Genomic DNA, 124,176 nt, shown 5'->3' with positions numbered 1-124,176 from the left:
ATAATAACATGTTCTATATCATTACACTTTAATCAATCACTTATGCTCATTTTCCTCTTTGTCAATGTTACTGTAAATGTTCACATTTTGTTTTGGTATTTGTTGTTGTTATTGTATATACATGTATATATCTGTTATATGTAATGTACATCTTTGTACTTTTATTATTGTGGAAAATAAATGAATTACTGAATTACTGAATTACGCGTGAAGCGCAGAATTAGCTTTTATGTTTCATGTATCAGAGAACAAGAGGCCATTCATTGAAGTTATTCACTACTCGCTGTCGATTGAATGTCAGGAGTAACTTTTTTAGTAATCGGGTCATCCAGTCTTGGAACAGTTTACCAGAGTAACTGCTACCAGCATCAACTCATTTAAACACAGCTTGGATTCTTTTTGGTCGGACAAACACTTTGTTATAGCATAGTCTGACATCCACGCATGCACTGATATAGACCCTTACTAATGTACCAAGTGATCTGACCGGGAAACCTACAGGATATCCTACACTCCCGTATAGATGATGATGATGATGATGATGATGATGATGCAATTATTAGAGAAAGAAGACGATACGTAATTGTACCATTCTCGACTCCTAATCCCGGCCGCGTTATTTTTTTCTGCGGCACAGTTTGGGGTTAGGTGCGTGTTGAGCCTATGGGAAAGTTTAGGGTTAGGTTTAGGGTTTGGGTTAAATCAAGACCTCTTTTTTAAAAAAAAGCCCCAATCTGTGCCGCAAAAAAAAATGACGCATCGGGCTCCTAATCCTTGTCTGAATTCAGTTCTTCCCTCCCCCCCCCCCCCCCTCCGCGCAAAGCAAAGCGCGGAAGCTTTGACCTTTCAAGACGATTTGTTGAAACATTCTCGACTCGTATTCCTTGTCTGAATTCAGTTTTTTCGGAAGCTTTGAACTTTCATAGTTTAATGAAATTATTAGAGAAAGAAGATGATTCGTTGGTCCATTCTCGACTCTCAATCCTTCTCTGAATTCATGTTCTCCCCTCCCGCGAAAAACGCAGACTGCTTTAACGTTTCATTAAATTATTAGAGAAAGAAAACTATTCGTTGTACCGTTCTCGATTCTTAATCCTTCTCTGGATTCAGTTTCCCCCCTCCCGCGCGAAACACGGAAGCTTTGACCTTTCATTAAATTTTTAGAGAAAGAAGACGATTTGTTGTACCATTCTCGACTCTTAATCCTTGTTTGAATGCAGTTTTCCCCCTCCCGAGTGGAGCGCGGAAGCTTCGACATTTCATTAAATAATATTATTAGAGCCAAGAAGACGATTCGTTGTACCGTTCTCGACTTGTCAGAATTTTCAAAAATGTTTCTTTGCCTGCTCCTTTTTCGTCCTATGTCATCTTGCTGCCCCTACCGCCCCTGGCTACGCACCTGCTTTAAAGGGAAAATGAAACAATCATGGTTGTGATAGCACAAAATATGTAGAAATGAAAGAAGTTTTGTGTTATTGGGCGAGGGCCGGGGCCGGGGCGTAGCGACCAAGCGAGATTTTGCAATGTTGAATGCTGAAATTATGCATTCTAGAAAATCCCTTAGCCCAATATGTACGTTCTTTCCGTTATATTTATTTCTAGCTATATTTCTAAATTTCCTGGGGGACGTGTCCCTCTATCGGGCCCAGGAGTGCCGCCCCTGTCCATGATTACGACCAACATGAGTTCAAATACAAGCACAAGCGAGTTGGTATGAGCTGAATCCAAATGAAGGGCAAAATAAGAGTTGTGAAGCGGCCCTACCGTTAATTTAAAATTTGACTGTTGAGTATATTTGCTCTAGGATTCATTGTTTCATTTTTGTAGTCGGTGTAAGGTGGCCTCAAAATTATGCTGCATTTAAATTGTACGGTATTATATTTGTATTATAGTTTATTAAAGGTACAATATCCCATTTGCAAACTTTACCAATCTGGCTGAAATTGTCCACAGAGTAAGATGATGGCATATTTATCTCATGTGTGAAATATTAGAACAATCTGTGGACTGGTATTAATTAGAAAAATAAAAAGATAGCTAAGAAATTGATGCAGTAATACCAATACTTTATCCGACTATTTCTCTAGTTCTCCATTTCAGCCTATTTATCTGTCCTACTCTTTATCTGTCCCTTTTATTGGGTAGTCTCCTCGCCAGCTTCTCTTTCTCATTTTTCTACGCCCTCTCTCTCTCTCTCTCTCTCTCTCTTTCTCTCCTCTCTCATTATTGTCTTATCAGTCCTTGTAATCTTCTGTTACATTTGTCTTATTGCCTTTTGTTACGCGATCGTTCTCCTTCAATTATCCTTTAGTCATCCGTTTCAATCTCTTCTCTTGTTTCTCTTCTTTTCTTTGATCATAATTATTGTTGAGGGAAAAAACGGTAATTTACCCATGAATTTATAACAAATTGAATTGTATAAAAGCTTAATTCAATACAATTCATAGATGTAGCCAAGAGTTCACGGGTGTGATAATGGGCGTTTTGTTTGCTCAAAATTTGTCACCTTTTCAAAATTTCTTCATTCAGGTTATGATGTATTGCTTCCTACTTCAATAAAGATTGTATCAATTAAATAAATAATCCCAATATCCGTAGCATGATTAATACATTCTCGTGTTTCGTCATTATTTCATCAATATTCATGCATGATGCTCAACAGACCGTAGAAGATAATACTCTCTCTCTGTCTCTCTGTCTCTCTCTCTCTCTCTTTCTATCTCCCATCTCATTCTCTCACAATCGCTTTCTCAATCTGTCTGTCCCTCTCGCTCCCACATATCTCTATGTCTGTCTGTCTGTCTCTCTCTCTCTCTCTCTCTCTCTGCCTCTCTCTCTGATTGTATCTTAAATCTAATATCAAAAAATACTTCATCTCTTTTTAAATCTATAATAATATTTGCATGTTAATACGTCTCCTATGTTTTGTTATTGTTATATTTTTTATAGCCAATTGTTGGAACTTGTATATGTATCTTTTAATAACAGGGAGCTGTCTCGACAGAACCTTATGGTTTTATTTGCATTTTCCCCAATTCATTTCTATTGCTGATTAACTTTGTATAATTCCGATATATTTGTAGACATGTTTCTATTTTGTGTGTGTTTTGTGTTTTCTATATTGTACATAATCTGTATCTTATATGTTTTTTATGGATTTGAATTGAAATAAAACTTGAACTTAAACTTGTATCTCTTCATCTCTGTATTAAGTCTGTATTAAGTTTCTCCCTGTTTCTGTCTCTGTCTCTCTCTCTCTCTCTCTCTTGTTGCCTCTCTCTGTGCCTCTCTATCTCTCTGATTGTATCTCTTCATCTCTGTATTAATGTATTGAGTTTTCTCCCTGTTTCTCTGTCTGTCTCTCTCTCTTTCTGCCTCTCTCTCTCTCTCTCTGATTGTATCTCTCTATCTCTGTATTAAGTCTGTGTTGAGTTTTCTCCATGTTTCTCTGTCTGTCTGTCTGTCTCTCTCTGCCTCTCTCTCTCTCTGATTGTATCTCTTCATCTCTGTATTAAGTCTGTATTGAGTTTTCTCCCTGTTTCTCTCTCTGTCTGTCTGTCTCTCTCTCTGATTGTATCTCTTCATCTCTGTATTAAGTCTGTATTGAGTTTTCTCTCCTGTTTCTCTCTCTGTCTGTCTGTCTGTCTGTCTCTCTCTCTCTCTCTCTGCCTCTCTCTCTCTCTCTCTCTGATTTTATCTCTCTATCTCTGTATTAAGTCTGCATTGAGTTTTCTCCTGTTTCTCTCTCTGTCTGTCTCTCTCTGATTGTATCTCTCCATCTCTGTATTAAGTCTGCATTGAGTTTTCTCCATGTTTCTCTGTCTGTCTGTCTCTCTCTGCCTCTCTCTCTCTGATTGTATCTCTCTATCTCTGTATTAAGTCTGTATTGAGTTTTCTCTCCTGTTCTCTCTCTGTCTGTCTCTCTATCTCTCTCTCTCTCTCTCTGCCTCTCTCTCTCTCTCTCTCTCTCTCTCTCTCTCTCTCTCTCTCTCTCTCTGTCTCTCTGTCTCTCTCACTCTTCTCTCCCTTGCTATCTTCCCATCCTCTTCCCCCGCCCCCCCCCCCTCCTCTCAAGCTACCTCCCTCTCGTTATGTCTCCCCACTTTCTGTTAACCTCGTTATTTCTCCATGTCATTTCCCTTTCACTTTCTTTTTATCAATCACTCCCTGTTCGCCTTTTCCTTTTATACTTTTATTACCACAACACCATACCACCCTCTCTCTCTCTCTCTCTCTCTCTCTCTCTCTCTCTCTCTCTCTCTCTCCTCTCTTAGCGCTCCTCTCTACACACACACACACACGTAGATTAATGATTTAGTACACACACGCCCGCGCGTCCACCCAACCCTTATTAACTATTCTTTGGGGTTTAAATATTATTTATTGGGCGTTATTCATGTAGAAACCAAAATTACACTTTATAGATACATAAACAAGCTAATACATTCGAATACTACGACAAATAATGACAGAATGGAAACAATATAGCATGAAATACCCAAACCTTAAACCACTTAAAACCCTTCCCTCTCCCCAAAAGCCTTTATATATTTTTTTTTTCTTAATACAGTTTATTTATATATCATTACAATTCCATACAAGAAAGAAAAAAAATCACAAGATAGAGACACTCATGAACTACAAATACTCAAGGAATGAGTAGTTTATTTTTATATCATTACAATTCCATACAAGAAAGAAAAAAATCAAAACATAGAGACCCTCATGAAATACAAATACTCAAGGAATGAGTAGTTAATTTTTATATCATTACAATTCCATACAAGAAACAAAAAAAATTAAAACATAGGGACACTCATGAAATACAAATACTCAATGAATGAGTAGTTAATTTGTATATCATTACAATTCCATACAAGAAAGAAAAAAAATCAAACATAGAGAGACTCCTGAAATACAAATACTCAATGAATGAGTAGTTAATTTTTATATCATTACAATTCCACACATGAAAGAAAAAAAATTAAAACATAGAGACCCTCATGAAATACAAATACTCAATGAATGAGTAGTTAATTTATATATCATTAAAATTCCAAACAAGAAAGAAAACAATCAAAACATAGAGACCCTCATGAAATACAAATACTCAATGAATGAGTAGTTAATTTATATAATTTATCATTAAAATTCCAAACAAGAAAGAAAAAATCAAAACATAGAGACCCTCATGAAATACAAATATTCAATGAATGAGTAGTTAATTTATATATCATTACAATTCCAAACAAGAAAGAAAAAAATCAAAACATAGAGACCCTCATGAAATACAAATACTCAAGGAATGAGTAGTTAATTTTTATATCATTACAATTCCATACAAGAAACAAAAAAAATTAAAACATAGGGACACTCATGAAATACAAATACTCAATGAATGAGTAGTTAATTTGTATATCATTACAATTCCATACAAGAAAGAAAAAAAATCAAAACATAGAGAGACTCCTGAAATACAAATACTCAATGAATGAGTAGTTAATTTTTATATCATTACAATTCCACACATGAAAGAAAAAAAATTAAAACATAGAGACCCTCATGAAATACAAATACTCAATGAATGAGTAGTTAATTTATATATCATTAAAATTCCAAACAAGAAAGAAAACAATCAAAACATAGAGACCCTCATGAAATACAAATACTCAATGAATGAGTAGTTAATTTATATAATTTATCATTAAAATTCCAAACAAGAAAGAAAAAAATCAAAACATAGAGACCCTCATGAAATACAAATATTCAATGAATGAGTAGTTAATTTATATATCATTACAATTCCAAACAAGAAAGAAAAAAATCAAAACATAGGGACACTTATGAAATACAAATACTCAAGGAATGAGTATTTAATTTATATACCATCACAATTCCATACAAGAAAGAAAAAAATTAAAACATAGGGACACTCATGAAATACATATACTCAAGGACTGAAACGGTAAAGTATCAATTTGTCCTTAATATTATATAGATTTCCCGGCGAAATTCGTGAGTTTGTCATTCGAATTCATTTAATTTGCATTTAAGTTTATAGCGCAGATCGGCTTTGCCATGCAGATTATCATTCAATTATCCCGTTTTGTATTTAATTTAGGATTAAGGTCGAAGGGTTTCGTAGATCTGTCGTTTAATTTAGAAACTGCTCAACTAGCATTCACATTAATCGTCACTTGTCGAGACGTCATTTTTATCATTTAAATTAACACCTGTCATTCGTATTTAAAATATGTTCATTCAAGTTAAAAGTGTTAAGGGGAGAAATGCAACACACGTTTACGTTAATGAATCATGCTGAAAATGTGTGACTCTATTCCCTACCCCAGTCACAATATTGTACCCTTCCTGTATAAGGAAATTATGATGACATTATGATGACATTATGATGACATTATGATGACATTATGATAAATTTATGATGAAAAACAAGACAAACAACTTCCTTACATGCAAATTTACACACATTTTATGGAGACCATCAAGTCAGTAGATGTAAGTCTTCTTCTTTTCTTAACAATCAAACTTAAATGCTGATGAATATCAGATAACTCTAATAAATATAAGTGTATAAATACAAGAAAATAGAATATGATGAAATACACATGACAGAAACAATCTTGAAAGAAAAAGAATGAGCTATAAAAAGTGTGTTATAAACCAAAAATGTATACTGACCATCAATTTAATTGAACAAAGTGCTAATTTGAATGCTACCATTAGAATGCTAGAAGTATACCTTCGTGATGTCAGAAAATCGTGTTGTGCCAAATCGAATGACCAAATATCAAAAGAAGCACATTGTTCATTAATTTGAATGAAACATACATAGATTATAACAAAAACTTCATAGATTTGAAAACTAGAAAAAAGGAATATGAACCCGAGATATACCTGACAGCACTAAAACCGTCGAATTTAAAATGCAAGACAAAATAAGAATAATATTAAATTCATAAAGTGCCTTTCCATCAAATACAAAGCGAATGAACTAAAAATACTTATAAACAAGTAGAGACAGCATTACCATACGAAGCTTACTTTAACAACAAACCGGGAGGAACATATTAAACGAAAAAGGTGTTTTCAGACACTTCTTGAAAACTGTGAGAGTATGACAATTCTTAAGTACAGGGGGTAAGGAGTTTCAGGTTTGGGGAGCAGGAACGGAAAAAGCCCTGTGACCTATTATGTTGACTGGTTCGAGTGTCGGTAAGTGTTTTACTGTATACTGGGTGATCGTGTATTATACATGCATGTGTGCAAACGGAATAGATCACCTCGGTATGCACGTGTCTGAATATTGAAACACGTGTAAGTGAGAGTTAAGATCTTATGTAATAATAATAATAATAATAATATACCATACTTTAATAGCGCATATCACAATATGTCTCTATATAAACGCTGTAAGAAAGAGTAAGAAGGAAAGGTGGATAGAGTAACATAAGAAGAGTGAGATATGCTCAACATACTTCCTCTCGTTAACATTGGAAAGTATTTTAGAAAAGAAATGTTTTAAGACGCGCCTTAAAGTTGTCAACAGTCTCAAAGTTTGTTTAGATTTTCCGGTAGAATTTAGTATTTATTTGTGGAATGGTGAGGAGAGACTTTTGGAAAGATCTGAGGGTTCTGTTTGGACATATTGATTAAGTAATTCCAATCATTAACGCGAAACCAGTGAAGATCAGTGATGAGAGGGGAGACGTGGACAATTTTGTTGTACGCTAAATGAGCCGTGCTGTTTTATTTTGGAGGAACTGAAGGGATTTAAGATCTTTAAGTGATATACCATGGAGTAGTAAATAACAGTAAATATGAACAGGTGGTGCAGGTGAATTGATTATGATCGTCAATCTTAAGATGGACATGCTGTAAGGCTGAGGGTGCTTTAGAGATGCAGCAATCATGAATTTTGTCTTTTCTAAATGGGTACCCGGTAGCGAATTTTTTTTTCCCAACAGGTTTACCTATGAGAGTAAAATCCTGCCTCCTGATTGGTTCAGAGGTATACGCGTCATGAATATTCACGAGCTGAGTTCACAGCACTGTGGCTGAGCTGCAGTACCTAGTATATGTATTACGTATGCGCGTGGACTTCAGTTTTGCTGTCCATTTAGGTGTACAAAATGTATGTGAGCTAGCTGTGGTGCGAGGGGATTTTTATTGGGGGAAGGGGGGGGGGGGGTCTGTTTGTTTGTGAACATTTCTGGTTATTCTGGTGCTTGGTTTATATAGTTTTACACTGCGGACTTTTTTTCTCAAAGAGTTCACTTACAGTACACACACTAATATTCCAATTTCACACATAGGCTATACATACAAAGTTACAAACACTATCTTTCTCTCTCTCTCTCTATAAACACAGACCCACCCTCATGTATTTACAAACACATAAGCAACAAATGCACACACTAGCTGTCAAGAATACACAATAGACACACACAAGGGGTATGAATTATCTTATCAGGATGGTCCGACATGAGTTGGATGTGGGTCAAAGCCACTGTGTTGCTCTGAGCATGATATCTTGACAAACATTTAATATTATCACCCGTAACTGAAACCAACACACAATTAATATCACGGTATTAGTCTCTTTTTTGTTCCACCAAGCTAATTTTTGCACGTTGCACAAATGCACTTCTCAACACGAAATATTTCACTAAATTTTTCACTCAAAATTAATTCAGCAATGCTCACTTTTAATCACTTCACTTATATCTTATTTAACATTGAATACAATGCAGTTGCATGGGTTGTTCTTTTATTTTGTTAACTCGGCAGAGGCCACGGTCATGTTCAAGCATTTACGCTTACGACATGTGGTCTCCTGCTTTTTCCTTTTGTATGAAACTTTTATTTTAACTAGAAACAAATTTTGTCAAACTTACATGTTATTCATTATATTTATTTGTATGTTTCTTTGTAGTGATATGAAAAAGTGGAAATAAAACAAAACAAACAAACATATCAGTGGTTCTGGTTCCTTTGTGACAGATGAACCTGGCCAAAGAAAACAAAGGACATAAAGTAATATTATACAGGCTCTATATGTCAAAGACAAGCTTTTCCATGCATGTAGTGTATAGCCTACGTACTATAGCTGCGCTGCATCAACGAACTCAAACTTGGATTTCGATGAGCTGCATGAGCAGCTTCGCCTTGTGTCACGCGCATGCGTAATACTACTAGTATCTTTCAGCTCAGTCATGAATATTCATGATGCGTATACCTCTGAACCAATCAGGAGGCAGGATTTTACTCTCATAGGTAAACCTGTTTGGGAAAAAAAAATTCGCTACCCGGTAGGATGCTACCGTCATTGTTGGTCAAACAGTTTTTGAGCGTCAAGTAACGCCTGGCTGGAATGTTCCCCAGGGAGTGGAGATTGTGCACACATTGTGTGCGGGAAAGCACTGTATCCAATGACCAGGGTAATAGTATATTTGTAAAGCGCTTAGAGACATTTGTATTAAGCACTATATACAAACTAAATATTATTATTATTATTTTCCTGATTAAGTTTTAGTTTATTAGCCAACATCCATGACTGAACATAAGACATAATCTGTTGGAGTTTGCGTAGTGTATTGTGATGCTTTGGGGGAACCTTCGGATTATGGGCGCAGTATATCTAGATGTCGTCGGTATAAATATGGTTTCGGACATCATAATTATGTACGATATCTACCACTGGCTAAACGTACATGTTTAAGCACTGAGGGCCGATCCGGCACAGAGCAGTAGGGGACGCCATATTCTAGACAAAGTTGTATTATTGTATTGTATTTTGTTGACAGTTTATACCTTAACAATAATATTGAGAGTGTCCCTCTTTTTTCTTCTTTTGCTGAGTGTAGTAAGGGGTCCTGATTGTATGACTTTGTGGGATGTCCTGTTTCGGTATCAAATCAATTATCGATAGAGATGGAGAATATTGTCCATTCTATGGCCCTTCTAAATTCCTTCAAAAGGAACTTGCTGATAGCCGCTGATATCAGGTAAGATACGAACAAGCTTGACTACACCCATCATGATTGCCATAGCAACCAGTGTTGCGATCATTCCAAGGAGGAGCACCGCAAATGGGTTGTAGGAAGACAAATCTGTGGTTATTGGAAAATATAAAATATGGAAGAACAATTGAATGTGAATTAGAGATATTAACATGCGTATCCAAGGGAATAGAGACTGACCCAAACCCCTCCTTCTCCTCCGCCAGGTCTATCCCCTCCCCATTTTAGTAGAAAATAGAAGTGATCATCTGCTAATGGTATATTTCCAGATATTCCTATCCTTATTTTGTGCTGTTAAGGATTATCATAACTCAGTGCGCTTAGTTATCTATGAGGAAAGAGTTACATTTTCAGGTTTTTTAAATGGTTGTTGTTACAAAATAGTACATACCATTTTAGTAGAAAATAGAAGTGATCATCTGCTAATGGTATATTTCCAGATATTCCTATCCTTATTTTGTGCTGTTAAGGATTATCATAACTCAGTGCGCTTAGTTATCTATGAGGAAAGAGTTACATTTTCAGGTTTTTTAAATGGTTGTTGTTACAAAATAGTACATACCATTAGTAGCCATATCGCTGGTTGAGCGACGGATGTGGATCGGACCATTACTGATGGTCTGAGTGGACATAACGGACAAAGATCGACGTTTGCGGAGTGGAGTTTGACCATTTGGAGGTTCATCTTCTGAGGGGCATCCTGCGTCTCGAATCTCTTGAGCCTCTGCTGCACGACAGACCTTCACTGAACAGTGAATGTACACCTGAGAAAAAGATATGATGATGCATGCATTACAAAACATTTTGTAATACTATCTAAAATTCCAAACACACTTGGTTTCAAATTTTCCCAAATTGTTAAAGGGGAAGTCCACCCTGATACTAGTTTTAATAGAAGCAGAACAAGTTATACATTTCTTGAAGGTGAAATCAATCAAAAATAAATTGGCTTCTCTGTGATGTATCTTGTGAGGTCCCCTCCCATTTGCCCCGTACTACAAATCTTCAGATATTATCAACCAAACATTTATCCTCAATATGGTTATTGCAAATATGTTTTTTAAACAACCCCTGTATGAAACATATCAATTCCGTCATCAATAACTAAGAAAATTCAGATTCAGATTAAGATTAATTTTTAGGAAATTCAATGTACAGCGCAAAATGGAAAAGAGCTCGCAAGGTAGTTACAGTGTTGCACATTTGTGTTTCACTGACACTGATGACAACTTTAATTTTGTGTGTAACTTTCCTATTTTTAATCGGCTATTGCGCAAACTGTCACTTATTTGTTTCTCTACTCAGGCGCGTACGCAGGATTTTTTCAAGGGGGGGGGTTTAACATTTATAAATCGGGCCGAAAATTTCGCAACGACTCAGCCGACCGCTGAATAAGCGGGGGGGGGGGGGGGGGGGGGGGGGGGGTAAGAGGTCACCTTTTTTTTTTTTTTTTTGGTCCCAAAAAATCGCAACGACTCAGCCGACCGCTGAATAAGCGGGGGGGGGGGGGGGGGGGGGGGGGGGGGGGGGGGGGGGGGGGGGGGGGGGGGTAAGAGGTTTTTTTTTGGGGGGGGGGGGATCTCGAAATTTGAAAATTTGACATTTTGCTCCGTTGGGGGGGGGGTAAGGTCAGCTTTTTTAGGTCAACCATGGGAATATTTTTTATTTTTTTAATTTAAAAAAAAAAAAAAAAAAAAAAAATCCAAAAGGGGGGGGGGGGTTTAGAGAAATTTATGGGGAGGTTTACACACAAAAAATTACCAAAGGGGGGGGGGGGGTTTAATCCCCCAAACCCCCCCCCCCCCCCCTGTGTACGCGCCTGTCTCTACTAATGTTCTGCTTTCATTAAAATCAAATTGATAGCAGGCTGGACTTCCCCTTCAAGGTGGGCTATTGTGATCAGAGACAACAACAGGCTTTACAAAAAGTCTTGTTCAAATATGCAGTTTTTGGAAAGGATGACGTAAAGTGTGATACGATTCAAGTTTATGAATCTCATACAATAGAGCTCAGTGAATGCGTTCAAGACCTTGGTTGCACGCAGTTACCATTCATTTACACGTATATTACTAAACCCAAAGAGACGGGCAGATATGACTTAAGATAAAGACCAGTTGTGGACATGCGATTACATTGTAAAAGAAACGTTGTGGAATCGATCAGAAAAGGTTGATCATCTAGCATATAAGTATTGGTGTGTAATGCAAGGTTCTGGAATCATCAAAATGATAAGAAATTTGGCCTAGTCTTGGTAAAGTAACAAGCACTGTACACATAAAGATGTATATTGGACTACGCGATACATGCGTGACACGTGCGCGATATCTATCAGGTCCAAAAGATATAATATTCCACCAAATATATCAATTAGTAGGCAGTTTTCTCGGCAAAATTTGTATCATTACGTATTAGTCAAAACATATTCTTTCACATGATTGGTAATAAGAGCTTCCATTTCATTTTTGAGAGGGGGGCTTTTCCAAAACTGGTCTCGAGTTACCTTTAACTAAGAGCGTAATTCTACAGGTTTTTTTTTTTTCTTGTAATATACTCATGAAATGGGTAAAATATTTTACCTCAGTGTAATCTCCAACAAATGCAAATGACTTCAAAGAAAAGCCTTCTCGATGCAATCCAAGGCTACGATTGATAGCAACTGTGTCATCCTCTGGGCAACTGTAGAAAATATTGAAAACAATGTACTCGAGTTAGGAGAAGTCTTAGCCGTTGTCCCTCGGCTAAAAAAATGTGTACAATTTGTACGATGATTACAACAACGATTACTATTACTACTACTATAATTGCTACGAATACCACTACTACAACGACTTATTTTGTTTACCCATAGAAGCTTGACTTATTTCGTTCCATTGCTTCTTTCCGTCTATGGGTTGCACAAACTTTCGAGAAAAATCCAGTCCTGATTCCCCCAAAGGGTCAGGTATAACGTTTGTGAAATACGTCCCTTTCAACGCCAAAGTGTTGGGTCAAGTTTACCAGACACTTTCTGAAAAACCTACAGCAAATCTAAGAAAACTCATGTCTCGGCCCAACACTTCTAATACGAGATACATACATTTACGTTTAAAGAAGGCTAGTGATCAACATTTCGTTATTTTTTTTTTTATCTCCTCACAAAATGTGTTGCTCTTATTTATATTCATTTGGTAACCAGGCAGGACTGAATATTTTTGCCACTAATATTTATTGTAATATTTTGTATTCTATATCCGTATCTCAAGAGCATCTTTGATTTTTTGTGTGGACTATTTGCATTCAGTTTACCCGACCTTTAGTGAATATTGGGGGATATATTCACAAAATATCGTGTAGCCCGACAACATGAAGCACGCGACCTTTCGCGTTTATGGGGGTAAGTTTGCATGAAGGTTTGTGGAACCCGACCCGACGTGAACATCCGATAAAACGAAGTAAGCCGATATTCCTAATCAGCATCAAAGCCAATCTTCATGAGTGCCTTGATATTACTATTGACCCAGCAGTAAAACAGTATACCCATTAACACCTGGGTGGAGGATGGCAATTGTGGAATAATAGGGACTTTTAGATTGAGTGGACAAGAACATGACGAACGCCAACTGATCATGCGTGTCAACGTACTTAATTGCCCATGTTGACTACAATTAGAAATCTTTTAGATTGCACTCGACGATATACAGTCATGCATGCAGGAAGTAACACTATGAACATGACGGACAAAGAAAGAGGACAAAATATACAGTTCCTCATTCTACCCTCAACAAAAGAACATCCCTTCACTGCTATTATGTAAAAATGTGTAGAACAGGTGAATATGCATGTGACACCTCTTCCACACATTTTTACATAATAGCAGGGAAGGGATGTTCCTTTGTCTACCTGAGGAACTGTATATTTTATGCGCACGCGGCATACTAGTATCTTGAGCATGTAAAGGCGCTATATAAATATCAATATGTATTTATGTATGTACTAGATTTAAGAGAATCAAGGTTGACGCATTCTCGATCACCGAATGAGACGACGTAACGCATGCGCAGTGCCTTAAAATGACGTCACACGTTGCAGTCAAAGCTGTCGACGTGCAAATCTAAAAGCCCCTATTGTCTTGCTAAAAGACCTAAGAGCTGGACTTCGATTAAAACCCCTAACCTTTGGATTTAGAGTCAAGTGAATGAACCACTATACCCTCACTACATGATTCATTTCTTGAGGCTCATGCAATGTTGTACTAACCCTGAAGAAATTAGAGAGTGCTGTGGAGTGGTTTCGGAGTCTTCACTGGCTGTTGCCCAGCAGCGATCAATAACCACACCAACGTCTTGTACCGACTCAAGACGAACAGCAAAGAAGAGGTCCTTATAATGCCATACAACAGAGGACGTGTCCAATTCCAAATCAACAAAAGCATTTTTCTGGAACCTTTCGAGTCTCAGACTGAAGTCACCAGAGCCCTTGTCGCTAAAGGACACCTCACCAAGCTGTGGTCTGAAGGACCCACTGATGACTTCCTCTTTGTTAAGGCAACATTCAACCTTAACTTGCATTTGATAATTACGGGTGATTTCTGTACCGGCTTCCGGATCAGGTTTGCTGTATGTAATTACATTAAAGAATGTAATGGTGGTGTTGTCCTCCTGTAATGACACCAAGTAATACAAAATAAAATAATTTTACGAGAACAAAATAAAATCCAGTATCGAGTTCAATGGAAAAAAAACTAATGTATACATTGTCATGTATAACCCCTTTTTTCCCTTTAATTTTAAGATGACGCTGAGGCGATTGTTATGTCTCTGTCTTGTGATTTCATTACTGAATATGAACATCAGTAATACATGGAGTTACTGTTCGGGCAATATCACAGGTTATCTCGATAACAGTTTATATAAAACTCCTTCTTTTCCCCTTGTTATTTCTTTCGGTCATAATTATTTCCCTGTATCACAAATTACTTTATCACTGTCTCCCTCCCCTTTTTTTGTTCTCTCTCTCTCTCTCTACATTTCTATATCTCCCTCTTTTCCTCGCGCAATTACCCCCTGGAAAATTACCCCAAAAGGCCCCCCCCCCCCCGAGGACAATTACCCCCAGGAAATTAACCCCTAGGACAATCGGACAATTAACCCCGTGGACAATTACCTCTCAAGGAAATATACCCCCACCACTGATAATTACTCCCTAGGACAATTACCCCGTGGACGATTACCCCTCACCCCCGTTATCGAGAAAAAAAAGAAGGAAAAAAATGGAAAACAAAGAAGAAAAAAAGAGAAAAAATAACAATAATGAACTATACCAGCCATCTTCTAACCACCAATGCCAAGATACTGGTGTTACATTTTAATGTAATCACTAGGGGGCTTTGGGGGCTGAAGCCCTTCTCACGCCTTAAAATTAAAAAGCCCGAAATTCAAAAAGAAGGAGTAAAAATATGCTTTTAGTTGTCGTTTCATAGAATGAGCAGAAGGCGAGTATATCGTGTCAATTTGATGAATATGTACATATATATCATTAATAATAATACCAGTTAATATTGTATCCATCCATAATGTTGTTTAATGTGATGTAGTAAAAAACGGATAAATAAACGTTGTTGACTTCTGTGTATCAAACTCATTTTTCAAATTGATTTAATGTCAAGTGCCATTCTAGCGGAATAAGATGTAAAATAACATTATTATTAAAAGGTTATGATATTTCATAAGTTTACGAGGAAAAGACACAGAAACGTCAATAAAACGGCGAAATCGGACGCAGAGCAAGACAGATTCCGGGACTTTGACTATCGGTATACTTAAAATAATACAAAATATATCGTTATTTGGAATGAAAGTGAACAGATTGTATTAATGCCTGCATATCATGCCTGTAATAGCGAACGTCAAATCAAACATATTGAGGCTCTGCCTTGGACCCCACGCAGTTAGGGGCTGCGCTCTACTGGGACCACGCCCATGGTATTGGTAGCCATGGCGACACGAGTGATTCATACCAGTTATCATTTAAGGAGCCATACCTCTAAGATGGTGCCACATTCATTGTAGTTTGTAGTGAGAGTGATCTCAGTGCTAGAGCTGTCTACACCGGAGCAGGATTGGTCCAGAAAATGAACAGCAGATGCGTCACCTGGGACTAGCTGTTTAGCTATGTTGACGATCATTGAACTAGTTCCACACTCAACATATGTCACTGGTACAAGAAAATTGAAAGGAGCAAAAAGAAAATGTCAATTACGTCATCCTTAATTCTCATTTCATCTCAGGTGTCAGAAGCAAACATTGAATTGATAGGGTGTGTATTATTGTGTGGGTGAGGATGTGCGTGTTTTGTTTAGTTCATAAATATAATTATATTCCCTTGCTTTATTTGGCTCATTTAAATCCAAGCATGAATTTTATGTAGGTTGTTTTCTCAAACTAAAACGTGTTCTGTGTTATTTTTTATATCTAGTAGTAAATAACTGTGTATTATGTATTGTGTATATGTTTTTTTTTTTTTGTTGTTGTAATTTTTACCATGTACTTGTGACTCGCCCACAGGGCTCCTTTGTAAAGCAGGCCTTGTGGCTCTGAAAGGACTACCCTGTATTTTAAAGAAGACCGAATAAATAAATAAATAAATAATGCAGACGGGTTGTTCAAATAATTAAATGGCTAAATCATGAATAACAGGAATTTATCCAACACATACATTACAAATTCAAGATACTTACGCTTAACTTCACATGTAGTGCCTTCAAATCCTGCTGCACATGTGCAAAAGCCTTGCTCACAGGTTGCTCCATTGAAACAAGTGCTACTATTACATGCATCTGAAACAAATCAGAGAAAATAGCTGCCCTATTAAATTATATGGCACCAGAAAGTACGAAGGTAAAGACCAACTTGTAAAACAACTTTTGTCGCTTAGAGTACGAGTTAGATTAGCTATTATTGTTGCTACAATGCTACTGTTCTTTGTTGTTGGTATAAAATATCAATATAGGCATGGCGCGTGCTCTTAATGGTAATAGGGACTTTTAGATTGAGTGGACGAGAACACGACGAACGCCGACTGATCATGTGTGTCAACGTACTCAACTGCCCATGTTGACTACAATTAGAAATCTTTTAGATTGCACTGACGATAAACATGCATACAGGAAGTAACACTATGAATATGACGAACAAAGAAAGAGGACAAAATATACAGTTCCTCATTCTACCCTCAACAATAGGCCATTTTAATTCGTATTTGTAACCAAATTTAATGCATACGTCTTTGTGAAGTGCCTCAATACAAATTATTTCATTCACCTGATAAGAATAATAGTATTTCAATAGTAAGAATCCGAACTGCATACATTAGTTGTTGCCAGGTTGGACAAACATTATGGTTTGACCTACCTAGCAACACTTAATATATGCAGTTGCATTCTGACTATTGAAATACTATTATTCTTATCAGGTGAATGAAATAATTTGTATTGAGGCACTTCACAAAAACGTATGCATTAAATTTGGTTACATTACGAAACTGGCCTATTGCTGTGGTAGAAAATCCCTTCACTGCTATTATGTAAAACTGTGTAGAACAGGTGAATATGCATGTGACACCTGCTCTTCACATTTTTACACAATAGCAGGGAAGGGATGTTCCTTTGTCTACCTGAGGAACTGTATATTTTATGCGCACGCGGCATATACTAGTACCGGACTAGATTTAGGAAAATCAAGGTTGACGCATTCTCTTTTGCCGACTGAGACGACATGACGCATGCGCAGTGCCTTATAATGACGTCACACGTTGCAGTCAAAGCTATCGACGGGCAAATCTAAAAGTCCCTAATGATATAAAATAGATTCTCACGTATACAATCATTAGAATCCAACAAAACTTACACTGAATGTTCAAGTTTACAAATAAATGACGTGTGCCAAACGATTTTGCTAGCAAATTTATAGCGGCTGATTATTGGGCATAGATACATAAGGATATCAAGTATAAGAAGGCCCGACAACACTGGCCACTATGTGCAATTGAGAGTTGTGGTTTTTATTGAAGATGATTTCCAACAAGTTCTTGTGACGTTTATTTTATTTTACTGGTTCAAACAATCAATCTAGTGCAGGATAAACAATCTAGAATTAATAATATACATGTTCTCTCGACAAACGATGTCCATACCAGAGCTCAAGATTAACTTTAAGAAAACATTTTCAATATGTTTTAATAGACATATCTAGAATTAAAGCCTGTAAAAAAGGAATTGAAAAACAATAGACAGGTAGCTGTCCTTTAAAATCCAACAGTCAACAGGTTGTATCGTTTGTGAAATACATCTCTATTTTTTTTTTTGCCACAATTAAAACACAAAACATTTTTTATATGTTTTTTCATACCAACAGTCTAGAGAAACTATTGGAAATAAATAAGAAAACACAGTTGTTGGCAATAGAAGAAATTACTACAAAGCTTGCAAAATTATTATTTTAAAAAATTAAAAAATATTGGTCGAATTCCATAACTTTCGTATTAGTTATCCGATTTTTCTCAAACTTTTTTTGATTGGTTTGTCTGATTTTTTTGCTTCTATTGAAAGTAAGTTAATTTTGGAGTGGAAATGCCCTTTAACTGATCTTCTATAAGGTCATAATATGATGTCGGGATTTGTCAGCCACTTCTTGTGCAGAGCAACCCAGCCTAGCTATGTGGAGGAATCATTGAAATCAGGCCAGTTCAGTCCAATTCTTCTTTGTGACGTGAGAGATGATGAGAGTCCAAGTGTATGTCCACTGAGTTAAGTTAAATGTCCATAATAGTTGGCGCTCTCGTTGTATGGATTGGAGTGCAAAGTTCTGCGCTGGGCCATTTCCTATGGTGGCTCCTAAGGGACACGCAAACGCATAAATTTGACATATACCTATGCAACAAATTGTTTGTCTTTACGCCCAAGACGTAAAAATAAAAAAAATAGACATACTGATACCAGACGTGAATATTTGACGCAGATTTTCCACAGGATTTTCACGTCTGCGTGTCCCTTCAGGGCTAGTACAGAAAATGAAAACATTACCAAGCAAAGGTACACATCATTTTTTTTATTTTTCACATCTTGGACGTAAAAGACAAACAATTTGTTGCATAGGCATACATCAATTTTTTTTTATTTTCACTTCTTGGACGTAAAAACAAAAAATATTTGTTGCATAGGTATACTTCAATTTTTTGCGTTTGCGTGTCCCTTAGGAGCCACCATACTTTCCAGTCTAACGGACTAAGAGTGACATCGATGGTACAAGAACATACAGAATAACTCATCAGTGAAAGTTTAATAATTGAGCTTAAAGTAATTGTTGCAAAGATACAAAAAAGTTACTTGTTACGCTGTTCATGTAAGTGATTACGTACAATAGACTAAAAAACAAATAGATACAAAATGGCAAACATGGCAAATCTCAGTCAACCTCCTACACTCGACTAAAGGGAAATATTTCCGAGAACTACTGTAGAAAAGATTCAGACAGAAATTCACTCTATACAATGTTGCCTCAGGAATGTCTGGAAAAGATGAAAAGTTACAAACATCAATGCTTCTACAAGTGATTGGCGATGCTGCCTTGGAATTGTATATTGTGGAGGGTGAGAGCATGAAGCTTGAGAATGTGTAGAACAAATATGAGGAATATTGCATGCCGAAACATAATCTGACCCAATAAACAAATTCACGTAAAAATCATGTCAATATCAAGGTATCGACTCAATGACATGTACGTGATTGTGTTACGTTTATTGCACTAGAACACTAAAAAAAAACTCGTACACTAAATCACGCAATTGTCATGGCTTTCTTCGTTACCTATTAGACAGAAGTCTTCTGCGTCGCAAGTATGTACTCCTCCCCCGGGACACTGAGACGGGTCATTTGGCGGATCACATGGAACTATTGGAAAGAATTGGAAAGAAAACACAGTTGTTGACAATAAAATCTATTTCCTTATGTGATCTATCGAATATACAGTGAGATATAAAGTGGATGAGACAACCAATTAATGTGAAGCTTTAAAATTCCTTGTTCCTCCTATATATGGTGCTTCCTCTTCTGTGGAAATTACTACAGCTCGTCTACACTGGAATCGAGACCTACAGCCTTTACACACACAGCTAAAATGCATCGTATCTAGAGATGATTAGTATAAACGTGTTTAACTCAACAGTTTTAAACATGTTTATAGAAAATTTTCCCTGTGTGAACATCGTTTATACAATGTTGGGATAGATACGAAGTCGCGATTCATACGCCCCTAAAAGCAGGCGGATCGTGTTCTCGGAACAAAATCTGCCTAGCAGATATCGTGATCAGCAGCGGATATCGTACCCGCTACAACCAAATCTGCCGTTAGTGAACACGGCGGATAATGTGCATTGGCGGATTTTGTTCCTATATAGCTACAGGCAGTGGCGAACATGGCATACCGCGTCAGGGGGGGGGGGGGGGTTTGGGGGGAGGGTTTTTTTTTTTGGGGGGGGGGAGGGTTTTCCCCCCTCCCACGGTATTTTGATGTTTGCGATCGCGCGATTTCATGCATACCCGTACCTTACTTATGTTTTGTTGATTTGAAAAGTCTTCATAATTCGAAAAAGATTGTTTTATTGGGAGGGGGGGGGGGGGTTAGGGTTAGGGGTGTGACACCCAAATTTGCTGCCAACTTTTAAGGGTGCGACGTCATCCAAATTTGCCGATTAACAAATGCTTAGCATCTACCACCCTCCTTCCCTATCCTAAATGTTAATTATTCAATGGTTTAATTAGGCTCTTATCAAATTAAAAAACCTTTTGAAGTAATCATTACCCCCTATAATATTGAAACATGCAACTAATTTGTTTCTACATCGTGATCGACCTGAAAACAAATACAAAAAAGTAATTAGCCCCCTTTTTGTATCTGAATCCACATATCAGTGATAAAAAATAATCATGCGAGCGCGAGGCATTACGAACTGATTTTTCCCTCAACAGTGACAGGAACTGGGCTTATGAAGCCCTTCAAAATTTCTGTCGGCAAATGCGTCACTCTTTTCCTCTTTCCTTCCCTACTTCTTTCATTTTTTTTCTCTCTCTCTCTCTCTCTCTCTCCTTTTTTCTTTCTCTTTTTCTTTCCTTTCTTTCCCTTTTTCTTCTTTTCTTTCTTTTTCTTTTTCTTTCCTTTCGTTTCCCTTTTCTCTTTTCTTCTTTTCTTTCTTTTTCTTTTTCCTTCCTTTCTTTTCCTTTTCTCTTTTCTTCTTTTCTTTCTCTTTCTTTTTCGTCGGGGGGGGGGGGGGGAGGGGCAATCCGGCCCCTTCCCCCCCATAGGTATGCTAGTGGCTACAGGACATGGTCTGATAATTCTATCGTGAATAAAATGGCGGATTGCTAGACTTAAATTGTCTGATTTGTTCGTATTGGACATCGAATCTGTAGGCTATTCCGAAAAGCATCCCCCCCCCCTTTATTGCATTGACGCCCACAGGCGACAAAGCCTTGTTGTCTCTCTTTCTTCTTGTCCATTCTTCTTGTCCATCGTTCTAATTTTATGTTAAAACCAGCATAATTGACATTTTGGCATTTTTGTTTTATTTATGCCCGAGTGGGTCTAATGGCCTCTAGAGGCCTATACATAAGACCTCCTCCCCAACTGCTGTTTTAACAGAAATAAATCATAATTTAATTACGTATTTATTTCATTTCATTAAACATTTTTCCTGTGATCCAGTCTCTGTGCTTTTTCATTTTCTTTTTTTTCATTTATAACTAAAATGAAGGCAGATATGGGAAGGGTCATGATTGGTCAAAGCAAATTGACGTGTTTGTTTGGAATCTTTCAAACTTTTGTATTACTGCATTTGTTAGCCAAGAAAACCTTTTAGAATAAAACAACCTGACTCCCATAGTAGCGTTTTAAACATTGGTAAGCCCCCCCCCCCCCAAAAAAAAAAAAAACCAAACAGATTCCTTTGATTTTATATGATAAATTGCAAGAAATAGAAATTATCAACGGCTTCGATCATTTCTTTAAAAATAGATTTATAAGCTAATAAAACAATATAGACCTAATAAACTTAAATTTGTTTTACCCCTATTTTCAGACTATTCTCGAATCCTTACAGAGTATAATTCAGGTTATTTTGCCACCTTTAGAAGTTGTCCGCATCCAATAGACGAAAAGGATTATATTGTATTTCTTTATCAATTTAAAATTTGCCATTACTGTGCATCCCTTACAGATTTATAACATTTTTTTTATTCGGTTGTACTGATTACGAAACTTGAATTGTGGGGCCGGGGGGGGGGGGTGATCGAGGCTCTTTGCATCATCCCATATCCTCCCCTCATTTTTTTTTTTTGGGGGGGGGGGGAGTGAACTTTAAGGTCACTCTACATGATAGAAAAAACAGATTTTAAATATCATAAAGGCGCCTTGACAGTTAGGCACCTCATTTTGGATTGCGTACTCGGGATTTGAAGCTGTTGGGCGAAATGACCGAACATTTTCAGAATACAGAGCCGACTCTAGAGTTAAACAGTAAGGTCCAGACATCTTCCCCCGGCAGGTGACCATACCACCAGAAAGCTGGAAATCCCCTCTTTCAGAATATGTAATCAGCTAAGAATAACAAATTTCGGCCAAAGATAAATGCGCCTTGAGAGTTAAGCACCTCATTTTGAAAGGGATATCATGCCATTGTCCGGATTTACCGATATTTTCAGACCACAGAGCCGATATTAAAGTTAAACAATAAGGTCAAGACATGTTCCTCCGACAAGTGAAATGTACCACCAAAAAGCCAGAAGTTATTACTCATTACTCATTACATTTTCTAACGTGTTTAAACTGGATGGAGCGTGCGCTTTGATTGATATGACATGACCTTCAATGCGCAATGGCACTACTGGATATCCATGGTAACGTGTATTATAACTATTTTTGCGCTTTTTCCTGCAAAATCGTGCTTGCATCAAAAATTTGTGCATGTCAAGTGACGCGTATTGACCAATCACGATGCTTAAAATACTAGAGCCATTTTATAGACTTGTATAATACTAGACCAAATTTTTCTGTCTCTTTCGTTCGTTAGCCTCTGATTTGGGTCAGGTCAGCTCTCTCTTTAGAGACAGAACAGCCCTATACGCTTTAGTGTTCACGCTTTGTGTAAAGAAACGTTGCACCAAACTTGGAAAAACTACCGGCCACATTCCATATTTCACAGGATGCATATCCGGTGCATCTTATTTTGACAATTAGGTCTAGGCTTAACTACTTCGGTTCCACTTACCAACTTGACTGAAATAATCCGTTTAATGGTCCCTTTTTTAGGAAATTATGGGTCAAAATCGACATCCATGATAAAAATCTTGCAGGGGTAGTTTAAACTCTCGCTGCGCATGACGTCATCTAAATCTTATCCCTTCTAGTCTACGCCAAAGGGAAAATAATTATAACGGAATGACTGTGCATGTCATTACGAACTTGTAGCATTATCTTTCAAATGCCTGATTACTCTTTATCCCTCATTGTCCTGCTCATGGATCTTTTTACATGACTATATACGCCGTCTCCCTCTCTCCTTCTCTTTATCTATCTAATGCCATATTTCTCTCTCTCTGTCTCTCTCTGTCTCTCTGTCTGTCTCTCTCTCTTTCTCTCTTCATCTCTCCATATGAGATCCGTAACAAAACCTCCAGACTACCTCATTCGTCTTCAGTGACGAATTCATTTCACGTTTTTTTAATAGCGGTATAACTTAAAGGGCAAGTCCACTCCAAAGATAACTTACTTTCAATATAAGCAGAAAAATCAGACAAATCAATCAAGAAAAGTTTGAGCAAAATCGGGTAATTCATAAGGAAGTTATGAATATTGAAAAAGAATGTAAAACTAAAAAACAATGGAAATCCCTACACAAATTGCCAATTTGGTTACCAGTTTGTGACGTCATGTCCTCACTATTTACCAATTGCTTTATATAGTTAGATCACATTAATTTTTCGTTTTATCCCCAAAAACTTGATGTCCCCATGCCTTCGCCTAGGTGATGATTTGTATCATAATGCGTGCATGACATTGCACAAAATCTTTTATGAACTTTGAAGAATTGATACAATTTTGTGAATAATGTATATTCATAATTATTGACTTTTATCTTAATAGATTATCAAAATTCAGATTTTTCATGATTTAATTGTAAAAAAATACTCTATAGTAGTGCATCCACACAAAAACATATTACCATCGATCTAACTTGGATGCTGGTGTGAAGAAATAAGATTCTTGGGGGAAAAATTTATATTATCAAGATAAAGAAAACAATTAGACTCATAAGTGAGTTTCCAGTTTATCTTGTGCTTTTCAATGTTCCATAGTTTTAAAGCTTATCTACACTAGTGTGGCTAGGAGGGATTAGACCACACAGTGAGGTCACTGACAGGTGGCTATCTCATCAACTCAGCTCTCAAATAACATAAGAAATAGAGGATCATGGGAGACCAACAGGCACCGATTGGGGACGTTTTCTATATAGAGGGAGCAAGTAGCTACAAGTAGGACAGTGGGGCTTTAAATACTTTTTCAAAAATTCTTTCTTATTAATTCTTGAGGATGTTGATTATATACTGCAGGCAGAACCGACCTCGGATCTGCAATATTGTCCCGGAATATTGTCACACATAATGTTTGTTTGTTTACATAAATAGAATTTTATCAGTAATATGGAAAACTAATTCTTTATTTCCAAAGAGAAAAGTTCCGGTTACGGTATACAGAGACTGATCAAAAGAAACATATTACTGGAGTAAGATGTGTGATCATTAAACTACTTACCCTTACAAACAGGAGCTCCATCATCGTACTGTCCATTATTACAGGTGAGCGTAGATTCACCAATGAGCGTGAAACCCTCGAAACATTCAAAAGTTAAAACATCGCCGTGCTCGAAGGTTCCAGATCGACTACCGAAGGCTGGCGTACCCGGGTCTTCACAGCCTTGAAAATGAAGAAGAAAAAAACTAGTAAGAAAGAATGATGGAACGCGAAGCTGTATAATGGTCAGTGCATGTTCTTGGCCAGTGGCGTTACTACAGAATGGGCATGAGGATTGGGGGCACATGCCGAATGGTAAAGTAGGGAAACACTGGAGAGAAAAAAATTGAATAAGAAATATGATTGCAGTGCCCTCTCAATGCCAATACCCACAATGCAATACTGTTCATCACAACAATTCAAGCAAACTAACAAACAAGGCGCCCAATTCTTGGTATATACCTACTTTATTGCTTCATATTCATTCATTCATTCATTTCATTTATTTCATTTCATTCTCCATAAAAACATAAAAACATATAAACAATAAAAGATCGATTACAAGAAAAATACAAAGGGAAGGAGCAAACAAAATTTTATGGGAATGTGGGGTTAACAAAAAGGGCAATTAGCCTACTACGTCAACCCCTTAAAAGGTATACACTTTATTGTTGAGAAAAGAAAAAAGGAAAAGGAAAGCCAAGAGAATCTAAACACCAATACAAAAGAAGAAAAAAAAAAAAAAAAAAAAAGGAAGAAGGGAAGGGGAGGGGGAATACATTAAAAAGTGCATTAACTGAAACGTAACATCATTTATTTTGAGATTGAATATAATGATAAAAGATGGGATTTATACATTCGTTTAAAAATATTCAGTGAAGTAGAGTTTTTTTATATTAAATGGGATTTTTTTCCACAAAACTGGCCCTTTGAAAAAAAATGTATTTTTTAAAACATTTTTTAGAAAAAGAAAATTACCAGCATTACGGGTTTCATAAGAATGTATTTCATAATTGAAAGTAAATTTACATGACATGGACCTTGGCAATAATCCCTTAGAACACATAAACTTAAATATTAGAAAATTAATTTTATTTATATCATAAAAATGTATGCTTTAATTGTTAAAAAATGGCAAAGTGTGGGTATTGACGAAATCAATATACCTAGATTAAAACATGCTTGGGCAGATTGGGCTCTCTCGGCCACGAGTCCGAACTCTGGAATGAACTCCCTCTACAATTACGTCAACTGTCGTCAATAGAAACATTAAAATCACAACTGAAAACTTTTTGTTCCTTTCGTTGTAATTATTGCAATATTCTAATTTACTATGTCTAGGAGTAAGTGGTCTGTCATCAACAGATCACCTATTGATTTCGTCACAATTTTATTTCTTCTTTATTTTTTATTTATTTCTCCACTTTTTTGTGCAGACGATAACACTTTGATCGGTATAGTAAATTCCTTTCAATTTTGACACAGTCATAGGTCATCGTCCTAAGATGTGTCCACAACATTTTCAAGTTCATCAAAATATTGTGACGTCATCAAGGCGCCATTTTGTGAAAATCAACTCATGATCATATCTTCATAACAGAAAGTCATTTCTCATTCATATTCACATGCTCGGAGACCCCCCCCCCCCCCGCATTTGTTTTAAATATTTGGATAGAATATGAGTCAGAGATATGATTTCATGTCTCATTTGGGCATTAAGTATATCATTAGGTGGTCTGTCATCGACACCTATACTATTGATTTCGTTAAAATTATCTTTCTTTCTTTCTTTATTTATTTATTAGGTGGTCTCTCATCGACAGACGTCCTTTTGATTCTGTTAGAATTTTCTTTCTTTCTTTATTTCTCCACTTTTTTGTGCAGAAGGTTTCTCAAAATCGGTTCACCCAATTTCTTTCAATTTTGGCACAGTCATAGGCCATTGTCAGAAGATGTGATAGCAACCTTTTTAAAGTCAACAGGTCTTCATGACGTCATCTAGGCGCCATTCTGTGAAAATGAACTCATGATTAATCCTTCATAACGGAAAGACATTTCTCATTCATTTTTATCATGAAAGAGGTCAATATCCGTCTGGTCAATTTTAGGACAATAAACGCCCTCGTACGCCTGCGCGTAAAATTTCAAAACGCCAAAATCACTTTTTAGTCAAAGTAGAGAACGTTTCAGGCCAATTTAAGCATTTATAAACGCTGGTATATAAACTAATATAAACATTTCTTCTTTTCATGCGAGAGTTATAAAAACTGATATATCAGACCATTTTCTTATCTTTGTTGCCTAATTTAAACATCTTATGAAGGCTAGTAAAACAATCCACAAACAAATCTGCGTCTCATACCTTCATAAATTATGATAGTAATAAATTTCATGATAATCTAGGTAAATCTTATTGGAATAATGTAAGAGGTTGAACAAAATGTAATGATATATTTTACGACTTGTTTACGCAAGTCTGTGACAAGCATGCAACAATTATGTAATCAACTTCGAACAACCTGAATAGGGGAATATACTGGGAGAAAACCATGGATTTTAAAATCGGTCAACAAGAACCTCAACTTTTATTCTAAACTAAGGGCATCAGCATTTCAACAGAAAGACGAGGAAGAATACAAAATGTACAGACATATGGTCTCCGAAATGCAAAGAGACAATATTACAGTATTAAAGGTATTACAAACTTTTGGCAAATTTTGAAAATTGGGTGGATAGTGATTCTTTACAATTTCGATATATTTCGATGCCCCTATGGATGTATCATAAGCACTAAAAATTTTAGCCCCTAAAACACTTCTGCTTTTGAGAAAAATTGGATATAAAAATTTACCGGTGCTCCCGGTAAATTTTGATAAATTTCAAATAGCGCCTACGGCCATTCGATGGTAGCTGCGACCATGCAAATCTGAGAATATGCAGTTGTGATATATATTTTCCAAACAGTTAATATAGCAAATCGGTCGATTTTAGTCAAATAACATTGTTTTATAGCTAAATTAATATCTTGACCGTGAGAGGGCGCTATACAACATAAAGAGTTTATTATTTATAATTTCATCACTTTAGACTCGATTTCAGCCACGACAACGATCACTGAATATTGTAGGACAGCATATGCTTCCAATATGTTCATTAGACTCGATTTCAGCCACGACAACGATCACTGAATATTGTAGGATAGCATATGCTTCCAATATGTTCATTAGACTCGATTTCAGCCACGACAACGATCACTGAATATTGTAGGACAGCATATGCTTCCAATATGTTCATTAGACTCGATTTCAGCCACGACAACGATCACTGAATATTGTAGGATAGCATATGCTTCCAATATGTTCATTTGAACCAAATTTATGACCCCATACCAAAACTTTGTATTACCTCTTCTTCATTAATAAGAATGATAGTTGTAAAACGTGTAAAATCATTACAAGTTGTTGAGTGGTAGAAATGTCATGAATAAAGTGACCAATGTAGATAAATTATGAACTTTAGGTAGTAGAGAAAATAAAGTGATAATATCTGACAATACAAATTTAACAAGTTTATTGAAATCATAGGCCGTAAGCTGGCAATTGAAATACCAGCAGTGAATTTTGACTTACAGAATAAGGACATAGAAGAGAAAACTCACTATTTTACAAACCAATAACAGAGGAAGAAGTGAAATGCCCCTCACAGAGCTAATTGGTGGTATCATCGCAGATATGCATAATGCCTTAACTAGTACGCAATCACCATTAGTGAGTTGTAAGTTGTGCAGATGTTTTAATAGGGAAAATGGTAGGTCTAAAATACATGTTTGTATCGGGAAAATATCCGTTGAAAATGCCATTTTCGAAAACAAAATCATTGAACCAGCAAGGTCTGTATAATTATGGTCTTGTCGATTAAGTGAAATTGTAATTAATGTTAAGAATAATGTTCTTTTATCCTATTGTTAGACCATGCTTTTTAACTTGTATACAAAATGTGAATTTTTCTATTGTTTTGACGATCCTCGCCAAGTGCCGCAGATTCATCGCTTCATATAAGTAAACTTCATTTATGGGTATTTTTTTGTATGTCACCAACTTTTCCGAGCAAATTCATTGAAAAGCTTTTCAGTAGTGCAAAATAGAAGCGTTAACTGTCCAGTAATAGGTTAACGCTTAGTACAATATTTTCCATCAAACTTGTAAGAATGATTTGAAAGAGAACTCGTTCGCCTTCGCTAATAGATACTGCATGGTGCAAATAACAAACATGCCAAAACATGGTTACACATACACGTCTACTGACCATACCAACTTACAACATAAATATTATATTTACCTTTTTGTTTAAAATTGTCATATAATGGAAAATCAATTAGCCCTTTAAGTCAAAATAAAATCATTATAATCAGGTATCATACATAAATTATATCTTCTATCAAACTTGGATTTCTGAACATATTTGGCACTTTGGCAGATTTATGTTTCAAGTTTAAAGGGGAAAAACGCCACCCGGCCATATTGCAAAGACCTAGACAGTTTCAAAAATTTAGCTTCAGAGGGGGGAATGCCCTCCTCAGCCACCCCCTGCGCTTGCAATTGAAGCTGGCGCGTTCTGACGCTAAGGCGTGAGCGTAAGGGGCGGCAGGGCGACTTACAAAGTGGGGGGGGGCACCCCAAAAAAGGGCACCTACAGAGTGAAATCTCAAAGCGAAAATATACATTTGTTTAGACATTGGTAGGTATATACCCCTACACTGTGATGATATTACTTGTTTTTCTTTATATATTATACAATATATTGCAGCTAGGTGAGATGATCTGAATATTCATTTGCGAGCGAGCAAAGCGAGCGATAATAAAAAGTAAGATCTGTGAGGTCGCAGTGCGAAAAATTACATGTTATAAAGAGGAAACCCCCAATCATGATGGGGTTATAAGCACATTCTCATAACGGCAGACTAAAAAGACCTTGAGTAATAAATTAATTGTATCATCTATAAATCAGTGGCGGATCCAGGGGGGCCGAAACGACCGCGCCCCCCCCCCTATTGGCGGCGCAAAAAAAGGGGAAAAAGAGGAAGAACGAAGAGAAAAAAAGAAAGGAGAAGAGAAGAAAAAAAGGAAAAGAGAAAAGAAAGGAGAAGAGAAAAGAAAAGAGAAGTGAAAAGAAAGAAGAGAAAAGAAACAGAAAGAGAAAGAGAAAAAGGAGAAAAGAAAAAGAAGCCCCCCCCCCCCACTCCCTCCCACTCCAGGGTCAGAGGTTCCAAATTTGTGTTCCCCAAATCTCCGATAAAGGGTTACTTTTCATGCAACAAAGTCCGGCCCGTAATACACAAAAATTAACGATAGGGCCGCTTCACAACTCTTATTTTGCCCTTCATTTGGATTCAGCTCATACCAACTCGCTCGTACATATTGTCCTATGGGATTTTCTAGAATGCATAATGTCAACATTGCAAAATCTCGCTTGGCCGCTACGCCCCGGACCTCGCCCGATAACACAAAACTATGATATGATGCTCCCGGCCGTGATTTATCCATGGTTGGTGTAACAGATCTTTTTTCTTCTTTCATTTTTACTAACTTAATTGAGTGCTATCACAATCATGATTGTTTCATTTTCCCTTTAAAGCAGGCGCGTAGACAGGGGCGGTAGGGGCAGTAAGAGGACAGGACGAAAAAGGAGCAGACAAAGAAACATTTTTGAAAATTCTGACAAGTCGAGAACAGTAGGCCTACAACGAATCGTCTTCTTTCTCTAATAATTTAATGAAACGTTAATAGCTTCCACGCAAAGCGCGGGAGGGGGACTCAATTCAGACAAGGATAAAGAGTTGTGAACGGTACAACGAATCGTCTTCTTTCTTGAATAATTTAATGAAACGTTAAGCTTCCACGCAAAGCGCGGGAGGCCGGGACTCAATTCAGACAAGGATAAAGAGTCAAGAACGGTACAACAAATCGTCTTCTTTCTTGAATAATTTAATGAAACGTTAAACTTCCACGCAAAGCTCGGGAGGCCGGGACTCAATTCAGACAAGGATAAAGAGTCGAGAACGGTACAACGAATCGTCTTCTTTCGTTCATAATTTAATGACACATCGAAGCTGCCAATCTCCGCGCGGGAGGGGGAAGACTGCTTTCAGACAAGGCTTAAGAGTCGAGAATGGTACAACGAATCATCTTCTTTCTCTAATATTTTAATGAAACGTTAAGCTTCCGCGCTTTGCGCGGGGGGGGGGGTGGGAACTGAATTCAGAGAAGGATTAAGAGTCGAGAATGGAACAACGAATCATCTTCTTTCTCTAGGAATTTCATTAAACTATGAAAGGTCAAAGCTTCCGCGCAAAACGGGGGGAACTGAATTCAGACAAGAAATAAGAGTCGAGAATGGTACAACAAATTGTCTTCTTTCTCTAATAATTAATGAAAGGTCAAAGCTTCTGCGCTTCGTGCGTAATGGGGGAGGGGGGACAGCAAGCTGTCCGAATATGAATTTTTGATATCTTTCCTCGTTTATTTTGGTGATAAATAACACTTTCACAAAATACATATTATGCTCAAATTTTTGCTCGCTCGCTTCGCTCACTAGCCGATTTGTGAAACCACAAAATTATTTGTTGGGGCTAGAGGCTATAGCCCCCCCCCCCCCCCCACGATGAAAATGTCAAAAATTGTACAGGTATAATTATAATAATAATAATAGTGGCTACTTGTCAGTATTGGTATGCTGAGTTGAAAAAAAATGTCTGCGCAATTTTCAAATTTCCGGCCCCCCCCCCCCTATTGGAAAATCCTGTATCCACGCCTGTATAAATGCGAGCGAGCGAGCTGTGGGGGAAATTACTCCTAGTCGCTTTAAATTAGGGGCATGTTTATATACTAAGGTCAAGGTACAAAGTGTAAATATCCAAGTTTAAAATGGGCCACTTCTTATACCTGAAAGGAGGCACTCTCCAGAGATGAAAAGGGGCACTTATGAGAATGGGAAATGGGCATGTGTCGACTGAAAAGGGGCATCCATCAGAATTTGATAGAGGTATTTATCAGAGGTGAAAAGGAGCATTTATGGGCACGTGTCAAAATAAAGGGGCAGTTATCAGAGGTAAAAATGGGCACCCATCAGAGATGAAAAGAGCACTTATCAGGAGGGGAAGGGATACTTTTCAAAGTAAAATGAGCATCTCTCAGATATGAATAATGGGGCAATTATCTGAAGTGAAAAGAATGAACTTCTTGTATTTGAATATTTACCAGAAAAGAAAAGGGACACTTATGAGAATGAAAAGGGACAATTTTCATAGGTGAAAATGGGCATTTATGAGAAGGGGATGGGGCTCTTATTTTAAATGGCCCTTAGCATAAGGAAAAGAGGCTTGTTTAGAAAGGAAAGAGGGCATATGTGTAAAAAAAAAAGGTGCACTTATCCGAGTTAAAAATGGGTAGCGCTAAAAGGGGAGCTTTTGGGGTACTTGAAAAAGTGGGGGGACTGTGCCCCCCCCCCGGCAGGACCGCCTCTGCGCTTCAGTAAATCATCTCCCCTATATGCTAACAACAGATCTTCTCCAGTGCATACTACCATGGATAAATCACGGCAGGGAGCGTGGGCGGAATGTCATAGGCCTATCATTGTTTTGTGTTATTGGGTGAGGGAGCGTAGCAACCAAGCGAGATTTCGCAATTTTGAATGCTGAAATTATGTATACTAGAAAACCCCAAAGCTAGGATCGCCGCTCCTGTCCATGATTAATACCAACATGAGTTCAAATACCAGCACAAGTGAGTTGGCATGGGCTAATGCAAAATGAGTAATATAATAGTAAAGTAAAAGAGTGCATTTATGCACTTAATTTAACCCCCTTCCCCCCTAAAAAAGAGATTGAAAAGCAATTGACAGGTAGCTGTCCTTTAAAATTCAACAGTCAACAGGTTGTATCGTTTGTGAAATACATCTCTATTTATTTATTTTTGCCACAAAACCCAAAACATTTTCATTTTTTATTTGTTATACCAACAGTCCAGAGAAAAGTACAGATTGCCAGCATAAATTTAATGGAGTAACTTAACACTAATATGTCCCTGTAGCGACACCCCTATCCTTTCTTTTGTTACCTTGACAGAAATCGGAGGCGAAATCAGGCCCGAAGGAGGTGCAAAATTCTATGGAACAACTCGGGAGTTCCGGCTGCGGTCCACATCGATCTATTGGAAAGAAATAAGAAAACAAAGTTGTTGACAGTAGAATCTATTTCCTTATGTGATCTATCGAACATAACAAAACACAATCAACACCAAAAAAAAAACAATCGGAGGCGGCCCCCCAAAAAAGGAGCGGGCCCCCGGGGACGCTAAACATGAATATTTGTTTAAATGGCCTAGGAACATAATATGGTGTCAGGATTTGGCAGCCGGTGTTTGTGCAGAGCAACCCAGCCTAGCTACACTGTATGTGGAGGAATCATTGAAATCAGTCCAGTTCAGTCCAATTCTTCTTTGTGACGTGAGAGATGATGAGAGGGCTAAGAGTCCAAGTGTATGTCCACTGAATTTAGTTAAATGTCCATAATAGTTGGCGCTGTCGTTGTATGGATTGGAGTGCAAAGTTCTGCGATGGGCCATTTCCTATGGTGGCTCCTAAATTGTGGCATAAATTTGTCATATACCTTGGCTATGCAACAATTTTTTTGTTTTCGACGTCCAAGACGTGAAAATCAAAAAATGATATGTTCCTATGCTTGGTATTGGTTTTCATTTTTTACGTCCAAGACGTGAAAAACAAAAAATTGACGTATATCTATGCAACAAATCGTTTGTATTTTACGCCCAAGACGCGAAAATAAAAAAAATAGACATATACCAGACGTGAATATTTGACGCAGATTTTCCACAGGATTTTCACGTCTGCGTGTCCCTTCGGGGCTAGTACAGAAAAATGAAAACATTACCAAGCAAAGGTACACATCATTTTTTTAAATTTTCACGTCTTGGCCGTAAAAGACAAACAATTTGTTGCATAGGCATACATCAATTTTTTTGATTTTCACTTCTTGGACGTAAAAACAAAAAATATTTGTTGCATAGGTATACGTCAATTTTTTGCGTTTGCTTGTCCCTTAGGAGCCACCATACTTTCCAGTCTAACGGGCAGTAAGAGTGACATCGATGGTACATGAACATACAGAATCACTCATCAGTGAAGGTTTAATAATTGAACTTAAAAGTTTAAGTAATTTTTGCAAAGATACAAAAAAGATACTTGTTATGCTGTTCATGTAAGTGAATACGTACAATAGGCTAGACTAAAAAACAATAAGATACAAAATGGCAAACATGGCAAATCAAATCAGGGCTGTAACCAGAGTTTGATGGGTTTTTTTTTTTTTGGGGGGGGAGGGGTCTACAAAAGTTCAACCAATCTTGGCAATTGTTTGGGGGGCATGTGCCCCCCCCCCCCCCCCGTGGCTACGGGCCTACTGCCAATATCTCATACACCGATCCCAACACGTCAATACTGCAAGATAAGCAATCTATAATTTACTATAGCCATGTTCTCTCGACATACCAGCTAGAGCTCAAAATTAGCTTTAAGGAAACATTTTCAATCTGTTTTAATAGAAATATCTAGAATAAAAGAGTGCATTTATGCACTTAATTTAACGCCCTTCCCCCCTTAAAAAAAGAGATTAAAAAGCAATTGACAGGTAGCTGTCCTTTAAAATTCAACAGTCAACAGGTTGTATCGTTTGTGAAATACATCTCTATACATTTATTTTTGCCACAAAACCCAAAACATTTTTTAAATATTTTGTTTATACCAACAGTCCAGAGAAAAGTACAGATTGCCAGCATAAATTTAATGGAGTAACTTAACACTAATATGTCTCTGTAGCGACACCCCTATCCTTTCTTTTCTTACCACAGAAATCTAAGGCAAAACTAGGCCCGAAGGAGGTGCAAAATTCTATGGAACAACTCGGGAATTCCGGCTGCGGTCCACATGGATCTATTGGAAAGAAATAAGAAAACAAAGTTGTTGACAGTAGAATCTATTTCCTTATGTGATCTATCGAACATAACAAAACACAATCAACACCAAAAAAAAACAATCGGAGGCGGCCCCCCAAAAAAGGAGCGGGCCCCCGGGGACGCCAAACATGTATATTTGTTTCAATGGCCTAGGAACATAATATGGTGTCGGGATTTGGCAGCCGGTGTTTGTGCAGAGCAACCCAGCCTAGCTACACTGTATGTGGAGGAATCATTGAAATCAGTCCAGTTCAGTCCAATTCTTCTTTGTGACGTGAGAGATGATGAGAGGGCTAAGAGTCCAAGTGTATGTCTACTGAATTTAGTTAAATGTCCATAATAGTTGGCGCTGTCGTTGTATGGATTGGAGTGCAAAGTTCTACGCTGGGCCATTTTCTATGGTGGCTCCTAAGGGACACGAAAACGCATGAATTTGACGTATACCTATGCTTGGTAATGTTTTCATTTTTTACGTCCAAGACGTGAAAAAAAAATTGACGTATACCTATGCAACAAATTGTTTGTCTTTTACGCCCAAGACGTGAAAATAAAAAAAATAGACATATACCAGACGTGAATATTTGACGCAGATTTTCCACACGATTTTCACGTCTGCGTGTCCCTTCGGGGCTAGTACAGAAAAATGAAAACATTACCAAGCAAAGGTACACATCATTTTTTTTAATTTTCACGTCTTGGCCGTAAAAGACAAACAATTTGTTGCATAGGCATACATCAATTTTTTTGATTTTCACTTCTTGGACGTAAAAACAAAAAATATTTGTTGCATAGGTATACGTCAATTTTTTGCGTTTGCTTGTCCCTTAGGAGCCACCATACTTTCCAGTCTAACGGGCAGTAAGAGTGACATCGATGTAACATGAACATACAGAATAACTCATCAGTGAAAGTTTAATAATTGAGCTTAAAGTAATTGTTGCAAAGATACAAAAAAGCTACTTGTTATGCTGTTCATGTAAGTGAATACGTACAATAGACTAAAAAACAAAAAGATACAAAATGGCAAACATGGCAAATCTCAGGTCAACCTCCTTCACTCGACTTAAAGGAAAATATTTCCGAGAACGTCTACTGTAGAAAAGTTTCAAACAGAAATTCACTGTACACAATGTTGCCTCAGGAATGTCTGGTAAAGATGAAAAGTCACAAACATCAATGCTTCTACAAGTGATTGGCGATGCTGCCTTGGCATTGCTGCCTTGGCATTGTATATTGTGGAGGGTGAGAGCATGAAGCTTGAGAATGTGTAGAACAAATATGAGGAATATTGCATGCCGAAACATAATCTGACCCAATAAAGGCAATAAACAAATTCACGTGAAAATCAAGTCAATATCAAGGTATCGACTCAATGACATTTACGTGATTGTGTTTAACATTTATTGCACTAGAACACTTAAAAAACTCGTACACTAAATCACACCTAACCTATTGGACAGACGCCATCTGCGCCGCAAGGTGCTCCTACGAAACAGAGAGACGGGGCTGGCGGATCACATGGAACTATTGGAAAGAAATAAGAAAACACAGTTGTTGACAATAGCATCTATTTCTTTATGTGATCTATCGAATATACAGTGAGATATAAAGTGGATGAGACAACCAATTAATGTGAAGCTTTAAAATTCCTTGTTCCTCCTATATATTTGATGCTTCCTTTTTTGTATCTCCGGGAAGCTCCAACACCGGCGCCGGTGTTGGAGCTTCCCGGAGTTACCTTTATCTGTGGAAAGTACTACACAGCTTTCAAAAGCTTGTCTACGCTGGAACCGAGACCTAGTCTTAATACCGGACATGTCAAACATGTTTCCATATACACTTATACTAACTGTAGTGATAGCTAGTTAAGAAAGTCTGCGAAAACAGACCCCCCCCCCTGGGAATAAAAACGTGTAAAAACACGTGATTTTTAGTTTTTTGGGGATGCCCCCCCCCCCTTGAGCGCCACTGCATGGCTCAACTAACCTGAGTCTCCCCTTGTTTTATAACTAACCTGGCATAAATCATGGGTTGCAGGGGGGGGGGGGGTGCAAATTTGCAAATTTTCGGGAGCAAAAAAAAAAAATGCCCCCCCCCCTGAGAAATCCTGGATCCGCGCCTGAGTTGAGCTGGTTGGTTGGTTGAGCCACCCCCACTAAAATTGTATGGATTGTAGTGCAAATTTGTGCGCCGGGCTATCTCCAATCTAACGGGCAGTAAGCGTGACATAGATGGGACATGAACATACAGAATAACTCATCAGTGAAAGTTCAATAATTGAGCTTAAAGGTAAATACCAGTTCTGGTCATGCGATTTCATTACTTGTGAAAGAAACGTTGTGGAATCGATCAGAAAAGGTTGATTATCACAAACAAGTTGCGATTGATGTCAACTCTTTGTAAGACGGGCCCTGCATGATGACTCGTTTGATGTTGGGCTCAATGACAATAACACTAATTTAAAACCTCCCTCATAACGAAAGAGCTTGAAAATGGCAATCTTTACAGATATCTTCATCGGGAAAAAAAGATATTCGACAATTACGATGCAAGTAGTGATTTTTCAAGGCAAATTGTTTTACAATGGTAAACTTCAACTTAAATTCCAGTGGGTCTTTTTGTTCAAAAAATCAAAAAGACGACAATAGGTTCATGAACAAAACGAATCAAACAATTACTGCACCTGCACACACCGATATGCACACACTTGCAATTTCCTTTTCTGGTTCTGGATTTTACTCCGACAAAGCGGGATCCCGCAAATTTTTATTTAGATTCTCTCTGCATTTGTTTGCCTATGGAAGGTGTATTTCTACATGACAGTGTTTTTTAAGCAGTATCTCGCTTAATTTTTTGCTCCATTTTCTCCCGAGTTTTGATATAATAGTTGAGACTATCGGCTATAGGGGCGTGCCTTTTGTCTGTTGAACTTATGTTAGGATCATGTCAAAATTTACAATTGAAAGTTGAAATTGCGACTATGCCAAGGCAATTTGTCAGCTGTGCATGTAAAGTCTATGAGAAATATTTTGGTCCATCGGTTAAAGCATTTGCCTCCCATTCAATCAACCTAGGTTCGAAGGTTCGATTCCTAGTGGGTTAATTTTTTGTGTGGTTCCATTTCACATTTGATTTTATCACCTTCTTTGCCTATCATAACATATTATACAATCACAAACAATGTATAAAATGCCTAATTTTGCGTGTTATTTCTTTGGGAGATGCATGTCAATAGTGTGCGTACAACCTATGGGAAATCGGATTCCTCGTTGTTGATTAAACATATAGGGTTAATCTCCCAAGTTTAAAACAATATCAAATCGTCCCATTTATATGATGCAAGTCTTCTTTCCAGACGTTTATAGTTTTCAGTTATTCAGCCCATGTATATGCAATATTTACGTCTCTCCCTCGGACATTTACATGTCTATACTTCTCTCTTTCTTTTTTCAATTCTATTAATGCTGGAATGCATCGTTTTCCATTGCATCTCTCTCTCCTCTCTCTTGCTCTGTTTCCCTTCTCCTCTCTTGTTCTGCCCCCTCTCCTTCTCTTGCTCTGACTCTGTATATCTCTCTCTCTCCCTCTACCTTTTCACCCTATACCTCTCTCTTTCTCCATCTACCTCTCGTGTCTTACCACCTTCTTCTTCTCTTGCTATGTCTTGATCCCTCTGCCTCTGCCCTTCTCTTTAAGGACCATTACAAGACATACAAGCGGGAGAACGAGAATCAGAGATGGGAAAGGGGGAAGGTGAGAGAGAAGAAAAAGAGAAGGGCAAAGGCAGAGGGAGACATAGCAAGAGAAGAAGATGGAGGCAGGGCAAGAGAGGTAGATTGAGAAAGAGAGAGGTAGAGGGTAAAAGAGTAGAGATAGAAAAGGAACTATGTCCCATCTGCAGGCCAAAAGATGAAAAGGTTAAATTCCAACGGCATTTGAAAGATAATACTAATTTAGAACTTCCCTTAAAAAAAAGGGGGGGGGGGAGGCTTGAAAATGTCTTTAAGTGGGGAAATAACGACTATTAGTTGTCGAATCGACGTGCTACCAAGTCAGTAAGTAATAGTCTGATTTTCAGACCATTGTACCGAATAGTGGTACGTATTGTGCTGCGCAAAGATTCAATCAGTTTAATTTTGGCCATGACAAGAAGTGGGTTATTGATGTAGACAAATAAATGCTCATGTACCCTTTACAGCTCATTTTATGTATGTTATTACCAAAAAAGAGAAAAAGCCAGTCACTCACTCAATAGTGTCTGACAGTGAAGTCGGGTTTCCTTGCATAATTTGAATATTAGGAAACTGCTAACATTTAAATTTCACAGATAGGATGTACATGACATATTCATAATTCCTGCAATGTTCTACAGAATTTGATGTTGGCTGCAAAAGGGACATATCTTTAATTTTCTCTAGCTCTTCTCTTCACCCTTTGTATTCTTATTTAACCCCTGTGATGTTTCCTTTCTATCCTCTCTCCTTCCGAGTGCGTGAATTCTGATTCCTCTTTTATCCCTCTGTCCAGCTCATGTATTTTTACATGACTGTAGTATCCTCTCTTGTTCTGCCCCTCTCCTTCTATTGTCCTATCTCTGCATCTCTCTCTCCCTACTCCTTCGCTCTCTCCCTCTACCTCCCTTGCCTTGTCTCCATCTTCTTCTCTTGCTATGTCTCCCTCTGCCTTTGTCCTTCCATTTTTCTTCTCTCTCACCTTCCCCTTCCTCGCCTCTGATTCTCGTTCTCCCTCTTGTATGTCTTGTAATGGTCCTTAATTTTCTCTAGCTCTTCCCTTTCCCCTTTGTACGTACTCTCATTTCACCCCTGCCATGTTTCCTTTTTATCCTCTCTCTTTCGAAGTGCATGCATTCTGATTCCTCTTTATCTCTCATTGTCCTGCTCATGGATCTTTTTACATGACTATATACGCCGTCTCCCTCTCTCCTTCTCTTTATCTATCTAATGCCATATTTCTCTCTCTCTCTCTCTCTCTCTCACTCTCTCTCTCTCTCCTTCTCTCTCTCTCTCCTTCTCTCTTCATCTCTCCATATGAGATCCGTAACAAAACCTCCAGACTACATCATTCGTCTTCAGTGACGAATTCATATCACGTTTTTGTTAATAGCGGTATAACTTAAAGGGCAAGTCCACTCCAAAGATAACTTACTTTCAATATAAGCAGAAAAATCAGACAAATCAATCAAGAAAAGTTTGAGCAAAATCGGGTAACTCATAAGAAAGTTATGAATATTGAAAAAGAATGTAAAACTAAAGAACAATGGAAATCCCTACACAAATTGCCAATTTGGTTATCAGTTTGTGACGTCATGTCCTCACTATTTACCAATTGCTTTATATAGTTAGATCACATTAATTTTTCGTTTTATCCCCAAAAACTTGATGTCCCCATATATGCCTTCGCCCAGGTGATGATTTGTATCATAATGCGTGCATGACATTGCACAAAATCTTTGATGAACTTTGAAGAATTGATACAATTTTGTGAATAATGTATATTCATAACTATTGACTTTTATCTTAATAGATTATCAAAATTTAGATTTTTCATGATTTAATTGTAAAAAAATACTCTATAGTAGTGCATCCACACAAAAACACATTACCATCGATCTAACTTGGATGCTGGTGTGAAGAAATAAGATTCTTGGGGGGAACATTTATATTATCAAGATAAAGAAAACAATTAGTGGACAGTTAAGACTTGACGTCACAGACTCATAAGTGAGTTTCCAGTTTATCTTGTGCTTTTCATTGTTCCATAGTTTTACATACTTTTTCAAAAATTCTTTCTTATTAATTCTTGAGGATGTTGATTATATACTGCAGGCAGAACCGACCTCGGATCTGCAATATTGTCCCGGAATATTGTCACACATAATGTTTGTTTGTTTACATAGATAGAATTTTATCAGTAATATGGAAAACTAATTCGTACTCTTTATTTCCAAAAGAGAAAAGTTCTGGTTACGGTATACAGAGACTGATCAAAGGGAACATATTACTGGAGTAAGAAGTGTGATCATTAAACTACTTACCCTTACAAACAGGAGCGTCATCATTGTACTGTCCATTATTACAGGTGAGCGTAGATTCACCAATGAGCGTGAAACCCTCGAAACATTCAAAAGTTAAAACATCGCCGTGCTCAAAGGTTCCAGATCGACTACCGAAGGCTGGCGTACCCGGGTCTTCACAGCCTTGAAAATGAAGAAGAAAAAAACTAGTAAGAAAGAATGATGGAACGCGAAGCTGTATAATGGTCAGTGCATGTTCTTGGCCAGTGGCGTTACTACAGAATGGGCATGAGGACTGGGGGCACATGCCGAATGGTAAAGTAGGGAAACACTGGAGAGAAAAAAATTGAGTAAGAAATATGATTCCAGTGCCCTCTCAATGCCCATACCCACAGTGCAATACTGTTCATCACAACAATTCAAGCAAACTAACAAACACGGCGCCCAATTCTTGGTATATACCTACTTTATTCTACTTTATTGCTTCATATTCATTCATTCATTCATTTCATTTATTTCATTCTCCATAAAAACATAAAAACATATAAACATGGTATACAAATAAAATCCCGATTACAAGAAAAATACAAAGGGAAGGAGCAAACAAAATTTTATGGGAATGTGGGGTTAACAAAAAGGACAATTAGCTTTATGTACGTCAACCCCTTAAAAAGTATACACTGTATTGTTGAGAAAAGAAAAAAGGAAAAGGAAAACCGAGATAATCTAAACACCAATACAAAAGAAGAAAACAAAAAAAGGAAGAAGGGAAGGGGAGGGGGAATACATTAAAAAGTGCATTAACTGAAATGTAACGTCATTTATTTTGAGATTGAATATAATGATAAAAGATGGGATTTATACATTCGTTTACAAATATTCAGTGAAGTAGAGTTAAATGGGATTTTTTTCCACAAAACTGGCCCTTTGAAAAAAAACGTATTTTTTAAAACATTTTTTAGAAAAAAGAAAATTACCAGCATTACGGGTTTCATAATAATGTATTTCATAATTGAAAGTAAATTTACATGACATGGACCTTGGCAATAATCCCTTAGAACATGTTTCGCCGAGCGATGATTTTTGCTTGGTTTAGATTTTCCCTTTTTTTGCTCTTAAAAGCTACCATAGGTTAAGTTCGGCACTGTCGCCATGTTCTTCAGTCAACGCAGTGCACAGTCGGAAATGTAGTCCAGTTTGACTCATTTACCAGTTAATCCGTCAGTTGCCATTCAAGTATTCCCGACGAAGTTTTGTCCCGCCACAGAAGTGAGTGTTTAGATTAATATAAACTGGAATGTGAACTCATAAAACAGAAAATAAGATAGATTCAAGTTGAACTGTAAAAAGAACTGTATTTAACTCATTAGCATAATGCACGTGTGGCATTAATCCCAAGATGGCTGCGCCTAAAATGGCCGCGCCCATGAGACGTACTTTTAGTCATGTGTTTTTCCAGTTAAATGATCATTGTAAAAGCAGAATTACAGTAATAGGCAAATATCGTTTTATGTCATTTACAGAATAAACAATGTATATTTATAGAAGTCCTGAAGATAAAGGATGTTTATAATTGTGCATGATAGAACCTTGGATTTTATGCAGTTTGTTTGGGTGACAAAAGTTGGTCTGTGGAATTTGATTTAGCTTGCATAAAAGTTGCAAGACACTATTTATTAACTTGGTGAAAGGTTAAAATTTGCACCTCTGGCATGTATTTAGAGTCAGAATTGAAAGACAGTGTTTAATCATTTTAAGAGTTAATAATGTAACTTGAAAGGCTTGCTGTAGTGCATGTGTGGATTACAGGAGTAGATTACAGATGTAAATTACAGGTGTAAATTACAAGTTATGCCAGATAGTTTATTTTGTATTGAAGTGTAATCTCTAGATTATTACTGGGAAGTTTTATGCAAGTCAGATATTTAAGTTTAATTCATCAAACAGGGTTAAATTGTATGAAGTCATTTTATAAGACAGTTTTTCTTAGGCGAGCATAAATATGCAAATTAAGCGCCTGTCAAAGTCAGTGAAGGTCATACAATACATTTAAAGTGGCAATCCATTGTTGAGGTTTTTAGAAGGAATTTATGCTATGAAGATAGATGAGAATTATCAAGCTTGTGTATGGATGCAAGATAAAGATGTTTACAGTTATTTTGGTTCATGCAAATTGGCATTAATCTGTTTAAAGGGAAGTCAGGTCTGTTTGAGAAACTCTGAAAGTATGAGTGTTTGAAAGTAATGCATATATTAGAGAATGCAAAAGGTTTTGTAGCCATTGGCTCTGAACATCTGATAGTTAAAGGACGAGGTCAAGATTGACAGTTAATAGTTCGGAAGCAAAATGTGTTTAAATGAATCTTTATAGATTACTTGGTTTATTCAGATGTTTGGTATTGTATCTCATGTCAAGAATGATATACTAAATCTGTCACTGTTATTTTATCTGTTTTTTACAGATCGAATAAATAAGCTTCACAGCTTAATATCTCCATTTACGGCTGGACTCCCAAACTTCATTTTTCCCTTTCCTCAACTATTCAGAACACATAAACTTAAATATTAGAAAATTAATTTTATTTATATCATAAAAATGTATGCTTTAATTGTTAAAAAATGGCAAAGTGTGGGTATTGACGAAATCAATATACCTAGATTAAAACATGCTTGGGCAGATTGGGCTCTCTCGGCCACGAGTCCGAAACTCTGGAATGATCTCCCTCTACAATTACGTCAACTGTCGTCAATAGAAACATTAAAATCACAACTGAAAACTTTTTGTTCCTTTCGTTGTAATTATTGCAATATTCTAATTTACTATGTCTAGGAGTAAGTGGTCTGTCATCAACAGATCACCTATTGATTTCGTCACAATTTTATTTCTTCTTTATTTTTTATTTATTTCTCCACTTTTTTGTGCAGACGATAACACTTCGATCGGTATAGTAAATTCCTTTCAATTTGGACACAGTCATAGGTCATTCATATTCACATGCTCGGAGACCCCCCCCCCCCGCATTTGTTTTAAATATTTGGATAGAATATGAGTCAGAGATATGATTTCATGTCTCATTTGGGCATTAAGTATATCGTGACATCATCATAATGGCCTTGGAAATCATATATGAATTTGGATATTATGACGTCAGCATATTTATAAAAAGTTGATTGTATGTCTGTCATTATTCATCAATTTACTTCTAAATTTTGATATGTTGTAGCTTAGACAAATTTCTACAAGACCTATTGACAATATTTTTGCAATGACGACCTTCGTCATTGCCTTGTTTTCGTTCACATTCTGCCCCATTAATATTCTTGTTTTCCTTATCGTCCAAAAATCCCATTCGTTTTGTACATGGTGCTTGTGATTCCTAGTTAGGTGCTTTCCTCATGCGCTTTTCCTTTCAAATTTCGTAGGCATCATCTCTAGCATCTCATCCAGGTCACTACATTCTTCGATTTTCGAAATCACTCATGCATAACCGTCTAGGCGCCATTTTGTCCGTTTCTGGTCCATTTAAAGGCCTTTCTTTCTTCCTTCCTATCTCCACTATCCTAGATCCTACAACCTTCTAACAAATTCCTCTAGATAGTCTAAGAGATGTTCTTTAATCTGCGACGTATAACCTGACCTTCAAATTGCCGTCTTCGTACTCGAAATTCAAATCTGAAACCGACTCCGTCAAAAATCTCTCAAATTCTCGAAAATTTGACCCCCTAAATAATCTAAAACTGCCATAACTTTCTCATATGAATTCCGTTTTGTATTTAAATCTCACAGTATCTTTATCTCATAATTGCACATAGCCATGCCAAATTTCACGCTCCAATGGCTTTGCACAACATAAATAGCGCCCTCTAAAGTTCTGGGAATTTGCTTTCTCTCTGTGGCCGTATCTCCATAATGGCTTGGCAAACCCGTACCCTTTTTTGGATTTAGATACTTGAAGATATGCCCTTTCCAGCCATATACAAAATTATATACCCTATCACTGACCAAATTTGAGTAAATTGCCCTCCAAACTCGCCATTTTCAAGAAAATTGAGAAATAACTTCAACTTGCTCTAAACCGGCGATCTTTATACCTACATCAATGAAACTTGGCAGACACATGTATCCATATACGTGACAACTGTCTAAGTTTAGTAAATTGTAATGCCCTCTTCGCCAAGTTATCGCCAAAAATGATGAATTTACTATGCTTTACGTATTAGCGCGTTTGATGCGTGCAGTACGTTTTGCGCAGATGACAATGGTGTCAAACTGACCGCACTAAAGTGCCCTTTCGAATGATACCAAGTATGGTATATGTTCACGCAGAAAATTGTGAGTAAATCGCATTTGAACAAGTACGAATTCCGCCGAGTTTCCATGACGTCATTTTTGCAATGACGAACCTTCGTCATTGCCTTGTTTTCGTTCACATTCTGCCCCATTAATATTCTTGTCGTCCGAAAATCCCATTCATTTTGCACGTAGTGTTTGTTATTCCTAGTTAGGTGCTTTCCTCATGTCCTTTTCATTTCAAATTTCATAGGCATAGTCTCTAGCATCTCATCAAGGTCACCTACTTTTTCGATTTTCGAAATCACTCATGCATAACCGTCCAGGCGCCATTTTGTCCGTTTCTGGTGCATTTTAAGGCCTTTCTATCTTCCTTCCTATCTCCACGATCCTAGATCTTACAAACTTCTAACAAATTCCTCTAGATAGTCTGAGAGATGTTCTTTCATCTGCGACGTATGACTTGACCTTCAAAATGCCATCTTCATACTCAAAATTCAAATCTAAAACCGACTCCGTCAAAAATCTCTCAAGTTCTTGAAAAATGGACCCCTAAATAATCTAAAACTGCCATAACTTTCTCATATGAATTCCGTTTTGTATTTAAATCTCACAGTATCTTTATCTCATAATTGCACATAGCCATGCCAAATTTCACGCTCCAATGGCTTTGCACAACATAAATAGCGCCCTCTAAAGTTCTGGGAATTGGCTTTCTGTCTGTGGCCGTATCTCCATAATGGTTTGGCAAACCCGTACCCTTTTTTGGATTTAGATACTTGAAGATATGCCCTTTCCAGCCATATACAAAATTATATACCCTATCACTGACCAAATTTGAGAAAATTCCCCTCCAAATTCGCCATTTTCAAGAAAATTGAGAAATAACTTCAACTTGCTCTAAAATGGCGATCGTTATACCTACATCAATGAAACTTTGCAGACATATGTATCCATATACGTGACAACTGTTTACCAAGTTTGGTAAAATTCGAATATGTCAGCGCAAAGTTATCGCCAAAAATGATGAGTTTACTATGGATTACGTAATAGCGCGTTCAATGCGCGCAATACATTGCGCGCAGTTAACAATGGTGTCAAACTGACCGCAATGAAGTGCCCTTTCGGATGATACCAAGTATAGTATATGTTCACACAGAAAATTGTGAGTAAATCGTTCACATCACGAATCTACATGACTTGCACAGGTGTTTAACATGTGTGGAAGGTGTATAATAAAAGGCATGAGTTCGCCCTCTAACTGAATATACAGTATAGTTTGTCAGTTGACGAAATCACATTAACAGGCTACTTTAACAACCGTCATCATCCCTATGACCATCATTATGATTAGCAATGTATACTGCAACATCAATTCGTCCTATATACACATTAGTGATTCTACTCTCCTTCAAAGATGTTAATAGTCTTCCAGTTATTCAGATTAAATAACAGACCACCTAATTATATCCAATAACGAATTAAATTTCTCGTTTTTTTTGTTTTTGTATTGTTCTTTTCTTTATTACATGTATTTTTCCCTAAGCGCCACGAGCACTGAAAGGTGGACCTGTGCGCTATACAAGTAGCCACTATCATTATTATTATTAGGTGGTCTGTCATGGACAGACCACCTATTATATTGATTTCGTCAGAATTTTCTTTATTTATTTATTTATTAGGTGGTCTGTCATCGACGGACCACCTATTGATTTCGTAAGAATGGTCTTTCTTTCTTTATTTTTTCTTTATTTCTCCACTTTTTTGTGCAGAAGGGTTCCAAAAATCGGTTCAGCCATTTTCTTTCCATTTTGGCACAGTCATAGGCCATTGTCAGAAGACGTGATAGCAACCTTTTTAAAGTCATCATGTCTTCATGATGTCATCTAGGCGCCATTTTGTGAAAATGAACTCATGATTAATTCATCATATAAACTGAAAGTCATTTCTCATACATATTTATCATGATGAAGGTCAATATCCGTCCGGTCAATTTTAGGACTATAAACGCCCTCGTACGCATACGTCCGCGCGTAGAATTTCAAAATGCTCAAAATCACTTTTTGATCAAAGTAGAATACGTTTCAGGCCAATTTAAGCATTTATAAACGCTGGTATATAAACTAATATAAACATTTCTTCTTTTCATGCGAGAGTTATACAAACTGATATATCAAACTAGACATATAATACTTGTTTGGAACAAGTATAGGTGGGCTGGTCAACTAAAATTTGAGACAAAATAGAGCAAAAATAAGCGACATACTGCTTACAAATTCTTAAAAGACAATATCATGTAGATTCATAACGTGAACTAAATTCACCTTCTATAGGCATAACACGCAAATTATGAAGTTTTTGACATGAGGCCTTTAACCAAAATTTTCACTATGATGACGTCATTAAAAGGAAAAATGGTTATTACTGCGCTTGTAGAGAATTGTCTTAGCTACAACATATCGAAATTTTGAAGAAAATTGATCAACATTTACAGAGATAAAATAAATTTTACATAAATATGCTGACGTCATAACATGCAAATTCGTATTTTGAGTTCCAAGGCCATTGTGATGATGTCACGATACACTTAATGGCCAAATGAGACATGGAATCATATTTCCGACTCATACTCTATCTAAATATGAAAAAAAATTGAGGATTCCGGTGCATTCCAAAGAGCTATAACGGATTTTGTATAGGCATGTTTTTGCCCATATATGCTATGTATTAAAAGAGCTCGCGCGCACTGACATTTATCTTGAATTTACGCTCATCTTGTTAATAATGGTCATAAAGAGATAAACATGGTATCAAATTCCTTGAAAGAATATGAGAAATATCATGAAAGAAAAAAAAATGGCGATTCTATGTTTGTTAATGGTGTTACGCGCGAAAACGCGCGCGCATGCTCGTACGCGCGATTTTTTATAAAATGCTTAAAATGACCTGAAACGTATGCAAAATAAATTTGAGACGATTTTGAGCATTTAAAAATTTTGCGCGCGCACTGACGCGCGGACGTACGCGCACGCGCGCGTTTTTTGACCTGAAATTGACTGGACTGATATTGACCTTGATCATGATAAATATGAATGAGAAATAACCTTTGGTTATGAAGATATGATCAAGAGTTTATTTTCAGAAAATTTCACAAAATGGCGCCTAGATGACGTCATCAGTCAAGGTCAAGGTTGAAAACCTTACTGTGTTTTCTCCATATGCCTATACATATGTGTGCTAAATTTCAAGTTATTTGATTAAGCTTTTTCTAAGTTATCTTGCTAACAAAAAGTGGGTCGAAATAAGAAAAATAAACTAGATTTGTAATACTTGTTTGGAACAAGTATAGGTGGGCTGGTCCAACTAAAGTTTGAGACAAAATGAAGGGCACACGTGAGATAGCTAATTGTCTCAGCTACATCATACTCAAAGTTCAGCGTAAACGAAGCTAACACGACGGAGATACTGCTCGCGAAAGACTGGAATGTAGAATCCAGTTTTGAGAAAAAGTCATGTCCCATAGAGAATACACGCAAAAAGTGAAAATTTGACATGCCTCCCTTGATCGCAAAAATACGCCATGATTGATTCAGCGAAATAAAAAATCCTGTACACCGCATTTGTAGTGAATTGTCTTAGCTAAAATATATCGAAATTTGGAAGAAAATCGATCAATATTTTCAGAGATACAATCAATTTTCCATAAATATGCTGATGTCATAATATGCAAACTAAAATTTTGAGTTTGGAGGCCATTATAATGACGTCATGAGTTAATTGAGGGTCAAATGAGACATGAAACAATATCTCCGAATCATACTCTATTAAAATATGAAAAAAAAATTGGGGTCACCTTGCATCCTAAAGAGCTACAATGGATTTTGTATAGGCATGTTTTTGCTCGTATATGCTATGTATTACAAGAGCTCCGCGCACTGAAATTTATGTTAAACGGTCGATTATTCCGTTTTTAATAGTCATAAAGAGACAAACATGGTATCAATTTGTTTGTAAAAATATGTGGAATATTATGAAAGAAAAAAAATGGCGATTCTATGTTGTGTAATATTTTTACGCGCGAAAACGCGCGCGCATGCGCGTGTGCGCGATTTTTTTATAAAATGCTTAGAATGGCCTAAAACGTATGCAAAATGATTTTGAGACGATTTTGAGCATTTTAAAATTTTGCGCGCGCATTGACGCGCGCACGCGCGCGTTATTTGACCTGAAATTGACCGGACGGATATTGACCTTGATCATAATAAATATGAATGAGAAATACCTTTTGGTTATGAAGATATGATCATGAGTTGATTTTCTTAAAATTTTATAAAATGGCGCCTAGATGACGTCATCAGTGAAGGTCAATGTTGAAAACGTTATTGTGCTTTGTACATATGCCTATACATATGTGTGCCAAATTTCAAGGTATTTGATCGAGCCATTTCCAAGTTATCTTGCCAACAAAAAAGTGGTTAGAAATAAGAAAAATATATAATAATAAATAAATAAATAAATAAATAAAGGCAATTCTAACGAAATCATAAGGTGGTCTGTACGTTATACAGCCCACCTGATAAATAACTAGACATATAATACTTGTTTGGAACAAGTATAGGTGGGCTGGTCAACTAAAACTTGAGACAAAATAGAGCAAAAATAAGCGACATACTGCTTACAAATTCTTAAAAAACAATATCATGTAGATTTATAACGTGAACTAAATTCACCTTCTATAGGCATAACACGCAAATTATGAAGTTTTTGACATGAGGCCTTTAATCAAAATTTTCACTATGATGACGTCATCAAAATGAAAAATAGTTATTACTGCGCTTGTAGAGAGTTGTCTTAGCTACAACATATCGAAATTTTGAAGAAAATTGATCAATATTTACAGAGATACAATCAATTTTACATAAATATGCTGACGTCATAATATGCAAATTCGTATTTTGAGTTCCAAGGCCATTGTGATGATGTCATGATACACTTAATGGCCAAATGAGACATGAAATCATATTTCCGACTCATACTCTATCTAAATATGAAAAATAATTGAGGATCACGGTGCATTCCAAAGAGCTATAACGGATTTTGTATAGGCATGTTTTTGCCCATATATGCTATGTATTAAAAGACCTCGCGCGCACTGACATTTATCTTGAATTTACGCTCATCTTGTTCATAATGGTCATAAAGAAATAAACATGGTATCAAATTCCTTGAAAAAATATGAGAAATATCATGAAAGAAAAAAAAATGGCGATTCTATGTTTTGTAATGGTGTTACGCGCGAAAACGCGCGCGCATGCTCGTACACGCGATTTTTTATAAAATGCTTAAAATGACCTGAAACGTATGCAAAAAAAAATTTGAGACGATTTTGAGCATTTACAAATTTTGCGCGCGCACTGACGCGCGGACGTACGCGCACGCGCGCGTTTTTTGACCTGAAATTAACTGGATTGATATTGACCTTGATCATAATAAATATGAATGAGAAATACCTTTTGGTTATGAAGATATGATCATGAGTTTATTTTCAGAAAATTTCACAAAATGGCGCCTAGATGACGTCATCAGTCAAGGTCAAGGTTGAAAACCTTACTGTGTTTTGTCCATATGCTAATACATATGTGTGCCAAATTTCAAGTTATTTGATTAAGCTTTTGTTAAGTTATCTTGCTAACAAAAAGTGGGTCGAAATAAGAAAAATAAATAAATAAATAAATAAAGACGATTTTAACAAAAATATAAGGTGGTCTGTATTAGATACAGCCCACCTGATAAATAAAGACGATTTTAACAAAAATATAAGGTGGTCTGTATTAGATACAGCCCACCTGACTAGATTTGTAATACTTGTTTGGAACAAGTATAGGTGGGCTGGTCCAACTAAAATTTTAGACAAAATGAAGGGCACATTTGAGATAGCTAATTGTCTCAGCTACATCATACTCAAAGTTCAGCGTAAACGAAGCTAAAACGACGGAGATATTGCTCGCGAAAGACGGGAATGTAGAATCCAGTTTTGAGAAAAAGTCATGTCCCATAGAGAATACACGCAAAAAGTGAAAAATTGACATGCCTCCTTTAATCGCAAAAATACGCCATGATTCCTTTGTCAAAAATGAAAAATGTTTTGAACTACATTTGTAATGAATTGTCTCAGCTAGAACATATCGAAATTTGGAAGAAAATCGATCAATATTTACAGAGATGCAATAAATTTTTGAAAATATGCTGACATCATAATATGCAAATTGAAATTATGAGTTCGGAGGCCATTATGATGACGTCATGAGAAAAGTAAGGGTCAAATGAGACTTGAAATCGTTTCTCCAATTCATATTCTATCACAATGAGAAGAAAAGAATTGGGGTCACCTTGCATCCTAAAGAGCTACAATGGATTTTGTATAGGCATCTTTTTGCCCATTTATGATATGTATTACAAGAGCTCGCGCGCACGGAAATTTATGTTAAACGGGTGATCATTCCGTTATTAATAGTCATAAAGAGATAAACATGGTATCAATTTGTTTGTAAAAATATGTGCAATATTATGAAAGAAAAAAAATGCGATTCTATGTTGTGTAATAGTTTTACGCGCGAAAACGCGCGGGCATGCGCGCATGCGCGATTTTTTATAAAATGCTTAGAATGACCTAAAACGTATGCAAAATGATTTTGAGACGATTTTGAGCATTTTAACATTTTGCGCGCTCACTGACGCGCGGACGTACGCGCACGTGCGCGTTATTTGACCTGAAATTGACCGGACGGATATTGACCTCGATCATGATAAATATGAATGAGAAATAGCTTTTGGTTATGAAGATATGATCATGAGTTGATTTTTACAAAATGGCGCCTAGATGACGTCATCAGTGAAGGTCAATGTTGAAAACGTTATTGTGCTTTGTACATATGCCTATACATGTGTGTGCCAAATTTCAAGGCATTTGATTGAGCCATTTTCAAGTTATCTTGCTAACAAAAAAGTGGTTAGAAATAAGAAAAATATTTAATAAACTAGACATATAATACTTGTGTGGAACAAGTATAGGTGGGCTGGGCAACTTAAATTTGAGACAAAATAGAGCAAAAATAAGCGACATACTGCTTACAAATTCTTAGAAAACAATATCATGTAGATTCATAACGTGAACTAAATTCACCTTCTATAGGCATAACACGCAAATTATGAAGTTTTTGACATGAGGCCTTTAATCAAAATTTTCACTATGATGACGTCATCAAAATGAAAAATGGTTATTACTGCGCTTGTAGAGAATTGTCTTAGCTACAACATATCGAAATTTAGAAGAAAATTGATCAATATTTACAGAGATACAATCAATTTTACATAAATATGCTGACGTCATAATATGCAAATTCGTATTTTGAGTTCACAGGGCATTGTGATGATGTCACGATACACTTAATGGCCGAATGAGACATGGAATCATATTTCCGACTCATACTCTATCTAAATATGAAAAAAAATTGAGGATCCCGGTGCATTCCAAAGAGCTATAACGGATTTTGTATAGGCATGTTTTTGCCCATATATGCTATGTATGAAAAGAGCTCGCGCGCACTGACATTTATCTTGAATTTACGCTCATCTTGTTAATAATGGTCATAAAGAGATAAACATGGTATCAAATTCCTTGAAAAAATATGAGAAATATCATGAAAGAAAAAAAAATGGCGATTCTATGTTTTGTAATGGTGTTACGCGCGAAAACGCGCGCGCATGCTCGTACGCGCGATTTTTTATAAAATGCTTAAAATGACCTGAAACGTATGCAAAATAAATTTGAGACGATTTTGAGCATTTAAAAATTTTGCGCGCGCACTGACGCGCGGACGTACGCGTACGCGCGCGTTTTTTTACCTTAAATTAACCGGACTGATATTGACCTTGATCATGATAAATATGAATGAGAAATACCTTTTGGTTATGAAGATATGATCTTAAGTAAATTTTCACAAAATGGCGCCTAGATGACGTCATCAGTCAAGGTCAAGGTTGAAAACATTACTTTCTTTTGTTCATATGCCTATACATATGTGTGCCAAATTTAAAGGCATTTGACCGAGCTATTTTTAAGTTATCTTGTTAACAAAAAAGTGGGTAGAATTAAGAAAAATAAATAAATAAATAAATAAAGGCGATTTTAACAAAAATATAAGGTGGTCTGTATTAGATACAGCCCACCTGATAAAGGCGATTTTAACAAAAATATAAGGTGGTCTGTATTAGATACAGCCCACCTGATAATAAATAAATAAAGGCAATTCTAACGAAATTATAAGGTGGTCTGTACGTTATACAGCCCACCTGATAAATAAAGGCAATTCTAACGAAATTATAAGGTGGTCTGTACGTTATACAGCCCACCTGACTAGATTTGTAATACTTGTTTGGAACAAGTATAGGTGGGCTGATCCAACAAAAAATTGAGACAAAATAAAGGGTACATTTGAGATAGCTTTTTGTCTCAGCTACAACATACTCGAAGTTCAGCGTAAATGAAGCAAAAACAACGTAGATATTGCTCGCGAAAGACGGGAATGTAGAATCGAGTTTTGAGAAAAAATCATGTCCCATAGAGAATACACGCAAAATGTGAAAATTGACATGCCTCCTGTAATCACAAAAATACGCCGTGATGCTTTTGTCAAAATTAACAATTGTGATGACTTTATTTGTAGAAAATTGTCTCAGCTAGAACATTTCAAAATTTGGAAGAAAATCAATCACTATTTACAGAGATACAATCAATTTTCCATAAATATGCTGACGTCATAATATACAAATTGGAATTTTGAGTTCGGAGGCCATTATGATGAAGTCATGAGTTAATTGAAGGTCAAATGTGACATCTCCGAATCATACTCTATCAAAATATGAAAACAAATTGGGGTCACCTTGCATCCTAAAGAGCTACAATGGATTTTGTATAGGTATGTTTTTGCCCATATATGCTATGTATTACAAGAGCTCTCGCGCACAGAGATTTATGTTAAACGGTCGATCATTCCGTTATTAATAGTTATAAAGAGACAAACATGGTATCAATTTGTTTGTATATATATGTGGAATATTATAAACCTTGATTATAAAAGAAAAAAAATGGCGAATCTATATGTTGTGTAATACTTTAACGCGCGAAAACGCGCGCGCATGCGCGTGTGCGCGATTTTTTATAAAATGCTTAAAATGACCTGAAACGTATGCAAAATAAATTTGAGACGATTTTGAGCATTTAAAAATTTTGCGCGCGCAGTGACGCGCGGACGTACGCGCACGCGCGCGTTTTTTTAACCTGAAATTGACTGGACTGATATTGACCTTGATCATAATAAATATGAAAGAGAAATACCTTTTGGTTATGAAGATATGATCATGAGTTTATTTTCAGAAAATTTCACAAAATGGCGCCTAGATGACGTCATCAGTCAAGGTCAAGGTTGAAAACCTTACTGTGTTTTGTCCATATGCCTATACATATGTGTGCCAAATATCAAAGCATTTGATTGAACCATTTCAAAGTAATCTTGCTAACAAAAAAGTGGGTCGAAATAAAAAAAATAAACTAGATTTGTAATACTTGTTTGGAACAAGTATAGGTGGGCTGATCCAACAAAAAATTGAGACAAAATAAAGGGTACATTTGAAATAGCTTTTTGTCTCAGCTACAACATATTCGGAGTTCAGCGTAAATGAAGCTAAAACGACGGAGATATTGCTCGCGAAAGACGGGAATGTAGAATCAAGTTTTGAGAAAAAGTCATGTCCCATAGAGAATACACGCAAAATGTGAAAAAATTAGCTTGCCTCCTTTAATCGCAAAAATACGCCATGATGCCTTTGTCAAAATGAAAAATTGTGACAACTGGATTTGTAGAGAATTGTCTCAGCTAGAACATATCAAAATTTTAAAGAAAATTAATCAATTTTTAGAAAGATACAATCAATTTTCCAAAAAAATGCTGACGTCATAATAGGCAAATTGAAATTTTGAGTTCGGAGGCCATTATGATGACGTCATGAGTTAATTGAGGGTCAAATGAGACATGAAATCATATCTCTGATTCATACTCGCTCAAAATATGAGAAAAAAAATTGGGGTCACCTTGCATCCTAAAGAGCTATAATGGATTTTGCATAGGCATGTTTTTGCCCATATATGCTATGTATTACAAGAGCTCGCGCGCATTGAAATTTATGTTAAACGGTCGATTATTCAATTATTTACAGTCATAAAGAGACAAACATGGTATCAATTTGTTTGTAAGAATATGTGGAATATTATGAAAGAAAAAAAATGGCGATTCTATGGTGTCTAATAGTTTTACGCGCGAAAACGCGCGCGCATGCGCGTGTGCGCGATTTTTAAAAAAATGCTTAGAATGGCCTAAAACGTATGCAAAATGATTTTGAGACGATTTTGAGCATTTCAAAATTTTGCGCGCGCATTGACGCGCGGACGTACCCGCACGCGCGCGTTATTTGACCTGAAATTGACCGGACGGATATTGACCCTGATCATGATAAATATGAATCAGAAATACCTTTTGGTTATGAAGATATGATCAGGAGTTGATTTTCGTAAAATTTTACAAAATGGCGCCTAGATGACGTCATCAGTGAAGGTCAATGTTGAAAACGTTATTGTGCTTTGTACATATGCCTATACATATGTGTGCCAAATTTCAAATTATTTGATTGAGCCATTTCCAAGTTATCTTGCCAACAAAAAAGTGGTTAGAAATAAGAACTAGATTTGTAATACTTGTTTGGAACAAGTATAGGTGGGCTGATCCAACAAAAAATTGAGACAAAATAAAGGGTACATTTGAAATAGCTTTTTGTCTCAGCTACAACATATTCGGAGTTCAGCGTAAATGAAGCTAAAACGACGTAGATATTGCTCGCGAAAGACGGGAATGTAGAATCAAGTTTTGAAAAAAAGTCATGTCCCATAGAGAATACACGCTAAATGTGAAAAATTGACATGCCTCCTTTAATCGCAAAAATACGCCATGATGCCTTTGTCAAAATAAAGAATAATTAGAACTGCATCTGTAGAAAATTGTCTCAGCTAGAACGTATCAAAATTTGGAAGAAAATCGATCAATATTTACAGAGATACAATCAATTTTCTATAAATATGCTGACGTCATAATATGCAAATTGGAATTTTGAGTTCGGAGGCCATTATGATGACGTCATGAGTTAATTGAGGATCAAATGAGACATGAACAAATATCTCCGAATCATACTCTATTAAAATATGAAAAAAATTGGCGTCACCTTGCATTCTAAAGAGCTACAATGTATTTTGTATAGGCATGTTTTTGCCCATATATGCTATGTATTACAAGAGCTCGCGCGCACGGAAATTTTGTTTAACGGTCGATCATTCCGTTTTTAATAGTCATAAAGAAACAACCATGGCATCTATTTGTTTGTAAAAATATGTAGAATATTATGAAGAAAAAAAAATGGCGATTCTATGTTGTGTAATAGTTTTACGCGCGAAAACGCGCGCGCATGTGCGTGTGCGCGATTTTTTATAAAATGCTTAAAATGGCCTCAAACGTATGCAAAATGATTTTGAGACGATTTTGAGCATTTTAAAATGTTGCGCGCGCATTGACGCGCGGACGTACGCGCACGCGCGCGTTCTTTGACCTGAAATTGACCGGACGGATATTGACCTTGATCATGATAAATATGAATGAGAAATAACTTTTGGTTATGAAGATATGATCATAAGTTGATTTTCGTAAAATTTTACAAAATGGCGCCTAGATGACGTCATCAGTAATGTTTAATGTTGAAAACGTTATTGTGCTTTGTACATATGCCTATACATATGTGTGCTAAATTTCAAGGCTTTTGATTGAGCCATTTTCAAGTTATCCTGCCAACAAAAAAGTGGTTAGAAATAAGAAAAATAAACTAGACATAATACTTGTTTCGAACAAGTATAGGTGGGCTGGTCAACTAAAATTTGAGACAAAATAGAGCAAAAATGAGCGAGATACTGCTAAAAAAACAATGTCATTGATGTAGTGATGTAAACTAAATTCTCCTTCCATAGGCATAACACGCAACGTAAGAAATTTCTGATATGTGCCCTTTAATCGTAATTTTCACTATGATGACGTGATCAAAATTAAAAATGGTGTTGACTGAGCTTGTAAAGAATTGTCTTAGCTACAACATATCGAAATTTGGAAGAAAATCGATCAATATTTACAGAGATACAATCAATTTCCCATAAATATGCTGACGTCATAATATGCAAATTCGTATTTTGAGTTCCAAGGTCATTATGATGATGTCACGATACACTTAATGGCCAAATGAGACATGGAATCATATTTCCGACTCATACTCTATCTAAATATGAAAAAACATTGAAGGTCACGGTTCATTCCAAAGAGCTATAATGGATTTTGTATAGGCATGTTTTTGCCCATATATGCTATGTAATAAAAGAGCTCGCGCGCACGGACATTTATCTTGAATTAACGTTCATCTTGTTATTTATGGCCATAAAGAAATAAACATGGTATCAAATTCCTTGAAAACATATGAGAAATATCATGAAAGAAAAAAAAATGGCGATTCTATGTTGTGTAATGGTGTAACGCGCGAAAACGCGCGCGCATGCTCGTACGCGCGATTTTTTATAAAATGCTTAAAATGACCTGAAACGTATACAAAATAAATTTGAGACGATTTTGAGCATTTTGAAATGTTGCGCGCGCATTGACGCGCGGACGTACGCGCACGCGCGCGTTTTTTTACCTGAATTTGACCGGACTGATATTGACCTTAATCATGATAAATATGAATGAGAAATGACGTACCGTTATGAAAATATGATCATGAGGAATTTTTCAGAAAATTTCACAAAATGGCGCCTAGATGACGTCATCAGTCAAGGTCAAGGTTGAAAAGTTTGCTGTGTTTTGTTCATATGCCTATACATATGTGTGTTAAATTTTAAGATATTTGATAGAGCCATTTTCAAATTATCTTGAACACAAAAAAGTGGGTCGAAATAAGAAAAATAAATAATAAACTAGACATATAATACTTGTTTGGAACAAGTATAGGTGGGCTGGTCAAACTGAACTTTGAGACAAAATAGAGCAAAAATAAGCGAGATACTGCTAAAAAAACAATGTCATGTAGATTAAAGATGTACGAAATTCACCTTCAATAGGCATAACACGCTACTTAAGACATTTCTGATATGTGCCCTTTAATCGTAATTTTCACTATGATGACGTCATCAAAATGAAAAATGGTGATGACTGAGCTTGTAGAAAATTGTCTAAGCTACATCATATCGAAATTTGGAAGAAAATCGATAAATATTTACAGAGATACAATCAATTTTACATAAATATGCTGACTTCATAATATGCAAATTCGTATTTTGAGATCCAAGGCCATTATGATGATGTCACGATACACTTAATGGCCAAATGAGACATGGAATCATATCTTCGACTCATACTCTATCTAAATATGAAAAAAATTGAAGGTCACGGTTCATTCCAAAGAGCTATAATGGATTTTGTATAGGCATGTTTTTGCCCATATATGCTATGTATTAAAAGAGCTCGCGCGCACGGGCATTTTTCTTGAATTGACGCTCATCTTGTTGTTAATGGACATAAAGAGATAAACATGGTATCAAATTCCTCGAAAAAATATGAGAAATATCATGAAAGAAAAAAAAATGGCGATTCTATGTTGTGTAATGGTGTAACGCGCGAAAACGCGCGCGCATGCTCGTGCGCGCGATTTTTTATAAAATGCTTAAAATGACCTGAAACGTATGCAAAAAAAATTTAAGACGATTTCGAGCATTTAAAATTTTTGCGCGCGTAATGACGCACGGACGTACGCGCACGCGCGCGTTTTTTGACCTGAATTTGACCGGACTGATATTGACCTTGATCATGATAAATATGAATGAGATATTACTTTTGGTTATGAAGATATGATCATAAGTTGATTTTCAAAATTTTTCACAAAATGGCGCCTAGATGACGTCATCAGTCAAGGTCAAGGTCGAAAAATTTGCTGTGTTTTGTGAATATGCCTTTACATATGTGTGTTAAATTTTAAGATATTTGATTGAGCCATTTTCAAATTATCTTGAACACAAAAAAGTGGGTCGAAATAAGAAAAATAAATAATAAATAATAATAATAATAATAAAGGCAATTTTAACAAAATTATAAGGTGGTCTGTATTAGATACAGCCCACCTAATAATAATAATAATAATAAAGGCAATTTTAACAAAATTATAAGGTGGTCTGTATTAGATACAGCCCACCTAATAATAAATAAATAAATAAATAAAGGCAATTCTAACGAAATTATAAGGTGGTCTGTACGTTATACAGCCCACCTGAAAATATATAAATAATAAATAATAAACTAGATTTGTAATACTTGTTTGGAACAAGTATAGGTGGGCTGGTCCAACTAAAACTTAAGACAAAATGAATGGCACATTTGAGATAGCTAATTGTCTCAGCTACAACATACTCGAAGTTCAGCGTAAACGACGCTAAAACGACGGAGATATTGCTCGCAAAAGACGGAAATGTAGAATCCAGTTCTGAGAAAAACTCATGTCCCATAGAGAATACACGCAAAATGTGAAAAATTGGCATTCCTCCTTTAATCGCAAAATTACGCCATGATGCTTTTGTCAAAATTAAAAATTTTGAACACTGCATTTGTAGAACATTGTCTCAGCTAAAACATATACAATTTTGGAAGAAAATTGATCAATATTAAGAGAGATACTATCAATTTTCCAAAAATATGATGACAACATAATATGCAAATTGAAATTTTGAGTTCGGAGGCCATTATGATGACGTCATGAGTTAATTGAGGGTAAAATTAGACATGAAATCATATCTCCAATTTATATTCTATCACAATATGAAAAATAATTAGGGTGACCTTGCATCCTAAAGAGCTACAATGGATTTTGTGTAGGCATGTTTTTGTCCATATATTCTATGTAATACAAGAGCTCGCACGTACAGAAATTTATGTTAAACGGTCGATCATTCCGTTATTAATAGTCATAAAGAGACAAACATGGTATAACATTGTTTGTAAAAATATGTGGAATATTATGAAAGAAAAAAAATGGCGATTCTATGTTGTGTAATAGTTTTACGCGCGAAAACGCGCGCGCATGCGCGTGTGCGCGATTTTTTATAAAATGCTTAGAATGGCCTAAAACGTTTGCAAAATGATTTTGAGACGATTTTGAGCATTTCAAAATTTTGCGCGCGCATTGACGCGCGGAGGTACGCGCATGCGCGCGTTATTTGACCTGCCATTGACCGGACGGATATTGACCTTGATCATGATAAATATGAATGAGAAATACCTTTTGGTTATGAAGATATGATCATGAGTTTATTTTCGTAAAATTTTACAAAATGGCGCCTAGATGACGTCATCAGTCAAGGTCAAAGTTGAAAACGTTATTGTGCTTTGTACATATGCCTATTCATATGTATGCCAAATTTCAAGGCATTTGATTGAGCCATTTCCAAGTTATCTTGCCAACAAAAAAGTGGTTAGAAATAAGAAAAATATATAATAAATAAATAAAGGCAATTCTAACGAAATTATAAGGTGGTCTGTACGTTATACAGCCCACCTGATAAAGGCAATTCTAACGAAATTATAAGGTGGTCTGTACGTTATACAGCCCACCTGATAAAGGCGATTTTAACAAAATTATGAGGTGGTCTGTATGAGATACAGCCCACCTGATAAATAAATAATAAAGGCGATTTTAACAAAAATATAAGGTGGTCTGTATTAGATACAGCCCACCTGATAAATAATAAAGGCAATTTTAACAAAAATATAAGGTGGTCTGTATTATATACAGCCCACCTGAGTATTATATACAGCCCACCTGATAATAAAGAATAATAAATAAAGGCAATTTTAACAAAAATATAAGGTGGTCTGTATTAGATACAGCCCACCTGATAAATATTAATAAAGGCAATTTTAACAAAATTATAAGGTGGTCTGTATTAGATACAGCCCACCTGATTATTTCCTTATCTTTGTTGCCTTTGAACATCTTACGAAGGCTAGTAAAACAAATCACAAAAAGTCTGTGTCTCATACCTTCATAAATTATGATATTAATAAATGACATGTATATGATAATCTAGGTAAATCTTATTGGTATAATGTAAGAGGTTGAACAAAATGTAATGAGTCATACTCATGTATTTTACGACTTGTTTACGCAAGTCTGTGACAAGCATGCAACAATTATGTCATCAACTTCGAACAACCTGAATAGGGGAAATACTGGGAGAAAACCATGGATGTTAAAATCAGTCAACAAGAACCACAACTTTTATTCTAAACTAAGAATTCTAACAGAATGACGAGGAAGAATACAAGAGTTACAGAAATGGTCTCCGAAATGCAAAGAGAGAAACGGTATTAACCTCTTCTTCAATAATAAGAATGACAATTGTAAATTGTGTCAAATCATTAACAAGTTATTGAGTGGTGGAAACGTCATGAATACAGTGACCAATTTAGATAAATTAGAAAATAGAGTGATAACATATGACAATAAAAATTTAACAAGTTTATTGAAATCATAGGCCGTAAGCTGGCAATTGAAATACCAGCAGTGAATTTTGACTTACAGAATAAGGACATAGAAGAGAAAACTCACTATTTTACAAACCAATAACAGAGGAAGAAGTGAAATGCCCTTTACAGAGCTAATTGGTGGTATCATCGCAGATATGCATAATGCCTTAACTAGTACGCAATCACCATTTAATAGTGAGTTGTAAGTTGTGCAGATGTTTTAATAGGGAAAATGGTAGGTCTAAAATACATGTTTGTATCGGGAAAATATCCGTTGAAAATGCCATTTTCGAAAACAAAATCATTGAACCAGCAAGGTCTGTATAATTATGGTCTTGTCGATTAAGTGAAATTGTAATTAATGTTAAGAATAATGTTCTTTTATCCTAGTGTTAGACCATGCTTTTTAACTTGTAAACAAAATGTGAATTTTTCTATTGTTTTGACGATCCTCGCCAAGTGCCGCAGATTCATCGCTTCATATAAGTAAACTTCATTTATGGGTATTTTTTTGTATGTCACCAACTTTTCCGAGCAAATTCATTGAAAAGCTTTTCAGTAGTGCAAAATAGAAGCGTTAACTGTCCAGTAATAGGTTAACGCTTAGTACAATATTTTCCATCAAACTTGTCAGAATGATTTGAAAGAGAACTCGTTCGCCTTCGCTAATAGATACTGCATGGTGCAAATAACAAACATGCCAAAACATGGTTACACATACACGTCTACTGACCATACCAACTTACAACATAAATATTATATTTACCTTTTTGTTTAAAATTGTCATATAATGGAAAATCAATTAGCCCTTTAAGTCAAAATAAAATCATTATAATCAGGTATCATACATAAATTATATCTTCTATCAAACTTGGATTTCTGAACATATTTGGCACTTTGGCAGATTTATGTTTCAAGTTTAAAGGGGAAAAACGCCACCCGGCCATATTGCAAAGACCTAGACAGTTTCAAAAATTTAGCTTCAGAGGGGGGAATGCCCTCCTCAGCCACCCCCTGCGCTTGCAATTGAAGCTGGCGCGTTCTGACGCTAAGGCGTGAGCGTAAGGGGCGGCAGGGCGACTTACAAAGTGGGGGGGGGGCACCCCAAAAAAGGGCACCTACAGAGTGAAATCTCAAAGCGAAAATATACATTTGTTTAGACACTGGTAGGTATATACCCCTACACTGTGATGATCTTACTTGTTTTTCTTTATATATTATACAATATATTGCAGCTAGGTGAGATGGTCTGAATATTCATTTGCGAGCGAGCAAAGCGAGCGATAATAAAAAGTAAGATCTGTGAGGTCGCAGTGCGAAAAATTACATGTTATAAAGAGGAAACCCCCAATCATGATGGGGTTATAAGCACATTCTCATAACGGCAGACTAAAAAGACCTTGAGTAATAAATTAATTGTATCATCTATAAATCAGTGGCGGATCCAGGGGGGGCCGAAACGGCCGCGGCCCCCCCTATTGGCGGCGCAAAAAAAAGGGGAAAAAAGAGGAAGAACGAAGAGAAAAAAAGAAAGGAGAAGAGAAGAAAAAAAGGAAAAGAGAAAAGAAAGGAGAAGAGAAAGAGAAAAAGGAGAAAAGAAAAAGAAAAAGAAGCCCCCCCCCCCCCCCCCACTCCCTCCCACTCCAGGGTCAGAGGTTCCAAATTTGTGTTCCCCAAATCTCCGATAAAGGGTTACTTTTCATGCAACAAAGTCCGGCCCGTAATACACAAAAATTAACGATAGGGCCGCTTCACAACTCTTATTTTGCCCTTCATTTGGATTCAGCTCATACCAACTCGCTCGTACATATTGTCCTTAGGGATTTTCTAGAATGCATAATGTCTACATTGCAAAATCTCGCTTGGCCGCTACGCCCCGGACCTCGCCCGATAACACAAAACTATGATATGATGCTCCCGGCCGTGATTTATCCATGGTTGGTGTAACAGATCTTTTTTCTTCTTTCATTTTTACTAACTTAATTGAGTGCTATCACAATCATGATTGTTTCATTTTCCCTTTAAAGCAGGCGCGTAGACAGGGGCGGTAGGGGCAGTAAGAGGACAGGACGAAAAAGGAGCAGACAAAGAAACATTTTTGAAAATTCTGACAAGTCGAGAACAGTAGGCCTACAACGAATCGTCTTCTTTCTCTAATAATTTAATGAAACGTAAGCTTCCACGCAGGCCGGGACTCAATTCAGACAAGGATAAAGAGTTGTGAACGGTACAACGAATCGTCTTCTTTCTTGAATAATTTAATGAAACGTTAAGCTTCCACGCAAAGCGCGGGAGGCCGGGACTCAATTCAGACAAGGATAAAGAGTCAAGAACGGTACAACAAATCGTCTTCTTTCTTGAATAATTTAATGAAACGTTAATCTTCCACGCAAAGCGCGGGAGGCCGAGACTCAATTCAGACAAGGATAAAGAGTCGAAAATGGTACAACAAATCCTTTTCTTTCGTTCATAATTTAATGAAACATCGAAGCTGCCAATCTCCGCGCGGGAGGGGGAAGACTGCTTTCAAACAAGGCTTAAGAGTCGAGAATGGTACAACGAATCATCTTCTTTCTCTAATATTTTAATGAAACGTTAGGCTTCCGCGCTTTGCGCAGGGGGGGGGGTGGGAACTGAATTCAGAGAAGGATTAAGAGTCGAGAATGGAACAACGAATCATCTTCTTTCTCTAGGAATTTCATTAAACTATGAAAGGTCAAAGCTTCCGCGCAAAACGGGGGGAACTGAATTCAGACAAGAAATAAGAGTCGAGAATGGTACAACAAATTGTCTTCTTTCTCTAATAATTAATGAAAGGTCAAAGCTTCTGCCCTTCGTGCGTAATGGGGGAGGGGGGACAGCAAGCTGTTTGAATATGAATTTTTGATATCTTTCCTCGTTTATTTTGGTGATAAATAACACTTTCACAAAATACATATTATGCTCAAATTTTTGCTCGCTCGCTTCGCTCACTAGCCGATTTGTGAAACCACAAAATTATTTGTTGGGGCTAGAGGCTATAGCCCCCCCCCCCCCCCCACGATGAAAATGTCAAAAATTGTACAGGTATAATTATAATAATAATAATAGTGGCTACTTGTCAGTTTTGGTATGCTGAGTTGAAAAAAAATGTCTGTGCAATTTTCAAATTTCCGCCCCCCCCCCCCCTATTGGAAAATCCTGTATCCACGCCTGTATAAATGCGAGCGAGCGAGCTGTGGGGGAAATTACTCCTAGTCGCTTTAAATTAGGGGCATGTTTATATATTAAGGTCAAGGTACAAAGTCTAAATATCCAAGTTTAAAATGGGGCACTTCTTATACCTGAAAGGAGGCACTCTCCAGAGATGAAAAGGGGCACTTATGAGAATGGGAAATGGGCATGTGTCGACTGAAAAGGGGCATCCATCAGAATTTGATAGAGGTATTTATTAGAGGTGAAAAGGAGCATTTATGGGCACGTGTCAAAATAAAGGGGCAGTTATCAGAGGTAAAAATGGGCACCCATCAGAGATGAAAAGAGTACTTATCAGGAGGGGAAGGGATACTTTTCAAAGTAAAATGAGCATCTCTCAGATATGAATAATGGGGCAATTATCTAAAGTGAAAAGAATGAACTTCTTGTATTTGAATATTTACCAGAAAAGAAAAGGGACACTTATGAGAATGAAAGGGACAATTTTCATAAGTGAAAATGGGCATTTATGAGAAGGGGATGGGGCTCTTTTTTAAAATGGCCTTTATCATAAGGAAAAGGGGCCCTGTTTAGAAAGGAAAGAGGGCATATGTGTAAACAAAAGGTGCCCTTATCCGAGCTAAAAATGGGTAGCTCTAAAAGGGGCAATGTACCCACCCTGCGCCTCTGCGCGTCAGTAAATCATCTCCCCTATATGTTAACAACAGATCTTCTCCAGTGCATACTACCATGGATAAATCAAGGCAGGGAGCGTGGGCGGAATGTCATAGGCCTATCATTGTTTTGTGTTATTGGGTGAGGGAGCGTAGCGACCAAGCGAGATTTCGCAATTTTGAATGCTGAAATTATGTATTCTAGAAAACCCCAAAGCTAGGATCGCCGCTCGCTCCTGTCCATGATAAATACCAACATGAGTTCAAATACCAAGCGAGTTGGCATGGGCTGATGCAAAATGAGTAATATAATAATAAAGTAAAAGAGTGCATTCATGGACTTGATTTAACCCCCTCCCCCCCCCTAAAAAGGGAATTGAAAAGCAATAGACAGATAGCTGTCCTTTAAAATTCAGCAGTTAACAGGTTGTATCGTTTGTGAAATACATCTCTATTTATTTATTTTTGCCACAAAACCCAAAACATTTTAATTTTTTATGTTTTATACCAACAGTCCAGAGAAAAGTACAGATTGCCAGCATAAATTTAATGGAGTAACTTAACACTAATATGTCCCTGAAGCGACACCCCTATCCTTTCTTTTGTTACCTTGACAGAAATCGGAGGCGAAATCAGGCCCGAAGGAGGTGCAAAATTCTATGGAACAACTCGGGAGTTCCGGCTGCGGTCCACATGGATCTATTGGAAAGAAAAAAGAAAACAAAGTTGTTGACAGTAGAATCGTTTTCCTTATGTGATCTATCGAACATAACAAAACACAATCAACACCAAAAAAAAAAAACAATCGGAGGCGGCCCCCCAAAAAAGGAGCGGGCCCCCGGGGTCGCCAAACATGTATATTTGTTTAAATGGCCTAGGAACATAATATGGTGTCAGGATTTGGCAGCCGGTGTTTGGCAGCCGGTGTTTGTGCAGAGCAACCCAGCCTAGCTATGTGGAGGAATCATTGAAATCAGTCCAGTTCAGTCCAATTCTTCTTTGTGACGTGAGAGATGATGAGAGGGCTAAGAGTCCAAGTGTATGTCTACTGAATTTAGTTAAATGTCCATAATAGTTGGCGCTGTCGTTGTATGGATTGGAGTGCAAAGTTCTACGCTGGGCCATTTTCTATGGTGGCTCCTAAGGGACACGAAAACGCATGAATTTGACGTATACCTATGCTTGGTAATGTTTTCATTTTTTACGTCCAAGACGTTAAAAAAAAATTGACGTATACCTATGCAACAAATTGTTTGTCTTTTACGCCCAAGACGTGAAAATAAAAAAAATAGACATATACCAGACGTGAATATTTGACGCAGATTTTCCACACGATTTTCACGTCTGCGTGTCCCTTCAGGGTTAGTACAGAAAAATGAAAACATTACCAAGCAAAGGTACACATCATTTTTTTTAATTTTCACGTCTTGGCCGTAAAAGACAAACAATTTGTTGCATAGGCATACATCAATTTTTTGATTTTCACTTCTTGGACGTAAAAACAAAAAATATTTGTTGCATAGGTATACGTCAATTTTTTGCGTTTGCGTGTCCCTTAGGAGCCACCATACTTTCCAGTCTAACGGGCAGTAAGAGTGACATCGATGTAACATGAACATACAGAATAACTCATCAGTGAAAGTTTAATAATTGAGCTTAAAGTAATTGTTGCAAAGATACAAAAAAGCTACTTGTTATGCTGTTCATGTAAGTGAATACGTACAATAGACTAAAAAACAAAAAGATACAAAATGGCAGACATGGCAAATCTAATCAGGGCTGTAACCAGAGTTTGATGTGTTTTTTTTTTTTTGGGGGGGGAGGGGTCTACAAAAGTTCAACCAATCTTGGAAATTGTTTGGGGGCACGTTCCCCCCCCCCCCCCCCGTGGCTACGGGCCTACTGCCAATATCTCATAAACCGATCCCAACACGCAGTACTGCAAGATAAACAATCTATAATTCACTATAGCCATGTTCTCTCGACATACCAGCTAGAACTCAAAATTAGCTTTAAGGAAACATTTTCAATCTGTTTTAATAGAAATATCTAGAGTAAAAGAGTGCATTTATGCACTTAATTTAACGCCCTTCCCCCCCCCCCCCCTTAAAAAGAGATTAAAAAGCAATTGACAGGTAGCTGTCCTTTAAAATTCAACAGTCAACAGGTTGTATCGTTTGTGAAATACATCTCTATTTATTTATTTTTGCCACAAAACCCAAAACATTTTTTAAATATTTTGTTTATACCAACAGTCCAGAGAAAAGTATAGATTGCCAGCATAAATTTAATGGAGTAACTTAACACTAATATGTGCTTCTAGCGACACCCCTATCCTTTCTTTTCTTACCACAGAAAGCCAAGGCGAAATTAGGCCCGAAGGAGGTGCAAAATTCTATGGAACAACTCGGGAGTTCCGGCTGCGGTCCACATGGATCTATTGGAAAGAAAAAAGAAAACAAAGTTGTTGACAGTAGAATCGTTTTCCTTATGTGATCTATCGAACATAACAAAACACAATCAACACCAAAAAAAAAAAACAATCGGAGGCGGCCCCCCAAAAAAGGAGCGGGCCCCCGGGGTCGCCAAACATGTATATTTGTTTAAATGGCCTAGGAACATAATATGGTGTCAGGATTTGGCAGCCGGTGTTTGGCAGCCGGTGTTTGTGCAGAGCAACCCAGCCTAGCTATGTGGAGGAATCATTGAAATCAGTCCAGTTCAGTCCAATTCTTCTTTGTGACGTGAGAGATGATGAGAGGGCTAAGAGTCCAAGTGTATGTCTACTGAATTTAGTTAAATGTCCATAATAGTTGGCGCTGTCGTTGTATGGATTGGAGTGCAAAGTTCTTCGCTGGGCCATTTTCTATGGTGGCTCCTAAGGGACACGAAAACGCATGAATTTGACGTATACCTATGCTTGGTAATGTTTTCATTTTTTACGTCCAAGACGTGAAAACAAATTGACGTATACCTATGCTTGGTATTGGTTTTCATTTCTTACGTCCAAGACGTGAAAAATAAAAAAATTGACGTTTACCTATGCTTGGTATTGGTTTTCATTTCTTACGTCCAAGACGTGAAAAATAAAAAAAATTGACGTTTACCTATGCTTGGTATTGGTTTTCATTTCTTACGTCCAAGACGTGAAAAATAAAAAAATTGACGTTTACCTATGCTTGGTATTGGTTTTCATTTTTTACGTCCGCAAGACGTGAAAAATAAAAAAATTGACGTTTACCTATGCTTGGTATTGGTTTTCATTTCTTACGTCCAAGACGTGAAAAACAAAAAAATTGACGTATATCTATGCAACAAATTGTTTGTCTTTTACGCCCAAGACGTGAAAAAAAAAAAAAAAAACATATACCAGACGTGAATATTTGACGCAGATTTTCCACAGGATTTTCACGTCTGCGTGTCCCTTCTGGGCTAGTACAGAAAAATGAAAACATTACCAAGCAAAGGTACAAGTTATTTTTTTTAATTTTCACGTCTTGGACGTAAAAGACAAACAATTTATTGCATAGGCATACGTCAATTTTTTTTTATTTTCACTTCTTGGACGTAAAAACAAAAAATATTTGTTGCATAGGTATACGTCAATTTTTTGCGTTTGCGTGTCCCTTAGGAGCCACCATACTTTCCAGTCTAACGGACTAAGAGTGACATCGATGGTACAAGAACATACAGAATAACTCATCAGTGAAAGTTTAATAATTGAGCTTAAAGTAATTGTTGCAAAGATACAAAAAAGCTACTTGTTATGCTGTTCATGTAAGTGAATACGTACAATAGACTAAAAAACAAAAAGATACAAAATGGCAAACATGGCAAATCTCAGGTCAACCTCCTACACTCGACTTAAAGGAAAATATTTCCGAGAACGTCTACTGTAGAAAAGTTTGAAACAGAAATTCACTGTACACAATGTTGCCTCAGGAATGTCTGGTAAAGATGAAAAGTCACAAACATCAATGCTTCTACAAGTGATTGGCGATGCTGCCTTAATTGTGGAGGGTGAGAGCATGAAGCTTGAGAATGTGTAGAACAAATATGAGGAATATTGCATGCCGAAACATAATTCTGACCCAATAAAGGCAATAAACAAATTCACGTGAAAATCGACTCAATATCAAGGTATCGACTCAATGACATTTACGTGATTGTGTTAACACGTTTATTGCACTAGAACACTTAAAAAACTTGTACACTAAATCACGCAATTGTCATGGCTTTCTTTGTTACCTATTTCACAGAAGCCTTCTGCGTTGCAAGGTACTCCTCCGGGACAATCAGACTGGTCACTTAGCGGATCACATCGAACTATTGGAAAGAAATAAGAAAACACAGTTGTTGACAATAGAATCTATTTCTTTATGTGATCTATCGAATATACAGTAGTGAGATATAAAGTGGATGAGACAACCAATTAATGTGAAGCTTTAAAATTCCTTGTTCCTCCTATATATTTGATGCTTCCTTTTCTGTATCTCCGGGAAGCTCCAACACCGGCGCTGGTGTTGGAGCTTTCCCGGAGTTACCTTTATCTGTGGAAAGTACTAGGCCCTACACAGCTTTCAAAAGCTTGTCTACGCTGGAATCGAGACCTAGTCTTAATACCGGACATGTCAAACATGTTTCCATATGCACTTATACTAACTGTAGTGATAGCTACTTAAGAAAGTCTGCGAAAACAGACCCCCCCCCCCCCTGGGAATAAAAACGTGTAAAAACACGTGATTTTTAGCTTTTGGGGGGGTGCCCCCCCCCCCTTGAGCGCCACTGGCTCAACTAACCTGAGTCTCCCCTTGTTTCATATAAACTAACCTGGCATAAATCATGGGTTGCAGGTCATAGTTACACATGCTGGTCTGTTTTCGCAGACTTCCTTAACTAGCTTTCACTACAGTTAGTATAAGTGTATATAGAAACATGTTTGACATGTCCAGTATTAAAGAGAAGGTTGAGTTCTGGGAAGAGGTGGAAAATAATTTGTGAGCGTAATCATTCTTATTATGCGAGTGTGGAAGAACATCAGATAAGACATGTTCCCTGAAAAGCATGGCTCTCAAATGCCTACATATTCTAAATTATGTCAAGTAACATCGTAAAACTTGGGGGGTAGGATTTGTACGCCGCGTGTTCGTGTTGTCCCATATACATCTTTCTGTGTACAGTGTTTGTAACTTTACCAAGACTTGGCCAAATTTCTTATCATTTTGATGATTTCAGGACCTTGCAATACACACAAGTTCTTAGATGATCAACCTTTTCTGGTCGATTCCACATCGTTTCTTTCACAATGCAATCGCATGACCAGAACTCAACTTCATCTTTAAGACTATAGGTCTCGATTCCGACGTTTGAAAGCTGTGTAAAAACTGGCGCTCAAGGGGGGGGGGGGGGGGGGGGGGGGGGTGGTGCAAATTTGCAAATTTTCGGGAGCAAAAAAAGAAAAAATGCCCCCCCCCCCCCCCCCCCCGAGAAATCCTGGATCCGCGCCTGAGTTGAGCTGGTTGGTTGGTTGAGCCACCCCCACTAAAATTGTATGGATTGTAGTGCAAAGTTGTGCGCCGGGCTATCTCCAATCTAACGGGCAGTAAGCGTGACATAGATGGGACATGAACATACAGAATAACTCATCAGTGAAAGTTCAATAATTGAGCTTAAAGGTAAATACCAGTTCTGGTCATGCGATTGCATTACTTGTGAAAGAAACGTTGTGGAATCGATCAGAAAAGGTTGATTATCACAAACAAGTTGCGATTGATATCAACTCTTTGTAAGACGGGGCCCTGATGACTCGTTTGATGTTGGGCTCAATGACAATAACACTAATTTAAAACCTCCCTCATAACGAAAGAGCTTGAAAACGGCAATCTTTACAGATATCTTCATCGGGAAAAAAATATATTCGACAATTACGATGCAAGTAGTGATTTTTCAAGGCAAATTGTTTTACAATGGTAAACTTCTACTTAAATTCAAGTGGGTCTTTTTGTTCAAAAAATAAAAAAGACGACAATAGGTTCATGAACAAAACGAATCAAACAATTACTTCACCTGCACACACCGATATATGCACACACTTGCAATTTCCTTTTCTGGTTCTGGATTTTACTCCGACAAAGCGGGATCCCGCAAATTTTTATTTAGATTCTTTCTGCATTTTTTTGCCTATGGAAGGTGTATTTCTACATGACAGTGTTTTTTAAGCAGTATCTCGCTTATTTTTTTGCTCCATTTTCTTCCGAGTTTTGATATAATAGTTGAGACTATCGGCTATAGGGGCGTGCCTTTTGTCTTTTGAACTCATATTAGGATCATGTCAAAATTTACAATTGAAAGTTGAAATTGCGACTATGCCAAGGCAATTTGTCAGCTGTGCATGTAAAGTCTATGAGAAATATTTTGGTCCATCGGTTAAAGCATTTGCCTCCCATTCAATCAACCTAGGTTCGAAGGTTCGATTCCCGGTGGGTTAATTTTTTTGTGGTTCCATTTCACATTTGATTTTATCACCTTCTTTGCCTATCATAACATATACAATCACAAACAATGTATAAAATGCCTAATTTTGTGTGTTATTTCTTTGGGAGATGCATGTCAATAGTTTGCGCCTATGGGAAATCGGATTCCTCGTTGTTGATTAAACCTATAGGGTTAATCTCCCAAGTTTAAAACAATATCAAATCGTCCCATTTATATGATGCAAGTCTCCTTTCCAGACGTTTATATTTTTCAGTTATTCAGCCCATGTAATATGCAATATTTACGTCTCTCCCTCGGACATTTACATGTCTATACTTCTCTCTTTCTATTTTCAATTCTATTAATGCTGGAATGCATCGTTTTCCATTGCATCTCTCTCTCCTCTCTCTTACTCTGTTTCCCTTCTCCTCACTTGTTTTGCCCCCTCTCCTTCTCTTGCTCTGACTCTGCATATCTCTCTCTCTCTCTCCCTCTACCTTTTCACCCTATACCTCTCTCTTTCTCCATCTACCTCTCGTGTCTTACCACCTTCTTCTTCTCTTGCTATGTCTCGGTCCCTCTGCCTCTGCCCTTCTCTTTAAGGAACATTACAAGACATACAAGCGGGAGAACGAGAATCAGAGACGGGAAAGGGGGAAGGTGAGAGAGAAGAAAAAGAGAAGGGCAAAGGCAGAGGGATACATAGCAAGAGAAGAAGAGGGAGACAAGGCAAGAGAGGTAGATTGAGAAAGAGAGAGGTAGAGGGTAAAAGAGTAGAGATAGAAAAGGTACTATGTCCCATCTGCAGGCCAAAAAATGAAAAGGTTAAATTCCAACGGCATTTGAAAGATAATACTAATTTAGAACTTCCCTTAAAAAAAAGGGGGGGGGGGCTTGAAAATGTCTTTAAGTGGGGAAATAACGACTATTAGTTGTCGAATCGACTTAAGTGCTACCAAGTCAGTAAGTAATAGTCTGATTTTCAGACCATTGTACCGAATGGTGGTACGTATTGTGCTGCGCAAAGATTCAATCAGTTTAATTTTGGCCATGACAAGAAGTGGGTTATTGATGTAGACAAATAAATGCTCATGTACCCTTTACAGCTCATTTTATGTATGTTATTACCCCAATAAAGAGAAAAAGCCAGTCACTCACTCAATAGTACTAGGGGCTTTTCGTTTGTGTGGACGAGGACGGCGTTCACGTCCTCTAACGATGCAAATTGACGTCAGACACCCGTCCTGTTCACTACCTTATAACCCTTTTCGTTTTAAGTTGACACACGTTCTCTACACGATGACGTAATGGCCCCGCACGCGCTTATTCATTTTCTCCTTCTTTCACTTCTTATTTTGTTCTTCTTTTATTATTCTATTATACTCTCTCTATTTTTCTTATGATATTCTTTGTTTTTCCTTCTTCCATCTTCTCTTCTATCTTTCCATTGTCTATTCTTTATCATTTTCTCTTTCTGTCTTTCCTAATGTTATTGTTGTTGTTATCATTCTATCATTTTTCTTTCTATCTTTCCTCATATTATTCGTTGTTTCTTCCTTCTATCAACTTCTCTTAAGTTATTCTTTGTTTTTATCATTCTATCACTTTCTCTTTTTGTATTTCCTTATGTTATTCTTTGTTTTTTCCTTCTTTCACTTTCTCTTCAGTCTTTCCTTATGTTATTCTTTGTTTTTTCCCTTCTTTCACCTTCTCTTTCTGTCTTTCCTTATGTTATTCTTTGTTTTTTTCCTTCTTTCACCTTCTCTTTCTGTCTTTCCTTATGTTATTCTTTGTTTTTTCCCTTCTTTCACCTTCTCTTTCTGTCTTTCCTTATGTTATTCTTTGTTTTTTCCTTCTTTCACCTTCTCTTTCTGTCTTTCCTTATGTTATTCTTTGTTTTTTCCTTCTTTCATCTTCTCTTTCTGTCTTTCCTTATGTTATTTTTCGTTTCTTCCTTCTTTCATCTTCTCTAATGTTATTCTTTGTTTTTTCCTTCTGTCACCTTCTCTTTCTGTCTTTCCTTATGTTATTCTTTGTTTTTTCCTTCTTTCACTTTCTCTTCAGTCTTTCCTTATGTTATTCTTTGTTTTTTCCCTTCTTTCACCTTCTCTTTCTGTCTTTCCTTATGTTATTCTTTGTTTTTCCCTTCTTTCACCTTCTCTTTCTGTCTTTCCTTATGTTATTCTTTTATTTTTTTTCCTTCTTTCACCTTCTCTTTCTGTCTTTCCTTATGTTATTCTTTGTTTTTTCCTTCTTTTACCTTCTCTTTCTGTCTTTCCTTATGTTATTTTTTGTTTTTTCCTTCTGTCACCTTCTCTTTCTGCCTTTCCTTATGTTATTCTTTGTTTTTTCCTTCTTACACTTTCTCTTCAGTCTTTCCTTATGTTATTATTTGTTTTTTCCCTTCTTTCACCTTCTCTTTCTGTCTTCCCTTATGTTAGCCTTTGTTTTTCCTTCTATCATCTTCTCTTATGTTATTCTTTGTTTTTATCATTCTATCACACTTTTTTTCTGTCTTTCCTTATGTTATTCTTTGTTTTTTAATCATTCTATCAATTTCTCTTTCTGTTTTTACTTCCTGATTTACGCTGCGATGTAGCAAGATGACGTCATTCTGACGACGGTTCACTAGTTTTCTGACGAACCTCAAATCATCGATGAACGGGTTCGCAAATGTGGCCTGACGACGCCAGACGACCCGACGCATGCGCAGATCGCGGAAATGACGTCACATATTAGACGTCGACTATGTCAACGTGACAAACGAAAAACCCCTAGTGTCTGACAGTGAAGTCGGGTTTCCTTGCATAATTTGAATATTAGGAAACTGCTAACATTTAAATTTCACAGATAGGATATTCATAATTCCTGCAATGTTCTACAGAATTTGATGTTGGCTGCAAAAGGGACATATCTTTAATTTTCTCTAGCTCTTCTCTTCACCCTTTGTATTCTTATTTAACCCCTGTGATGTTTCCTTTCTATCCTCTCTCCTTCCGAGTGCGTGAATTCTGATTCCTCTTTTATCCCTCTGTCCAGCTCATGTATTTTTACATGACTATAGTATCCTCTCTTGTTCTGCCCCTCTCCTTCTATTGTCCTATCTCTGCATCTCTCTCTCCCTACTCCTTCGCTCTCTCCCTCTACCTCCCTTGCCTTGTCTCCATCTTCTTCTCTTGCTATGTCTCCCTCTGCCTTTGTCCTTCCATTTTTCTTCTCTCCCACCTTCCCCTTCCTCGCCTCTGATTCTCGTTCTCCCTCTTGTATGTCTTGTAATGGTCCTTAATTTTCTCTAGCTCTTCCCTTTCCCCTTTGTACGTACTCTCATTTCACCCCTGCCATGTTTCCTTTTTATCCTCTCTCTTTCGAAGTGCATGCATTCTGATTCCTCTTTATCTCTCATTGTCCTGCTCATGGATCTTTTTACATGACTATATACGCCGTCTCCCTCTCTCCTTCTCTTTATCTATCTAATGCCATATTTTTCTCTCTCTCTCTCTCACTCTCTCTCTCTCTCCTTCTCTCTTCATCTCTCCATATGAGATCCGTAACAAAACCCCTCCAGACTACATCATTCGTCTTCAGTGACGAATTCATATCACGTTTTTGTTAATAGCGGTATAACTTAAAGGGCAAGTCCACTCCAAAGATAACTTACTTTCAATATAAGCAGAAAAATCAGACAAATCAATCAAGAAAAGTTTGAGCAAAATCGGGTAACTCATAAGAAAGTTATGAATATTGAAAAAGAATGTAAAACTAAAGAATTATGGAAATCCCTACACAAATTGCCAATTTGGTTATCAGTTTGTGACGTCATGTCCTCACTATTTACCAATTGCTTTATATAGTTAGATCACATTAATTTTTCGTTTTATCCCCAAAAACTTGATGTCCCCATGCCTTCGCCCAGGTGATGATTTGTATCATAATGCGTGCATGACATTGCACAAAATCTTTGATGAACTTTACCTTACCCCATGCAAGGACAAAGTTTACTCTCAACACTTTAGTTTGCACTGGACCAAGGTTTTGGAACACTCTTGACTCAAGCATTAGCCATTCTGTCAGTATATCTGTCTTCAAACGTAAACTGAAATTGTACTTATTGAATAATTACTTAGTTGTTTCTTAATCTGTAGTGTCGTGATTTATATTTGAACTTAATCCATTCCCCAATTTACTACTGTATAGCAACTGCCGACTTACCTTTTCCTTTTTCTTTCCTTTCTCGTCTGTAGCTAGTGTAACCCGAATGTCACAATTTCCCAGGTCCATAAATAAAGAAATTACACTTGAGGTTACGTTTTAACAAAATAACCTGGCAATGCCTTTATTAGCTCGTTGTCAATAACAACTGCAAATCAAGTAAACATTGAAATAAACAAAACTTCCACAACTTACAACTATAACATTATAAGGTATTATAACTTATAACTAAACCGACTATTATCTAAATATTAAAGTAACCAAATTATTAAATGTTCATGAACTCGCTCGCGATACGCGGTTGATCAATATATCCGGCGTCTCTGTGTCGTTGAAGAGGACGTCGCAGCACGCAGAACACAGGAACAAGTTGAACGATAGCTTGAAGCTTGATGAATTTCATCAATTAAAAGACTCTTGTAAAAGTCCTAGTAAAAGACTGATCTAGTAAAAGATCCACCTAGTAAAAGAGGATAATAAACAGAACTCTTCTAACAAAACGTTCCTTAAGAGAGGGAAAGATATATATATATATATATATATATATAACAAGCTCGTATCTCAATAGATTAAATAAAGGAAAGAATGAGAGTTTGCCTCTTGATTTATCTAATTAACTTTGGAAGAATCAATGCGATTCTGTCAACTAATTTACTCATTATACATTGGTTCAATTCATGATTAACATGATACAATCCTTTTCAAAATAGTACTTATCCCATGTTAATAATATATATAATATGTATACATCACAATAACTGTATGCAATGAAGATGGCATAGTGCACCAACTGTTCAGTAGAGTTTTCATTCATATCATTATGAACTATAATGAATGCGATATGGATGCCACAGATAGATAGCTCGATCTATCTGACTGACGGTTGATTTAGAATTTGCCAAAACAACATGTGACTTTTACAATCAATGGAAAAGTCCAGCAATTGAATATGCAAAATAATGCTCCACGTAGAGCATAACTATAATGAACAGCAGATACATATTACCAGTACATCAGTAGAGAAGGTTAGTAAATCTTATCTACAAACAAGTATTTCAAACTACCAAAACTCTTCATAAATCTTTTCTTAACAGCCTGCCTCTGTAATAGCAGCTGGCTTAATAGAATCAGAATCAGTATACTAACTGCAAAATAATCTTACATATAATCTTTTCTTCTCATTTAACTGAATTGTTTGATCAGCAGAAAGAATCAATCTTGTATAACATACAACTGCATTAAAAGTTATATAATGTATGCTACAGTCTCAAACTACACTCAGAGTTATACAAGCAAAATATAGATACCATCATGATATACACACACGTCATACAACAGAATAATGAAAGCATACATAGCAAAAGATAGTGTTCTTACCTAGTAAAAGAGCCAACACTTGCTTGAATATAAAATCAGGAACTGGGATGATAACCAACTCAATAATGTTGAAGTTGGATGAAATGCCCAATGAAATATAACACAGGAAACTCTCTTAAACTTAGAGAAGCTTGAAGAATATAAAATTGATATATACGTTTTGTATATGTTTCGAAGAAGAAAATCAGGTAGAGGCTACAGATATATTTAGTAGCACATGCTCCAATATGGAGATTGAATATATACAGGGTAGTGTTCGAAGCAATGGCAGCTGGGCAGAGAATGAGTTGGAAACTTAAAGTGTCAAAGTTGTATTAAACTGTCCAGACCCACATTACCCTTCCTTCCAACTAGACGTCTTATTGGTTACCTAACATCATGTGATAGGACCAAGCTTGCATCCTTAACTAAAACAACCCATCCTTTGTCTCAAACCCAATACTCCAAGCCAGCTCTCTACAGCATGGTCTTAAAGCTCGCCTTTTCTTAGTACAACCACTTTAAAACTATACCTGAATACAGAGATTAACAGTAGCAACATCCTGAAGGGACACAATCTACCTGCAAACACCACTTAAGAAAAGAGGGTCCTATTAAAGGGAGTAGACAAAGGGGAAAGGGCACCGAATTCTGTGGGAGACAATATAATCCCAAACACTGTGTCCAGTGCTATTGATGGTCACAGCTCTAGCAAATAAGTTATCTACCAGCAAGAGTTCTTAAACTGGGAGAAGAAAATAATCTGGGTGAGAACAAACCTATATTGCACTAAACTGCATAAGGAGCACAAAGCAGAGTTTGTTTCTTAGAAGTATGAGATGAAATGAAAGGATAGAAAGAGAGAGAGAGAGAGAGAGAGACGAGAGATAGAAAGAGAGAGAGAGAGAGATAGAGATAGAAAAAGAATAAATAACAAAATATTGCTTTAGTAATTGCCATTTTTATGGGGGTTACACTAGCTTTCAGTTTACAGTGAAAGTATTTTTTTTTCTTTCTCCCCCCACTCGAGCTCTCCCTCTCTTTCCCACTCCCGCCCCTCTCTTCATTTCTATATCCCACATCATTATCACTCTTATCTCCCCCTTTTGTACATAGTCTCTTCTCCCCACCCTTTTTTATTACTCAGTTAAACCATGTGTATAATCATATGGTTATTGTTTACGTATTTTATTTTAGTACTTAAGCGCCTTTGACGAACATTTCTTTTATTAATCTATTATATAACCAGGCTGTTCTTGTTGTTTATGTTATTGTTTTTGAGGGACCTGACCTCTACAAGCTAAGCTTTAATTAGGTCTCCTCGTCTTTTCTTCTTTTGTTTTCTCATGTAAATGCATTGTGTGAACTTTATTCTTATAAGTGTTCCTCTTATATACTTTGCATGTTATACATTTGTTAAATTGTATTACATTTATGTTGGAAGAAAGACAAATAAACTTGAACTTGAACTTGAACTTGAACTTGAAGAATTGATACAATTTTGTGAATAATGTATATTCATAACTATTGACTTTTATCTTAATAGATTATCAAAATTCAGATTTCATGATTTAATTGTAAAAAAATACTCTATAGTAGTGCATCCACACAAAAACACATTACCATCGATCTAACTTGGATGCTGGTGTGAAGAAATAAGATTCTTGGGGGAAAAATTTATATTATCAAGATAAAGAAAACAATTAGTGGACAGTTAAGACTTGACGTCACAGACTCATAAGTGAGTTTCCAGTTTATCTTGTGCTTTTCATTGTTCCATAGTTTTACATACTTTTTCAAAAATTCTTTCTTATTAATTCTTGAGGATGTTGATTATATACTGCAGGCAGAACCGACCTCGGATCTGCAATATTGTCCCGGAATATTGTCACACATAATGTTTGTTTGTTTACATAGATAGAATTTTATCAGTAATATGGAAAACTAATTCGTACTCTTTATTTCCAAAAGAGAAAAGTTCTGGTTACGGTATACAGAGACTGATCAAAGGGAACATATTACTGGAGTAAGATGTGTGATCATTATTACTTACCCTTACAAACAGGAGCGTCATCATTGTACTGTCCATTATTACAGGTGAGCGTAGATTCACCAATGAGCGTGAAATCCGCGAAAAAACATTCAAAAGTTAAAACATCGCCGTCGTCGAAGGTTCCAGATCGACTACCGAAGGCTGGCGTACCCGGGTCTTCACAGCCTTGAAAATGAAGAAGAAAAAAACTAGTAAGAAAGAATGATGGAACGCGAAGCTGTATAATGGTCAGTGCATGTTCTTGGCCAGTGGCGTTACTACAGAATGGGCATGAGGATTGGGGGCCCATGCCGAATGGTAAAGTAGGGAAACACTGGAGAGAAAAAAATTGAGTAAGAAATATGATTCCAGTGCCCTCTCAATGCCCATACCCACAATGCAATACTGTTCATCACAACAAATCAAGCAAACTAACAAACAAGGCGCCCAATTCTTGGTATATACCTACTTTATTGCTTCATATTCATTCATTCATTCATTTCATTTATTTCATTCTCCATAAAAACATAAAAACATAAAAACATGGTATACAAATAAAAGATCGATTACAAGAAAAATACAAAGGGAAGGAGCAAACAAAATTTTATGGGAATGTGGGGTTAACAAAAAGGACAATTAGCTTTATGTACGTCAACCCCTTAAAAAGTATACACTGTATTGTTGAGAAAAGAAAAAAAGGAAAAGGAAAACCGAGAGAATCTAAACACCAATACAAAAGAAGAAAACAAAAAAAGGAAGAAGGGAAGGGGAGGGGGAATACATTAAAAAGTGCATTAACTGAAACGTAACATCATTTATTTTGAGATTGAATATAATGATAAAAGATGGGATTTACACATTCGTTTAAAAATATTCAGTGAAGTAGAGTTTTTTATATTAAATGGGATTTTTTTTCACAAAACTGGCCCTTTGAAAAAAAATGTATTTTTAAACATTTGTACGGATTTTAGAAAAAAGAAAATTACCAGCATTACGGGTTTTATAAGAATGTATTTCATAATTGAAAATAAATTTACATGATATGGACCTTGGCAATAATCCCTTAGAACACATAAACATAAATATAGCAATGTTAACTTTATTTATATCATAAACATGTATGCTTTAATTGTTAAAAAAAATGGCAAAGTGTGGGTATTGACGAAATCAATATACCTAGATTAAAACATGCTTGGGCAGATTGGGCTCTCTCGGCCACGAGTCCGAAACTCTGGAATGAACTCCCTCTACAATTACGTCAACTGTCGTCAATAGAAACATAAAAATCACAACTGAAAACTTTTTTGTTCCTTTCGTTGTAATTATTGCAATATTCTAATTTACTATGTCTAGGAGAACTTTTTAAGTGGTCTGTCATCAACAGATCACCTATTGATTTCGTCACAATTTTATTTCTTCTTTATTTTTTATTTATTTCTCCACTTTTTTGTGCAGACGATAGCACTTCGATCGGTATAGTAAATTCCTTTCAATTTTGACACAGTCATAGGTCATCGTCCTAAGATGTGTCCACAACATTTTCAAGTTCATCAAAATATCGTGACGTCATCAAGGCGCCATTTTGTGAAAATCAACTCATGATCATATCTTCATAACAGAAAGTCATTTCTCATTCATATTCACATGCTCAGAGACCCCCCCCCCCCGCATTTGTTTTAAATATTTGGATAGAATATGAGTCAGAGATATAATTTCATGTCTCATTTGGGCATTAAGTAAATCGTGACATCATCATAATGGCCTTGGAAATCATATATGAATTTTGATATTATGACGCTCGCATATTTATGAAAAGTTGATTGTATCTCTGTCATTATTCATCAATTTACTTCTAAATTTTGATATGTTGTAGCTTAGACAAATTTCTACAAGATCTATTGACAACATTTTTCATTTTGATGACGTCATCATAGTGAAGATTTCAATCAAAGGCGACATGTCAGAATTGTCTTAGTTTGCGTGTTATGCCTATTGAAGGTGAATTTCGTTCACATCACGAATCTACATGACTTGCACAGGTGTTTAACATGTGTGGAAGGTGTATAGTAAAAGGCATGAGTTCGCCCTCTAACTGAATATACAGTATAGTTTGACAGTTGACGAAATCACATTAACAGGATACTTTTACAACCGTCATCATCCCTATGACCATCATCATGATTAGCAATGTATACTGCAACATCAATTCGTCCTATATATAAATAAATGATTCTACTCTCCTTCAAAGATGTTAATAGTCTTCCAGTTATTCAGATTAAATAACAGACCACCTAATTATATCCAATGACGAAGTAAATTTCTTTGATTTGTTTTTGTATTTTTCTCTACAGTGGCAGATCCAGGGGGGCACAGGGGGCATGTGCCCCCGGCCCCCAAAAATATGTTAAAATCAGCCCTAAATTCGCCCAAAATGTACTGAAAAAAAAAGGCGTGCCCTCCCGACCCCCCCCCCCCCAAAAAAGGGAAAAAAGTGTCCTCTTACCCCCCCCCCCCCCCCCCCGCTTATTCAACGGCTGGCTGAGTTGATTTTTGGGGGACTGAAAAAATATATATATATGTTCTCTTTCCCACACGGTGCCCCCCCCACCCCTCCCCTGTTAGCCCCCCGGCAAGAAATTCCTGGATCCGCGCCTGCTCTAAGCACTGAAAGGTGGACCTGTGCGCTATACAAGTAGCCACTATCATCATTATTATTTGGTGGTCTGTCATCGACGGACCACCTATTGATTTCGTCAGAATGGTCTTTCTTTCTTTATTATTTCTTTATTTCTCCACTTTTATGTGCAGAAGGGTTCCCAAAATCGGTTCAGCCATTTTCTTTCAATTTTGGCATAGTCATTGGCCATTGTCAGAAGACGTGATAGCAACCTTTTTAAAGTCATCATGTCTTCATGACGTCATCTTGGCGCCATTTTGTGAAAATGAACTCATGATTAATTCATCATATTATCAGAAAGTCATTTCTCATTCATATTTATCATGATGAAGGTCAATATCCATCCGGTCATTTTAAGGGCTATAAACGCCCTCGTACGCATACGTCCGCGCGTAGATTTCAAAATGCTCAAAATCACTTTTTGATCAAAGTAGAGTACGTTTCAGGCCAATTTAAGCATTTATAAACGCTGGTATATAAACTAATATAAACATTTCTTCTTTTCATGCGAGAGTTACACAAACTGATATATCAGATCATTTCCTTATCTTTGTTGCCTTTGAACATCTTACGAAATCTAGTAAAACAAACCACAAAAAGTCTGTGTCTCATACCTTCAGAAATTATGATATCAATACATTTCATGATAATCTAGGTAAAATCTATTGGAATAATGTAAGTGGTTGTACAAAATGTAATGAGTCATACTCTGTATTTTACGACTTGTTTAGTCTGTGACAAGCATGCAACAATACCATCAAATTCGAACAACCTGAATAGGGGAATATACTGGGAGAAAACCATGGATTTTAAAATCGGTCAACAAGAACCACAACTTTTATTCTAAACTAAGGGCATCAGCATTTCAACAGAAAGACGAGGAAGAATACAAGAGTTACATAAATGGTCTCCGAAATGCAAAGAGACAATATTACAGTATTAACCTTTTATCCATTAATAAGAATGACAATTGTAAAACGTGTAAAATCATTAACAAGTTGTTGAGTGGTAGAAATGTCATGAATAAAGTGACCAATGTAGATAAATTATGAACTTTAGGTAGTAGAGAAAATAAAGTGATAACATCTGACAATACAAATTTAACAAGTTTCTTGTAATCATAGGCCATAAGCTGGCAAATGAAATACCAGCAGTGAATTTTGACTCACAGAATAAAGGACATAGAAGAGAAAACTCACTATTTTACAAACCAACAACAGAAAAAGAAGGAAATGCCCCTCACAGAGCTTGGTGATATCATTGCAGATATGCATAATGCCTGAACTAGTACGCAATCAGAATTAGTGACTTGTACATCAGTTGTGCAGTTTTATAGGGAAAATAGGAGATCTAAAATATGTATCGGGAAAATATCCGTTGAAAATGCCATTTTCGAAAAGAAAAACAATTAAACTAATAAAGTCTGTATAATTATGGTCTTGTCGATTAAGTGAGATTGTAATTAAAATAATGACTTTTATCCTAGTCTTAGATTGAAATTCAGTGACAAATAAGACAGTGTTCGATATTAAAGATACTATGTCCCTTTTGCAGCCAACATCAAATTCTGTAGAACTTTGCAGGAATTATGAATATGTCATGTATGTCCTATCTGTGAAATGTAAACGTTAACAGTGTCCTAATATTTAAATTATGCAAAGAAACCCAGACTTCGCTGTCAGACACTAGTGTGACTTACTGGCATTTGTTCTTCTTTGGTAATAACATACATAAAATGAGCTGCAAAGGGTACATGAGCTGATGAGCATTTAACCCACTTCTTGTCATGACCAAAATGAAACTGATTGAATCTTTGCGCAGTATAAAATGTACGACCATTCGGTACAATGGTCTTACAAATCAGACCATTACTTACTGGCTCTATAGCTCTTAAGTCGATTCGACAACTAATAGTTGTTATTTTCCCACTTATAGACATTTACAAGCCTCCCTCCCTTTTTTAGGGAAGTTCTAAATTAGTATTATCTTTCAAATGCCGATGGAATTTAACCTTTTTTTTTGGGGGGGGGGGCCTGCAAATGGGACATAGTAACTAACTTTAAGACCATGCTTTTTAACTTATTCAAAATATGAATTGTTCTATAGTTTTCACGACCCTCGCCAAGTGCCGCAGATTCATCGCTTCATAGGTATTTGTTTCGTATTTCACCAACTTTTCCGAGTAAATTCATTGAAAAGCTTTTCAGTAGTGCAAAATAAGGGCCTTAACTGTCCAGTAATAGGTTAATGATTGGTACGATATTTTCCATCAAACTTGTAATAATTATTTGAAAGAGAAAATAACAAACATGCCAAAACTTGCTTTCATATACACGTCTACTGACTATACCAACTTACAAAATAAAGATTATATAAAGCTTTTTGTTTTAAATTGTCATTTAATAGAAAAATCAATTAGCCCTTTAGGTCTAAATAAAATCATAATAATCAGGTATCACACACAAATAATATCTTTTATCAAACTTGGATTTCTGAACATATTTTGCAGATTTATGTTTTAAGTTTAAAGGAGGAAAACGCCAACCGGTCATATTGCAATTTTCAACTTGTAGACCTAGACATGACACACACACACACACACACACATACATGTAAACGCCTTCAATCGGGGAGGTAGGCAAAACACCATGAAACTGTGGAGGTAATAAATATAGGCTTTATAAGCAATATTTTATCAAATTTGAGGAAAGAAAATCACAATAAGCCCATTCCAATGTCAAAAGATACTAAAAAACGTTTACTTCTTCTTACACATGATTCGTCTGAATTTGAGCTATGAAAGTGCGGTGTCTGCATCTAGTCATTGTCAATCGGGGAAGTAGGCATAAGACCTAGCAAACGTGGAGTTTGTCGATTTTTATCTTTTCCTTGTAAACTTCGAATTAACTCATGCAAAAAAGGATATTATTATGTTTGCTTGTATTTAAAACAATGAAGGCAATACTGTCTTTCAAATCTTAATTTCCACAATATAATATCAATCTTAGAAACAAGAGTTATGGTCAACAGTTGACCGTTGTGTATCATGTAAAAAGTCTTGATAAATATGATCTTGATTTACTGTATGGAAGCCAGTGGCGGATCCAGCCGGCGGGAAGAGGGGGGGGGGGGGGGGGGGCAATCCGTGAGAAAATATTAGTTGCGACTCAGCCGTCGGTGAATAAGCGGGGGGGGGGGGGGGTAGGAAGCATTTTTTTGGGGTGCAATTTTTCAGGAAATATTTTGCGCCGACTTAGTCAGCCGGTGAATAAGCGGGGGGGGGGGGGGGATGAGACCACTATTTTTTTTGTGTGACCTAATTCGTGAGATTTTGTTGTTGTTGACCCGTCACCCCCCCCCCCCCCCGTGGATCCACGCCTGCAGAGGATCCAGCCGGCGTCAATGGGGGGGGGGGGGGTAGCCAAATCTTAATACAAAATTTAGTGCCGTCTCAGCCGGCCGGCGAATAAGCGGGGGGGGGGGATGGGGCGCTTTTGTTTTTTGTTTTATAAAGGTTAACTTTACGTTATTATCCTTTTTTTTTTATCGTTTTGGGGGGCTGGGGGGGGGGCCGGGCCGGAAAAATCGCTACGTGGATCCGCCCCTGATGGAAGCCATTACAAATGTAATCCTAGGAATCCCAACATCAGTTCCACTTACTCAGGTTCAATAAAAATGTTGGCTTAGCTTTTATCAGTGTCAAGAGATCAAGGTAATTTAAAGGGATCGCCCATGAACTGTCACACTATATTGTGTGGCTCAGAAAGAAAGAAAACTGGATATTTCCAATTACAATGACATAATGACTCAAAGTTGATGATCTTGACATCATTTTTTATCATTTCGAAAAAGAATGATCTTCTTAATGAAGTAAGAATTAGGTCAATGATGAAGTTGTAATTGTAGATCCCAGGTGTTCCGTTCTTTCTAGCCCCCCCCCCCCCCCCCCCCCCCCCCCCCCATGTATATAAAAACCATTATTCTATCATAGGGATATTTTTGTTTTCGGGGGGAGGGGGAAGATTTCGGCAATTCAAGGAAAGAATACAATTCATATTTGTAAATGTTTTTAAATTAATCGTTATCACTAGTGGTATAGAGTTTGGATTAATATCATTGCTTCTTTGTATGAGATTCCTTTTGTTCTCTTACTATCATCAAAATATGTTTGTAACATTTATTCTTTTCTTATACATGTTTGCATTTTGACGTATCGACTTGTGAAAATGTTATGTTTTGTGAATAACGTTTATGTCTTTTGAAGAAAGAAGACACATATACAAAATAAAGATTGAGCTTGTTTGTACTATATTGCGTACTGATATGTCTTCATTATTTTAACTGTAAGGAATCACTATATCGCAAATGATGTTACAGTGCTTGCACACGTTGAAATTATTAATAGATAAGCTGGGAAAGATATAATGAAGGAAATTAACTTTAATAATTCCACTGTACGTACCAACGGAACTTAATGACACCACCACACAAAAAGTTTGCAAAACTTTCTCCTGTGCTCCTCTCTTTCTCTCTCTCTAACTATATCTTCATTCAATTTAAGGACGAAACTGTCATCTTTTTCAACATGTTTTAACAATTCCTCGATCAATGTGGTATCAAACCACTTTCCCTGAATATTTTCTTTCCTTTCATCCTCGAATTCTATTAAATTCTTTAACACATCTCCTGCAAACATATACATACTTGCCACTATAAAATTGGATATAATTACAGTTTTAAAACTATGCAGTATTATCTAGCAAATCATTTTCTTTCTTAATTTTAAAATATGACTTATGTTAAAGAGGGAAAACAAAAATCACAGAATTATCATGTTATTTCTATAAATATCTCATACACCAGCAGGTGTATTGTACTACAGAGGAAAAAGACGAGATAGAATCAAATAAATGCCAATTGTAATAAACAATAGTTTATCTTCTTTGAATTTCTGTAAAATATACTTTATTTCGATACAATTATTTGACAGTCTTCAAAGGCACATGCAAATCATGAAATTTACAAGAGACAAGTTTAACACGTCCAGCGATGATATGCAATTAGGAGTTAAGTCCGAACGTGTACATAAAAAGGGCATTAGTACCAATCAATACAATTGAACCACAGGAATTGCACCACATTTGCAAAAATCTACAGATTAAACATGCATGTAGTAGAAAAATGTCTTATAATTGTGATTACGAATAAAGAATTATTTCTAACATCACCTGGGTAAAAGAATGGTGCAATATTGTGAAGTTGACATTGCCACAGAAAATGAGGTTAGAATACAAACGAAGGCAAAATAGATGATATTGATATCATTTACTTGGAGAATTGATCAACTCAGCCTACGCATATTTCATGATTTCTTTGAGGTCTTGTTAAAATAACAGATCATATTACTGTTCATTCTTGGCCGGCCATCCTTAATTTATACACATGTATAGTATATTTGTGTGTTTGGAATGATATGAAAGGTTGAGGCATAAAATGAATTCTGCCACTTAAATAAATGGGGTTTACTACCGCAAAATCCCCAGGGATTCTAAAAAAAATCTAGAATTCTAAAACCTAAAAACAAAACCCACCTCAAACCATAACAAGAAATTAAGCAACCAATTAATGAAAACAAAAGATAACATCTGTAACAACTTTGAACAACATAACTCATAACTAGAAATGAAGAAAAAAAGAGCCCACTGCTGTAAACACACAGCAAGAAAGCCAAAAGCCCTCTCTTGGATCCAGGCAAACAAAGTCTCCTTGAATATTAAACAAAAAAAATAATTAAATGTTATTTAGCAATACTCCCATCAGCCATAATCGAACGCTTTACAAAAAATGATGCTTTACACACATACCAAACACGACATGCAACACGTACAAACTATCATCCTCCCTAACCAGGGCAGTTTTCGCCATAAAAACTATTTCATACACAGGACCAAACTACTGAAGCACCATTGATCCGAATCTCAAATAGCTTAAGAACTGTTGCAGCTTTAAAAAACATATCAAATTGTTAGTATTAAATTTGTACATGTAATGCACAAGTATACTATTTTTTTCTGGACTGTGACTCCCGACCTTGAATATTCTATTCTAAAAACTTCCTTTTCTCTCTCCTCATTCTTCTCCTGACCCCCATGCTTTACCTTCCCTTCCTAGTTCTCTTCTTTCTTACATCCATCATCCATATCATTTCATTGTTTTATCTGTATACTCTGATTTTGTATCATCATACTTCTACCTTATAATGAATGACACTGTGTCAACATTATTTTGAGGAACTTAAATTCTACAAGCTATATGCTTTTGATTAAGTTCCTTTTTTCACATGTAATTTCGAAATTATTTAGTGTGAAATAAATGAAACTAAACTGAAACTGAAGGTCAAGAGTCACTACTGCTCTCTAAGAAAATAGCAGCCCCTAGGTAGAGTACTAGCACACCACACAGTTTGCTAGAAAGTCCTGATTTATATACCATTTTATTTTCTTTTGTTGTAAAATCATGTGATACATATAAATATGAATGCGTTAGTATTTGAGGGATAATTCCCTTTTCAGTCTGACAAAATTAATAATATCCATTTTTCCAAGTTTCTCAAATATTATATATGAATATTTGTCAGTGGTAACAATAGTACATTCCAAAGATACCATTTAACATGATGGAGTTTGATTTGGGGGCAAAATGGATGTAAAAGATTCCAGATATTAGTTTGATGAACATAATTACGTAGAGTTTAACAGTACCTAAGGTTAAAAAAGCTACACAGCATATCTGTTTTTTACATTCCTATCATAGCATCATCATTAGTTGTGTGCTATACATTTAACACAAATCTGACGCAATACAAATTTGTTGGAGAAGCCAACTTTTGAACAATGATGAAGAATGAAGGAGAACTCACTGACATCACAAATCCCCCCCCCCCCCAAAAAAAAGGGACCAGGGATGAAATTGAATCAGCAAGAAGTAAGGTGAATCATATTAATATTGTAGGTTTATATGATTATACTGGAACCAACCCTTTATTATAGCCCTTTTTATTTGTTTTGTTGCAAAGGTATTACAAAAAAAAAAGGTTTTGGGTCCCCGACCCCCATCACAACTAATTATTCACATTACAACCATCATCTATAGTCTAGTGCTTAAACACTAAATTGACATATTTTATGTATGTGGGAAATCTGAGAATAATATTCAGATCTGTTCATATTAATTCACAACAAACATACATTCGGTTTACTTTTTAAAGGGGGCACTGATCATTGACTCCCCCTCTATTTTTTGCCACAATTATACTAAATCTGCAGAAACTACTGCATTGCTAATTAAACAAAAGTGTACAAATTCTATCTCTACACTATCCCATATTAATGGCTTGTACTAAACACTCAGGTCGCGGCTCGTTTGGCCATTTAAACAAAATGGTGTCTTCAAATCGGTTTTTAAGGGGGAAAATATTATTTCAAATTAGTGACTGTTTTTACACTCAGGTCGCGGCTCGCTGGGCCATTTATTCAATGATGTCTTCAAAGGGGATGCGTGGGGAAATTTTCTTAAAAAAGAAGTTGGAAGTTGTGATTATTATTTTTTTAATGATAGACAAATAAGAAGATTAGAATTAAGGCTGGCATTGGGAAAGACAAAATACTAGGTGATTAAAGTGGATTTTAGAGAAAGTGTAATACTACAAGGGAAATGAACTGTATATTTGATAGAAACAAGGAATAATGGATAGAATGAGAAGATGAATTGTGGGAAATTAAGAACTAACAAGAGAGGATTACATAAACAAAGAATGAAAGAAAACAAATATTTAATAAAAAGGGAATTGAAAGAATTCATTGGCCAGATTTAACAGTGATAAAGATATAAAGAAAAGAGTGGAGGAAATAAAGATTTACATGATAGAAAAAAGATGAGAAATAAAGGGGTAGAATAAAATTTAGAAAGAATATTTTTTAAAGACTGACAAATATGAAAATAAAGCGAGGAATAAAATTTGATAGGATATTACAAGGAATGATGGAAATATTCATTTCATTCTTTCATTCTTTGTTTTTGTATTCCTCTCTTGGTAGTTCTTAATTTCCCACAATTCATCTTCTCACTGTATCCATTCTTCCTTGTTTCTATCATATTAATAGATCATATACCTATGTACTATTACACTTTATCTAAAATCCACTTTACCCACCTAGTATATTTGTCTTTCCCGATGTCAGCCTTAATTATAATCTTCTTATTTGTCTATCATTGAACAAAAAACAATCACAACTTACAACTTCGTTTTTAAAGTAAATTTCCCCACGCATCCCCTTTGAAGACATCATTGAAAAAATGGCCCAGCGAGCCGCGACCCGAGTGTAAAACAGTCGCTAATTTGAAATAAGATTTCCCCCTTATATTAAAAAGCCGATTTGAAGACACTTAAAAAAAGATGGCCAAACGAGCCGTGACCCGAGTGTTTTTCAGCGCGCCGCGACCCGAGTGTTTAGTACAACCCCATAATAATATCAGAAACAACACAAGTTCTGTCCAAAATGAAAAGGGGCACCCTTTACACATAATAAGGGCACTCTCCCTTGATGATGATATTAATACACTATACTGAACGTGTTCTCATAATAAATGTTGTTTAAGTTTTAATTGTGTCACAAATGTACAAGCATTACACTAGTCAATTCCCCTACTGCCTTCTTATGCTGCCATTATGGTATGTAAATACAAATACTTGACTGTTTGATTACAACTTCCACTGATTTATTTCGTTAAAAAATCTATGGGTTTTTTTCTTGTTCAAATAGGATATTTCCAACTCATGCTGCAAAATTCTCATTGTAATCAGTACATGTTGCCTAAACGATATGCTCCCTGTCATTGATATCTGGGAGTGGCCAAGCATAGGTCCACTAAGACCCTAACACAATTACAAATTGCCGGATGCCTACAAAAATGATAATAAAACCTCAAAATAACAAATCCTTTGCCAGTAGAGTGGGTAAACATTTTATGAATACATGGAGAAACCAAATATAAAAGAATACACATTTTAGACTGTAATAACAAGAACATGCCTTGTAATTTATGAGCATTTTCAGCAGTTTGGTGACTCAAAACAAAAGCATGTGTGTATTCAATATAAAAATGGTGATTTGATATTAAAGGGAATGTTTTTACCAAGGCTGTGTTTTTCTGCTTTTGGTAACCTTCGAGTTTCTTACGTAGTCTTTGATGTTGACCCACGTTCTGTGTTTCAGCACAGCTTCAGCTTTCAAGCATTCGTCTATCGCTCTCTTGCCAGGTAGCTTAGAATGAACAGTCATAAAGGCTCCTAAACGTCTCTGGACAGCCGACTTTTCCGCATCGCTCCATGCTGTCTTTCGTTTCTTCCTTATTGGCTGTTCATCAACCTCTTCCAGTACATGTTGCGTTTTCCTTTGCCTTTTGGTACCTAATGAAAGACAATAACAAAAAAATGTTGCAATTATACTATGCAGAATAATAAATGCAGTATCACATACTGTTTCTCTGAGTCTCTGACCCATGAACTTGAAGAGTGCATTACTGTTATGAGGATGGAAGGAGAGGAAGAATATTTAAATCCTCTTTTGCAGTGATGCAGAATAGAGTGTGATCCTGGGAGGAATACACTTAAACGATTTTTTTTTGCGGGAAGAAAGCCATCATATAATTTTGTAAAGCTCATATTTCGTGAAATTATGGGCATCTACCGTTTAGGGGAGTCGGGCACAAACAAGTCTTTAAATTATCTGACAGTGTCATGACAGATGGGGTTATGTTTCACATATTCTACCCGGTTTCTATTGGTCATTTATTTTGCTAATCTAGATCAGTTTTGGGTTTATTTGGGAGGGGCTCCTGGCTGCCTCCATTTTCATCCATTTCCTAGTATATTGTAGTGATTGCTGTGTGCATGAAAAAAAGTACATTTTGTATTACCTTGACAACCCCTGACTCCCAGTCTAGAACAAAAGGGCCACGATCACATAATACTTTCTGAGTCTATATTATTGTATGTACACAATTTTTTTTTAGTTTAGAGAAGTTTAGATATAGAGACCAATTAAATTCACTAATAGATTTTCTCCGTCATTGGCAACAGCCTTTTTGTGAGGCTACATTACAATTATAATTGTGCTATAATTTTTAACAATTCAAAATGCACAAATATTGGTACGTGGTGATTTCAACAGGAAAAAGTTTGGTTTCACTTTGGCTTTTGAGGATGATTGAGAGTGCGGTACAATAGGCAAAATTAACATTTAGGTTTGCAAAAAGAAATTTTTAGATGCTCTCATTGGACTTAAAGTCATACCTTTTTGGGAGCATCCAGGTAGCTGACGTTCGACATCATGATCACCAGAATCAACATCGCTGTCACAATTGTCATCACATGATTCAGGTCCCTGTTCTCCAGTGTCGATCTCTGTACATAAAATAATAATCAATAATATTCACCAAAAAGAAAATCTGGGTCAACTGCAAAGAAAACATACTTGTAATTTAAAACAAAAGAATATAATCAATTATTTCTAAATACAACATGGTAGAATTGGCACCAGGTATATGCCACATGTGTGGATCGAGTCAAACAAATGCCTTAATTACCCCTAATCTAAATAAATTGAAACAAACAAGTGAACAATATAGTGAGGAATATTTAACTGCATGGTTCATTTGAAAACAACACTTTTCATTAATTCAATAATGTTGCAGCATGTTTATCAATTTACATATTTTGTATTTGATAATTGTCAAGTTGAGTGGAAATCAGAAATACTTGATTCTTAAAATTAGTACATGCTACATGGTTTGTTATTCATCCCACTTATCCCTCGCCATGATGTTTCTCATCTCATTAGGGTTTGGATTGAGATCCCCACTGTATAATTCTACCCTCATCACAAATTTACCTTCATCTAACTTGATTTGAAGCTCATCCAGACTTTTTGCAGTGCCAATCAGCTGGACCGGGTTCCCAGCTTTTCCCTCCATGGCGAACAGGATCTTTGATATTTTGGCCACCTGCATAGCAGCATCTGGCAGTCTATAATACTCCCTATGTATCCTAATATCGTGGCCCATGAAGTTTGCTAAGGCGTCCATCTCATGGTCCCTCAAGCTCATTAGTTGTGACATGGTAGCTACATGCTTCCGTAATTTTGTGGATCGAAGTGTTGAAGGATTTTGTGCTCCACATGCTTCTGACAGCTCACGGAGAGCATCTGACCCTCGAACATGAGATGTAGTGTCACTATTGGCTACAGCGAACAGGTATTTGTTGCTTGGGTTTACACCTGCTTCCTCCCTGTGGGATACAATGGTGTCTACACATGATTTCATGGAGTCTGTCACAAGGATCGGCACTGTCCTGCCACGTTTTCCTACTACCTCAACTCTCCAGAGAAACTTTACAAGATTTTTTTCCCAGTCTTTCAGCATCTCTAGTTGTCCTTCCACCATATGAGATTCACCTTTCTTGATTTTATTGTAGTCATCAAGAGTCATCTTGCTGATTTCCCCTTGTCTCCTCCTATTAAACACAATGAGATGAGCCAGCATGGTCTTGTTGAGTTCTCTCCATGTGCTATGGTTTTCGATTGCGGTCCCAGATGACAGTTTGTCTACACAAAGTTCAGCCTGTACCTCTAGGTGTCTTGACAAAGCCACAACATCACTCGTTAGGGGTAGGAGTTTGGGCTGGTTTCGTTTCCTCTGGTACAAAGTTCGTAGAGCATGAGTAGAGATTTCAGATCCCCAACAAGTGTCCAGCAGCTTGATGAACTTTTCTACAAGTTTCTGCATGTCATCCCCATCTCTGTCCATCAAAGCCTTACTCAGGAGCACAAAGGCAGCCTTTCTTAAGGTATGTCCCAGCTTAAGTGCTAGACTTGGTGTATTGAACAAGTGGTTCTCCTCATCAAAGCCTGCCACTTTCTTGACAGCACTCAAGACAGTCATAAAACCATTTGGTGATATCAGGGAAGTCAGACTTGCCTTGCCATTGCAGCTGCAAAGTCTAAACTGAAGTACAAGTCTTCCTAGTTCTCGTAACTTGCATCTGATGTGGTTGTGCTGTTCTTCGTCATGGCCCAATTTCTTAGAGTACACCTTGGCCAATTCTAGAATCAACTGATCATTTAGAATGCAGGCCTTGATTTCATCATCGCTGAGACCACTCAGTACTTTGTGTGTTATAGAATCTCTTGATGTGCAGGGCACTGGTGGAAGCAAGAGTCGACCTTGTGCTAATAGTCTTCTTCGTTTTTTCTTTTGCTCCTTAGCCGGCTCTTCTTGCTTCAAAATGCAGCGGTGTTTCCACAATTCGGCTTTCGCAAACCATCCCAAACAATCTTTGCAAGGCTGATAATCACGGGGCTTTGCTTCACAAGAAGGTCTATATACGACCACAAGCTCTCCATGACCCTTTTCGAAGACCCTGTAGTTGTGCATGTGATTTCCTTTATTTCTTATCAATGTCAATAGCTTATCCTTTTCTTTTCGATTCGTTGCTGCCATGTATTGAGCCACCTTTATTTCATTGGAATGTTGTGACCGCAGGTGATCAGGAAGTTTTTTGTGGGGCTTCTCACACATCATGCAATAAGCTACCTTGTCATATTTTCGCCCTCCTTGATTGTTGGTCTTCATCACAGTTATCCCCTCATGGTCAGCATCAATGCCTCCATATCTTGATGATGCCTCCAATGACTGATCTGATGACAGAGATTTCAGTGATCGAGTGATGCCATTTATTGATGTACATTTAGCCATAGGCAATGATGCTTGAGAATTATTTAATGAAGTCTTCCCTGAAGAGTCAGAATCTCCTTGAGAATCACAGACATAGTCTGGATCATCATCACTATCATCATTATGGTCAGATAATGTGTCCTCATTATCACTTGAAAAAATATTTTGTGAAAGGGTTCCATCTGGTACCATCAATGCTTGTGTGGCAGGCTCAGGGAATGGTTCCCAGTGCTCTCGGTTATTAGGGGGGTTTCTGCATAGATCATCAGATGTGTCATCATTATCAGCAAGAAAATTGGACAGTGAAAGGTTTCTATCTGGTTCCATTAAAGGTTGTGTGGCAAGCTCAGTAAATGGTTCCCAATGCACTTGGTTATTAGGGGGGTTTATGCATGGATCATCACATGTGTCATCATTATCAGCTGAAACATTAAACTGTGAAATCTTTCCATCTGATTCCATTAAAGCTTGTGTGGCAGGCTCAGGGGATGGTTCCCAATTTGTTTCGTTATTAGGGGGGTTTCCGCATAGATCATCAGATGTTTCAGCATCATCAGTTAGAACATTGGAGAGTGGAAGGTTTCCATCTGGTTCTATTAAAGGTTGTGTGGCAAGCTCAGTAAATGATTCCCAATGCACTTGGTTATTAGGGGGGTTTATGCATGGATCATCACATGTGTCATCATTATCAACTGGAACATCAAACTGGGAGAGCTTTCCATCTGATTCCATTAACGCTTGTGTGGCAGGCTCAGGGGATGGTTCCCAATGTTCTTGGTTATTAGAGGGGTTCCGGCATGGATCATCACATGTGTCATCATTATTAGCTGAAACACTGAACTGTGAAATCTTACCATCTGATTCCATTAAAGCTTGTGTGGCAGGCTTAGGGGATGGTTCCCAATTTGTTTCGTTATTAGGGGGGTTTCTGCATCGATCTTCAGATGTTTCATCATCATCAGCTCGAACATTGGACTGTGAAAAGTTTCCATCTGGTTCCACTAGTTCTTGTGTGGCAGGCTCGGAGAATGGTGAACAAACTTTTTCTGGGTCTGGTGGGAGGTTTGCAGAATTTTGCAGAATTTCAGGTTTTTCATCTTGGACTCCACTGTGTAATTGAGTAGGACTTGGGAATACAAAATTATCTCCCACCCCATAATCATATAACACTTCTTCACCTTCTTTGATTTTCTTCAATGAGAAGAGAACCAGTTCTGGTTCATTGTGAGGGTTCTCTCTAATCTTCATTCTGCTGTTGACTTCACCCCTCCAACCATGGTTGACGAGTCGTCCCAGTTGTTGTTTAGTTGGTTCGACTGATGCATCCCTACTGGAAATGAAATTGAAAAAAAATGAAAACATTAGATTCATCAATGTTTAAAATTACAATGAATCACTGAAACATACAAGTATATGTGGGTTACAATTTGTGATTTCACTTTAGGTTTTCTCTGTTGTCAGATATTATTTGATTAACTGTTACTTTTCAAGTAGGGTATCACTCAAAGAAGAATCGTTACAGTCATGATTTTTGTTAACGCATGGTTAATTTTAGGAGGAAATTTGAAATACAAGTAACATAGGAAACAAATAGGTAACATTACATGTAGGCATTGGAAATCATAACCAATATCATGAACATTAAACATGCATATGTTTACTTTTCATAAAACAAGATTTGCCTTAAAATTGTAATGCTACAAAATGTCACCGTGCATCAGACAAGAGTACCGAGGCGAAAAAAGACGACGAACTAACCGTGGAAGATTTTTTCAATATAAATACAAATAACAAAAAAAAACAAAAAAAAACACAAAGGTCGGATAACGACACGCCCTACAAGCCACGGGCAACAGCATTGCGAACAAAATATATCCTCTCAAGACCCTCTGAAATACGAGAGCCAAAGACATTACATGGTATAACAAAAATAACAAAAAAGAGAGAGAAGCGACCAAATTGGGGAAAGGGCAAGGAGAGGCAACAGACTAAAGGGAAAATTTACAATTTCGGACATATCTATCCACAAGATGTTTACACCGGGTGGGAGAGATGGAAGAAGGCTTCGGCAGGGGAGAAGGAACATGCGGAGAAGAAAGATGAGTCCAAGGAGAAGAAGGGAGGGAGAGATGAGGAAAGATTAAAAAATAGCATGGGAAAAAGGAAAAAAAGCATTATGATAAACAAGAACAGACGTGTAGAATGAGGGGGGAAAGAAGAAAATAATCTATCTAATCTTTAAAAGTGGAACGTAGCTCCAAAAAGCAAATAAAGAATACAATATAAAAAGTGGCTACTAGCACAAACCTGAATTCATATCAAACGGACCAAACATGTATGCAGTGTTATATTATTCTAGAATGAGCAAAGAAAGCAGGAAATCCAATGCAGGGTTTGAATTGTGCATTGAAAACTACATCCTCAATGAAGATTATGTTTACCAACTGTATGATTTTTGTTCTCAAGTTTTCAAATGATTTTTCAATAAATCTTACCATTTGACATATGTTGGCCCATCTCAGATCATCTTCCCAGATTATAAAGAAGAGGAAATTTGGGAAATTACAAAATGAATGATGAACATTTAACAAAGAAGGATAACAGAAATTAAAAGCAGAAGATGTATAAAGACAACAAGCAGGAGTAGCGAAATGAGAAATGCAGCTACAATGCGAGGATGACGCTGGACAACAGACATTGAAAGAAATGAATTAGGAGGATGGGAAGGGAGAGGAGGAGACAAAGCAGATGAAGAAGTTGAATGAGGAGTTGATGAGCGAGGGGTTAGGAGAGGGGTTGAGGGAGGGGTTGGGAGAGGGGTTGGGAGAGGGGTTAGGAGAGGGGTTGAGGGAGGGGTTGTGTGAGGGGTTGATTGGGGGGTGCGGGGAGGTGTTAGGGGAAGTAATGAATGAACAGATGAAGTAATATCAGACTGAAGTGAAGATGAGGTGTAGAAGAAAGGGGGAGTAGAAAAAGAGTCTTCCGATGACATATTGCAGGGAACTGATGAACCAGCATCATTTAAAACTTCACTGGAGGGAGAGGGAGGTGGTGCAAGCTGCGTAGAAATTTCCGAATCTGTTTCATCATTTAAAACTTCACTGGAGGGAGAGGGAGGTGGTGCAAGTTGCATAGAAATTTCCGAATCTGTTTCATCTGTAAGATGAAATGTGGAGTGTACAAAAAAAAACATGGACTTTTCAGTGTAATGCACCTTTCTTTTATATCCAATATTTGTACCAAATATTGTTTTATGCTCTCCAAAATGGAATATGATCTGTTGGACTGACAAGGTTGAATAATTGTCATTGGTAAGATTGTGTGTTTTGTGTATGATAGCTAAAACAGGTTTGAAAAGATAGAGAAGAATATAAGTTGCATATTTGTTCTATGCTGTCCTTGCCGTATTGATACTTTCTGCAGAAAAATGTATGTGTACTGTATGTGGTCAGTCCACGGGTTTATTCAAAAGCACGGAATAGAATTTGACAGATATGACTAGCTTTCGATCTTTCTCTAGGGAAAAAACAAAAACCACTGGTAGAAAATATGTTGCCCTGTCAACCCACATGTTTACGACTACGTCATAAGCATATACCCTTAGGTTTGTTTTCAACACCTATCATTACAAAATATACTTTTCAATAAATCAAGTCGTCATAGTATGTAGACTTACCACCATTTCGTCCCTTTCCATGTGAAAAAGTATCTGAAGCAAGTTTCACAGTCTGCATCTCTTTGTTCCCCCACATCTCTGGTTACCAGATCTCCTCTGTACCACAAAAGGAATTCTCCCTCTTCAAACGTTTTGGTGGTAAAGACTGCTCTACCTGTGATTGAAGAAATACATAATCTTCATGAGATCAATCATGCGAGTTTGAACATTGTGAATATGATGTTACAAGTATATTTGTCTGTCATTTAAGATAATGCTCATGCAGGTGTGATAAGTAACTCGGACTCGTACTTGTAAGAATTAAGGCACTTATTTTCAAAATTGGTTGAGTTTTAAATAACATTTGTGTGTCTTTTTGGTCACATTGCCATCAAGCAGACTTGTAAGCAACACATTGTATTTAATATTAGTATGCTGCAGATATTAAATTACAATGTCATGCATGTCATGATGAACATGACGTTTTCTCTAGATTTTCTAAAAACATTTTGACATTCAACCCCATGAGGAGGCATTAAAATTCATTTCAAGGTCTAACCTTTAAACACTTAACCAAATCAAGTTTAATACCTCCTGCTTTACAAAAGAGCCCTGTACATACAAATATTTACAAAAAAATAGAATACATTGTAGAAAACATTTTTTAAAAAGCTTTAAAAAAATAAAAACTAGATCAAAATGAACAGAAGGCCTTAAATATTAAACATTTAAGATATTATTGATACAAAGAAAAATGACCAAAAAAATATTTTAAAAAATACACATGCCGTAAAAATAGACTACACAACTGCAAACAGACAAACAAACAAAACTAACTTATGGTAAAAGTCATGATATAACATTAGGTACCAGTGCATGCATTAAAGTGATAGAGGGAGTGACTTAATTTGGTTTTTTAACATTTGGAGTGAAGTTGCCGTGCGAATATGAGTCGGTAGATTGTTATAGATGCTTGGAGCAGTGAAAGAAAAAGAACGTTTTTTAAATTCAGTCTTTGGTTTCAGGATAAATAAGGGATTTAAGGTAGAATGACAAGTAACAAAGTAAACTGGACGATTATGACCAAAAGATTCTAAATAAGGGGCTAGATTATTGAGTATTTTGTAGACGAAAATGCAGTAGTGGTAATTGATTCTATTTTCAACACTTTGCCATTGAAGACTGCTTCACGCAATTAAGTGTTGAATTAAGATTATAAAAACAGAAAAATATGAGGGAAAGCATATCAAATATTCTACTGCATGAAATTAATGAAATATACAGAAAGGGTATAGATTTTACTAAAGAAGTTGACCTGTTTAACTGCGAAGGGTATCAAAGTTACTCTGAAAAGAGCTGGTGATTTTCAGACAATAGGCGATGAGGTGTGATCAAAGAACCATACCAGGCGTTCCTTGCATAGTCTAGCTCTGAATCAATATTTTATTGAGCATATTAATGTTAGATATCTATGCTACAGTGAATTTTCACTATTAATACAATCTACATGTACATGTATGTAACCTCACTCACCTTTGTCAGGCAGCTGTTTCACTGTAAATCCTTCAGGATCAACTTCACTAAAAATATCTGGAACTGTCTGTCTGGTTTGACTTCTGAGAATCCGATTCTGAAACAGGTCAAGTAAATATTAGTAATATTATGCAGAAACACAGCTGTGAGCAAGCTGGAAGAAAATATCTAAATATTACACCCCCACCCCCCACATCCTCCCCCTTATCATACTGGAATTTGCCAAAATATTGCTACTAATATCCATGCTCAATTTTATTATATTATTTGTTAAAATCATGAGGTATTATGAAACACGTCCATTATGATGTACATCAAGGGGGTCATGTAAATACATGGCTCCACATTTCCCATGCACACATCTTATCATATTTGACTCATTTGCAATAGATATAGATTGCTCCACATTTCCTATGCACACATTTCTACATATCTAGCCCATATGCAATAATAAATGTGGCTCCACATTTCCCATGCACACATTTATACATATCTGGCTGATGTGTAATATATATAGATATGGCTCCACATTTCCCATGCACACATTTATACATCTTCAATCCACCTTAAATAGTTGAGATAAACATGGCTCCACATTTCCCATGCACCCATTTATACACATCTGGCCTATATGTAATATATAAATGGCTCCACATTTCCCATGCACAAATGTATAGACATCTGGCCCATGTGTAATATATATATATATATGGCTCCACATTTCCCATGCATAAATTTATACATATCTGGGTCATGTGTAATATATATATAGATATGGCTCCACATTTCCCATGCACACATTTATACACATCTGGCCCATTTGTAATATATATATATGGCTCCACATTTTCCATGCACACATTTATACACATCTGGCCCATGTATAATATATATAGATATGGCTCCACATTTCCCATGCACACATTTATACAAATCTGGCCCATGTATAATATATATATATATATGGCTCCACATTTCCCATGCACACATTTATACACATCTGGCCTATGTGTAATATATATATATATGGCTCCACATTTCCCATGCACACATTTATACACATCTGGCCCATGTGTAATATATATATGGCTCCACATTTCCCATGCACACATTTATACACATCTGGCCCATGTGTAATATATATATGGCTCCACATTTCCCATGCACACATTTATACATCTGGTCCATGTGTAATATATATATGGCTCCACATTTCCCATGCACACATTTATACACATCTGGCCCATTTGTAATATATATATATGGCTCCACATTTTCCATGCACACATTTATACACATCTGGCCTACGTATAATATATATAGATATGGCTCCACATTTCCCATGCACACATTTATACAAATCTGGCCCATGTATAATATATATATATATGGCTCCACATTTCCCATGCACACATTTATACACATCTGGCCCATGTGTAATATATATATATGGCTCCACATTTCCCATGCACACATTTATACACATCTGGCCCATGTGTAATATATATATGGCTCCACATTTCCCATGCACACATTTATACACATCTGGCCCATGTGTAATATATATATGTGGCTCCACATTTCCCATGCACACATTTATACATCTGGCCCATGTGTAATATATATATGGCTCCACATTTCCCATGGACACATTTATACACATCTGGCCCATGTGTAATATATATATATATGGCTCCACATTTCCCATGCACACATTTATACATCTTCAATCCACCTTAAATAGTTCAGATAAACATGGTTCCACATTTTCCATGCACACATTTATACATATCTGGGTCATGTGTAATATATATATAGATATGGCTCCACATTTCCCATGCACACATTTATACACGTCTGGCCCATTATATATATATATATATATATGGCTCCACATTTCCCATGCACACAGTTATACAAATCTGGCCCATGTATAATGGCTCCACAGTTCCCATGCACACATTTATACGTCTTCAATCCACCTTAAATAGTTCAGTTCAACATGGCTCCACATTTTCCATGCACACATTTATACATATCTGGGTCATATGTAATATATATATATATATATATGGCTCCACATTTCCCATGCACACATTTATACACATCTGGCCCATGTGTAATATATATCCTATATGGCTCCACATTTCCCATGCACACATTTAAACACACATTGCCCATGTAGATCTATATCTAGTTATGGCTCCACATTTCCCGTGCACACATTTATACACATCTGACCCAGATTATTATGGCTCCACATTTCCCATGCACACATTTATACACACCTGGCCCATGTGAGTTATATACAGATAGGCCTAGACCTATGGCTCCACATTTCCCATGCACACATTTAGGCTAAATCTGGCTGATGTGAAATAGACCTTCGAATCTAACGTTACTAGATCTAGTCTAGATATTCCTTTAGTTTAACTCTAAAGTTAGGCCTAAGAAGAACTTATACTAGACCTAGATCTACTACTACTAGTAGCCTAGACTAGTAGTACTAGTCTAGGTCTAGGCCTAACGTTAGGCCTAGATCTACATCTTACTTAGATCTAAGTTAGATTAGATCTACATGTAGGCCTATGGGACTATGAGTTTTTTTGTACCCAATATCATGAATAGAACTAGATCTATAGGCCTAAGGAATTCTTTAAAAAGTTGATAGAATATTAATGGGCCTAGACTGGATTAAAAATGAAAGTAAACTTTCTAGATCTAGACTAGTTCTACTTACTTTTGCCAGTTGTGGCTGTACTAATCCCGCCATGACATGTCCATATACGTTAACAGGCACGTCGCAAGGTGCACTGCACCAGCACTGCGCATGCGCTGCATCTAATAAGATACAGACTGTGCAGTGTGTATCCTCATGCTGGCGCTCTTCACTTGATATTATTCTTGAGATCGGAAAATAATACACATATTCAGGCTGCAAGCTATGACTCCAAAGTGGGAAACCGGGGATGGAGTTAAATCGCAGCCGAACGTTGATGGGGTACTACTGGGATGTCCCAAAGCTGATTTAAATCTCGTTTTAATGATTCTGCAACTGTGGAGCTCCACGGTTTGCTGTGTCTCCACAGTTGGAAGTTGTGTATTCATATGAACCTCCCCGATTGACGGTCATTACAAGTGCACACACACACACACACACACACAGAAAAGTGATTAAGCCGTTAAAGCCCGCAAATACCCGGTAACATGTCGTATTATCCTAAGGTTAAAAATGAAATACACTTCGCAATTCTGAAGATAACAACCAGTTCATAACTTTAAAATGAGATAGGATTCATGATCCCGAAGGTTCATAATTCCGAAAATAACATGAAACCTAGATGAAGGCCTATTGTTTTTCGGAATTGCGAACCTTTCGAAAACCGAACCCTTTTTCATTTTCGAACTAATGTACTCTATTTCATTTTAAGAATTATTTAAGCATTATGCTGCTAGAAACAAAACAAAAACGCGTCATTGGGCGATGCGCCTTACAGTATACCGCTTTTAATAACAATCCCATTATTCAATAATCATTTATGAATGAAAAAACACTTGCCCTCAATAGACATGGCGATTACACTTGTGGTGAAACACGAAAGAAGGAAGCACAGGTACGACATCATCACGTCCGTTCTGTAGCTCAGCAAACAAACAACTGATGGATAATGATGGTAGATTATGATAAAGTGGCGGTGCCTGGATTTTTAAAGTGTTTTTGCCCCTCCCTTCTTTTGTCTCTATATTCCGCACATCTGCTCACGATTCAAAAGTGGTGTCCTTCAAACCTTTCACACTTTCTCAGGTCTGTCAACAAATATATGCGCCTTTGCGCTCAATGGCCCGAATTCACAAAGCAAGGTTTGAGCTCAGACCAAGGTTTGAGCTCAAACCTCCTTTTGTTTCGCCAAATCTCCTTTTGTATACAAAAGGAGCTCAAACCTCCTTTTGTTTCGCCAAATCTCCTTTTGTTATAAAAGGAGGTTTGGCGAAACAAAAGGAGGTTTGAGCTCAAACCTTGCTTTGTGAATTCGGGCTATTAGGTTTGTAATCGCATGGCATTGCACACTATACGTTTCCACTAAAATCCCATCTAGTAGAAGAGAAATGGAGATGATGTGCGAGGTAGAAGAGAATATGAGACAGAGTGAAAATGATTGGAATGGGAAGAAAAGGGAAATAAGAGTAAGGATGGGGGAATGTAAAAAGAAATATGGGTATAAAGATGAGAGACGTACGGCCTACAGAGACGAAGGAAAAATATAAAGAGAAGGGTTAAAAATGTTCTTTTCTTTCGTAAGACTTTTACATTCCTATATATCTTATGCTTTAATAAAGAACGGTAAATATGTGCACAACCCTTTTTCCCCTTTAATACTATAGTATTAATGACTGCTTTGAGAGAAATAGTTGTTTTTATACGCTCAAGGGAAGGTTAGAATTGTGCTATTACCCGAGGCGTGCCGAGGGGAATAGCCCAATTGTAACCTTCCCGAGAGCGTATAAAAACAACTATTTCTCGAATATTAAAGCAGTCATTAATACTTTTATATGCCGAAAAAAAATAAAAATAAAAAATACTTTTTTTTTTGGTCGTAGATGAGATTCGAACTCTTGCGTACAAAAGGTGATGTATCTAAAGTCAGCGCCTCAGACCTCTCGGCCATCGCGCGTTATTAACATGCATGGCAGTTTTGTACAATATATACATTAAAATGGATTGAAACCGGCTTCGCGTGTGATGAATGCTTCGCAAAAGCTCCATATACGGACTCTTCTTTTACTTTTGCAATGCATATCGGCACGAACTTAGATCAAGATCTATCGGCAGATGTTGTTTTTTGTTTTTGGAAGTTTATTTTCGTCTTCATGTCAACAATGCAAGATAAAATTGTCGGTAAGATCGATCGAGATTCAATTGTATTGAAATTACCGACCAATCCTTCGCACACATACGGCATCCTCCATCGCTCAAACCATTTTTTAACATGTAAACCTATGGGGTAACCATGGAGGCTGACCAACTTTTTTTAATAACCATGGTTATTAAAAATATTGAAATGTTTTATGCATGGTTACCGAGAATTTTACAGGAACAGTTGAAGTTTATGAATGCAATTCGACCAATCAGATGGCTGGATTTCTTAAGTGAGGTATATAATAATAACTATGCCTTCGGGATGATACACGTAGGTTCAATAACCTTTGGTATGACATTTTTAATAAAACCAAATCGAAAAGCATTAGAAAAGCCACACATTGCACATTGTAGTGGCTAATTCTTTTACAAGTTTTAGTTGTGTTGATTTTGAGATTGGGCATATTTGGAAAGGGCACATTGTAAATCCTGCATTGAACCGTCGAGTGTCAAAAGGGTATCATCTGCATATTGCAACAGTTTAAGCATTTTTACATTCATATGCAATCCAACTAAAGAATGCGAGTGTCTTATTAGGTTACCAAGTATCTCACTGACTAACAAAAAGAGGTAGGAAGACAAAGGATTTCCCTGACGACCCCTTCATTCCGTTTCAAATCTATCTGTACAGTGTCCGTTAACTAATACACAAGATGATGCATTTTTGCATAAAACAACTTGATTCATTTCTTTACAGATGAACAGAAGCTAAATAAATCCAGGACATTGAACCGATAAATATGTGATACGGAATCGAAAGCTTTTCCAAAATCAACAAGAAGCATGCCAGCAATATCATGTATTTCAGTATAAATTAGCGTATCATATAATAAACGTATATTATCGCCAATAAAGCGACCACTCAAAAATCCCTGTTTGATTTTAATGTAATAAAAACCACACAAAAATGCCCTTGAGTCTGTTTGCGATACAACTCGATACAACTTTTTTTAACAAATGTCTTGGTTCGTTCCCTATCGGAATCAAAGTTATTATTCCCATTTTTGTGAGTTGGACAAATGCCCTGTGAAATGTGCATACTTTATTGATCTTACCAGAAAGTATTTAATTTTTTCTCAGAAGTGACGATAGAATTATACAGTAAAACCATCCTGTCCGGGAGATTTATTATTTTTCATGAATTTTTAAGTGAAATAGATTTCGTCAACACAAGGTCAGCCTTCCAATAATGAGGACAGTTGCGTGGACAATTTAGGAATATCAGAATAGTTTAATATTGATTCCTGGTTAGTTCAATTAGTTTCTTTTTGTGCAAACCGAATAGGGTATAAATTAAACACTGCTTTGAGTATGTCACTTTGTCTGTCTAAAATATCGCCTTTTTCACTGAATAACTGACATATGTCTTTTGGTATTATTTTGTTTTTCCAAAATCTAAAAAGAATTTAGAAGGGTTTTTTTCCAAACTTTATCCTCTTAATTTGAGATCTTATCGCAATTTCTTCATTAGTTTTAAAACGGCGGGGATGCTTCCAGTTCTAATTCTAATTAATTAATTTACCCTTATATAGAAGTCTTATCATCAGATATTATCAATTTTCTTTCTAACTCTTTAATTGTTTTTTCTAGATCCTTTCCCCTGTTTACATATTGTTTTGTGGCAAAAGAGGCATACGATATTGCTTCTCCCCGTAAAATCATTATTAAATTTTCCAAAAATAACTGATCATTTAAGCTAAATTCACACTCACCATATGCAACCATTTTGATCGAACATTGCTTCGTCTTTAGCATAACACAGAATAGTGTCTGTCATCTTTTTTTTTATTTGCGAAACAAAATCTTCGTCTATTAGCAAGGAATAATTACATTTCCAAAAATCAGGACCTCAATTTATCTGAATCAAACTGAGACTTATACAAATTGACGAGTGATCTTGTCGGTAACCTGGAAGAATATCGACATTGAGCACTAATGAAAGAAATTCTAAAGAAATGAAAAAGAAGTCTAATCTACTCTGTTTAAAAGGCTAGGTTGCCGCCACGTACAATATGATTTATCCGGAAATCTAATTCTCCAAGGACCACATAGATCTAATTCAGTCTTCATTTTATTTACTTGTTGTTTAGCTCGCGGGTTATTAACATGCAAATAGTTAAATGTGTCAAGGGTTGAATCTTGTACTACATTCCAGTCTCCACAGACAATACCATGTGGATTTTCAAAGTCTATTGTAATTTAGTAGTGGTGGTTATTTTACCTGACTTCTAAGAAAGCATAAATGCAAGGTAGTAAGCAACGAATGTTGAAGATCTGCAAAAAGTATTGGGTTTTACGTAATCTATTTCAAATTCAGAATAATAAACCTTCGGATAAACGAACCTTGATTCCTACACCAGTCCCCTGAATGTCCAAAATATTAGTAGGACTAAGAAGTGGCAATATGAAGATGCAAGGGACACGTTCCTATGGCAGCCCTTGAAGGAGCAGGGGTGGGGGAGCCATAGGCTAGAGTTTCCTCTCTTGTTTTAAGGGTCCCCCTGTCACATTCGCTGTGAAAGGCAAAATGTTAATATTTTACTCTAGTGCATTCTACTCCCTGGGGAAATTTTCCTGGGGATCCTGGGGGCCACCGATTTGAATCAATAACTCCTTCGTGTTTTGATAACCTCATTCCAGTTCTTTTGTTTCATCTCCGCACATCTGCTTGTGATTCATAATGTGGTGTCCTACAATCCTTTCAAACTTTCTCAGGTCTGTGAACAAATATTGATATTTTTGGAAAGTGAGGCTTTGCAAGAAGTGGGTAGCTGGTGCAGGAACATGTAAGTGATCGAGGGGGAGGGGGCGAAGCTGGCCGCGATATTTATTTCAAACAGGTTTGCTATTACTGTTATTTTCGGTCTTCTGATTGGCTGATATGTTTTACGTCATTAACAATGACTGTTCTGTATGCGAGTAGTGCCGTATCAGCCCCTCGTTCCAAGAAAATTCAACTAATTAAATTCACGTTTGATATAGGATACTTTGTAAGAATTAACAAGCTTTTTCAGAATAAAATTACACGGTGTGAATGGTTCAAGAGAAAATTGCAAACCCCAAATCAGGAAAGATCAGAAATATAGACTGTGAATTCGATGAGACTCATAATATTGTTCGAATCGATCTATACGTACGTACTTGTATGAACTTAACTGTGTGCATATCCAGCTATAGACGCATGAGCCAGCCGTGTTGCCAATTTGATGACTTATTGCCTATATAACAGTATGTGGCAGCCATATTGCCGTTTTCATGATAACATAGCCAATATAACAGTATGTGGCAGCCATATTGCCGTTTTCATGATAACATAGCCTATATAACAGAATGTGGCAGCCATATTGCCGTTTTCCTGGTAACATATATAGTATGTGGCAGCCATATTGCCGTTTTAATGATAGCATAGCCTGTATAACAGTATGTGGCAGCCATATTGCCGTTTTCATGATAACATAGCCTATATAACAGTATGTGGCAGCCATATTGCCATTTAATGATAACATAGCCTATATAACTGTATGTGGCAGCCATATTGCCGTTTTAATGATAACATAGCCTATATAACAGTATGTGGCAGCCACATTGCCGTTTTCATGATAACATTGCCTATATAACAGTATGTGGCTGCCATATTGCCGTTTTCATGATAACATAGCTAGTATGTGGCAGCCATATTGCCGTTTTATTGATAGCATAGCCTATATAACAGTATGTGGCAGCCATATTGCCGTTTTCATGATAACATAGCCTATATAACAGTATGTGGCAGCCATATTGCCATTTTAATGATAACATCGTCGCACGGCTGGCAGAAGGGCGTTAGCGCGCGATCGACTCGAAAACTACTTTTCGAGTTATTCGCATTTAAAGATTTGTTTTATATTTAAACTGCTTTCCGTCCCGAAATTTGGTTTAAAACTTATAAGACTAATAGAAATGTTAAAGCAGAACACGACAAGACATTTTTTCCCGGAAATAAGTCAGTTTTATAAAAGTTTGAGGCGATTTAGTGCTAACGCCCTTCTGCTTAACGCATTATTGCGCATGTTCTTTTATGCTAAAGGGCGCAAGCCGCGTAACGCCCTTCTGCTTTGAGTAAAATAGATACGCTTCGGCGCGTAAAGCTTGTAAAAGGGCGTAACGCGCATGGTGTAGCCCGGATGGAGCGTGTTGTCATTCAGACTTTCTGAAATAAAAAGCAGACGCATGCAATTGTTTGTGATGATAAAATATCAAATTTGATTTTTCGTTTGCTTTGGTTTTAGCATTAATTAATAGTATTAGGTTATGCTTTACGGATTTCGCTTCCAATATTTACAAAAAAATCATTAAATTTATCAGCAATTTATTTTAAATCATAATGTATCACGACAATTTATTGATTATTATGCAAGGGCAATTCTTAATGCATTAACCAAGTACATCGCTTATAATATCCAAGGTATTTTTCATGTTTCCTTAAACCTATTTGGAATTTCAAATAGTAATAATTACTTTATGCTTATTTCCGGAATTTATTCCCATGATTTCGAACTCTATTATATTTCCTCTTATTCGTATCTCTATACAAAGAGGTCAATATATTCAAAGAGTTAATAGAGTAAAAAATAAAATTACACTGATCACATCACTCTGCCCCATCCTGATATTTATCTTTAATCCTTCACAGAATGCAGGAAATGCATTAATTTGTTACAGAATGCCCTTTATGTCTACAACTGTATACTGTACGTTGTGCTTCATATGTGATTTAAGTTTGATTGGATATTGTTGTCAATGATCAAAAGTATATTTGTATACTTTTTTGGGGGGGGGCACACAAAGCACTATGTACAATTTCTTCTCAATTCTTTCTCTTTCTGTCTCTCTCTCTCATGCAAACAAGAACATCCCCTCACTCTCTCTCTCTCTCTATTTCTATCGATCTCTCTGTCTATCTCTCTTTTTCTTTCTCCATTAAACACATCTCATAATCATTTGTTACCCCTCTTTTGCAGTTGTGTGTCTATCTTCTTGTCACATTAGTCATTTCCATTCTAGTACATTACTCTCTCGGACACATTTCTCCCACGAACAAATGTAACTATATAAGAATAAACGCTAAATAGCACAAAGCAATCAAATGTTAAGATGAACACTTCCGTCATGGTTATGACTGAATTTATTTCTTTGCAATATAACTGGAATCCTTTTTGTACAGTTCATTTTACAATTCCATGTACAATCATTCAAAATTGATCAATCATAATGAATCATGATTAAATATAAAAATTGGAACTTATCTGTAGCACATGCTCATGGCAGAAAGAACAACATGGTAGCTCTCAAAAGAAAGTTTTGTATTCTGTGTTGAATCTGTTCTAGCTCTAGTGAGCTTTTGTAGCATAGTTTTAAAAACTGTGCAGTAAGTTTACAAAAGAGAAAATACTTGAACAATATATCAGCATTACCAAAGGCAAATAAACAAAATTGTATGACAATAAGTGAAACTGTAGCACATGTTCATGGCAGAAATTACAACATGGTAGCTCTTAAAAGAACTTTGTGTATTCTGCAGTTAACGTACTGTGCAGTAAGTTAACATAAGAGAAAATACTTGAACAATATTTCAGCATTATCAAAGGCGATATAAAAAAAAAAGTATGACAATAAGTGAAACTGTAGCACACGTTTATGGCAGAAAGTACAACATGGTAGCTCTTAAAAGAACTTTGTGTATTCTGCAGTTAACGTACTGTGCAGTAATTTAACAAAAGAGAAAATACTTCAAAAATATTTCAGCATTATCAAAGGCAATACAAAAAAGTATGACAATAAGTGAAACTGTAGCAGCTGTTGGGATCTGCAATACGTTTCCTGGCTCTCTTATTCTGTATTAGAATAAAAAATATAAAAGTGGTGGACAAAGTATTAGTTTAACATATTCATGCTTTGAACTGTACAGAGTGCAAAATTCTATAAAAGTAAAAGTACTGGTGAAGGATGAAGGAGTCAACACTGTAGCAAGTCAATGTAAATGACTGTAACCTTGCAATCTGACTGGCATGCTTCTCTCCTTTTGCTTCTCCTCTCTTGCCTTGATTTAATGAACCAATACATTCACTCTCTCCCCTACCCCACCTTTAAACCCAGCCATCATCAAGAAATAAGGGAGTGAAAGAGAGAGAGAGAGAGAGAAAGAGAGATGGGAGGAGAAAGAAGAGAATTGCAGTACGTCTGCATGGTCATTTATCCCAGAACCCCTCCATCAGAGGGAAGCAGAGCAATTATTCCATTTACTCTGTCTAAAGAGATGTACACCAGCCATTTTCTGGTACAACAAAAATACATTTTTCTTTTTCAAAGAAAATTCTCCACTCCCTGGGCAGAATTTGTAACAGGCAACCATTTTAAAGCTTCAGACTTTTACCTCACATTGTTCAGGACGTTCTCCAATATCTCTGTGTAGAAGCCACTCTCTGTAAAGTACACAAGAATAAACTTTATGACATAGAAATGTAATACCCATTTTTTAAGTAAATAATGTAGGAGAAATAAATGGTTCAAAAGTTAGCTTAAGAGGTTGTTGTTTTGATTAATGAATATTGTAGAGGTGTCTGCAACAGCATAATTCCAACAAACTGACTTATAATTCCTAAAGACAATGCCCACTGTAAACTACAAACTCAAATTGGTGACATTTGAGACATTAATATTTTTCAGTACTACCTTCACTGTCTGCTTGGATAACTTGAAACTATGTCAACTGTCTCCTGCACTTCGATTGCTAAGGGAACAACTGTCATCAATTCCAGAACTGTGTCGATCGCTGGATGATCTTCTGAAAACCTCTCCGGAATTTGAAGTAGATGCTATGGTAGTAAAAATATGTAAAGCCAGGAATAATATTATAAAGAGAGCACTGTAATATTTTGTAATATAGTTAGCATGATACCTTCATCTTTCAGCTTTGCCGCAGTCAAAACTTAAATATACCGGTACCCATAACCAGGGGAGTGCCACTTACATTCTTTTTTGAGAACTTTTTGAACATATCCTGAAATTGTCATGGCAGCAATGACTTTAAAGTTAACGGTTTTATTGTTTTTGTGATTTTAAACAATTATCAGGGGGGGGCAGATACTTTTAACTATTGCAACATCTTCAAAAAATGCAAGCAAACTAGCAGAAACAGCTTAAGGAATAATGTAACAATTATCATGGATTTATAACTTCTTTTTGACCATATCAATACTGTATAAGGGCTTTACGATAATTTATAAGGCATTTTTAGTGAAATCAACATAACGCTAGTTTAACTTACAGCATAGTTATTGTGGTTTGCACATGGGTTGTCCTCTTTGAAGTGGTGTTCACACAGGGAAACAAGACACTGGGAGCATGTACTAAACACTTCATGTAAACATATGAAATGTTGACACATTTGAACTTCAATGAGGCATGTCTATGAATAAAAAGAGAATGTTACAAAAATATAGAAAACAAAGAAAAACTTGAATATCACTTCATCAACTATCTCAGTCTGGTTTATTAATAGGACTAAATAACTAATATCATCGGTGGGGTGACAAAACCTTGTATCTCAAAAATCATGAATTTTCAGGAGAGCGAAAAAACTTTCCTGTCTCAACAAATTTAGTGCTGTGACACCGTCTTTTCTTTTTAAAACTGGAATATTTATACAATTTGTAATGTCATTGTTGAAATACAGTAAAATAATAGGTTTTATATTTAAAAGTGAGTTACAAGGTTTTTGCGTTAATCTACATTGAGATACAAGTTTTTAGTTTTTATTCAAATTGAGATACGAGTTCTTACTTTCAACTCTGAATGAGTTACAAGTATTTGGTTGAATAAGTTACGAGGATTTGAATACACTAACTTCGGTACTGTTAGGCCGTGTGTGAGTTACGAGAAAAAGGGATTACGTATCTTATGTTACGAGGTTTTGTCAGTGCAGCTTCAAAGGGGGTTAAAGTTACGAGGTTTAGTTCAAGGGTGTTTATGTGGAATTTGTAAAAAAACAGAGAAGGCGTTCCATGGATTTATCAGGTGGTGTTGTAGCCATTAGGTACACAAATTGAGATACAAGGTTTTGTCACCCCACTGACGATATATTTAACTTTACTAAATTGAAAATTTGATGAAAACTTTTTTTAAAAATGACACTTACTGCATATGAATAAAAGCTAACAATAATCATCAAATAATTTTGGAAAGTATGTAAGCCAACAATGTTTCTTCGTGACATTACTTTTCATTGCTTTACATCTCCATCATAAAGCCTACCGACACTCGGTTGATCTCGTATAGGTCCATGATGTACAATGAAAATTGTTCAGAAATATTCATTTAGAAATCATGATACTGTATAGCATTTCAGTTCAATGATTGCTGTCATATTGTTATCAAACCAAACAGAATAGTATGTAGGCCAACATTGTTTCATCAATAGTATCATACATTACCTGTCATTGTGACCCGACATCTCCAACGTCAAGCCTTGGTTGATCTGGTAGAGGTCCATGGTCTACAATGAAAATAATTCAGAAATATTCATTTAGAAATCATGATACTGTCAGGGGAGTCGCTAGACCTTCTTCGGTGGGGGGGGGGGGGGGGGGGGGGGGGTGTAGAGGCCAACGATTACCAACAAAACTAGCCACCAATTACCGACAAAATTAAATGTCCCAATATCTACAAATTTAACCCTATAAACCTGGGGTCAAAATCTAAATTGTTTTTCATATGAACTATCTATAGTACTTGTGTATGCGCAAATGGTCATTTTCCTCGACGACATAAATATACGAATTATTTCGTCAACTAATTCGGTGGTCACATCCCGCCATACATGCAAGTGCGTGCTGTCTACGTGCAAAAACGTGTGCAAAAATTTGGGTATCGGTACGTGGTGAGTACCGCCTCCGTACGGATTTGGGAGCACGCAGACACACCGTAGCACTTTTTAGGGAGGGGCGGTAGTGGGCAAGCGTATCATTTTTAATTGGGGGTGGGTGATACGCCTTAGAAAGCTTAGACGTTTCCTTAAATTATTAAGAAAATATAACAATTTATTGTACCATCCTCGACTGTTAATCCGTGTCTGAATTCAGTGTCTCCACCTTCCGCGGAAGCTTTGACGTTTCATTAAATTATGAGAAAAGCAGACGATTCGGTGTACTGTTCTCGACTCTTAATCCTTATCTGAATTCAGTTCTCCCCCTCCCGCGCGAAGCGCCGAAGTTTTGATGTTTCATTTAATTATTAGAGAAAGTAGACGATTCGTTTTGATGTTTCATTTAATTATTAGAGAAAGTAGACGATTCGTTGATATGCTCGACTCTTAATCCTAGTTTGAATGAAGTTTCCCCCGTTCGCGTGAAGCTTGGTAGTTTTGAAGTTTCATTAAATTATTAGAGAAAGAAGACGAATAGTTGGGCGTTTTTTACTCTTAATAAGCCCTAATTGTCTGAATTCAGTTTCCTCCTTTAACGCGAAGCACGAAAGCTTTGACATTTCCTTAAATTAATAGAGAAAGCAGACGATTTGTTGTACCCGGCGTTTGCGACTCTTAATCCTTATCTGAATTCAGTTTTCCTCTCTCGCGCGAAGCGCGGAGGCTTAGACTTTCCCTTAAATTATTCGAGAAAACAGACGATTAGTTGTAACGTTTTCGACTCTTAATAAGCCCCATTTGTCTGAATTCAGTTTCCCCCTCTCGCGCAAAGCGCGGAAGCTTTGAAGTTTCCTTTAATTTTTAGAGAAAGCAGATGATTTGTTGTACTGTTTTCTACTCTTTATAAGCCCTATTTGTCTGAATTCAGTTTCCCACTCTCGCGCGAAGCGCGGAAGCTTTGACATTTCCTTAAAGACCGTCAATACTACTGGGCCAGAAGGGATTAGACCACACAGCGAGGTCACTGAGAGGTGGCTATTTCATTAACTCTCAACTAACATAAGAAAAAGAGGATCATGGGGGACCAACAGGCACCGATTGGGGAAGTTTTCTATAAAGAGGGAGCAAGTAGCTACAGGTAGGACAGTGGGGCTTTACATTATTGGATAAAGCAGACAATTTGTTGTACCGTTCACGACTCTTAACCCTAATTTGTCTGAAATCAGTTTCCCTCCTCCTGCGCTTTCGCGCGGAAGTTTTGACGTTTCCTTAAATTATGAGAAAAGCAGACGATTCGTTGTACTATTCTCGACTCTTAATCCTTTGCTAAATTCGGTTGTCCCCCCTCCCGCGCAAATCGCGGAAGCTTAGACGTTTCCTTAAATTATTAGATAAAGAGGACGATTCGTTCTACCGTTCTCGACTCGTATAAATTAAGTTTTCCCTCTCGCGAAAAGCACAGAATTTTTGGCGTTTCATCAAAATATAGAGAAAGGAAGACGATTCGTTGTACTATTGCTGACTCTTTATCCTTGTTTGAATTTAGTTTCCCCGAAAATTTTAAACCTCTGATTTCTTTAGCTGATATCATAGGAAAGTGAAACTTCTAGAAAATACAAGTTTTGTAGTCGTAGTCACTCTCGAAGTCATCGCAGCGGATAAAAAGTCACATTTCGTAGGGAAAAAAACTTGTAGCCGACCGACAATATAAACCTCACCGACTTCAAACTTCTGCATTGATATAGTACACGAGGATCGAGCAAGAATACCGACACAGCTGACCCGACACAGTAACATATTTACTTGTGTCTTTCTTGCTCCCTCGACAAGACGACTCCACCCAACAACCCCCTCTTTCTTTTACTCCCACTCCTCCTCTCTCAGGCTCTTACCTCCCCTCTCTCTCCTCTCTTTCACGGGCGTTTCTTTTGTTTCCCCCTTTTTTGTTTGTTTCTGTCTTCTCCTTCTTTTGTCTTTTTTCCTCTCCTCCCTCTTTTTCTTTTTTCTCTTTCTTTCTTCTCTTTTTTTCCCTTTCTTTCCTCTCTTTTCCTTTTCTTGTTTTTCTTTTCTTTTCCTCACTTTTTTCCCCTCCCACTTTTCTCTTTTTTTTCACGAGGGCAGCGCAATTTTACCGACAATATCCTGACAGGTGGGGGGGGGGGGGGGGGGGGGGGTGTCGCGTCCCCCCCCCTTTGGAGACGCCCCTGGATACTGTATAGCATTTCAGTTCAATGATTGCTGTCATATTGTTATCAAACCAAACAGAATAGTATGTAGGCCAACACTGTTTCATCAATAGTATCATACATTACCTGTCATTCTGACACCGACATCTCCAACATCAAGCCTTGGTTGATCTGGTATGCTGTCATCATCACTTTCCTCAGACTCATCATCCACTGACAGGACAACTCCCTCCCATCTCCTGCCTTTCCAAGGCATGAAGACTTTTGTCCCTTTTATTGGAATACAGGGACATTGAATATATCTCCATACACTACCACGTTTTTTGGAGCCATGATCTTTTTTCCACTGAACCAGCAATTCTCTTGTTGGCTCCATGCTGCAGCCTACCTGTGCAAATCCTGACAAAGTGAGGGAAACAAAAGGGTTACATTAATTTTGACTGAAAGTAGATCTAATCCAACTTACAAGCTACTTTACAATTGACCGTCCCCAATACTTGTAGCGGAAAGTAGAAACTTGAGTTCTAGACATGCAACTATCATTTGAGATTGCCCTTGATTAAATTTGAACAAAGCCACTAAAAGACAAAGGTATCAAAATTCAAACCATTCTCCTTTCATATCTGTAGACTACTATCATTTTTGCAAATTTAATTTGAACAATAAAAAGTATTAGACCTCTAGAGTCTAGAATCTGCTTGCACTGTTGCAATTGGTATAATAATACCTGAATACGGTATACTACTAACAATCTGGCATTTATTTAACTAACTTTGTAGATCTACGCTAGATCTAAGCATGCTTTCAAATTTCAATCCGTACCACTGTCTTTACAAATTGTTGTCTTGTCTCGTCTTTCCATGAGCGAAAAAACAGTGAAATGATTATCACGGCACATAGATCTATAGATTGACGACTACTCCTACATACTGTACATGTATCTTGATCTAACTGAACAACCTCACACAAACAACATCACATCCCGCACCCAACTCTACCGGAACTGACGTTTTCCCTCGGGACAGCTAGTAACTGCGTGGAACGCACTTTCGAAAATCACCCTTGACTTAGGGCTTGATGCTAGTTGCTAGACCTAGATCTACTTCATATTTGGAGGCCTTCTACTTCAAGGGAGCGCTTCCATTGCAACCCACTCCAGCAAAGCATAGAGTCAATGCCACTCAACATCCACCCCAGCACAGAGAGTCAATGATAATGCGTAATGACTCTACTTGCCCTTGATACCATATAAATCAATACATGGGGCAACGTATTAATTATCATCATTATACATCGCATTTTTACCCGATAAAATCAAAATATTCGAACGATCCTAATCATAATGTAATCAGTGTGACCAAATATATCAAATCTTCCAGATAATTTGACATTTACAACACGTTATTTAAAAGAAGAAGCAGTTATTTTGCTTACCACAGGCCTAGCAGACGTCAGCTTCGCGATAACGCCCTTCTGCCTTGATCAAAATTTACGCTCGCGCCTAATATGCAAAGGGCGTAGAGGGCTTACGCCCTTCTGCTTAGCGCGATATCTGACAGTTTGTGCTAACGCCCTTTTACTATTGTCGATTACGTAATCATTTACTTCGTTTTATGCCATCTCGATCACATCATTTGAAAGAGCTTTGAAAACTCTATTAAATGACATGAAATATCAAAAATCGATTTTTGACCTGAAATTCGAGCTAACGCCCTTCTGCCAGCCGTGCGACGACATAGCCTATATAACTGTATGTGGCAGCCATATTGCCGTTTTCATGATAACATATATAGTATGTGGCAGCCATATTGCCGTTTTCAATAGCATAGCCTGTATAACAGTATGTGGCAGCCATATTGCCGTTTTCATGATAACATAGCCTATATAACAGTATGTGGCAGCCATATTGCCATTTAATGATAACATAGCCTATATTACTGTATGTGGCAGCCACATTACCGTTTTAATGATAACATAGCCTATATAACTGTATGTGGCAGCCACATTGCCGTTTTCATGATAACATTGCCTATATAACAGTATGTGGCTGCCATATTGCCGTTTTCATGATAACATAGCTAGTATGTGGCAGCCATATTGCCGTTTTATTGATAGCATAGCCTATATAACAGTATGTGGCAGCCATATTGCCGTTTTCATGATAACATAGCCTATATAACAGTATGTGGCAGCCATATTGCCATTTTAATGATAACATAGCCTATATAACTGTATGTGGCAGCCATATTGGCGTTTTAATGATAACATAGCCTATATAATAGTATGTGGCAGCCATATTGCCGTTTTCATGATAACATAGCCTTTATAACAGTATGTGGCAGCCAAATTGCCGTTTTTATGATAACATAGCCAATATAACAGTATGAGACAGCCGTGTTGTCAATGGAAGATATATAGCCCATAAGGTGCGCTTATCCGAGTTTAATTGGGGGTATTTATTAAAAGGGGAAGGGGCACTTAATTCTTACATAGGAAAAGGGGCGCTTGTCATAATAATAGAGGCACTTCTCATATTTAAATAGGGCCATTATCAGAGGTGAAGGAGGCACTTATCAAAAGTAAAAAGAGGCACTTCTCGTACCTAACTATGGGCGCTTACTAGAGATTAAAAAGGGCACTTATGAGAATGGAAAATGGACACTTATTGCAAAATAAAATGGGAATTTGTCGGAAGAAAAGGGGCACGTGTCCAAATAAAAGGGGCACTTATCAGAGTTGAAAGGGGGAAAGGCAACTTTTACAAATTAATAGGGGCACTTGTCAAAGTAAAAGTGGCACTATTCCTATGTACAAAGGGGCACTTCTTAAAAAGTTAAAGGGGCACTTTTCCCATGTAAAAAGGGGCACTTTCGTGTGGTTGAAAAAAGTGGGGCACTGTGCCCAGCCCCCCCTCCCCCTGCCCCCCGGGAGGGCTGCCCCTGCACTGATTGCATTGATTGAATGTACATATAATTTCCGTATGAAGTTTAAATCTATATCAACCAAGTCAGGACGGATGCACATGCATACCCCGGATGCATACTCATTCTTCCTAAGGACAGTTAAGGACTGGAACAGTCTTTCTCCCTTAATTGTAGCACAACTTCCTTAAATACTTTTAAATCTGCGCTTAAAACCAAATTAACACCAGCACCTTAAGTTGGTGGCCGCACATGACGACACACCTCTAGTTTTAACACCTTTACGGCGTCTTTTGGAGGAATCCTACCAAGTAAATACCTATCATAGTATGAACAAGTTTATTACACTTTTTTCTTCAGAAGCTAGGTCACACGATTCTCAATCTTTTTTTATCAGATACAGTAATCTTCAAGCCTCTCTCTTCAAGAATCTTGTGTGACTAATGAGATTTTATTATTCATCACCTCAAATCACAAAACTACATTGTCATTGAAATACACATGTAAAAAGAAATGCACTTAAAGGGAGGGTTGAGTTTTGTAGACAAACAAGAGTAATATAAACATCATTCTTTGTTTTAAAGGGAGCCAGTGTAATGATCTTAAGAGTGGCTGAGATGGATATGTTCCCTAGAAAACTGATATATCAATCGAGCTGCCCAATTTTATGTCTCTTTCCCAATATCTGTAGTTAAAAAGGTAGTAACCGGGCATTTTCACCACTATCGTTCCATCACACACGAAACCATAAACCCAGGTGCATGACCAGGGTCAAACATGGCTGTGGCCCTCTTATGAAATAAATGTCAGTCACTTTATTTACCGAAGCCATTTTACACATGGGGCCACCGCACGACTTGGTGCCTTTATGATACTTCACTAAAAGGATGGAAACAATTTTTTGAGATTCTGAATCACAGCGTGAATAAAGTATATTAAAGGTACTATGTCCCATTTGGGGACTGATCTCCAAACGGCGACCGGGCGGCGAACGATCAGCAGCCTTTGACCTAGCGGCTTCGATTTTTTACCTAAATCGCTCGACGGCGAACGCTCGGTTAGGTCGGTGTCCGGACGGCGACCGCCCGGGCACCGAGCATACTTTGGGCGACGAGTGAAAGTGAGCAGGCGCCGCCCGAATTTTTACTCCGCGCTAAAACTTCAGCAGCGACCGAGTGATGCCCTAAAAACAAGCGGTGCCCGGGCGGCCGCCGCTCGGTGACCATACCTTAAGTGGGAAAATAACGACTATTAGTTGTCGAATCGACTTAAGAGCTATAGAGAGCCAGTAAGTTACAGTCTGATTTTCAGAGATCAAAATTAAATCGGCCAGATTCTCTACTTAACCACAGTATGTCCAAATGATTATGGACAATTTATGACTTGGGTAGTCATTCATTTACGGTAAGCCATCCGATTTTCTCGCAATGTCATTCATTTTAACTAAAAATAGCTTTGTATTTGTCAGGGGCGGCGATCGCGGGGGGGGGGGGGGTTCGGGGGGACACCACCCCCCCCCCCTCAATTTTTTTAGGGAGGGATCGTCCACCCTGAAAATTTGACAAAAATTGCACACCAAAAATGTATAGCAAATACTGACTAAAGACTGTAACACACTTTTAGGCTCTGGGGGTCCCAAGAGTGCGCGTTTAGACAAATAAAAATACACAAATGTTCTCGCTCGGGAGCTTCGCTCTCTCGCATAATATCCTTTAAAATGTACATGTAAATATTGTAGAAAAGTGAAGTGTAAACTAAGTACAGTATATTGCTTGTTTTTATACTTTAGTTTTGCTAAGGAATGTAATTCTTTTAATTGAACGAAACTTCAAAAAACCTGTGAAGGGTAGTCACTTCCTTCACCTTCACCCCTATTGTTCACTATGCTCCCTCGCACTGGCGTACTGATGGGGGGGGGGGGAGGGATGGGTGGGTGTGGGCAGTCCTCCCCCCCCCCCAATAAAATTAAAACGTTGTTTGTCTCAATTCGGTACCAGTGATTTACGAATTTTGCTAAAATGGCTTGATTTTTCCCAGAGCTTCCGGGGGCTCTACCCCCTGGACCCCACTAGGGCCCTAAAGCAGGCCCCTAGATGCTCATCTGACTGTAATTAAATGCCTAATAAAATAATTAAAACCTGAGCTTCCGGGGCTCAGCCCCATGGATCCCACCAAAGACCCTAAGGCAGCCCCTGGATGCTCATCTGACCGTCTTTAAATGCCTTAAACCCTTGAGCTTCCGCCCCCTGGACCCCACACCAATTTACGCTCCACCTGCCTCGCTCTACCTGATCGTAAACACTTTAGCCCCCCCCCCCCAACTTTGAAAAACGTTCCGCGGGGCCTGCATGTTACATGTAAGAGTGGCGGTGATGCGGATTTTTTTTTCTGCCCCCCCCCCCCTCCCCCGAAAAAGAAAGTTGTTGCTCATTACGCCACTGATCCCTCGTCCTCCCCGGTCATAAAAAGAAATCGCCGCCCCTGGTACTTGTATTTTTTGTATGAAAACTCATTATTTGATAAAAATATCGCATCGGATCTGTGTGCGTGCGTATCCTAAATAGTTATGACTAGCTCTCTCTGTTGTTGTCCCTCCGATTTTCGGAGATCAGCGAGTTTATCGCATTCGAAGTAATAGGCTGCTGTACATATGTTATAAAATCCTTAGTGTATGGAGTGCAGGCGATGGGCATAAATTTTGTAAAGATAGTGAAGTGTCATCTTTAAAATAGAATCATTCATAGTGTAGGGAAGGGATGGATCATATGGCAAGAGAATAGCGCAAGTCAGATGGGAGGGGTCCTGGCTGTTGATCAATGGTGTATTTGGTGCAGAGTCGAGGGCATTATGCAGGAGTCTACTGGCTCTGTCGATAAGGTCTTCCAGTAGGTTGACAGTAGTCGAGCAGACAGGCACAGCGTGAACTACGGTTTCCTCCTCACGATTGCAGAGAGGACACTTTGTGTTGGTTGCTTTCTTAATCTTGGAGAGACGGGTTTGGAAGAGGTAGGTTGATGTGAAGAGCTGTGTTCTTATGGTCAATTACGGTCAATTTGGGGTAGAGGTTCCTTGGGTTGATGGATTTTCCATGCGAGAATGTGAGGGGCGACTTGGTGGCAGCTCCTTCCTGTGTAGCTTCCTCGACTGCAGCAGAGATTGAGTTCTTAACTCTGCGCTTCCAGGAGACGTAGGGAATGGGATTTGTAATAAGGTCCTCAATGGTTGGAAGCTTGTACATAGCCAGGATACCTTTCAGGCCAGGTCCCCCCCCCCCCCCCCCCCCCCCCCCCCCCCCCCCCCCCCCCCCACTCCGGGTCGGAATGACCGCATGCGTTTTACCAAAATGTCCGGTAAAGGGGTACTTTTCGTGCGACAAAGTCCGGCCCGAGAATTGTAAAAAAAAGGGGGTGTATTTGACTTTTCACCCGGAGATTTCTTTAAAAAGGGGGTGTTTATCTTTTTTTCTCTCATCTCTTTGGACTCCTGAGAAACTATTCCGAATTAAGGGGGGTACATTGAGCATTTTTCCGTATTTAGGGGGGTCTCCAAGGCAGAAAAAGCCCGCGAAAGGGGGGTTCGGAATGTTGGCAGTCCTCAGATAGGATTGCTTTCAAAAAGAGGGAATGAGCATACGCGTACCCTAAATAACACTGAGTGGGGGGGGGGGGCGGGCTTTCAGGCCTCTTATGCCTGGATTACATTTGCCCTGGGCGCCGTACGATAAATTAGTCTATGATTTTTCGTACACATCGTAGGAGGCTACGGGCTACGATGTTTGTGTTTACATTATCTACGAGCATCGTGCCATTTATTGTATTGGCCCTCGGGGGCAGGCCGGGGCAAATCCGTACAGAGGCTGCTCGGAGATTGTACGGAAATCCTGCAATTTGCATGCAGTAGCCGTGCAGTCTCCCCAGCCTCCGCACGGAAATCATACGGAGCCCGTGCAGCTTCCGTGCAAAGGTTGCGCGGAGAAGGCGCGGTGACCGTACAGCAACCTTGCGATAGCTGTGCAATTGCCGTGCGAACGCCCCATGAGTCTACAATCTCCGTACGATTTTCTTTGCCCCCATCGTACGTTTGCTGCACAATCAGTGCGAGGCCTCCGGGCGATGCCCGTGCGGGGATTGTGCAATGCCACCTACGACATGTATACGGACTACGGGCTTACGATTTTTTCAAATTTGTTTAACTTCTCGCGAAACAAAATCGTAAAGGCTGCGGAGCTCGTGAATCCGTACGAAATCTCACGGCCGCCTCCTGCCACCGCATAGAGGCCGCACGGAAAAGGGGATACGAGCAGGATACGGGCTCCGTAGACTAATCGCAGGCCAAATGTAATCCAAGCATTACTGAGGGAGTGCCGATGCTGAGGGCATGAAGAAAGGTTCGCCATTAGAATCTGGTTGAGTCGAGGTCCAGTAGTTTACCAAGCAGCAGTAGCTTTTCTTGGCCAATTCGTTGGCTGATTGGTACGAGGCCTGTTAGGAGGGATACACTCTCATTAGCAGCTGTGACAAGAATGCCTAGGATACGCTTGAATATATGGGTCTGTGCACGGTTTAGTTTGGATAACATCGACTTTATATTGAGGTATAATATAGATGTTCCGTAGAGCATCCTGGGGATGCAGTAAATGTTCCAAAGGCGTACTCAGAGGAGAGGGCATTAATACCCTTTGAGATAATGCAATCAGTCGGATCAGTCTGAGATGATGACTTTGTGATCCCAAGATGAACGCGAGAGTCT

The 124,176-nt window shown here is 37.2% G+C and overlaps 2 protein-coding genes and 2 long non-coding RNA genes across 5 annotated transcripts; 1 reads left to right on the top strand and 3 right to left on the bottom strand.

Annotated features, from left to right (window-relative positions):
* Positions 1 to 9,626: 9,626 nt before the first annotated feature.
* Positions 9,627 to 104,242, bottom strand: LOC584707 (CUB and sushi domain-containing protein 2). 2 transcript variants are annotated; one of them, XM_030986347.1, is made up of 17 exons: positions 104,060 to 104,242; positions 79,865 to 80,029; positions 70,021 to 70,098; positions 68,123 to 68,209; positions 66,382 to 66,471; positions 40,943 to 41,104; positions 36,337 to 36,411; positions 34,778 to 34,864; positions 32,974 to 33,063; positions 24,881 to 25,042; positions 19,882 to 19,965; positions 16,756 to 16,854; positions 16,060 to 16,232; positions 14,277 to 14,677; positions 12,617 to 12,716; positions 10,603 to 10,804; positions 9,627 to 10,130 (listed from the first exon to the last, which is right to left on the bottom strand). In XM_030986347.1, exons 1-17 carry the CDS (start codon positions 104,124 to 104,126, stop codon positions 9,982 to 9,984), a joined length of 2,271 nt encoding a protein of 756 aa, XP_030842207.1. In that variant the 5' UTR covers positions 104,127 to 104,242; the 3' UTR covers positions 9,627 to 9,981. The 2 variants fall into 2 exon arrangements, with proteins under 2 accessions (XP_030842207.1, XP_030842206.1); XM_030986346.1 differs by lacking the exon at positions 104,060 to 104,242 and having other exon boundaries at positions 79,865 to 80,373.
* Positions 41,873 to 43,465, top strand: LOC105445747. The gene is made up of 2 exons (XR_973500.2): positions 41,873 to 42,190; positions 43,384 to 43,465. It is a non-coding gene; the product is annotated as an uncharacterized LOC105445747 (long non-coding RNA).
* On the bottom strand, positions 76,548 to 79,850 carry LOC105437938. The gene is made up of 2 exons (XR_004064242.1): positions 77,833 to 79,850; positions 76,548 to 76,915 (listed from the first exon to the last, which is right to left on the bottom strand). It is a non-coding gene; the product is annotated as an uncharacterized LOC105437938 (long non-coding RNA).
* On the bottom strand, positions 98,138 to 104,050 carry LOC115924260 (N-lysine methyltransferase KMT5A-like). Its single transcript, XM_030986348.1, has 4 exons — positions 103,241 to 104,050; positions 100,501 to 100,597; positions 98,989 to 99,142; positions 98,138 to 98,468 (listed from the first exon to the last, which is right to left on the bottom strand). Coding segments are annotated over exons 1-4 (285 nt in total). The 5' UTR covers positions 103,274 to 104,050; the 3' UTR covers positions 98,138 to 98,467.
* Positions 104,243 to 124,176: the final 19,934 nt, after the last annotated feature.

The sequence above is a fragment of the Strongylocentrotus purpuratus genome, unplaced genomic scaffold, assembly GCF_000002235.5.
Source record: "Strongylocentrotus purpuratus isolate Spur 01 unplaced genomic scaffold, Spur_5.0 spur5_scaffold_15, whole genome shotgun sequence".
In the NCBI taxonomy this organism is placed as follows: domain Eukaryota; kingdom Metazoa; phylum Echinodermata; class Echinoidea; order Camarodonta; family Strongylocentrotidae; genus Strongylocentrotus; species Strongylocentrotus purpuratus.
Note: the sequence above shows the minus strand (reverse complement) of the source record. Positions and strands in the feature narration are given on the sequence as shown.

Bases quoted from the DNA above. Each gene is read 5' to 3' on its own strand.
- LOC584707 (XM_030986346.1), bottom strand. From the start codon at position 80,153: ATGGGCCCCCAATCCTCATGCCCATTCTGTAGTAACGCCACTGGCCAA. The intron at 16,233-16,755 runs GTAAGTATCTTG...TTCTTGTACCAG, and splicing joins CACTACATGTGAAGTTAAGC to TGACATATGTTGAGTGTGGA. The intron at 12,717-14,276 runs GTTAGTACAACA...TATTTTCTACAG, and splicing joins CACTCTCTAATTTCTTCAGG to TTGCCCAGAGGATGACACAG.
- LOC115924260 (XM_030986348.1), bottom strand. From the start codon at position 103,273: ATGGCGGGATTAGTACAGCCACAACTGGCAAAA. The intron at 100,598-103,240 runs GTAAGTAGAACT...GACCTGTTTCAG, and splicing joins TACAGCCACAACTGGCAAAA to AATCGGATTCTCAGAAGTCA. The intron at 99,143-100,500 runs GTGAGTGAGGTT...CTTCAATCACAG, and splicing joins GAAACAGCTGCCTGACAAAG to GTAGAGCAGTCTTTACCACC.